Source organism: Camellia sinensis, chromosome 12 (assembly GCF_055761805.1).
Source record: "Camellia sinensis isolate YWXY chromosome 12, ASM5576180v1, whole genome shotgun sequence".
NCBI lineage: Eukaryota > Viridiplantae > Streptophyta > Magnoliopsida > Ericales > Theaceae > Camellia > Camellia sinensis.
In genome coordinates, this window is record NC_138972.1 from 145454146 (window position 1) to 145598324 (window position 144179).

Consider the following 144179-nt stretch of genomic DNA (forward strand, 5'->3'; position numbering starts at 1 on the left):
CTTCCACCCTGCATTAAATGCTAAAATATCCCCACGGGAAGGGGGTGGCTATATTTTTTCGGAATTCTTCAATCCATCCACCGCCAGAGGTGTTTACGCCAGTTTTGGAGATTGAGCGTGGCGCGGAGGATGTGTTCCTATCAGGATTTATCCTAGGCGAGGCCCGGGTTGTACAAAACATCTTAGCTATTGACGAAGGGTTGTATGTTAGTACACAGTCTGCGTACCTCATGAACAAGCTCCAACACATCCCCGGGAGGGGATTAGGGAGAAGTGGCCGGAAAGGCGTTGCAGCGTCGGCCGAAGTGCCGCATAACCCGCATACCTTTGGTCTAGGCTACCTGCCTACCATAGAGGACTGGGTGAGGAAAGGCAAAGAGATGGCTGGAAGAGCCAGAGCCAAGTGGGCCGAGAAGCATTATGAGTTGATGCACCAACCTATCCAGGGGATCCTAAATGGATGCTTTGTCCGGGAAGGGAAAGACTTCCCGTTCTGCGACTTCCTAGAACCATGGCTAAACACAGAAAGACGGCGGTTGCTGGGGTTTGAGATTTTCTTTGACTTGCAATTGTCTGGGGATGATGTTGCTGAGGAGCAGGCAGACCCACCAGTTGAGGTTGAGCAATGCACGGAGGAGGATTCTGAGAGCGCAGAGTTAGAAATGGGGGTAGCACTGGCTTGTCTACTTTCAGATCCTCCGATCGTACATGAGTGCTTGGGGGATAACTTCTCGGTGTCCATGATCGGGAATGAAACGGCTGCGAGCCCATCTTCAAACATTCTGGATGCATCCATCGCACCCTCCCTCATTTGGCAATACGAGGAGGGCTTCTTATCGAGCAGCACCGGGTCAGGTAGTGAGTTGAAATCTGATTCCACTGAGTCCGTGGAGTCGAAATCAGGTTCCAGTTCGTCTGAGTCTGAGGTCGGTATTCTTGGGGGTGACAACCCGGATGCCACAATCCTGTCTAGGTCGTCTTTTTTCTTTTTCCTTTGAGTTTATTCTAACAGAGGAATCAGGCGACTTGGAAGTGATTCATGAGAATTGTGTGGCTGTGGCCTTTGAGTACTTTTCTGTGCCCTTGATTTATTGCATTAATCAGGACTTTCAAAATTTTGATGAAAACGACGGGGAAGAAATTCCTCCGGTTTTAAAATATTTGCTTGATCAAGAGCAGGAGAGGTTTGTAAAATCGCTGGTTGATGAAATCACCACAATTGATGTGGGTACTGAGAAGGACCCGCGGCTAGTCCAAATCGGGTCCACATTGTCTTTAGAGGAGCGTGAGTGCTTAGTCGCTTTGTTAAAAGATTTCAAAGATGTTTTCGCGTGGTCCTACGAAGACATGCCTGGAATCGATCCTGAGATTGTACAGCACCGGATCCCTCTTGACCCAGAGGCCTGACCTGTTAAGCAGAAACTCAGAAGGATCCGCCCGGACTGGGCTCTAAAGATCAAAGAAGAGGTCACTAAGCAAATTGACGTAGGGTTCCTGCCGGTATCTGAATACCCAACTTGGTTGGACAACATAATTCCGGTGCCAAAGAAGGACGACAGAATTCGGGTATGTGTGGACTTCAGGAATTTGAAAAAAGCCAGTCTGAAGGATGACTTTCCTCTACCTTTCCTCTACCACATATCGATGAGTTAGTGGACTTCACTGCGAGGCATGCACTGCTCTGATTTGTGGATGGGTTTTCTGGCTACAATCAGATTCTGATGGCACCCGAAGACTGGGAGAAGACTGCTTTTACCACCCCGTGGGGAACCTATTGTTATAGGGTGATGCCGTTTGGGTTGAAAAACGCTGGGGCTACGTATCAACAGGCTGCGACCACAATTTTGCATGACATGATCCATAAAGAGGTGCAGGTGTATGTGGACGACACGATTGCCAAGTCCAAGGAAAGAGAGGGCCACTACACCGCCTTGCAGAAATTTTTCTAAAGGATCAGAGAATATCGGTTGCAGCTGAATCCTCAGAAGTGTACGTTTGGTGTTACAGCAGGGAAAATGTTGGGGTTCTTGATCACACAAAATGGCATCAAGGTTGACCCTTCCAAAATCAAGGCCATCTTAGAAAAGCCACCACCAAGGACTGAAAATGAGGTGCAAGGCTTTCTGGGTAAAGTGCAATTCATAAGACAGTTTATTGCTAAATTAACCTTGACTTGTGAACCACTCTTTGGTCTCCTGAAGAAATGAATGAAGTTCCAATGGGACGGCTGATGCCAAGCTGCTTTTGAACAGATTAAGCAATATCTATAGAACCCACCTGTGTTGTCACCGCCTGAGCCAGGGAAACTATTGATTCTGTATCTTTCAGTGACTGAATCTACAATGGGCTGCACGCTCACACAGGAATCTAAGGACAAAGTGGAGATGGCCATCTACTATCTGAGCAAGAAAATGTTGGATTATGAGGCCCGCTACACTCCGCTGGGGAAGTCTTGTCTGGCCTTGGTTTGGGCTACCAAGAAGCTGTGGCACTACCTGTTAGCTCACTCTGTAATACTGGTTTTGAGATTAGATCCCATCAAATATCTCTTCGAGAAACTAGCACTTATGGGTAGGCTAGCCGTTGATTGCTTCTGCTTTCTGAATTTGATCTGAAGTATGTGACGCGCAAGTCAGTGAAAGGGAGAGCGGTAGCGGAGTTCCTAGCCGATCACCCAGTTGAAGGGGATGAAGCAGTTGAGTACCTGTTCCTAGACGAGGCCGTTCTACATGTCGAAGAAGAGACTTGGACGATGTACTTTGACGGAGCGTCAAATCAATACGGGTATGGGATAAGGGTGTTGTTAATAGCACCCGACAATTCCTGCATACCTCTAGCATTCAAACTCCGGTTTAGAGTATCAAACAATGAGGCAGAATATGAGGCATGTATTGCCGGTTTGGAAGTTGCCCTAGAACTAGGGGCAAAACGGTTGGACGTCATCGGAGACTCGAACCTTGTTGTTTCTCAAGCTAAAGGAGATTGGAAAGTTAAAGAAGAAAATATGAGAATCTATCACTAGACCATGGATGTGCTGATTCCTCGGTTTGAGAAATTGAACTTCGCTCATCTGTTAAGAAAGAACAACAGGTTGGCAGATTCCTTAGCAACTCTATCTCCCGTGATAGACATTCCTTTCGGAGTCCAGATGCGTTCGATCATCATTGAACAGAAATTTATGTCGGCCTACGAGCTGATTGCTGCCATAGATGAGGTACAAGATGAGAATCCTTGGTATTACGACGTCTAGAACTTTTTGGAGAAGGAAGCGTATCCACCAAGGGAAAAATGCCAAAGATAAGAGGGCAATTCGAAGAATGGCTGCTCAGTTCATCGTCTGTGGGGGTAAACTGCACCAGAGGGGTCATCTGGGGATGCATAAGCTGTGTGTTGATGCTGAAGAGTCCAAACGCCTAATGGAGGCCATCCATGGAGGAGAGTGCGGAGCGCACATGAACGGGGTAATGCTAGCTCGGAAGATCCTTAGATAGGGTTATTACTGGTCCTCAGATCCATGCGAACCGCACGAACATTCCGCCGTCGAAGTTGTACATCGTGACTTCGCCATGGCCATTTTCGGTCTGGGGGATTGATGTAATTGGGGCTATCACTCCGAAGGGGTCCAACGGGCATGAGTACATTCTAGTAGCGATAGACTACTTCATGAAGTGGGTTGAGACCCAATCTTACGCAGTGTTGAAGGCATTGCATGTTACTAGTTCGTCAGGAACAACATCATCTGTCGCTACGGGGTTCCGAACGAGATTATTTCAAATAATGGTTCCCACTTCAAGAAGGAAATGATCGACTTGTTGGACTTGTACAACGTGGCTTTTCATAAGTCGTCTACATATCGGCCGCAAACCAACGGAGTAGTTGAGGCCGCCAAAAAGAACATCAAGCACATACTGCAGAAGATGGTGGAAACCTACCGGGACTGGCTAGATAAGCTGTCATTTGCTCTATGGGTCTACCAGACTTCAATTCGAACTTCTACTAGGGCGACTTTGTATTCCATGGTTTATAGGATGGAGGCTGTTCTACCTATCGAAGTTGAGGTTCCGTCATTATGGGTATTGGCTGAGTGTCAGATAGCTGAGGCAGATTGGTAGCAAAACAGGTTCGAAGAACTCATGTTCTTTGACGAGAGAAGCCTGAAAGCACTGTATCATGTCCAAGGTTATCAACGAAGAATTGCCAGGGCTTTCAACAAGAAGGTTAAGTCCAAGAATTTGAAAGAAGGGGATTTAGTGCTCAAAGACAACCGAGCTCCCATCCATGACCCTAGGGGCAAGTTCAGACCTAATTTGACTGGTCCTTACATCATTAAGTCTATCTAGTCGGGTGGAGCTATCGTTCTGATGGAACTAGATGGCCTAGAGTTCTCTCAACCGATCAACATGGACAAGTTGAAGAAATACTATCCCTGAGTGGCTCGCTAGGCCGAAAACCCGAAAGGGCGACCTAGGCAAAACTTAGAGCATAAAAAATTTGAAATAATAAAAACTGAGCTCGCAAGGTTGAAAACCCAGCAAGGGCGGCCTTGGCAAAAGTTAGAGCGTAAAAGGAGAGTGTTAATACACGAGTGAACCTAAGCCGAACTACGTAAGGCTTGATTCCCATCTTTGGGATACGTAGGCAACTTCACCCTGAAGTCCAACCATAAACACTTCCCCGATCAACTTTGTCTGTGTGATCCTGTTGGTCATCTTTGTCTATTCTGCATTCAAGAGCTCGGTTATGATCTCCAGTGCAGTGCTATTCAGACTAGGGGCAACTTTCCAGTTGCTGAGGATTTGGGGTTGTACATCTCAGTGATAGATCTCATGCGTGTCCAGTTGTGATCCATATCGAAAATGGTTTTGAAAAGTTTTAATAAAAATTGATTTTGCTCAAATTAATCTTTTTACAACTTAGACCATTTTTTGATTAAACGGAAAATTTTCAGTACCCACAACCTTCAATTATATGGATTTCAGTACAGAGTTCTCCTACTCTTGAATACAAATTGAATTTGTTTTTATTACATTCATAAAGAAAACTTGAAAGTACTGTTAAAACAAATAAACTAGGGGCACAGTCAGGTGTTCTTGCGTCCCCTCCCAGAGCTGGTCGAAGCCTTTGATGTCAAAGTAGGCCCAACCTGTGCCTCTTCATCAAGCCAAGCTATGCACTCATCAGAGAGGATACAATTGAAAGTGGAAGCGGGAGCCAGAAGCTCCCTCGTCCTCCATGCTGCGGCATACTGAGCTAGCAGTGTGCCTCGGACCGGAAATGGAGCCGGGTACTCTATTCCCTCTTCCGGACAAGTCTGATCATGTCCGAACTGGCGCCGGAATCGAAACGGGAAGTAAAAGGCACAGTGCGTCAAACTGATCAACTGAATCCCGGGCTGGCGAGACATGTTGTAACTCATCGCCGGCAGATTGAGCCAAGGGTAGTGCCAAGCAATACTGGTAGCAGATAGATGGCACATCCATTCGCACCACCATCCCTCATCAAGGGCATCGACTAAACGTCGCCAGAAGAAATAACCGCGAGTTAAATATGCTGGGCATGAGTCCACAACCTTCAATTTATCCATCAACCATACTTGGGGAGGGATGAAAAATGAGAGATTAAAGAGTAGAGAGGCGTACGTTGAGAGAAAAGTGAGAGAAGGGTTTTGAGAGAAAAATCGAGCCTAAGGGCCTAGTGATGTGAGAAATATATGTGAGATATGGTGGGAAACATTACCTGCAGCAGTAGTGGACTCTCCGCGAATCTAGTCGTCTTTCGGCGATGAAAAGCAACCAAGCCCATCAATGTCTCAGTCAGTGTCATGGCAATACAGCTCTTGCCCTCTTTTAAGCCTTGGGCAACTTTGATCAAATGGACGCTAGACCCTCCGGAGCCTGAGGCAAACAATAAATGAGACGACATGCATAAGCAAAGGGCGTGTCGCCGAAAACCATGCCAGTGATGGTTGTCACGGTCATCGGCATCAAAAAACCGATAAACCAAGCCGGGGATGTCCAATTCCCCATCGCGGATCAAAGACCAAGCGTCATGCATAGTGAGCCTGCACATCCATCCTAAGGCTTGGATGTGGTTGAAGCGGTATTGCGGCAAAATCTCTTCCTCGTGTTCGGACTCCATCAAAGCTTGGAAGACTTCGAAAGTGGGACACATCTCTTGCCTGCCAAAGCTAAAGACGTGTGTTATCGGATTCCAAAACCTTATCGCGGCATGAAGGAACGGAAAATGCAGCGGGGTGCAACTCAGCGTGAATAATGCATTTATGCCGAAGCCTCAGAAGTTCAACTTTTCCGAGCCATCCAAGGTAGCAATCCAATTTGTGAGATTTTCGATAAGAAATGCCTCCATTTTGGTGCAAAACTGAGTTAGAATGAGGGAACCACGAAGCTAAAACCTTTATGAAGGATAAGGCACTGTTTGGAGGACAAGTGTCAGAAAACTGGAGGTCCCCAGGCCAAGTAGTCGGCCGACCACTTTTTTTGGTCAGCCAGCTACCTTTCTAGTCTACAGAGCAAAAAAAACTACGTTATGAACCGTGTGTTCAGATTGAGCAAAAAACTGCGTTATGAACCGTGTGTTCAGATTGAGAAAAAATTGCGTTATGAACTACGTGTTCAGATTGTGCAAAACCTGCGTTATGAACTGCGTATTCAGATTGAGCAAAAACTGCATTATGAACTGTGTGTTCAGATTGAGCAAAAACTACATTATGGACTACGTGTTCAGATTGAGCAAAACTTGTGTTATGAGCTAGGTGTTCAGATTGAGCAAAAATTACGTTATGAACTGTGTGTTCAGATTGAGCAAAAACTGCGTTATGAACTGTGTATTCAGATTGAGCAAAAACTGCGTTCTGAACCGTGTGTTCAGATCGAACAAACTGTTGCGTTGTGAGCTGTGTGCCAAATGAATGGAATGCTATGTCATGAGCTGCGTGCCAAGTGAGCAAAGTGTTATGTTGGAAGCTGTGTGGCAAGTGGACAAAATGTTGTGTGCAAGTTGTGTTCAAGAATGAGCAGAAATGCTGTGTATGTAAATTTGTTCAGAACGAGCAGATATAATACATAGCGAAAGCATGAAATGTGCAAGAAATACAAAAGTGAAGTACGCACCTCGTGCGCATGATGCGATAGATGAGACTCCGACTCCCGTAGCAGCAAGTCTACGGGTGCTCGCCGCGCGAAGTCGGTGAAATGATGGAAGGTGCTAGGAGGTAGGATGTGCTCCTGCGGGTGGTACCTCTCTGGGTCAAAGGTCGTATCCACAGAGGCAATGGTATAATGACGGGCTCATCCTCCACACTCAGGGAGCCTCCGCCATATGGAATGTCATCAACCATCTGAAGAAATCTGTAAAAATGAGCAAAATGAGCCAAATGTGCAAAAGGTCAACAAAAGTCAACTCTCAGGAAGAGAAAAAGTCAACGAAAGTCAATGCCCGAGAAAAGGTGCTAAACTTCGAGACAAACATACCTCAAGTGGTGAAAATGGAGAAAGAAGCTCCAAAAACAAATTCTAATCGGTTCAAAACGAAGAGAATCGAAAATTTTCGCAAAACAACTTTGCGTGGGGCGTTAGAAAACGCGTATAAAATGCAGATCTGAGAGAGAAAAGGGTCTAGAGAGGAAGAGAAATGTATTTCGGCCTTGGAGGTGTGATGAAAAGTGTTTTGGAGTTGAGTTTTTAAAGATCTCCATGTAAAAATACCAAGCTGCCCCGAAGTTGTGTAAACTGGTCGGCCAGCCAATTTTTCTGGTCAGCCGACCACTTTGGTGATCAACAACTGGTCGGCCATTGATATAACAGGTCGGCCAGCCTCCTGGATCATCTTCAGAGCTCCATTGTTCTCCCTATGTGTTTTGGTAATGATTGGAGTCCTTGGCTCTCGAGAAAGTACAAGAAAAGTACACTTTTCGGCACGAAATCGTCCCCGTGGGAACTTTAATTCAAGTCTTCAATGCGTGGCTCATCGTTACTCGTCAAAATCAAAGTGTATCCATTTTGAGTATGTTGTGACCCCTCCGAGAGGTAACTCGGAGATTCCGGTTAATTTGCTCGCGTTAAGGCTTATGTTTCTTTAACCGGCATTTTGTTTCAAGGTATGCTATTAAAGTCGTACCACTCTCGCGTTGTTATGCACACTTTCCTATCTTGCATTTGTTATGCACACCACTTGTTGCTTTGTTATGCATTCACTACTTGTGTTGTCACACTCGTTTTACTTACATTGTTATGCATACTTCCATTGCATTGTTCAGCACCCACACTTTACATGCGTTGTCACGCACTTTTCACCTGCATTGTTATACATTCTTCACTTGCGTTGTCGCGCACGTTTCACCTGTACTGTTATGCACTCTTTTAGTGGCATTGTTATGCACACTTCACTTGCATTGTTATGCTTGCTTTACTCACATTGTTATGCACACTTAGGTTGTATTGTTATGCACCCACACTTGACTTGCGTTGTCATGCCCTTTTCACTTGCATTGTTATGCACGTTTCCATCGGCATCATATGTGCACGCGTCTATCTTAGAATTGTATCTTGATATAGTGTTGAGCATGTGTTGCTACTATATTGTACCTGTTGAGTTTCTTTCTTTTGAAGGCACGATATTATATGTACGGTTCATTGGAAGCTGGTGCGACCAGACGAATCGGACGGTATTGTATGTACTCCGTGTGAGACGTAGCGAGAATTGTATAATTCTCTTACATCCTTTCTGCATGTAATGTAGCTTGATTTGTATTCGTTTGCTTAAACTGTTGCATTTATTTTGTATAGTTGCTTCATTACAGCTTTCTTTGCATGATCATAAGTTATGTTCGGCTTTGTGCATGCCTTTTGCATTTTGCCCCTACCTGCGGACGCATCTCTATGTTATCTTGCCTGTTTGTCTAAGTCTTCGGCCTTGTCAAAAATGGGTCGTCTCTGGGCTTTGACATTCACTCCCGTCACCTTTTGACTTCTGAGTTCTGTCAAAGAGGGGCAACTGTAGACACTCCATTTTTGACCGACCTTTAGACTCAGACGTCATCAATTGAGCGCTCGGTGATTGCGCATGTTGTGCTCGTTTCGAGGTTTCGGAGTTTTCGGCTGGGTGCCTTACCTCCGGGCCTCTAGACTCTTTGTGTTTCGGCTCGGTTTGCGGACCAAGCCTTGTTTCTCTTCCCTGGAGGGAGGGAGATGTCTTGTAGACTACACTTTTGTGGTCGTAGACCACTTTTCTCGCTTGGAGACTAGTTTTCGATTTTTAGAGCCTTCGGCCACGCGCCTTGTCTCGGGACCGCTTAACTTTCTCCGTTTGGCGTGGTTTTTGAACCACACCTTGTTGCCTCTGCCTAGAGGCACACTGTGGTCTGGGAGACCACTTTTGTGGTCGTAAACCACTTTTGGTGCTCGTAGACTAGTTTTCGAGGCTCCCGGCTGCGCGCCATGCCTCCTGGACTTTCATCTTGCATCCATTTTGGTTTGTTTTTTGTACAAACCTTGTTTTCCTTGTTTGCAAGGTGGTACAAAGGTGGGAGACCAGTTCTTCCCCTTGGAGACGACTTTGCTTCCTGCCATCCAGTTTTATGGTCGGGAAACTGGTCTCCCTAGTCTTTGGACCATCAAAAGTGGTCGGCCACCACACCTTTAGATTTCTTTCATGCTGCTGACCATCTCCCACCATGGCCGACCAGTTTTCTTCTTAGGAGACCACTTGTGGTGGTCGGCCAACCACTACAAGTAGCTGACCGACCACTTCAAGTGGTCGGCTACTTTCCCTCACCTTTTTGGAGATATTTTTAGTCCAACTGTGCCAGCTGGAAGGCACAGAAGCCATCCTCCATTCACGTGTATGGAGGGATGGCTTTAAGCCCTTAGCTTCCTCAACAAGCTTGAGGCTTGCTTTCCTATAAGAGGGAGGCTCCTCCTTCCTCCTCCAGGCTCAGAAAAAGTTCCTTGTGCTATACATATAATCTATATCTATACATCTTCATTTCTCTCTTGTTTTGTGCCTTAAAGTGTTATTTCTTCATACTTTAACATACAAACACACACTCAAACACCTTACTCTTGTTGCTGAGGCTTCTTAAGGTTGGTTTTAGAGTTTTTGGACTGGTTTTGGTCAGAAAAACTTGCTAGAGTTGCAACTTTGAAAGTGTTCTTCAAGGGTGAGCCTTTAACTCCTTAAACCCTTATTTTTGCTTAAGCTTTTGAACCTATTTACATGTTGTTTTAAGCTTAACTTCGTACTACAAAAAGTTCTTTTTTCAGTCCTTGTGATGTTTGTTTAAGGTCACTTTTGTGTTGGAGGTTGTCTACCCCCTCTTAGGCCTTGTTTGGCCTTGTTCTTGTGCCATCTTTTTGAGCCTTTGGGACCACCTTGTTTTGGCCTTCTCATCACCAAAACCCAGAGGAATTTCAGTGGTGGAAATAGTGTTTTGAGGTCCCAAATAGGAGAGGGTCATCCCCTCTCCTTGTGTCTTGTTTACTTGCTTTGAATGCCTCATGTTTGAGCATGTTTGTTAAGCTTATGTTGGCCATATCTTAGCATGTATTTGGGGTTATTTCAGCATGGCATGCCACTGTTTTAACTTGGTTTTGTCATCATTTGCATGTCTTATACACTTGTAGTGTAAATTTTACAAACTAGTCTTCTATGCTTCATGAAGTAGCATGTCATTGTAACTTGTTTTTAGTCCATCTCAGCATGTTTTTGGTAATGTTTTTCCATGTCATACCTCTGTTAGGGTTTGGTTTGGTCACCTCTTGCATGCTCCATGCATTTGTAGTGTAATTCCATTTACTAGCCTAATGTGTATCATGCTTTAACATGTCATTCTAGCATGCTTTTGGCGTAACTTCAAGAAGCTTTTGTCCATGTTTTAGCATGCTCTAGCTCTGATTTGTATTGTTTTGGTCATGCATGCCATGCTTTGTATAGCCATAGTGCATTCTAGCTTGTTAGCTTTGTGTATCAAGTCCATTAGCATGCATTAGTTGGACTATTTGAATGATTTGGCATCATTTATTATGTAATTTTAGTGCATGTTTCATGATCATGCATTCGTATCTTTCACTCTTTCAATGCGTTGGAGGGTTTGCCCTTTATGCCTTAACATGAACCATTGCGTATGCCTTCATGCCTTAGCTTGCAAGCCATCATGTCAATGTGTTTTTGGGGTTAGTTTGCCATGATATAACTCTGATTTTTGTTGGCGAAGCCATCTCATGCTTGGTCTTGATAGGTGTAGTGTAATCCACCTTATTTGCCTTGCATACATCATGTCTTATTCCCTTCATGCTAGCTTATTTTGGCTTCTTTCCATACATGTTTTAGACTCATTTTGACATGTTCTAGGACTGTTTTGGGTTGCCTTAACCATATGCTTCACGTCTTGCATAGCTATAGTACAAGTGTCTATGCTAGCTTTGAGTTTTGAGCACCATAGCATGCTTCATTTGTATCATGTACATGATTTGGCATCATTTCCCATGTTATTTCAGAGCATTTAGCACTGCCATGTTCCCACTTCATTCACCCTTTGAGTGCCTCTAAGGGTTGTGCATTTGTTGCCTTGTTTGTGGCTTAACATGTATGCCATCTTGCCTAGGTATTTGAGCCTCCATCTTAGCATGTTATGGTCTTTGTTTAGACCTAATTAAGCTCTGTCCACGATTGGTTCAATCATTTGTGCAATGTATTGCATGCTCCTTGTGCAGTCCCTTTAATGGCCTTGTGTCTTAGGCTCTCTTGCATGCTTTACTTGTGTTGTTTGAATGATTTGGCATCATTTCACACTTGATTTCAGAGCCTTTAGTGTTGTCACACTTCCATGTTTATCACTTCTTCATCATGCTTGAGAGTTGTGTTCTTAGGACTAGTTAATGGGCCAATACTTGTGCATGTTTGCCTTGCCCTTTTGTGCCTTAGTTTTTGCATTATGGCCACTAATTTGGGCATGACTGAGGTCTATCCATTTTGGTTTAAGTCCATCGAGCATTGTGTATGCCATGTTACATTGCATTGAGTATGTCATGTTACCTTACATTGTGAATGTTATGTTGTTGTTTGCGTTGTGTATGCTATTTTATTATTTTACATTGAGTGTGCATGTCATTGGCATTGAGTATGCTATGTTACATCGCATTGCATGTTTGCATGCTTGTCTCTTGCATATTGTTCACATGCTTGTTTCATTGTATTGCATGCTTGAGTCGCATTGTGTATGCCATGCTTTTGTTGCATTTTGTTTGGAATAGGTGTTAGTCCAAACACGAGAAACGAGGAACGTTTCATACTTGAAGTGATAAAACGTGCCTCTATTCTCAGTTGCCGACGCTCTTGATCATACATGATAGAGTTCTAGGCTTTATGTGTTTGTGTGCATTCATTTTACATTGAATTGTGCAACTTCGCCTCTCGGCCATCATGCATCGAGATGCGCAATTGGTGGCCCGCGGGTCGAGAACCACTCTCCCTTGAGCTTATGAAATGATAGGGAGGGTAGTTGGGCACACATATCTTGCAAATACATTGCCATGCCCTTTCTTGCTCTCTGTTGCAGCAAACTGGAGGAGTGCAGTAACAATTGGTCGGCCAGCTAGAAAAACTAGCTGGCCGACCACTTTTTCTGATCTACAATAAAAGAAAGTTGTCGGTAGGTGGTCTCCCACATCAACAGCTGGTCGGCCACCCTCCTACAGGTCCCCAAGATGAGTTAGAAGCTTTTTGGAGCTTGGTGCAAAGTTTTGAGAACTGTTGCAAACAGAGGCAAATTAGGGCATCGCGACGGATTTCTGAACGAGGCGACCGAGCATGTATGCACTCTTCTTCCTCTGAGGACCTTGCTTTACTGTTTTACTTAGCTAATGTGTCTAGCTAGTTTATGCTTTGGTTTGTACTTAATTAGTTAATGCGTTTAACTATTCAATTGTTTTGTAATAGCTTAATTAATTAGCTTGTTAATTAATTAGTTTTGATCTATAATAATTAGTTTAGCTAGCTTAGATTAGTTAGTTAGCTTCTTATTCGGACCCTCCGTCGAGAGGGCCAACTGTTGTAATAAGCGTGCGTGTGTGTGATGCATGTCTTTCAACCCCCATTTCTTTCTCCCTTTTACTTAACCGCTTATGATGGTTAGTTTTAGGGCATATTTCAATTAGCATACCTTATGCTTGCATGCGTGCATCATGCATCTATTTTGCATGCACCGGGCTCTGCGCATCATACAAAACTGTATTGTATTTCAATTCCAACTTGAATACATGTTATCAATCTGCATTTCACATGCCGTTCTAGATAGCCGAGCCTATCTTCGTTGCATTTTTACATGTGTTGGATTAGCCATCTTAACATGGACTAGGATCATGCATGCTTTCTAACTAGTTCTCTGTTTTGGCTCGGAGTACACTGCGAGTGTTTATGCTTGAGCATACTGCATGTGTGTTATTGATTGCCATGAAAGCATGCTTACCATGAGGCTAACTGCTTATTTGATATAACTGCCTGAATGTCTGTGGGTGAAGGTTGGATTGCTTGAATTGGAACAATTCATCAAATCCCCGATTTAGCCTACTTGCGAGTAGCAAACTTCAAACCATTTTCAAACAAACATGCAATGTTTTGTTCCGAATTAGGCGATCTAGTCTATACTTGTATGCTATGCGCATCACGTAGTAAGATTAGCTAATTAACCGGAATAAGAACACATGTGTTTTCAAAAACAAAATATCATGCTTAGCACAGGCCGATCTTTGATCCGGCGAGCGGGGGTGCTCATTGCATGACCTTCCCCTCTCGTACACAAGTTCCCGAGCCGAGACAACTTTGGTGATGACTGACACGTGGCCTTAGGCACGAGTTAGGGTTTCCTAAATTCCCTCAAAATAAAATATTTAGGTGGCGACTCTGTATCTGGCAAAGCAGTGCATGTTTGACACTTCTTTATAAAAATCAATTTTCCAAAACGATTTGCCGAATTTGCCCTCTTTGGTGATTTATCGGTCTCATATTGTACTTTATGAGATTAGATTCAGAACCGTGACATTGAGTCCGAGCTGTAATTGCCTTAGAACAAAACGAGATTTGCGCCCTCGCTCGGCGCGGAGCCCAGAGAGTTCTCTCTCGGGGCACGCCTACAGAGGGGTCAACCAAAAGGGTGATTTAGGACATGAGAGGGATTATGCCTTTGACTGGGAGGAACCCTCAAAAGAGGGTTAAAGCCATTTGAGCGCAAACCCTACTTCATGCTTAAACACAAGCTTAAGGCCAAACAACCCTCAAATCAAATTGAAAAATAAAGAAATAGGGGAGGTTGCAGATGCTTTTAGTGCTGAAATGGCATGAAAAATAAGACTATAACATGCATTTATGTACAACATGTTAAGAGCCAAAACATTAAAACTAGTGAAAGACACATCACTAGAAGCATGCAATACAATGCTGAAATGATCAAACCAGCTATGGACAGACCTAAAACATGCCAAATCAGTGGCCTAAACCTGTTGAAATTAAGGCACAAAAGAGTAGAAGATCATGCGCACAGATTGGCTCGCAAGCAAGGCATAAGGTACAACTCTCAAAATAAATTAAAGAGTGGTATATGTGAGAGTGTGATAGAGGCATATGCTCTAAAATCACATGTGAAATGATGATATATCATGCAAACATCACAAGCAAAGCATGCTAAGGGCCTCAAAACACAAGGCTAGTGAAGCTAACTACACTATAGCTATACAAAGCAAGTCCCAAAGGACCAAGATCATTCAAAACAGAGTTTAAGCATGTCAAAGAAAGGCCAAAAACATGCTGGAGTGAAACCAACACATGCTAGAATATTAAGCTAACTCATTAGGCATGCAAGGCTAGTGAGCAAGATTACACTACAAATGTAAGAAGCAAACAAGAGGTGACTCAACCAGCCAAAAATAGAGTTATAACATGCTGAAATAAGGCCAAGAACATGCTTGAACTCAGCCACAAAAAGGTAGAAACACATGCTCATATATTAGGCCATCAACACATGCAAACAAAACACAAGGAGGGGAGGCCACCCCTTCCTATTTTGAACCTCAAAACCAAGTTTCTACCACTGAAATTTCTTTGGAATTCAGTGGTTAAAAGGCCAAAAAAGAATTGTTTTAAAGGCTTTAAAAGATGGCACAAAGCTTAGCAAATAAGCAAAAAAAAAGGGTGGACCATGTAGACGCCCTATTTTTGAACGCCCTTAAGACTTCGGCGCTACTGATGGTTTACTTGGTGGTGAAAGATGTGCAGAGCAAAAGTTTGATTTCTTCGGCAAGAGGAGTGTCAAATCCCAACCTCATACCCCATTTTGGACCAAAGCTATTTGAATGATTTTTAGACCTTAAAACCATCTCTTTGAAAATATTTTTGGAACAAAGTTCCTATGATGTTTCGAGGCTCGCATTTCGTTAAATGTTGCGCTTTTTGGTAAACCGAGTGAGGACAAAGTGGAAATGAATGAAAGAGAGATAAAATCATTGAAAAATATTTCAAAATACCTTTTTTAGGGGTTTGGAGTTGAAGAAAAGAGGAGAAGAGGGAAGAAACCAAGTTGGAGAAGAAGATGGGTATGAATCGCTAAGAGAAAGTCGAGCGGTCCTCGCTAAATCAGGCCTATCTATCTATGCACTTGGATTTAAGCTATGAGGCCACCACCATTGGAAATAAGACTTCTGGGGCTTCATTTTACACTCAAGAATCTCCTAAAACCAATTCCAGATGGAGGAGATATGATTGGTTGAAGTTGAGCATCATTCTGGTTGGACAGAAACTGAGCAGTCTTCACGAAAAGAGGCTTATCTCTTAGCATACATGGAATTTTGATGCAAGGCTTCTACCATTGGAAAGATTACTTCTTGGGCTTCAATGTGGACACAAGAATGACCTGAAAAGGAGTTCATATGAAGGAGTTATGACTGTTTGAAGTTGGGCCTAAAAAGTAGATTTTGTTGGCCGATCGGCCAAAAAAGTAACAGATAAGTGGCAGATCGGTACCAAAGATGGCCAATCGGCCAAGAGTGACCCAAACTCAGATTTTTTGAAGATATTTCATCTCCAGCTGTTCCACACAACCTCCAGCTGTCCCATACTTAGATATTTTCGACCAAACTCTTGCCTTTTGCTATATATGGAGCCAAATATCTCATTTCTAAATGGTAAGAACTTCTTAAGCAAGTTTTGAGAGCTTCTCTCACTAAAACTCCCTCTCTCTATAATTTTCAGACCTAAATCTCTGCCTCTCTCTCTAGTTTCCTCTCTCTCTTGCTCTTTGATGCATAGAAGTGCATAGAAGTAGAGAAATGCAACTAGTTTGTCTGGGCATCCTTCACCAAACTTGACCACCATTGGGCTGAGGTCCCTTGGAACTTCGTTTGAGCTCCAAAAGGTGGTCTTGGCTTAGATTTTGGGCTAGTTTTGCAGCTGTGCAACAAGGGTAAGATCTCTCTCCCTTTAAACTTGTTTTACACACTTGCTTGGCCATCTTTTCACACTACTTTGGGGTTGTTTTTGAGGTGGTGATGAAATACAAAAACCTCTTTTTTTCCTTTGTTTTTCAGTCCTAAAAGTCTTGGTTTGTGCCTTGGTTGGCTAGGGGGTTGTCCTCCATTTTGCTCCTTGGCTTGTAAGGCCTTGTGAGCTAACTTTCAAACCTTTCAAACTTCTTCTGTTTGGCCTTAGAACCACTGAAATCCAGAGGATTTTCAGTGGTAAAAACCCTATTTTGAGGGCCCAAATAAGAGAGGGTGGTCCCCTCTCCTCTTATCTTGCTTGCTAGTGTTGATGGCCAACCAAATGTGCACGTGTTTTTACTTCTTTATGGCTTTGTTTAGGCTCATTTTTGTGACTTATTAGACCTTCCATAACTCTGTTTTTAGCTGTCTTGGTCACCTCTTGCATGCTTATTGCACTTGTAGTGTAAATCCTCTTTGCTAGCCTTGTTAGCCTTACAAAGTAGCATGCTTTTGTGGTTTGAATTAGCTTAGTTCAAGTATGTTTTTGGTGTTATTTTGACATGTTATAACTCTAATTTTGATTGGTGGACTCACTCCTTGCATAGTTTATACACTTGTAGTGTATTTCTCACAAATTAGTCTTGTATGCTTCATGAAGTAACATGCCTTTCTAGCATGATTTGATTCTATTTCAGCATGTTTTTGGTGATGTTTTTCCATGTCATACCTCTTTTAAAGTTTGGTTTGGTTGGCCTTTTGCATGCTCAATGCACTTGTAGTGCAATTCTATGAATTAGTCTAATGTGTAGCATGCTTTAACATGTCATTCTATCATGATTTTGGCTTAACTCTAAGAAGTTTTTGATCATGTTTTAGCATGCTTAAGCTCTGATTTTTGTTGTTTTGGTCATGCATTCCATGATTTGTATAACTATGGTTCATTCTAGCTTGTTAGCTTCGTACATCAAGTTCACTAGCATGCATTGCTTGACCTATTTGAATGATTTGGCATCATTTGTTATGTGATTTTAAAGCATGTTTCATTTCCATGCAGTCACATCTTTCACTCTTTCAACGCGTTGAAGGGTTGGTCCTTTATGCCTTGAACATGAGCCTTTGTGTATGCCTTCATGCCTAAGCTTGCGAGCTACCATTTCAATGTGTATTTGGGGTTATTTTGCCATAAAATAACTCTGATTTTTGTTGGGGAAGCCATCTCATGCTTGGTCTTGATAGGTGTAGTGTAATCCACCTTATTTGCTTTGCATCCATCATGCCTTATGCCCTTCATGCTGGCATATTTTGGCTTCCTTCCATACATGTTTTAGACTCATTTTAACATATTTTAGGACTATTTTGGGTTGCCCTTGCCATATGCTTCATGTTTTGCATAGTTGTAGTGCAAGTGCCTGGCTAGCCTTAAGCTTTGGGCACCATAGCATGCTTCATTTGTATCATGTACATGATTTGGCATCATTCCACATGACATTTCAAAGCATGTATCATTGCCATGTTCCCACTTCATTCACCCTTTGAGTGTCTCTAAGGGTTGTGCATTTGTTACCTTGTTTGTGGCTTAGTGTGTATGTATGCATGCCTAGGCATTTGTGCCTCAATCTTAGCATATTTTGGTCTTTGTTTAGACCTATTTGAACTCTGTCCATGATTGGTTCATGCCTTTGTACCATGTATTGCATGCCTCCTTTATAGTCCTCTTTGGTAGCTTTATGCTTTAAGGACCCTAGCATGCCATGCTTGCATTGATTGAATGATTTGGCATCATTTCATACCTTATTTCAGTGCTTATAGTACTGCTACACTCTTATATTTGTCACTCCTTGAGCAATTTTGAGAGTTATGCTTTTATGCTTAGTTGGTGGGCTAGAGCATGTGCATGCATTGTCTTGCATTTCATGCCATCATTTCAACATTTTGGCCATTGTTTTTGGCATGGCTGAGGTCTGTCCATCTTCGGTTTAAGTCCATTAAGTATGTGGTTTGCATGTTGTTGCATGTCTATTGCATTGCATGTTGTTGCATGCTTGTTATATGGCCTTATATTTGCATGTTTGTGTTGCTTTGTTAAGTTAATCATGCATGCATTACATTGTGTTTAATATGCTTACTTTGCATTGTTGTTTGGTTTGGGTGTCAAGCCAAACACAAGGAACGAGGGACGTTTCATACTTGAAGTGATGAAACGTGCCTCAATTCTCGGTCGCCGACACTCTTGATCAAACATGATAGAGTCCAAGGCATTCATGTGTTTTTGTGCATTTCATTCACATCAAATTGTGCGACTCGACCTCTTTGGCCATCATGCATCAGAATGCATGATTGATGGCTCGAGAGTCGAGCACTACACTTCTTTGAGCTTCAAACATGATAAGGCGTGTAGTTGCACAACATTTCCTTGCAAATGTATTACCATGCCTCTGTTTGTACTTTGCTGCAGCAAAATGAGCAATCTGCAGGAAGAGATGGTTGATCGGCTATCTGAAGTGCCGATCGGCTAACAATTTTTGGCCGATGGACTCAAAAGTGGTCGATGACCCTTTTCCCTTGACCGATGGCCATACCATTTGGCCGATGGCCTCTCAGAGTGTCCATGAGGTGGTTCAGAAGCATCATAGAGATTTGTACAGTTTTCAGAGGTGCAGAACAGTGTAAATAGAGGCAACATGAGGCATGGCAATGGATTTCCGAGCGAGGCGATCGAGCATGCATCATTCATCATTCTGAGGCAGAGCTGTGGCAGCTCAATTCAGCTTCTTTCCTTTCTTACTTAGTTGGTTTTGTAACTTAGCTAATTTGTTTAATAAGTCAACGTTTTGTAATAATTAGTTGTAGCTAATTTTCAATTTGGTTGTGTAAAAGCTAGTCTAAATAGATAGTCAGATTAGTTGCTTAGCTTAGCGTAGCTAGCTTGTATTATTCATTCGGACCCTCCGTCGAGATGGTCAACATTTGTAATAAGTGTGCGTGTGCGTGTGAATGTCTTCCAACCCCACATCTTTCTCCTTTTTACTTAACCGCTTTCGATGGTTAGTTCTAGGTCATGTTTCAATTAGCATTCCTATGCTCGCATGTTTGCATCCATTCATCTGTATTGCATGCACCGGGCTCGGCGCATCATACTAACGGCATTGTATTTCAATTCCTACTTGAATACATGATTATCAAGTTGCATCTCACATGCCACCTTAGAATAGCCGAGCCTATTTCTAGTTGCATTTTGTATGTGTTGCATTAGCCATCTTAACATAAACTAGGATCATGCATGATTTCTAACTAGTTGTTTTGGCTCGGAGTACACCGTAAGTGTTTATGTTTTAGCATCTTGCATGTGTGTAAGTGTTGCCATGATAGCATGCTTGCCATGAGGCTAACTGCTTAAATGATATAACTGCCTGAATGCCTGTGGGTGAAGGTTGGATTACTTGAATTGGAACAATTCATCAAAATGCAAGTTTTAAGGCCACTTAAGGGTGGCAAAATCATGTTTTCTTAAGCCCACTTGAGGGTGGCAAATCCACGTCTTAGTCTACTTGCGGGTAGCACCTTCAAACCATTTTCAAACAAACAAACATGAGATGTTTTGTTCCAACTTAGGTGATCTAGTCTATACTTATGTGTTGTGCGCATCACATAGTAATTCTAGGCTAATAACCGGAATAAGAGCGCATGTGTTTTCAAAAACAAAATATCATGTTAGTAAAGGTCGATCTTTTGATCGGGTGAGCGGGGGTGCTCATTGCATGACCTTCCCCTCTCGTACCCAAGTTCCTGAGCCGAAGCAACTTTAGTGATGACGGAAACGAGGCCTTAGGCACGAGTCAGGGTTTCTTAAATTTCCCAAAACAAAAACATTTAGGTGGCAACTCTGTATCTGGCAAAGCAGTCCATGTTTGGCACTTCTTTATAAAAATCAGTTTTTCAAAACGATTTGTCGAATTTGGACTCTTTGGTGATTTATCGGTCTTGCATTGCACTTTGTGAGATTAGATTCAGAACCGTGACGTTGAGTCCCAACCGTAGTAGCTAATGAACAAAACGGATTTCGTGCCTTCGCACGCGGAGCTTGGGACGTTCGGGCACGTCTACAGACCACCCCTAACTCTAAAAGGGCCTCAAACTACCATTTTTAACACTTAAAAATAGAGGTTTTTGTAGTTGACAACTTGGCCAAAATAGCATGCAAAGGTGGCCAAACCAAGCAACTAAGTAAAGCTTTAAAGAGGGTAGAGCCTTACCCTTGAAACACAGCAGCAACACAGTAACTTTTTGAGCTAAAACCAAGTTCTTGACATCAAATAGGATTTCCAAGGACCTCAGCTCCAATATGAAGGTATTTGGTTAAGGGGTTGTGTGCAAATATGTGAAGAAAACTCAACTTCAAGCCTAAAACAAGAAGAGAGAGAGAGGATTCTAGAGAGAGAGAGAGAGAGAGAGTGAAATTTTGCTTCTCAAAATTTTGAACCCTCAAATTGGGAGAGGGACTTTCCCTTATATAGTAAAACAAGCAAAAAGCTTGTTTCCATCCCTCCATATACTATGGAGGATGGCTTCAATGATCAATAGTTTGCACAACTGGCGCACAAAATATCTGAAAAAGGAAAAAAATGGCCGTCGACCACTCTAGGTGGCCGACAGGCGACCTCCCCTAGCCGACCGGCCACCACCTCTAGCCGACCGGCCACCCTAGGTGGCCAACAAGAGAAAAAAGTGGCCGACAAGGGCCAAAAGTGGCCGACAAGGCTTCTCCTCCCTCCAGGCAGGGGACACCAAGGTTTGGCCCAAAAGCAAGGCCAAAACACAGAGAGTTTAGAGGCTCAAAGAAAATGCGCTCGGCCGAGACCTTCAGGCACTCAAAATGAGCACAAACATGCACAATCATCGGGCACACAGATGATGACATTTGAGTCTTAAGGTCGGTAAAAAATTGGGTGTCTACAGATAGTCCATAATCTGCACTGGAAGTTGTTGCAGAAAATGATCGTCCTACCTTTGTTCACATTCACTAAGCTTCATAAGATAGGGGTTTAGATTGAAGATGCCATGAAACAGGGGTTGATAACTGATGAGAAAGAGTAGGCTAAGAGGCCTTTTGCACGCAGTTCCAATGCAACCACCAGTGGAAGCACAGCTACGTGGCTATCTGATGTGAGTGTTGTCACCACCACAACCAAGACCGCCAATCCTTTTGCCAATACAACTCCACAAACTTCAAACAGCCAAGCTCGATCCCAGAGGACCTTCACTCCACTCTACATGCCTTTATCACAAGCCCTAAGGGTGCTGATCAAAAAGGGACACCTTAAGCCGTTAGAGCCTCGTCCACTACCTGATCCTCTCCTGCCTAAACACAATCCAGCCAAGTACTGTTCATTTCACCAGTAGCACGGTCACGACACCAACCAATGTTTTAGGCTGCGTCATAAGATTCAAGATCTCATCGACAACAAGGTGAACTCACCACCCCAAAGGCCAAATGTAACCACCAACCCTCTCCCGGCCCACAACCAAGTTCCTCCACCTCAGAACTTAAACCTAATTCATACACTAGCCCTCCCCTATGACCCTAGCGTATATATTACCCCTTCCCACCTACCCAAACCAGCCGTGTTCATTCTTGAAAGCATAGACTTATGTATGATGGGCACGCCCACACTTTAACCTAAACCCGTGGTGGTGACAATGGCAGAAGAAGAGAGGCTGGCCTTAGAGGAGAATACGAGTCTGCTGCCTGAGTGCTCTGAGGACTTGTCTAAGGGAGAGTGTGATCCAGGCTGCTACATTGTGCTAATTGATCAAACCAAGCCCGAAGTGGTATTGCCAATAGCTGTGAAGGTCAGTGTGGTTAGGGAGGATGGCCTCAGCCAAGGTTTGGATGATTTGGTGAAGCTGGAGGAGGATTTAGACAATCTATAATTCTTTAATGAACAAGATCAATGGAGGGAAATGAAACAAAACTAGAAGAAAATGAAGCAAGTGTAGCTGCAATGGCTGGAATGGCCGATGAAAAGGAGAAGTTGCCGGAGAGCACCGGCGTTGAGAATTTAGCTCAAGAATTGGGCATTGTGACTACTACGGACACCGAACAAGAAGCTGCGCTCAAGCAGTTTGCACAAGAAAGGGTTAAAGACACCTAAGAAGCTGGAAAAGCCCAACACCCTACGAGGGATATTTCTGATATGAGAATTATCAGAACGAAGAAGGACAATTGTTTGTCGGCTACCGAAGGTGTATGGTGGGAGGATGATGATCTACATCTGGCCCATACCGATAAAGACTAAGATGAATCCCTGCCAGACAATACCTGGTACTCTGAAGAGGTAGATCACATGATGAGAAGTGTGCGGTATTTCAAGGCACCACATTTAGACCAAGCTGAGGCTTTTGGGAAAGATAGAGAGGTTGAAAAATAGAAAGAAAAATAGTTGAAAGAAGAGGCAGTACTGAAACAGTTGAAGAAAATTCAAGCCGACATTTCAATCTAGGAGCTGCTTATGGTTTCTCGAGTGCATCGATAGGCTGTATTATCAGCAATGGACAAAGCCAAACTGTCTATTGACACCACCCTTGAACAGCTTGTGGGATTAGTTTTCCCAGGTAATGCTAGCCCAACCCTAACCTTTTCCGAGAAAGAACTGCTGTCATAAGGCTTATCACACAACAAATCTCTGTAATTATCTTTTGAGTGCTGAGAAAAATGAGTGCCAGTGGTGTTGGTCGATACTAGGTCGGCTATCAATGTCATCGGTTTGAAACTAGCAGACTTTATGCCTACAACCCAAGTGATCCGGGCACATGACAACACAAGCAGAGAGGTTATGGGCACAATACAAATCCAAGTTCAAGTGGGCCCAGCGTAGCAGGATACTGAATTCTATATCCTGTATGTGTCGGCCACTTTTAACTTACTGCTAGGGAGGCCCTGGCTGCACCTTGTGAAAACAGTCTCCTCTACCCTCCACCAAATGCTGAAATACCCTCACGGGAAGGGAGTGGCTATTATGTTCGGGAATTCGTCCATACATCTTCTGCCAGAGATAACTACACTAGTGCTGGAAATCGACTATGGCAATGAGGATGTATTCTTTTCAAGGTTTACTCTAGCCGAGGCCCGAGTGGTTCAGAATATCTTGGTAGCTGATGAGGGCTTGTATGTCAGCGCCCAGTCTGTGTATTTCATGAACAAGCTCTAACATGTGCTAGGAATGGGGTTGGGAAGAAGTGGCCGGAAAGGCGTCACAACATTAGTCGATGTGTCGCATAATGCACATGCCTTTGGTCTTGGCTATATGCCCACCAAAGAGGATTGGGTCAGGAAAAGGGAAGAGATGGCAGGCAGAGCTAGAGCTAAGTAGGCCGGAAAACGCTACGAGCTTGTTCACAAGATGATTCGGGGAACGCAAAATGGTCATTTTGTCCAGGAGGGTGAAAACTTCCCATTTTGTGGCTTTCCCGAGCCCTAGATGAATTCTGCAAAGTAGTGTGTCCCCAGCTTCAAAATCTTCTTTGACCTACAGTTACAAGGCAGTGATGCTGAAGAAAAGGCTAAACCAATTATTGAAGCTGGACAGAGCATGGACAGTGACTCAGATAGCAGCGAACTTGGAGTAGGGGCAGCACTGGCATGTCTCCTTTCAAATCCTCCGGCCGACTCGGAGAGCTTGGGGGATAACCTGACCATCTCCATGATCGAGCACCAACCGGGTGTGAACCCATCTAGCTACATTTTGGATATATTTGAAGCACCATCTCTCGTTTGGCAATTGGAGGAGGGCTACCTGTCTAGTTCTAAGTCGGGTAGTGAGCCAGAATCTAATTCCACAGAGTCTGTGGAGTTAGAATCAGATTCTAGTTCTTCTGAGTCTGAGTTTGGTATTCCTAGGGGTGGTAACCCGGACGCCAAGGTGTTGTCCGAGTCCTTTTTTTCTTTTGTTTTTGAGTCGGTTGTAACCGAAGAGCTGAATGAGCTGGACTTTATGAATGAGAATGCCACTGCAGATTCTGAATATTTCTCTATACTGCTTGTTTATTGCATTGATCAGGATTTTCAAAATTTTAATGAAAACAATGAGGAAGAAATTCCTCTGGTTTTGAAAATTTTGATTAATCGAGAGGAGGAGAAGCTTGCAAAACCCCTTGCTGATGAAATCATTGCTTTTAATATGGATACTGAGAACGATCCACGTCTAGTCCAGATCAGGTCCACGTTGTCTTCGGAAGAGCCCAAGCGCTTAGTCACTTTATTAAAATATTTCAAAGATGTTTTCGCGTGGTCCTACGAAGACATGCCTGGAATCGATCCTGAGATTGTGCAGCATTGGATCCCTCTCGTCCCCAAGGCCCGACCCATCAAACAGAAGTTGCGCAGAATCCGTATAGATTGGGCATTGAAAATGAAGGAGGAGGTCACCAAACAGATTGAGGCGGAGCTCTTACTTGTGTTTGAATATCCAACATGGTTGTCCAACATTGTTCCAGTCCCAAAGAAGGATGGAAAAATCAGAGTCTGTGTCGACTTCAGGGATCTGAATAAGGCTAGGCCGAAGGATGACTCTCCCCTACCACATATTGATGAGTTAGTGGACTTTACAGCGGGCCATGCATTGTTATCCTTCATGGACGGATTTTTCGGGTATAACCAGATTCTGATGGCACCCGAGGACAGAGAGAAAACCACATTCATTACGCCATAGGAAACCTACTGCTATCGGGTGATGTCGTTTGGGCTGAAGAATGCCGGGGCTATCTATCAACGGGCTACAACCACTATTTTGCATGATATGATCCACAAAGAGGTCGAGGTGTACGTGGACGACATGATTGTCAAGTCCAAGGAAAGAGAGGGTCACTATATCACCTTAAAGAAATTCTTTCAACGGATCAAAGAATACAGGCTGAGGTTGGACCCGCAGAAGTGTACTTTCGGCGTAACAGCAGGGAAAATGCTGGGCTTTTTGATCACACAGAGGGGCATCGAGGTGGATCCTTCCAAAATCAAGGCCATCCTAGGAATTCCCCAACCAGGAACTGAAAAGGAGGTGCGAGGCTTTCTGGGTAAAGTGCAATTGATAAGACGGTTTATTTCTAAATTAACCTTGACTTGTGAACTACTTTTTGGTCTCCTAAAGAAAGAAAAGAAATTCTGATGGGATGATCGATGTCAATTCACGTTTGAGCAGATCAAGCAATACCTTCAGAATCCACCCGTGTTGTCACCGCCAGAGCCGGGGAAGCCTTTGATTCTGTATCTGTCAATCACAAATACAACAATGGGATGCATGCTTGCTCAGGAATCTGAGGATAGGGTGGAGAAAGCCATCTATTATTTGAGCAAGAAAATGTTGTATTATGAGACGCCCTGCACTCCGCTGGAGAAAGCTTTCTTAGCCTTGGTATAAGCTACTTGGTATAGGCTACCAGGAAGTTGAGGCACTACTTGTTAGCTCACTCTGTAATTCTGGTTTCGATATTAGATCCCATGAAATATCTTTTTGAGAAACCAGCTCTTACAGGTAGGCTAGCCCGTTGGTTGCTTCTTTTCTCCGAATTTGATCTGAAGTATGTCACTCGCAAGTCAATCAAGGGGAGAGCTGTGGCAGAGTTCCTGGCAGATCATCCAGTAGAAAGGGATGAATGGTAGAAATACCTATTCCCAGATGAAGCTATTCTGCAAGTCGAGGAGAAGACTTGGACAACGTACTTTAACGAAGCATCCAATCAATATGGTTATGGGTTAGATGTGTTGCTGATAGCACCTGACAATTCTCATATACCTTTAACCTTTAAACTCCGGTTCAAGGTATCGAATAATGAAGCAGAACACGAGGCGTGTATTATTGGTTTGAAAGCCGCCCTAGAACTAGGGACAAAAAGGTTAGACGTGATCGGGGACTCTAACCTAGTTTTATCTCAAGCAAATGAAGACTGGAAGGTCAAAGAAGAAAAGATGAAGATCTATCACCAGACCTTGGACGTTCTGATTCCTAGGTCTGAAAAGCCGACTTTCACACATCTACTGAGAGAGAACAATAGTTCGTTGATGCCTTATCAACTCTATCTTCTATGATAGACATCCCGCATGGAGTCCGGATGCGTCTGATCATCATTGAGCAGAGATATACGCCGTCCTACGAAACTATCGCCACAATAGATGAAACGCAAGATCAAAACCCTTGGTATTACGATATCTGGAACTTCTTGAAAAATGGCGTTTATCCACCAGACGCAAATGCCAAGGACAAGAGGGCAATACGGCGGATGGCCATTCAATTTATCATCTGCAAAGGTAAATTGTACAAGAGAGGTCATCTAGAAATGCACAAGTTATGTGTGAAAGCAGAGGAATCAAAGTGCCTGATGGAGGCCATCCATGGAGGAGAGTGCGGAGTGCACATGAACGAAGTGATGTTAGCCCCGAAGATTCTCAGGTAAGGTTACTACTAGTCCACTATGGAGGAGGATTGTATTGGTTTTGTTCGGCGATGCCACAAATGCCAAATTCATGTGAATCGCGTGAATATCCCGCCATCAAAACTGTACAACATGACTTCACCATGGCCTTTTCAGTCTAGAGAATTGAAGTCATTGGGGCAATCACGCCAAAAGGGTTGAATGTGCATGAATACATTTTGGTAGCAATTGACTACTTTATAAAGTGGGTGGAAGCTCAGTCCTATGCTGTGTTGAAAGTAACGCATGTGTCTAAGTTCATCCGAAATAACATCATTTGCCGCTATGGAGTCCCGAATGAAATTATATCAGATAATGGCTCCCACTTCAAGAAAGAAGAGACCGACTTGTTGGAGAAATACAATGTGGATTTCCATAAGTCATCTACATACCTACCGTAAACCAACGGAGCTATTGAGGCCGCCAACAAGAACATCAAGCATATTCTATAGAAGATGGTTGAGACCTACAGGGACTAGCCAGATAAATTGTCATTTGCACTCTGGGGTTACAAAACTTCAATCCGGACGTCTACAGGGGCAACTCTTTATTCTCTTGTCTATGGGATGGAAGCTGTTTTGCTAATTGAAATAAAAGTCCCATCGCTGCAAGTTATGGCTGAGTGTCAAATAGCAGAGGCAGATTGACAACAGAGCAGGTTCAAAGAACTGATGTTGTTTGATAAGAGAAGACTAAAAGCATTGTACCATGTTCAGGGTTATCAACACAGGATCGTTAGGGCTTTTAACAAGAAGGTTAAGTCTCGGAATCTCAAAGAGGGGGATTTAGTGCTAAAAGATAGTCGAGCTCTCATCCATGACCCAAGGGGCAAGTTCAGACCCAATTGGACTGGTCCTTACATCATGAAAACTATCTGGTCAGATGGAGCTGTCATTCTCATGGACCTGGATGGCCTAGAATTTTCCTAACCGATCAACATGGACAAGTTGAAGAAATACTATCCTTGAAAGGCTCGCTAGGCCAAAAACCCAGAAGGGCAACCTAGGTATAAGTTAGAGCATAAAAAATTAGAAATAGAGAAAAATTAAGCTCGCAAGGGTGAAAACCCTAAAGGGCGGCCTTGGCAAAAGTTAGAGCGCAAAAGAAGAGAGTTAATACTCGAGTGAATTTGAACCGAACTACGTAAGGCCTGATTCCCATCTTCGGGATACGTAGGCAACTTCATCCTGAAATTCAGCCATAAACACCTCCAACTCAACTGTCATGTCCATGTGTCTGATCAGGTCATTTTGTTTTCTCTTTACCTAAGGGTTCCGCTGTGATCTTTACTCTAAGAGAATAGTTGGTTACAACGCTAAGTAGTGCTATTTAGTCAAGGGGCAATTTAAAATCTTTCAATTCGGGGTTGTACATCTCGAGTATTGATTCCGTGCGTGTCAAGTGGTGGTCCTTCTCGAAAATGGTTTTGAAAAGTTTTAATAAAAGTTGATTTTCTTCAAATTTTGCCTTTTACAACTTAGATCACTTTTGGACCAAAAGAAAAACTTTCAGTGCTCACAATTTTTAATTTCATTGATTTCAATACAAAGTTCTCTGACTCTCTGATACAAATCAAAGTTTTTTTTTTTTTTAATTACATTCAAAAAACTTGAAAAGAAAGATCAAAGAAATAAACTAGGGGCATAGATGAGTCAGGCGCTCATGCGTCCCTGCTCGTGCTTGTAAAAGCTTCTAATACCAAAGTAGGCCCGGTTTGTGCCTCATCCTCGAGCCAAGCCAAACACTCGCCATAAAGTTCGCAACTAAAACTAGGGACAGGGGCCAGAAGCTCCCTCGTCCTCCAAGCAGTGAGGTACTTAGCCAAATGTGAACCTCAGATAGGGAATGAAACTAGGTACTCTACCCTCTCCTCTGGGCAGGTCTGATCATGCCCAAACTGACGCCTGAACCGGAACGGGAAATAGAACACATAATGTGTCAAGCCGATCAACTGTATGCAATACTGTCGAGCCATGTTGTAGCTCATCTCGATCAGATTAAGCCAGGGGTAATGCCAAGCAATGTCAACAGCAAACCTGTTACACATCCATTCGCACCACCACCCCTCACTTGGGAAATTTGATAGTTGGTGGTAGAAGAAGTAGCCTCGAGTTGAGTACTTAGGGTAAGAGTCCATTACCTTCAGCTTATCCATAAGCCACACCTAGGAAGGGATGAAAGAAAAGAGAGATGTATGTTGAGAGAAAAGTGAGAAAAGGGTTTTGAGAGAAAAACAGAGCATGAGTGCCTAGTGATGTGAGAAACATATATGAGAAAGGGTGGGAAACATTACCTGAAGAAGTAGTGGACTCCCCGTGAATCTGGTAGTCTCTTGTCGATGGAAGGCATCTAAGCCCATCAAAGTCTCAGCCAGTGTCAAGCCAATATAACTCTTGTCTTCTTTTGGGCCTTGTGCCACTTCGATCAAGTGAATGCTAGATCCGCCGAAACTGAGGGCAAGAAGGAAATGAATTAGCATATATAAACAGAGAGCATACTGTCGAAAACCCCGCCAAAGACAGTCGTCGCGATCACCGGCGTCAAAAAATTGATGAATCAAACTGGGAATGTCTAGCTCTCCGTTGTGGGCTAAAGATTGAGCCTCGTGCAGAGTGAGCCCACACATCCATCCCAAAGCTTGGGCGTAGCCAAAACGAGACTGAGGCATGATTTTCTCATCGTGTCGTGACTCTATTAACGCCTAAAATTCTTCAATTGTCGGGCATATTTCTTGCCCCCGAAGCTAAGGACATATGTAATCAGGCTCCAGCATCTAGCCGCGGCATGAAAAAAAGGAAAACAAAGTGGAGTTCGGCTCAACAGAAAAAGTGCATTTATGTCGAAACCCCGAAAATTCACCTTTTTCGAGCCATCCAAAGTTACAATCCAATTCGTGAGGTTTTGGGCAAGAAATGGATCCATTTGTGGCAAAAAAAATAGCAACTAGAATGAGTTCTGGAGAAGAAATGACGAAGGTGAAACTTTTGTAGAAGATAAGGCAGTGAGTGGAGGCCAGCTATCAACAATCTAGAGGTTCGTCACGTTGATGGCCAGCAGGTGGCCGGTAGGCCACATTGGTGGCTAGCTAGCTTCCTCTCCGGCCAGCAGTCTTCTTTTCAAACCCTGTTATCCACCTTTGTGTTGAATGATGCTAAAAGCATGTGTTTTGTTCTGCTCTGTGTGTATTTTAAAGTTCTGTTTTGAGTCCTTTTGGTTTTAGCAAGCCTGTTGAGTTGTATTTGAGTCGTTTTGTTTATCAAGTTGTTGTTGAGTTACTTATCGAGTTGTATGTTGCATTTTGTATTTTGGTTGTTAGTTGGTTCATTACCCGATTAAGAACATTGTGCCAATGCAAGTGTTCAGTTTTGTTTGCCAATTCAATTCTGTCTTTTTTATACAAATATGGTGCTCTTGATGCAAAAATAACAACACACTTTAAAAAACTATGAGGTTTTATTCCGATCATGGTTTTTTCAAAAGAGGAGTACAAATTTTAATAAAAAATGAACCTTGTTTGAAGCTATACAATGTGCTAATGCTATAAACAAAAAGAAACTAAGCAAAAATACAAAAAATCGGCGCCGGTTGCCTCAAGCTCGAGAAGCCCTCTTTGTCCTCTTCCTCGGAGGAGAAGACTTTAGGGTACTATCTCCATCAACGCCACTGTTTGAACCTGAACCAAAGCCCGAGTCGGTGTCATCTCCGCTCTCCACCTCAGAGCTCGCCTTGGTGTCGCCTCCACTCTCGGAACCTAAGCCTACATTGTCTCTACTCTCAGATGACTCCGAATGCTAACTCACTACCTCCTTAGAGTCGCTCATCTCAGCATCATCATCACTCAGAATAGGCTCTAAAGGACCATTCTCGTCTTAGGTGCGCCAAACTCTATCTCGATCGCTTGCTGGAGCATGTCTCTCTCTCCTCCCTGTTGCTTGAGGAGATACTGCTGGTGCTACGGCTGCCACTGGTGCCATCGCTATGGGTGGGATCTAAAAAGACAGTTGTCACATATCAATTACAGTATGTGTATCGGATGCAAGCATAGTATGCAGAATGAGTGTATGCAGAAATCAGATGCAGTGTATGAATACAATGTGTGAGTGCAGTGTGAGATACAGTGTATCAGTGTAGTTTGGGAAGTTTTCAGTTGAAATGTCAATGTCAATGTTAGTGTCAGAGTGTCAGTGGAAATTTGATGCCTAGAGTGCAAACTGAAGAACTTACTAGGATGCCGTGGAGATCGAGCATCGTCTCCCTCCGATGTACCATCCCCATCAACTAGGCTATTAGCTCGAGAGCGCCTCCTATGTACTCGATGGATGCTTGCAGATGTATTTGAATGATCAGCGTTTGCAGTAAACATATCTGAAATGAAATGTGGGGTGCGAAACGTAATGTGTGGTCTATACCTGAGTCGGGACTCGAACCTTAGCAAGCTTGTGCCCAACCGTTGCAGGCTCAATCGGGACCTACTAAGGATCCCTGTATGCCGCCAGCATGTCAGCGCGGTCGGAAGCTCTGGCCAACCGATCCTCTGTTTCCCCCGGGAAGCCCCTCTACCATGAGCCTTGGACGCCCTAGTCACCCTAGTCGCCGGAGTCACCCTAGGCGCCTCTCGCATAACAGGAGCTCTCGTCTCCCCACCTCCACGAGTGTCTGTCAAAGGTGGCATGAGATGCGTCTGAATAAAGGTCGCATAGTTTCCCTCTACTCGGAAGAAGTTAGCATCCAAGCCCACCATAAACTGAATAACCTCATCAATGAATATGCTATCTGCTGATTGCATGGATTCTGGCAGTGCCATCGGAATGATCAGGTCAGGTAGGCCCACAATCTTGCGCACGAATCGCTCGCTCAGGAACCAGGCTCAGCAGACTGGGCCCTCGAGTAGAATGTAGAAGTGAGAAGTAGCCCAAGCTCCAGCGAACTAGTCTCGAATCCCAACAGACATCGTGGCCCGTGGCTGCCACATAATCTGCGAATGGAGGTTGTACAAATTGTTAGTTACTGTCAATTGCTAAATGTCAATTAGGACAATTGTAAAGCAAAAATAACTATGTTTCGAGTCACCTCGCGGGTCCTACGTTAGAGCCAGCCGTCATACCTCCATGAGAAGGGGACTGCCAATGGAAGCTCCTCCACAGGTTCTGGGGCGAGAGTCGAAAAATATGCATAAACCCACAACTGTGGAGAAAATGCAGTGATATGTGATCAATACAGTATAAACAGATACAGAAAGTGCGAAATAGAAAGCACAATGTATGAACAGCGCCTAAACAGGTACAGAAAGTGCAAAGCAGAAAATGCAAAATAGAAAATGTAAAGTGCAAAGAGGAAACTGATATGCATACCTTCTAGGCTCGCTAGTAGCTTCCAATCAAGTCTTCACTCAGACAAGAATTCGAACTCATGTATCCATATAGCATGGCGAGGCCAGCTCTACCTCAATCAAAAAAGTGCACCCGAGGAATGGTCACCAAGGCGCTCAGTAGATATAAGCCGATGGTGTTCCACCTATTCAAAAATAAGGTGGTACCGAAGACGAATATCAGAAAGCCCCTAGCATACTACTTTGTCTCCTCCACGGTCTCAGGCTCGCTCCCTCTAAATCGCTCGACAAACCAGGTGTATTTGACCATGCTTGTCCGACATATGGGCGGATGCGTTCCCAGCAGCTCAAACCGGGCTACTTCCCACTCCCCCATGTCTAAATCAAGAGGGATCAGATCACCCCCTACGTCTAAGCCGATGATCATGGCAAAGTCATTGGAAGTCATCGTCATCTCCCCTGTAGTAGAAAAATGGAAGGAGTTGGTGGTGTTCCACCACCTCTCCACAAGCGCTCCCAAAAGAGGATGACTTGCGTTAGGCTAGAGCATAATAGGTTGAAGCCTGTCTCGTCTATGATGTCGCGAACTCCTGCAGGGGACTTGTCATACTAGTCTCGTGCAATAGTAGCTCCGTACTCTCGGAAGGCACGAGACTCGCCCTATGGCAAAGAATAAATAAATCAGATCAAGTAGTGATGAAAGTATAGTCAGATGAAAGGCAATGCAAGAAATGCAATGAAAAGTGATGAAAGTGTAGTTAGATCAGGCAGTGATGAAAGTATAGTCAAATGAAAGGCAGTGCAAGAAATACAGTGAAAAGTGATGAAAGTACAGTCAGATATAAGGCAGTGCATGAAATGCAGTCAGATAAATGCAATGCAAGAAATGCAATTAAAGATAGGCAGGAATGCATGAAAATAGAGCTCATACCTTAACTGCGATGGACGAAAGGTGGGAAGCCGGCTCACTCAACAGAAGATCCTCCAGCACACCGAGAATGAAGTTGCTGAAGTGTCGAATGCCACCAACTGGTAAGATATGTGTCCGGAGATGGTACCTCTCCGAATCAAGTGGCCGAAGCCTCACTGGTAATGACTCTGGCTCTAGCTCAGGTGCAAACTCCACCTCGAGGTCAGCCTCAATACCTCCAGCTGCCTCGGAAATGATCGGCTCATCCGCCTTAGGAATATGTGGAAATACTGGAGGAGCCCTGTCATATGGTACATCATCCACCATCTAGAAAATGGGTGAAAAGTACGTGAAAAGTGAAGAAAAATATAGAAAAGTGGGTAAACTTGGAAAAAGTCAATCCTAGGATAGAGAAAATGGAAGAAAAAGTCAAAGCTAGGAAAAGTGTACAGAACTCGAAAGGAACTTAAGGGGAACAAACCTAGAAGGGTGAAAATGAAGGAAAAGACGTCAAAATCAAATTTCAATCGGTTCAAAGTGAAGAGAATCAAGAGGGTTTAGCAAATAAAGTTTGCGTGGGGCGTTGGAAAACGTGTAGAAAGCACAAATCTAGAGAGAATGAGTGCCTAGAGAGAGAGAGAGAGAGAAGAAGAAGAATTTCGGTCTTAGGGTTATAAGGAAATGAGCCCTTGTCACTTATATTTAAAGACCCGAGCATGAAAAGTTAGTTTTGCCCCAAACTGCCATCGGTGTCTGACATAATGCCAGTAAGGCTCACTAGTGGTCGGTAAGGCTCACCTGTGGTCAGCGGCCTCCCCTTGCTGCCGACCGGTGGCCGGTAGCCCTCTTTCGAGTCTTGATGCTGTTTTGTGTCCTTGTTTCCCAAGAAGTGAAAGGAAGGTTCCCTGTTGGGTCCAGATTGTCTCTACGGAAGCTCAAAACTATACTTTGGCTCACGATGTTCGTCACTTGTCAACATGTGTATCCTTTTTAAACATATTGTAACTCTTTCAAGAGGCAGATCGAAAGTTGCCACTGTATTCAATTTTGCCAAGATATGCTTTTGTTCCTTGCATAGAATATTCATTTCACGTTGTTGCATAGAATATGCATTTCATATATACACTGCGTGCGTGTCTTGCATCGGTTATGATTCACGCATAAAATATGCTTACGTTCTGATTTCATGCATAGAAAATGCTCTCGTCTCATGCATAGAACATGCCTTCAACTAATATCATATCTTGGTTGTTTATCTTGCATAAAACATGCATGGTTATTGTATCGCAGTGGTTTAATTCTTTTCTCCTTTGCCAGTATAGGCAAATGATATTGTATGTATGGTCCATTTAGAGGAGTTCCGGATAAAGTCATTTGTGTCTCGGTAAGAGAACACACTCCTTCAACTTGTGCATCTATCACACACATTCATTTTGAGCATCTATCACACACCTCTCTTTTTTATCTCGGGACGTGTGAAACATGGCCCCGAGCGGTTTTGGTTTCTCAGGACGTGCGAAGCGCGGCCCTGGGCAGGTTTTACCTCGGGATGTGTGAAATACGGCCCCGAACGATTTTTGTTTCTCAAGACGTGCGAAACGCGGCCCCGGATAGGTTTTATCTCAAGATGTGTGAAACACAATCCTGATTGGTTTTTGTTTCTCAGGACATGTGAAGCGCGGCCCTGGGCGAGTTTCATCTCGAGACATGTGAAACAGGGTCCAAGCGATTTTTGCTACTTGGGACGCGTGAAACGCAGTCCTAAGCTGTTTTGCTTTTATCTTGGGACATGTGAAACACGACCCCGAGTAGTTTTTGTTTCTCAGGACATGCGAAGTGCAGCCCTGGGAGGGTTTTATCTCGGGACGTGTGTAACACGACCCCGAATGGTTTTTTCAGTTTCTCAGGATGCGTGAAACGTAACCTTGAGCGGTGTTTTCTTTTCTCGCCTCTTGTTTTGGTGTGGTTAAAGTGTGTTTTAGTTCTTCTTGCGTAAAACTTGTGTTGATTTTAGCTTGAAGCTGCTTATTCATATATTATTATCTCGTTATCTTGCTTGTTGTCCTGTTATTGCTTATTGCATTATCTCACATGATCATAAGTTTTCAAAATAGTCGGCTTCGTGAAACGTGTAAGTTCAGCTTTCAAAGTTGCATTGTGCATATCATTTGCATTTTGCCCTAGAACTACGCTGGTTTGATTTCTTGTAAAGGGATACGTAGGTAGCTTGCGAGTGCAACCATTTTTTTCTGTCTTGATTATTTGTCCAAGTCTTACGGCCTTGTCAAAATGGGTCGTCTCTGGGCTTTAACATTCACTCACGTCATTTCATGACTTCAAGTTCTATCAAAGAGGGGCAACTATAGACACCCCATTTTTGACGGCCCTTACGGCTTGGACATCCTTGCATGCACACCCGATGATGAGTTTGTTTGCTCACTAAGTGCTCGAAGTCCTCAACAGAAGGCCACAATTTTGAGCCTCGCAAACCTTGATAGCCTTTCAAACCCAGTTTTGGATCAAGCCTATCTTTTTCAGTCTGCAACCTCTGATGACCTCCCGGCCACTACTAGAGACTTGCCAGCCATCACTTTTTGCTTGTCGACTTGGTGCCAACCATTGATGTGGCTTGCCGGCCACCAGTGTGTTTTGTAAATATTTTATGCCAGCTATTTGCACAGATGCATGCATCTATCCCCACATGTACGGCGGGATCTCCTTGAGGAAATTTCATGTTTTCTATATATAGGGGACCCCTCTCTCTTATTTTGAGGCTAGAAAATTTTGAACTCAAAAATTTTCCTCTCTCTTTCTCTAGCAAATCTCTACACTTTGGCATCCAATTCCTTAACCTTTGCCTATATACCCTTAACCAAATCTTCTCATCTTTGAGCTGAGGTGTTCTTGATTGTGTATTTACTTGGTTTTGTTGCTTGGAATTCAAGTGGTACAAGGCTTTGCCTCTTTGCTTGCTTTCTACACTATTATTTCAACTGTTTTTCCACTGTTTTTGGGCTGTCAAAACTCTGTGTTTTTTGGGCTGAAGCTTGGGTTTAAGGCCATTAAAGGTTAAGGGGGTGATAGCACTTCTTTGTACCTTGCTTTGAGGCCTTTGCCCTTATGTTTCTCACCCTTTTAGTATCTTTTTTCAAGCTTTTAAACACTGATTTTCAGAGCTTTTTCAGTGGCCTCCCCTCCTTGTGTCTTGTTTACTAGCCTAGTTTATGTTATGTGTTAGCTTAATTTTCTAGCCATTTATAGCTTAATTCCAACATATTTTAACCTCTGATTTGGACTATTTTAACTTTTTTTTTTGGGTTGGTTAAGTCATTCGGGTCTTGTTTTACATGCTTCTAGTGTAAGTATCCTCACAAGCTTGGTGTTTTAGGCCTTTAGACACCATTTGTCTGAGCTGATTACATTGTTTAGTGTTTTCTTCACTTAATTTCAACAAGCATAATCTTTGCAACCTCCCTCATTTCTTCACTCTTTGTTTGCTTTGAGGGTTGTTTCAACCTTGAGATTGTTTAAGCTTGAGATTGAGGTCCATACTTAATGGTTTAATCCTCTTTTAGGGGTTCATTATCAACGACATGACACATCTCTCTTGCCTTAAACTATCCCTTGTTTGACACTTCCTTCTCTTTTAGAGGACTCAACTCACCATTAAAGAATGAAAGGGTAATTAAAAGGAGTAACTAAAAGTTGAAACTAAAATTGTGCAAAGATAAGAATTTGATTGTGTCTTGGTGTGTTCAATCAGACGTTAATTGGACACATGGAACTTGAATCATTTCATACTTGCTAGTGATGAAATGATCCAAGTCTCCAAGGTCAATCACTTCCCTTGATCTTTCATGAAAGGGAGGAGGTTTGTGTCTTTTTTTTCTTGCTTTTATTAAACTTGCACTCTTGGGTTCACAAGCCATCACGCAATGAAATTGCTTGAATTGGTAGTTTGTGGTTTAGGTTCACAACTCCTTAGATTTGTTCATGAAAATGAGGGGTGAGTTGTGCAGACAATCTTTGAAAATACCCTGTGTATGCTTTGTTGCAGCAAGATGAACCTAGGCATCAGTGGCCGGTAGGCCACTTTCTATGGCCGGCAGGTGGTCGGTAGACCACCTCCATGGCTGGCTGGTGGCCGGTAACCTTCATCTTTGGCCGGCTGGCCACTGATGCAAAACTCAACAGAGTGTTTGTAAGGTGGAGCAAAGTTATTCTAGAAATGTTCAACTGTGCAAGCAGAGGCATTCGGGAGCAAAACGATGGTCTTTTTGGATGGAATCCGAGCATGCGCATGCACATCCTTCGTTTCCCAAGGCAGAGTCGTTAGTTGCTTATTTTAATTACTTATTTTAATTACACTTGTGTTGTAATTATTTAATTAGTTAGTTAACTAGTTAGTTAATTCAAGTGTTGTAATAATTAGTTAAGTAGCTTAGCCAGTTATTCATTTCGTTTTGTAATAGTTAGCTTAATTAGCTTTAGCTTAATTAGTTGCTAGTTAGCTTAGTCTATTCATTTGGACTCTTCTTCGTGAGAGCGTAATGTAATAATGTATGTCTTCCAACCCCACGTCTTTCTCCATTTTATTTACTACCTTACGATGGTTAGTTTAGGGACATCATGTTTTGTTTAGTATGCTTTATGTTTGCATCCATTTGTATTGCATGCACCGAGACTCGGTTCATCATTCTAACTGTATTGTTAGTTCAAAAACTTCTTTGAATAAGTTCTTAAACCGTATGCTATTTCAATTGCCTCATATGTCATATTAGTAGCCAAGCCTATTAATTGCATATCGCATGTGTTGCATTAGTCATATTACATAAGTTAGGTATCATGCATAATTTTCTAACTCGTTTGTTTTATCTAAGCTTAGAGTACTAGGTGAGTTTTTAGTGCTTTAGCATACTTCCATGAGTGTGAGTGACTACCATGACTAGCATACTTTCCATAAGGCTAAGTGCTTAGTTGTTAAACTATTTGAGTACCTGTAGATGAAGGCTTGTTGCTTGAATTGGAATGATTCAATAAATGTACGTTTAAGCCCACTTTGTCAAGTGACAAATTCACAAACTTTAAGTCCACTTTGTTAAGTGGCAAAATCAAACCCTTTTCAAAAAAACAAACATGAAATTGAATTGTTCCAATTCGGGCAAACTAGTCTATACTTGTGTGTGTGCACATCACATAGTAAATGCTAGCCTAATAAATCTAAACAAGAGCATATAATGTTGATAAAAATCATATCATGATTGGTAGAGGCCGATCTTTGATCGGACGAGTGGGGGTGCTCAATTCATGACCTTCCCCTCTCATACCTAAGTTCTCGAGCCGAGACAATTTTGGTGATGACGGACACGTGGCCTTTGGCACAACTCATGAGTTTTCTAAATTTTCCTAAAACAAAAAATATTTAGGTGGCGACTCTGTATTTGGTAAAATAGTCCATATTTGGCATTTTTTATTTAAAATTGATTTTCTAAAAGATTTGCTAGATTTGGACTCTTTGGTGTTTATCAATTTTACATTGCACTAGTGAGATTAGATTCAAAATCGTGGGAGTCCGAACTGTAGGCCTTATTTCGCCTTCCGAAAGGGGGCACGAAAAAGTCAAGCTACAGGGAGCAGATGCAAACATCTGTGCAAACAGCTAGCACAGCTGTCACAAAATATTTACAAAACACATTGGTGGTCGGTAGGCCACATCAGTGGCCAGTAACCAGAAGAAGTGGCCCGCAGCCCATAGTAGTGGCCAGCAGGCCACCAGAGGTTGCAGGTTTGAAAATCCAAGGTTTTGGGTCCAAAACAAAGGCAACAAGGATGTAGGGTTTGAAAGGCTCAAAGCTGTGGCATTCCGCTGAGGACTTCGAGCACTTGACAAACATATACACTCATCATTGGGTGTGCAAGCGATGACGTCCAAGTCGTAAGGGTCGTAAAAAATGGAGTATCTACACCATGCTAGCTTTCTAGCGTGTCTTGACAAGGCTATGCTAGCCTTATTCCCTAATGCCTTGGCTCCAGCGCCAAGTGTATTAGCTGACCACGTTTATTGTACTTGGCGGTCCATGTGCCCCTATTTAGGTTAGGTTAGGCTCATGACCCGTGCTCATAGTGGAGATGATGTGGTGCTATGATGGCTCATCACTTGGAAACCCATGTGTTGGTTTTAATGGTGATGTGGCATTGGTATGGTTTGCCCCATGTCAGCTGAATATAGATACCCATAAGATTAAAAATCTTTTAACTTTCTAAAAGCTAAATCCTTCCTAACCCCCAACTTTAAGTCATCAAATGTTATAATTTGTCATAAAAATCAAGTGTCTACACAAGTAGAACTACCATTTTAATTAGCTTAGGATATTTCCTTTAGATGCTAATCAAATTCATAAAATGAAAGCATGGACCAATTGATATTATTGTCCGCACCAAGATTGGAATCAAAAACAGAAAGCAAATTGAACCTTAGGGCTCATAACGAGAAGAATGTCCTGTTCACAGTGAATTGTGCAGGGAACAATTGAACACAGAAAGGAAATACTATTTTTGTCAAGTAAACAAAATGGGAACTAGGGTGTTTACAAATTGAAAAAAGACATCTCAGAGAACCCTGTGTCCGACGCATATTCAAGATCTTTTGACGAAGCCCAAACAAAAGAAATATCCAGTGGCAACTATTGAATATAGAAATTAGAGTATATAGAATCTTTTAATTTTTAGTATTATATATATAATATGTGATTGTGTCAATCACTAATTTAGTATTGTTTCCTTATCTATATCGTTTCGTAAATTGTATCATAAATCTATTATATATACATTGCCTCTACCTCATTCATGGGTAAGTCAAATAATTCTTTTTATTCTTTTTGGTATCAAAGTGACTTGGGTTGTGACGCCCCGATTCTACACTATAGGTGGTAGTCAAGGGAAGTCACTAATGAGTCCTATGGTCAATAACCAAGTAAGATCCCAGATCGCTGGAGGAGTCAAAATAGCCTCCCTTCTAAGTCCAGCTTTCTTAGGCAGCGCACTACCTTTTTGACAGATCTTACAAGGCATTGGCACAAGATCTCATAAGCAACGATAAGGTACATACATAGGATATAAATACATACCAGCCACAATTATACTTGCTTCAAAAGATGGTTCCATTACATTATATCCCAAAAAGAAAGTTTTAAACTTCATATGAGTCTTACAAAATAACAAAAAGGAAATTTCTAGTATTCCTAAGATAGCCAAAAGTCTTCAAAGGTTTCCGGCTCGTCATCTTCCGCTATGAATTCCGCTTCGTCACCTGGCATGATACGCCGTGAGCTTTGAATGCCCAGTAAACACACACACACACCCCACCCCTTTTTCCCAGTCCAATACACAATCATATTTATAACGTCAAATAGTAAAGCATGATACCCCAATAAACAAACAAATACATTAAGAGTTGAGTCAGAAGTTAGTAACTAGAAATCCCCCAAAGAGATTTCGTCCTCCCAACCACAAGAATCGGACGCGGATTATTCGGTATGCCCCCTCTTTTGCTGCTTTGTTGCAGAACTAACCTCGGATGCCTACCAACGGTTATATACCGCGTAGCGCCAACCGCAGGGCCTCAAAAGAGACGGTAAAATAGGGCCTTGCCCGAATCCCTCCTCACACCAAACCACCTAGGGTCCGAATACAACCGTTCCGTTCAAGGGTTCCGAAAACCACTTGCGCAAGATTTTAACTTTCGAATAGGGAACGCATCCCAACAGTCCATATATCACATTTTCTCATCTTTTCATTACTCAAGTGTTCGAAAACCCAATACCCACCCAATTAGGTTTCCCGTTGAATTAGGTGTTTTAAGTCAAGGTTAGTTCAACTAAACGATAAAATAAAATTCACATAAGCATGCCTCCTCAAGATAAGAAGATAAATAACATAACATACCTATACAACATTATGCCAAGATATGATAATAAGCCATAAAACATTTTCATGAATACAAGGGTATAAAACATCCAAACATAACAAATTTCCAGATTTAACATCACATGAAGGTTAATATGGAAGGACTACTTAGGTTCATCCACCGGACTCGGTTTTACTATGGTTCGTAGAGAATTTGATCTAGTTCCTAGAGCATTTTTCGGAATTGGGGTTGCTCTTCCAGATTCTAAGTTATTTAGAAAATATTTCAGCGCTGTCCAAGGTCCGTCCAGAATCTGCCCAGTTCTGTCGAATGTTACAAAAACTTGATTTTCTTGCAAACCGCTCAATGTTTTTCGATGAAACCAATTTTAGTTGAAAGCTAACTCCTTAAGGAAGGTTTTGACATAAAATAGAGGTTCAGAATATTTTTGTACATTTTTCTGGAATTTTTGAAAGTTGACTGAAAAAAACAGGTTTTAAGGTGGAATGCCCAAAACAAGGAAATTTATAAAAAAAAGGGGTTCCACCATGGGAAAGTTTCATTTCTTTTGTGAGGAAAATATGATAACTATCACATGTTTAACTCAGAAAATTTGTTTGAAAGAGTGCCATTGAAAAGTTGAGAGATTTGTACAAAAAGAAGATGGTTTGTGCCAAAATGGGGAAATACAAGAGAGATGGACCCAATACTCAAATCTTAGTATTTTTAACATAAAAACTTGATAATAACAGATCTGGAAAACATTATTTAGAAACTTTAGAACATGCATTAGAAAAGGAAATGAAGAGAAGGTTGTGTTGGTGGCTTACCTTCTAGCTTTGCACAAGAAACTCTCTTCTTCTTCCCTCTCCTCCTCTAGACTCCTCTTCCTTGCTCTCCTCCCTCTCTCTAACCAAAATGTGTGTGTGAGTGAGTGTGTTGTGTGTATGTTTGCAAGCTAGGGAGGGTGTGGTATATATAGGCAAATTTGGGGTAAAAGGACATAAAAGCCCTTTAGTTGGAATTGGATGGAAAGTTAGGATTTTGCTTGAGTTCTAAAGGAATGGAAGGGACTTAGGAGGTGTGTTCCATTGGTTTAGGCCACTTCTAGTTGTAATAAAACTATTTCTTGGATTTTGTTTCCTAGGTAGGTCACTAGGTTGTGCTTCTCTAGAATCTCACAATCATGGTCTTAGAAAATTGGCTTCTCTCTCCCTTCCCTAGGAGGGCTAGCCTTGGGGAAGTGTGATGGGGCAAATTTTTTTTTATTAATTTTGGTCCTAGGCACATCCCTCAAGGTGTATATATATATATATATTGCAAGATTGATGGTATACCAAGGTACAAGGTACAAGTACTAGTATGGGGTAAATTTAGAATTTAAATAAAGAAGTGAGGGCTTGGAATTAAACTCATGTATTGGAATCTTACTTATGTAGAATTAAATTAAATTAGGTTAGGAAACCTAATCCGGCTAGTGTAATTCCTGTTCCGATAAAAATTAAAAATGCTATCTGGCAAGATTCGAAATAATTTAAGAAACTAAGGGGCTTTAAGAAAATAATTCAAATACATTTTTCTGGGGCTTCACATTAAATGTAATGAAATGAGGAGGATTAGAACCTTACTGATGTATTTAATTATGATCTAGTTAGGTCTAGGACTAATGTAAATATCTTAGAAGTACACACATAAATATAGCAAATCTTTATAGGTACCAAAGTCATTATTGCTCCAAGATTTCAAGAGATTTTAAAGTACAATGATTATAGTTTAGGGGGGGTATGATGGCTAGCCATGTGATAGTGAATTGATGGACATGTTATATATATATATATATATATAAAAATTTTGTACAAATCTTGGACATTGTAAAATATATTATTAAAAAAGATTTTTGGGTAAAAGTGTATATATATATATATAAATATATAATAGTACTTGTTTGGGGTCAATTTGTGATTTAATAAAAATGTGCGGGTTTGGGTTCAATTAAATTATCTATTTCAAGTGTAAAATAATTCAGTTTGTATTATCTTGCTTTGAATTTAAAGGTAAATAACCGAACAATGACAGTAAAAATTGAAAGTTAAGGTTTGGAGCTATTAATCTAAAATTTGAGAGTTAAGTAATTAATATTAGAGTGTTAGAAGTGATTTCTAAGCTTCCAGGATCGATTAGGGTTTGTATGGATTCGCCCGTGATGCGTTTTCAATCCTAGGGCTTAATTTGCGATTAATCACGAACTAAGGGCTTTATTATAATAATTCAAAATTTAGGAACCTAATAAGGTTTACAAAAAAAGTCAGGGGCCTCACAACCTATCCCCCTTAAATAAATTTCGTCCTCGAAATTGTTGTGGGAAATTACGTCCTAGTGCTGGCAACGTGTTTTTAAATCATTCAGATCATCTTCTCTTTTTATGTTATTCTTCGTTCTGTCTAGAGTCGCCATTGGTCTTTCTAATAATAGCGTCTTGAATCGAATTCCTCCCTGATTAATGACTAAGGAGATAAGCTAATCTCCAAGCTTCTTGAATTGTTGACTACAAGGGTAATGACGCTGCTGCTTCCGCATGAGAGCTTGTTTTTCCAATTTCCTGATGTGGCGATCTACACTTCCCATTGTGTTGGTTGATTTGTTGCATCATTAGTCTATCCCCCTTAAATAATAAAAGCATTCTGTTGGATGGGTAAGAAATGTGCTGACTTGGTGAGGCGGTCCACTATTACCCATATAAGCATCGCGCCCTCTAGGTGACTTAGGCAACCCTATCACAAAAATCCATCGTCATGTATTCCCACTTCCATTCGGCTATTGGTAGAGGTTGCAACATTCCTCCTGGTTTCTGATGTTCTGCCTTTATTTGTTGGCATGTCAGACATCATGCTACAAATTTAGCCACTTCCATCTTCATCCATTCCACCAATATTGCCTCTTCAAATCTTGGTGCATTTTAGTCCTTCATGGATGTACCGCAAATGCAGAATGATGGCATTCCTTCAGTACCTTTTCTCTAAGTAACTCGTCGCTTGGTACAAACAATCTGCCTTGGTATCTTAAACTCCCATCGGGGTGAATTATCCAACCGGGCATGGGTTCTCCTGACTCTAGACGTCCCTTGATATAGGCTACCTCTTGATCAGGCTTCTGGGCCTCCACGACCTCATTCATCAACTTAGGCATCACCTTCTGCGTATCAAGGCATACTTTTGTAATTTGGGATTCCACTTGGATCCTAAACTCATTGAGTGTCGTAACCATATCCCATTCCTTGACGGAGATCTTAGCCAACATCCCTCTGCTCTTACGACTTAGAGCATCTGCTACTACATTGGCCTTACCGGGGTGATATGAGAGAGTGAACTGGAAATCCTCAAGATACTCCATTCATCGTCTCTGTCTCAAGTTAAGGTCCTTCTGTGTGAATAGATACTTCAGACTCTTGTGATCGGTGAAACTCTCAAATTGTTCCCCATACGGGTAATGTCACCATTACTTTAGGGCAAAAACTACGATTGCTAGCTCCAAGTTGTGTGTGGGGTAGTTGCGCTCGTGAGGTTTTTAACTGCCTGGATCCATACGCGACCACCTTTCCATTTTGCATGAGCACACAACCTAATCCTTCTTTAGACGCATGGCAATACACAGTGTACCCCTCTTCTCATTCTGGGATGGTCAAAATTGGTGCACTAGTTAACCTCTTCTTTAGTTCTTGGAAGGATTTTTCATTCCACTCATACTTTACTCCTTTTTTGCGTCAAACGAGTCATTGGTTTAGCTAGTTTGGAGAAATCTTGGATGAACCTCCGGTAATAACCGACCAATCCTAAGAAGCTGCGGATTTCTGACACGATTTTTAGTTGTCTCCAATCTAATACTGCCTCCACCTTGGTTGGATCCACCGCAATCCCATTCTCTGATACCACGTGCCCTAAGAATTTCACTTCATTCAACCAGAACTCACCTTTACTTGCCTTGGCATATAGCCGATTATCCCTAAGAACTTGAAGGACAGTCCTTAAATGTTGCTCATGCTCTTCTTCAGACCTTGAATGTACCAAGATGTCATCAATGAATACTACGACAAACTAGTCAAGGTATGGTCTAAAGATCTTATTCATCAAACACATAAATACTGCCGGTGCATTAGTTAGTCCGAAGGGCATTACTACAAACTCATAGTGGCCACATCTAGTACGAAAGGCAGTTTTTGGTATATCCTCCTCCTTGACTCGTAGTTGATGGTAACCTGACCTGAGATCGATCTTTGAATAGCACCTTGAGCCTCTAAGTTGGTCAAAAGATCATCAATCCTCGGGAATGGGTATCGGTTTTTAATTGTGACTCGATTGGGTTGACTATAATCGATGCATAGCCTCAACAACCCATCTTTCTTTTTAGCAAACAACACGGGTGCTCCTCATGGCAAAGTACTTGGCCTAACGAATCCTTTCTTGAGCAATTCCTGTAGTTGTGTCTCCAATTCTCGTAGTTCTGCTGGTGCCATGCGATATGGAGCCATGGATATTGGGGTAGTTCCAGGTTGTAGCTCGATGCCAAAGTCTACTTCCCGGGTTGGTGGCAATCCTGGCAATTCCATGGGAAATACATCTGTATAATCGCAGACTACGCGTGGAAGCTCTAACTCTCATCGACCTTCCTCATTTAGAATCAGGCCTGCTATCCTACCGGCAAGTTGATCGCGCCACTGCATCCGATGCTTTGTTGAAACCATGGGGTCTTGTCTATCCCCTTTAAACTGGAAATGTGTTCCATCTTGTATATGAGCTACCACTTTCTTCTGACGACAGTCGATCACTGCTCGGTGGGCGGACAACCAGTCCATGCCCAAAATAATATCGAAGTCCGACATTTCCATAACACGAAGGTCGCAAGCTAAGCGTAGGTTCGACATCCTTATCTTGCAGTCCTTACAGATCGATCCTACCCGAACGCATCCTCCCATACGTGACATTACACTTAAGGAAATTGCTAAGGGTTCACATACAAGTTCTAATGACTTAGCACAAGCAGAGGATATGAAAGAATGTGATGCACCAGTATCAAATAAAACATGCACCCAAGAATTGTGTAGTACTAAATTACAGACGGGTCTGCTTCTTCCTCTTGCAACGCGAAGATTCTGCCGGTTGCTCCTTTCTGGTCCCTTATGAAGTTGGGTCTCCTTTCCACATGCTCCAAGTCCTCTTGGATTCTACCTCCCCTCATTCCGAGGTCAATGTTGTGCCGATTATTTCCACAAAGATGGCAAGACTCCCCTAGAATTTGATTCTCAATAAGGTTCGCGATTTTTGGTCATGGTTACTAGTCCATCCTTAAGGTTCAAATTTCCTGGTACCGCATTCTTATCGTTGCTTGCGAGCTCATGCTATTACTTGTCTCTAAGTATGGTCCACCATTTGTTGTTCTTTGAATGGGGTGAAGCGTAAGTCAAATTCTAACTACAGAGGCAATTCCTTATGGGTAAGCAACAAATCTTAAGTTAGAGTTTAATTATCCTAGGGTGTTCACACAACACAACTTCATATATACATAATAATAATTACAAAATTCCTAAAATTGGATTGAAATGGAGACGAAGAATACGAAGCAGTTATGGTGATAACATCAGGATTAACTAAAATATGGATGAATGGTATGATGTTATGGCTTCGAACTTCAATGTGATCAAAGTTATAGATGTAGTGACGAAACTAGATTTTTAACTTGAAACTGCGTTGGCCATCCGCGTTTCAAACTGAATATCCAAGATTCATCACCGAGTAAAGAAATGAAATTATTTACAAGAAGTCTTGGGCTAAACAAAATAATCAAGGGTCAAAGGAGGTCGAATTTACAAATAGTAGTATATAAAACAGGACCAGATGGACAAGACTTAATCTTGGAAAGGATGACATTGAATAAAGGTTACGAATACAAGATGAAGATACGACAATCGATAGAAGACATGTAGAACTAACAGTACCCCCTACTGCGCGATGTGAGGCCGCACTCAAAGTTAAAACCATTTCACGTTCCTGAAGCAGGTCCTCATGAGTTGATGTTGGTGTGCCCGAAATTCGAAGAAATTCCCTAAGGTAGGTCAAGAAAGATTCTAACATAGTCAACGCAAGGTAGTTTCTAATGGCAGGTCGAAACGCGTGGGTAAGGGTTGAACCTAGGCTCTGATACCAAGTTGTGACGCCTCGATTCTACACTATAGGTGGTAGTCAATGGAAGTCACTAGTGAGTCCTATGGTCAATAACCAAGTAAGATCCCAGATCGCTGGAGGAGTCAAAATAGCCTCCCTTCTAAGTCCAGCTTTCTTAGGCAGCGCACTACCTTTTTGACAGATCTTACAAGGCATTGGCACAAGGTCTCATAAGCAACGATAATGTACATACATAGGATATAAATACATACCAGCCACAATTATACTTGCTTCAAAAGATGGTTCCATTACATTATATCCCAAAAAGAAAGTTTTAAACTTCATATGAGTCTTACAAAATAACAAAAAGGAAATTTCTAGTATTCCTAAGATAGCCAAAAGTCTTCAAAGGTTTCCGGCTCGTCATCTTCCGCTATAAATTCCGCTTCGTCACCTGGCATGATACGCCGTGAGCTTTGAATGCCAAGTAAACACACACACACACCCCACCCCTTTTTCCCAGTCCAATACACAATCATATTTATAACGTCAAATAGTAAAGCATGATACCCCAATAAACAAACAAATACATTAAGAGTTGAGTCAGAAATTAGTAACTAGAAATCCCCCAAAGAGATTTCGTCCTCCCAACCACAAGAATCGGACACGGATTATTCGGTATGCCCCCTCTTTTGCTGCTTTGTTGCAGAACTAACCTCAGATGCCTACCAACGGTTATATACCGCGTAGCGCCAACCGCAGGGCCTCAAAAGAGACGGTAAAATAGGGCCTTGCCCGAATCCCTCCTCACACCAAACCACCTAGGGTCCGAATACAACCGCTCCGTTCAAGGGTTCCGAAAACCACTTGCGCAAGATTTTAACTTTCGAATAGGGAACGCATCCCAACAGTCCATATATCACATTTTCTCATCTTTTCATTACTCAAGTGTTCGAAAACCCAATACCCACCCAATTAGGTTTCCCGTTGAATTAGGTGTTTTAAGTCAAGGTTAGTTCAACTAAACGATAAAATAAAATTCACATAAGCATGCCTCCTCAAGATAAGAAGATAAATAACATAACATACATATACAACATTATGCCAAGATATGATAATAAGCCATAAAACATTTTCATGAATACAAGGGTATAAAACATCCAAACATAACAAATTTCTAGATTTAACATCACATGAAGGTTAATATGGAAGGACTACTTAGGTTCATCCATCGGACTCGGTTTTACTATGGTTCGTAGAGAATTTGATCTAGTTCCTAGAGCATTTTTCGGAATTGGGGTTGCTCTTCCAGATTCTAAGTTATTTAGAAAATATTTCAGCGCTGTCCAAGGTCCGTCCAGAATCTGCCCAGTTCTGTCGACTGTTACAAAAACTTGATTTTCTTGCAAACCGCTCAATGTTTTTCGATGAAACCAATTTTAGTTGAAAGCTAACTCCTTAAGGAAGGTTTTGACATAAAATAGAGGTTCAGAATATTTTTGTACATTTTTCTGGAATTTTTGAAAGTTGACTGAAAAAAACAGGTTTTAAGGTGGAATGCCCAAAACAAGGAAATTTATAAAAAAAGGGGTTCCACCATGGGAAAGTTTCATTTCTTTTGTGAGGAAAATATGATAACTATCACATGTTTAACTCAGAAAATTTGTTTGAAAGAGTGCCATTGAAAAGTTGAGAGATTTGTACAAAAAGAAGATGGTTTGTGCCAAAATGGGGAAATACAAGAGAGATGGACCCAATACTCAAATCTTAGTATTTTTAACATAAAAACTTGATAATAACAGATCTGGAAAACATTATTTAGAAACTTTAGAACATGCATTAGAAAAGGAAATGAAGAGAAGGTTGTGTTGGTGGCTTACCTTCTAGCTTTGCACAAGAAACTCTCTTCTTCTTCCCTCTCCTCCTCTAGACTCCTCTTCCTTGCTCTCCTCCCTCTCTCTAACCAAAATGTGTGTGTGAGTGAGTGTGTTGTGTGTATGTTTGCAAGCTAGGGAGGGTGTGGTATATATAGGCAAATTTGGGGTAAAAGGACATAAAAGCCCTTTAGTTGGAATTGGATGGAAAGTTAGGATTTTGCTTGAATTCTAAAGGAATGGAAGGGACTTAGGAGGTGTGTTCCATTGGTTTAGGCCACTTCTAGTTGTAATAAAACTATTTCTTGGATTTTGTATCCTAGGTAGGTCACTAGGTTGTGCTTCTCTAGAATCTCACAATCATGGTCTTAGAAAATTGGCTTCTCTCTCCCTTCCCTAGGAGGGCTAGCCTTGGGGAAGTGTGATGGGGCAAATTTTTTTTTATTAATTTTGGTCCTAGGCACATCCCTCAAGGTGTATATATATATATATATATTGCAAGATTGATGGTATACCAAGGTACAAGGTACAAGTACTAGTATGGGGTAAATTTAGAATTTAAATAAAGAAGTGAGGGCTTGGAATTAAACTCATGTATTGGAATCTTACTTATGTAGAATTAAATTAAATTAGGTTAGGAAACCTAATCCGACTAGTGTAATTCCTGTTCCGATAAAAATTAAAAATGCTATCTGGCAAGATTCGAAATAATTTAAGAAACTAAGGGGCTTTAAGAAAATAATTCAAATACATTTTTCTGGGGCTTCACATTAAATGTAATGAAATGAGGAGGATTAGAACCTTACTGATGTATTTAATTATGATCTAGTTAGGTCTAGGACTAATGTAAATATCTTAGAAGTACACATATAAATATAGCAAATCTTTATAGGTACCAAAGTCATTATTGCTCCAAGATTTCAAGAGATTTTAAAGTACAATGATTATAGTCTAGGGGGGGTATGATGGCTAGCCATGTGATAGTGAATTGATGGACATGTTATATATATATATATATATATAAAAAAATTTTGTACAAATCTTGGACATTGTAAAATATATTATTAAAAAAGATTTTTGGGTAAAAGTGTATATATATATATATATATAAATATATAATAGTACTTGTTTGAGGTCAATTTGTGATTTAATAAAAATGTGCGGGTTTGGGTTCAATTAAAGTATCTATTTCAAGTGTAAAATAATTCAGTTTGTATTATCTTGCTTTGAATTTAAAGGTAAATAACCGAACAATGACAGTAAAAATTGAAAGTTAAGGTTTGGAGCTATTAATCTAAAATTTGAGAGTTAAGTAATTAATATTAGAGTGTTAGAAGTGATTTCTAAGCTTCCAGGATCAATTAGGGTTTGTATGGATTCGCCCGTGATGCGTTTTCAATCCTAGGGCTTAATTTGCGATTAATCGACGAACTAAGGGCTTTATTATAATAATTCAAAATTTAGGAACCTAATAAGGTTTACAAAAAAAGTCAGGGGCCTCACATGGGTTGTGCGCCAAAGAGGGTAGCTTAGGTGGTTCACATGGTATATCACTATGCTCACCATGATACAAGTATAATATCCCCCCCTCAAACTCAAATAGGTTTGAAGATAGAAACCGATTTGAGGTTGAAACAAAGGGAAAAACAAATTAGAGCAGAAACACACACACACACACAAAAATTGGATTGCAAGTAAAAAAAAATATGATAGAGATATTTAGGATAGGAATAAACTAGTGAACAGAGGAATAGATCACCATGAAGCGATACAGAAAAAAAAAAATGGCAACAGAATGGGTTGAGGTCCGGTGGGCGGCCAAGACAAGACTACCGCCCGTCGGTGAAGCAAAATTCCTAGGTACTTAACCTAACTCTAATACTAAAAAGAATGAAAAGAATTATTTGGCTTACCCATAAATGAAGTAGAGGCCATATATATATATAATAGATTTATGATACAATTTGGGAAACGATATAAATAAGGAAACAATACTAAATCAGTGATTGACACAATCACAGATTATATACATAATACTAACAATAAAAAGATTCTATGTACTCTAATTTCTATATTCAACACTCTCCCTCAAGTTAGGAATGGCAACGAGTCGGGGTGGGGCCAGGGATTACATTTCCCATCCCCGATCCACGAAGATATGAAATTCCCTGTCCCCATCTCCGATCCCCAACAAAGAACCCACCCCCCCTCGCCCCCTTTCCCCTAACGGGGATCGAGTTTCCTTGATCCTGAAAAATCCCCGACAACTTCCAGATCTGAGCCAGATCTGTTTAACAAAAGAAAAAATAATAACAGATAAACAAAATATATGTTAACAACAATAACAACATTTTCATTTTTATCAACATAAACATCAATATCATCAATAACATGTATTAATATGATGACACAGAGAGACACAAACGATTATATATATATGATTAACAACAACATATATATATATATAAAGGAAAAAAAAAACAAAAAAAAAACAAGGTGAAATCTAACACAAACAAACGATTATATATATATGATTATAGAAAGTGAAACCTAACACACACACACATACACAGAGAATCAGAGGTCGAAGAAGATGAGGTTGAGGACGACGTCCCCGATCTCTGACCACCGCAACCAGATCTTTCAGAGACTCTGGTCGTTGAATGGCAGAGGCAATAGTGGAATGGTAGAAGTGGTGGTGGAGCAGTGGTGAAAAAGGAAGGGAAGATGAGCTACAATTGACTCTCGTCATTGAATAGTGGAGGCGGTGGTGGAATGGCAGAGGCGGTGGTGGAACAGCGAGTGAGAAAGGGAGGGGAGAGGAACTGCGATTCTGCGAAGAGAGAAATAGAGACAGAGACGGAGAGAGATGAGATGAGAGGCAGTGTGAGAGGTTGTGTGTGTTTTAGGGTTTGGTTTATATATATATATATATATATAGGGGTATAATAGTAATTTCACATCGGGGGAAACAGGGATGGGTCGAGTTTAAATTGCCATTCCTACCTGAATCTGGTGTGAAGATATTCAACAATCACAACTTGCCAATAGATGATTGGAAGAAGCCAAAAAAAAAAACTCAATAGTTAGTCTCTACAACAGTCCGACATGACCTCTTAAACTATCCCGACATTGATTTTGATAAGTTCCTATAACGGTTTGGCATGACCCTGTAAAATGCCCCAACATTAATTTCGGTCAATTCCTACAACATTCCAGCATGACCTTAAACTGTCCCAACATTAATAATTAGCACAATGACAAAAAGTCATAGAATTGTGTCCCCTTTTAGCACCCCAAACTTTGTTGGAAGACTCAAAACAAGAAATGTGCAATAAAGAACAATACTTCTAAAACAATTGGACAAATTCCTTCAAATAGTTCTCTCATAAAGCCTATGTTGCGCAATACATTTTAAATGATATGAGCATAATAAACACACATAATTGTGAACATTAAGTAAATGCTTTTTTCTTGATAGATTTTACTTCCAGCAATTGTGATTTGACTCATAACCATACATTGTTTGATGAATATCACTCTTAGGGATACTTTGTTCAATTGATCAATTTGGTACAATCACATACTCTTAGGCCTTGTTTATTGTCCGGATTGGACATAAGGGGTTGAGAAGGATATATAATACTTGCAGATATAGGATGAGATATAATATGTTTAGGATATGAGGTAGATTATATATATTATGGGATCACTTATACTATATTTGGTTAAGGTTGGATATAACATGGAATAAGAAGAGAGTGGTTATTTTTTACTGTTAGATGAATCCTAGCTTATATCATGTGGTAAGGGATATGCAATACTATAATGGCATGTTTGATTGGAAGGATTAGAGCATGGGATTGAGATTATTAATCCGCGGGCCCAATTATCCTATGTTTGTTTTGACATTTTGTTTTAGGATTATCAATCCAATGGATAATTAATCTAACAAATTTGTAGGATTATTAGTAATGGGGTAGGGGTGGGATTGTGAATACCACACTAATTTGATTGGATTATTAATACCTCACTATTAGTCTTGTGGAATCAAACATGGCCTAAGGGTGTGGCATTACATATCCTATAATTTTGAGGAATATAATATACCACCATATTTCATATCTGGTAACCAAACAAATAATATAAAAAGGGGCAACTCACATTTTTTTTTTTTTTTTGGTCTCTTATATCTGATCAGAGGGGTATATCCCCCTATTATATACCCTAATCAAACAGAGGCTTATATAATTCTAAGATCCCATGTGGTTATTTGCTATTTTTAAAGCAATATGAGAAAAATAATCTTGAGACATTGATTGAAGTTCATTCCATGCTCACAATGCCAATAAGATGATGAAGATGGCAGTTAGTGGCTTTGTTTATGTAAAGGGACTGGTCAGTGACTGAGAAAGTAGTTGCGTTAATTTGGATGGAAAACAAACCATTGCAGATAATATATGAATACTGGGTTAAGTGTCACAAACTAAATACAGCCGTGGTTTCATTTTTGGGGCTTAGCCACAAAGGGATAAAATGTAATTTACCCTTTTTATAAAATACTAATATTGTAAATAGGACAAACAAACAAGGTAAAGAACAAAGTGAATATCCTATTCAAACGTCCAAAAACAACACCAAATTTCGCTATACGAACATTTACCTTTGAGAGCAAGCAAAACAAGGACTGAACATGGTTTCGAGATATAGAATCGCCAATCAACGCCCACGTCTTATCCCTTATCAACTCCAAAAATTTCTCTAAATCAAATTGGGAAAGCTCACAATCTCGCGGATTCCACCTCCAATACAAATACCAAGTGTTCGGTCTCCCATTCTTCAAACAATTCTGATGACACTCAATTAAATGGCAACTCTCATTATTGTAAACAGGACCAAATGGGTTTGGGATCCAATCGCCAGTAAAAAAATCACACTTTTTTGCTTTTAATTTTTCTGAGTAAACAAACACAACTTTCAGTATATAATAAGAAAATCAATGGTTTACTAGAAAAGTAGAGATTTTAGGAAAAGTTAAAGTGCCAGGTCTCTGCATTTATGTTTTCTGTGTAAACAAACACGACTTTCAGTATTACAACAAAATCAATCTTTTACTATGAAAGTAAAGATTTTAGGAAAAGCTAAAGTGCACAACCCAATCAAGGACTGTAACATTAGATCAATCAAACTTGCAAGTAAACTAAGAGAGATCCCAAAAGAATCAGCATTTCGAATCCACATTAGAGAAAACCCCAACAAAAATTCACTCTGTTTGGTTGTGTTTTCGTTTCTTGCTTTATGTTTTCATTTTCTGAAAACAACCCTTTTTGTATTCTCCAGAAAATGAAAACAGAAAGCAAAAAAATAGAAGCACAACCAAACAAATTTGCAGATCTCTACGAATGGAGTTCATCAATACACAGTCCACTTCTTTTATTTCCTCTGCTGATTTGAATTTCTTAACAATTGCGACTGATCAAAGAAAAACCAAGTAAAAATAAGAGAAACCCAATTCATAATAGCAAAAAAAAATTGAGTACCACTTCGAGGAATCTGATCTGAATCTTCCATAAAATCGACAGGAACTTGTGGTTCTGGGTTCATCGTCTTCTCAATAGGAGAAGAATAGATCAAAACTGGTGGTTCTGAGCTCATTGTCTTCTCAATGAATGGAGTTTCAGCGACATTCAAAAACCCAGTTGATTTGGAGAAGAGAAGTCTGAGAATGAGACCCAGTAAGAGAATCAAAACAGACAATTTCACAGACAGTTGGTGGTGTTTGTGAAAGAACCACCACCATGGTTTCTAGTTCAACTTCATTTTCTTTACTCTCTCTCTCTCTCTTTCTCTCCTCTCTCGTCTCTTTATCTCTCTAAAAGCACACTGATGGAGCGTATATATCAAAAAGGCTCAGCATTTTTTGGTGCAAATCCGACATGGATGATAAGCTAAATCCTAATAAATGCAAAAACAAAGAGAGTATTAACCGACAATACACGCATTGTTTTCTCAGGTGGCCGGTTGTGTATAAGTATAATATATGATTTCAAATGATTAAAGTTTCTTTTTTTTTTTTTTTTTTTTTGGGTACTTCGAAAAGGAGATTAAAGTTGTTAAATTAATAGTTTAGTGTAATTAGTTATTTCAATTAATTCATGGGGAAAGTGGAGAATAAAAAACGGAATGGTTTCCTTCCAGTCCAATCATTAGAGGGTATTGTTGGGCTTGTGTGAAGTCATCACGGGTTTTGTTTCAATAATTCGAACCGTACAATGTGTAGAAATCGTTGAGTACTATATGCCTGTAAAAAATTCCGTTGATCGAATATTGATAGTTTGTGATCAAACCAGTTTTGTATAAAAAAATCGATGGTGAAAAATAAACGGCTTACAAAAATCTGATTTGATCACAGAGCTATCGATATTCGATCAACGTAATTTTTTATAAGCATATAGTACTCAACGAATTCTATACATTGAATGGTTTGGATTATCGAAATGGGACCCGTGATGAGCCCGTACAGTACCCTTCAGTCCGATCACGGACTAGAGATAAGTCATTCCCAATCAAAAAAACATTTAAGAAAATAAAAATGTTAAAGACCCAAAAAATTCTACTAAATGTTCTACCAAATGTCTCACATAGATGTGAGACCCATATAGGACCCATATGTGTGGGTCCATACCCATGTGACTCATTTTGTAGAATTTTTGGAATCTCTAGCATTATTCCTTAGAGATCCCAAAAATTCTACTCCAATTTTGGTAGCATTCCTCTTAAGAAAAAGGTGAGTAAGTTTATAATTTTTTTGTAAATAATTTTTTGATTTCTCACTGATGTGTAATTCTCTCTCTTAATTCATTGGAAATATAGCAAATTGAGACTTGCGTGTAAGGCATAATATGTGAATTTATTATCTAATAGGTCTTATAATAATTAATGATATTTTTTTATCAAAAATTATTTTAAAAAGTTATTAATTGTTAATTTTTAGCAACAGTTTGAAAATTTTGTTACAAAAAATGCCACTAATTATAGATTTTAGCGACAGATTTAAAAAATCGTCACAAAAAAAGATTACTAATTTTTAATTTTCAGCGACAGTTTAAAAAAATTGTCACAAAAAAATGTCACTAATTATAAATTTTAGTGACAATTTGTAAAAATCGTGATAAAAAAGCCACCAGTTGTCAATTTTTAGCGACATATGCAAAAAATTGTCGCAAAAAATTATTTTTGGTGTTGATTCTGTTATAACTTATTTTCAATAATATTAGATAGGAATTAAATCAAACTATTATGACCTATTGACAATTTACTCTATCGCAAATCAGCGCAATTTTTAAAAAATAATTATCAATAAGTGAGAAACTTTTAAATATTAGTAATTATAATTATATTTTTTTTATCAATATGTAATTTTTTTTACTTCAAAATCCCACTCTGGTGCAATTACCTCTAATTTATTTAAACTGTATTTTGTGGGGAAATTTGGGACGAAATTTAGAAGGGGGAAATAAAAATATGTGTGAAATTAGGTGAAACGTAATTATATTTTATTCATCTTTCACCTTCTTTTTCTCTTTTTCTTTTTTTCTTTCTAAATCTCTACTCAAATCCCCCAATTAAACACTAAAGTTTAAGTTGTAAGGGGTTGTTACAAGTTAAATGAGTGTTTCTAACTTATTTTAATTTAAAAATTTGTACCAAACTATTTGATATAATTTCTATTTATAATTTATTAAACACAAATAGTTTGAATGGATAAAAAAAATGATTATTTAAAAATTGGCAAAGGAATACGTTTAATTTCTGCTTTTTAATTATTAATTTTTAACTTATAACAAATTGTCATCGTCATTTATAAACATGAGAGGCCCAATAATCTTAAGAAATTGAACAAAATTGCAAACAGGGCTTTTTAAATATTTTTAATTTTAATTTAAATAATATTTATTAATTTTTTACATTATAGATTTTTTTAATGTTTTTTATTCTAATATTTAGTATTTTTATTGTATAATTATTTTAGTGGTGTTTGGAAATCTTTGGATAAGGATGTTTTTATTTTATTCGAAAATGACTAGAATTCCTTTCAGTTTCAGGTCGAACTAAATGGTGCTGTTAGACCCGTCCGAGCTTATCACGGGACCTGATTCATAATTACACAAACATTCTTGATCAATTATTCAACAGGTTTTTTTCGTAAATATGCGAACATTTTTGATCAATTATGAAATATGTTTTTTCGTATTTAAGCAAATATTCTTGATCAATTTTAAAACATAAACATTTTATTTTTTAACAAATTACAAATATACCTATAAGATTTGTTTAAAATATAAATCAATCCTATAATATTAGAAATTACAACTATCGTTTGTTATAAATTTTAATTTAGCATAATACTTGGAGAAAAAAAAACTATTAATGCAATAATAAATTATCAAAATTGTTTATTGAAAAATATTTTTTATATCATTAAAAACTATTAATTGAATTAGTGATTTATTTATTAACCAAATGGTTAACTGAAATAATTTTCATATCATAAAAAATTGATAATTTATTTAATGATTTGGTTATTAATAAAATTGGTTATTTATTACGCCAATATGATTTATGTATTAATAAAATTAATTATTTATATATATATATATATATATATTCTTTTACTTCTTTATTAGTTCAGTGAATTGTTTTAATATTTGTTTTATATTTATGTGTTGAGAAAAATTATACACCATAATTATTATTTTTTTATAAATTCAGAAGAAATGTTAAAATTTCATAAATTCACCTAAAATGATTTGGTAATATATGGTAATAGAATTTGAGTCTATATTATTAGGTATATAATAAATTTAAAATGATACATATCATACAATATAATTTTATCATATATTTAATAATTTATCTATTCAATTTTATAAAATAATATTCAAATTTTAAAAAAATTATTAAAATATAAAATTTAAAACGGGCTATTGTAAACTATATATATATAAGAACTTAAGAAGAAAGACCGCGGCTCTTCGTGAAGGTTCGATTAGCAGAGAAAGAAACGAGAAAGGAGGGAGAGATAGAGAGGAAGAAGAGAGAGTATGTCTCACTTTGGGAGGTCTGGTCCGCCAGACATCGCAGACACCTATTCGCTTCTCGTCCTCAACATCAGCTTTCGTAAGTCTTTTATCGATTTCTCAATCCTCTCTCTCTCTCTCTCTCTCTCTCTCTCCGTTTTCTCGGCGATGGATCGATGTCTTGCTTACCCATCACTGCACATTTTATTTAATTTTAATAATTTTTTTGGAAAAACAGGTACAACTGCAGATGATCTGTTCCCCTATTTTGACAAGTATGGCAAGGTGGTGGACATCTTCACTCCTAGAGATCGAAGGTTTTTTTCCCCAACCTCTCTGATATTTGTGTTATATATCCTGTTTGGTTGTCGAGAAAATAATAGGAGGGGAAAAGGAAATGCCAAATGGGGCTATTTTTATTTATTTTTTTTGACCCACCGCCAAATAGGGCTATTGGCATCACAAATTTTATGTTTTTGTTGAGTTCGCCTCTTTTATTGCTTAAATTTAGGGAAAAATTCACTTTTGCCTCCTCAAACTGTTACATCCCTTCACCATCAATTTAAACAGTTAACTCCTTAAACTACTGTCATTAGTCAGTTTATCCCAAAGCATCATAGTGTTAATTTGTGCATGTGATTTGCTTAATTTGGTTATATCTAGAGGTAGTAGTTTGTTACAACTGGTTGTATTTTAGGCTTAATTAAATATTTTCAAAACAATTAGTTGTGTTTTGTTCCATGGTATTATTATGGTATTTGTCTCTTTATCTGTCTCTTTACTTGGGCAAAGTGAATAAAAATACCTTCAATTAATCATGTGTGCAGACAGATGTGATATTCCGTAAAAAATAATTAATTTTAAGGGAGTTACTGTTCAAATTGATATTTTAGGGTAAAACGGAACAAGTGAATTGATAGTTTTAAGGGAGTTACTGTTCAAATTGATAGTTTAGGGTCAAATTGATAGTTTGAAGAGGCAAAGTGAATTTCTCTTACATTTATCATTCAATGATGAAAAATTGAAGGCCGTCAATTTATGTGATCTATTGTTGTAATTTTACGTATTTAGGACTGGTGAGCCTCGTGGGTTTGCATTTGTTCGTTATAAGTACCAAGATGAAGCACAGAAGGCTGTTGATAGGCTAGATGGTATACTTCTCCCTCACTCACTTACTTGAATTTACACATTTAGATTCCATGTTGCTTTCTTTGTCAGCATGCCTAGTTATTTTATTTTATTTATTTGTTTTTTCTTAATTGATTTCATCTACGATTGGTTGGTTGGGTAAGTCCAACAATCTGAGGTTAATGGAACTTGGTTGTAAATTGCACTTAAGATTTGGGGTTTTAGAGATAATAGAAACATTGGGATTTTGTCAAGACAAATTACACTTTCACTAATTAGTTTTCAAAATTTTGATTTTTGTTTTTGGAAAGTTCGGAAACAACCTCGTTTTAGGTTTTATATTAACACATTGACAATTTTAAAAACAATTAAAAATTGTTTCCTAAAAAGAGGTGTCTTCAAAAAACTTTCCCACAATATTCTTTATTATTATTTAGAAACAGTCTCCCAAACAAGTTTCTTATATCAGTTTTTTTGTATTTTTCTATTTATTTAAAAAAATTTGGTGAGCAAAAAATAGTTTTTGAGAACAAAACCAAACACACGGACTTCGCAAACTGTATTCTTGCATGATGACTCTTTTCCCAGTTCCTTGCCCAGTAGAAAGAATGGTAAAAACAATAAATATACTCCTGTACTTTTCGGGGCCTCTCTACAATATCCTGAGAGATTATTGTCATTTTTTGTGACATTGTATGTGCATCTGGTTGTGTCCATTCATGGTGAACTGTTTAGGTAATGATTTTACTTATAAAAAAAAACTTAGTTTATAATGGAGAGTCTGGTTGATTCAATAAAAAGCTTGAGGTTTGAAATAAAATATGCTGCATTGAAGCCTACTGAAGAGATTTGATATGAAAATTATGGACTCTACTTTTGGTCTGAATGTCCTACAAGAATTTATGGGGTAATGGAGGCTAAGATGACAATTATTGTAGATGTTATCAATGTTTATTTGAAGATATTAATGCTTTTGTTATTATTCCCTACACACTTTTCAGGGAGGGTTATTGATGGCAGAGAAATTATGGTTCAGTTTGCAAAGTATGGGCCAAATGCAGAGCGGATGTAAGTACCAATCTTGACAGAGTTCTGATAATTTTGAATACTTCCTCCCCGTCTCAAGTTTGGGTTTACTGTTTTACATGCCTTTATAGAAAATATGGATTATGATGAGGTGCATATGTTGCTGCTGTTGCATTTTTACATGAAGGCTAATATTTGCTTCTTTTCTTTTACCATCTTTTTCACCTTACTTTTTCGAGTATTATGACTTGCTTGCGCTTGTTTCTTTTCTCCTCACTTATTTTTGTTATAGGTGTTCATTCTATACTATATGATTTTTTGTTTGTTGTTAATAATGTGCTAATTATTTTAATTTCAGTCACAAAGGAAGGATTACTGAACCGTTATCAAAAACCGGTGGCAGAGTTAGAAGCCGCAGCCCGCGGCGAAGGTAAGCATGTTTCTACTCCTTGCAATTGCTATCAATTCAATTTTCAGAATTACATGATATACCCTGGTTCCAAGTTTTAAAACAGTTTTGCCTGTGTCATGATTAGATGCGTGTTTTTGTTAAAGCCAGCAAGCTTGGTTAAGTATCTTGTGTGGTACTATGTGAGATTAAATTCTTCATTGAGGTTGGAAGGGGTTATGGGTAGTGGGAGGACCACTGCTGTTGTGTAGGCAATCACTATTGGACCAAAAAAGTGAAAAAAGAAACAAAGACACGTGGTTCTTTTGATAGTGAATGTCTATCCAATTTTAACCACCTGTAGTTGCTGTTGACATGCACAAGGCACATATAGGCAATATGTTTGCACATTTCATGTCTGCAAGTGTCCCATCGGTCTAGCATTTGACGTGATAGTGAATAGTCCTACGATATTTCTACCACCTGCATTTGCCTTTTGTTGTCTAAAATAGAAGATCGACATGTTATTAAGTTTTTGTATGTTAATGTATTTGGTAATCCACAGGTGAGAAGCAACATGTGAGTGGAATCTTTAAGTACTTTGGATGTTGATGTGATTCAAAATTGAAGATTTGTCCCTCTATGTTCTTGATCTATAAGAGTACCGCGTATGATTAGATCTTGGGGTGGATTGCAGTTGATGGAGCAAGTATTGTAGGAATTATGATCATATACATAGCATGGGACTGAAGTTTAGAGATAAAAAAAATGTAGAGAGTTGATGGGTGGTTATGTATCTGTAAACCAGTAACTATCAAATTATACGTTAATCCTTAAGTGATCTGGAAAACCTCTTCTCACTATGAATTAATCAATTACTTTTGAACTTTTTAGGAAATTAAAAATGAGACATGTCTTCACAAAAGAGGTTTCACTGTACTGGAGCGTTTCCTTAATATTATAGTATAGATGAATTACTTATCTATGTGCAATGAACTGTAGGACATCAATGTAAAGAGTTGATATGATCTCTCTTAACAATAGTTAAACGCCAATTGGGTCTTACAATGTTGTCATTCATTCTTCTTAGTTTTTAATTACTTAAAAACTTGTAGGAATGTGCCATTCCCAATCATTGGATGGGTACAAACAAGGATAACTTGCAATGACCATGTTTATATATCATGTTGGGTTTACCATCTCATTTTTCATAATCACATTGATTAAATGGGTCTCATGGTAAACTAAATTTGGTATATAAACATGATCATTGTAGCATTACTCTAAACTTGATAAAATTAAGTATTTTTTGTCCATATTTTAGAGTGGGAAATTTTCTTAAATCATAGTGCAGGTTCATGGACTCTTCAAAATGTGAGTATATGTTTTGGACACATGACCGTTGGATTTGAGTAAGAGATGTTTTTGACATGTATAGTTGGAGATAAATCTGGAAAGCATGTTTGGTAATTTAGGTTTATTGGATACTTGTACATGACACTCTTATTATAATATTCTTTTGATTTATAATGAGATCGATCAAAACATGATGTTACACACAACACCATTTTATTGGTCGAAATACAAAATTAATATTATCACGAAAATTGATTATTTAACTTGGTCCTCAGACTTGCAAATTAGTAGAACCCCACTTTTAGACACCTATCTGCACCCAACAAGCATACACAAGTCCATGTAACAAAGTAGGGCAAGTTAAAAAATGCGATCACTTGTAAAATTTTTGTAATTGATACTTGGCTTCGATCCATCTTGTTGACGGATTTGATTCCTCCACTTTAAGAATATACAATCGGACGCCTATTACTAAAAAGAAAAGGGAAATCTCGGGCACAACTAAAATGTGATACATCAAAGCATCCCCCTATCCAGAGGAGAACCTGCAGTTTCAGTTCATCCTTTGATGATGGTGTATTCTTGTGTCTGGATTCAGGATACTAGCTAACAACTTCAAATAGCTTGAGTGAGTAATGGTAGTAGCACAATATTGTGTTTGGAATAATGCTTTAGTGGGCCACCCAAGTCTTACAAAGCTTGCATGACTGGTTGAGGGACAATTGGTTTGAGTTTTTAAGTCTACTACTTGGATTGGATCTTTGTTGATGGCATGCCACTTCCTAAGGTTGTTCGTGTAAATGCCAGTTTGGTGAGGGTTTGAGTTTTGAAGTCTACTTTTGATTGGATATTTGTTGATTGCATCCCACTTCCTAAGGTCGTTTGTGTTAATCCCAGTTTGGTGTCAGGGATCCAACCAAATTATGATCGCCAAACAATCCTTGAGTGAGGTGTGGGGTGCTTTTGAAGTAGGTGAAAACCAAGCATGGTAATCAAATCAAAGTTGCACTAGAGGTTGCAATAGGCATTCCCACTTCCCAAGGTTGTCCATGAAGGCCAGTCTGGTCTCTCAAGATCTAACCAAATTTCGTGCAAGGCTATGGTGCACTTGTTAGCTAAGCCCTTAACTCTCTTGGTTCTTCAGATGGACAGAGCATGGTCATCGAATTAGTTGCACTCCAAGTTGCTTTGTTATTTTTATTTTTTAATTATTTTTTTTTATTATAACTTCATAGTGAGGTGATCATCCAAATATGAGCATCACTGTTGTCTTTTGGCATGGTTTAACGATGAATCAATTGTTGGAAACTTCATTGATTGACTCTCTTGGCCCCCTCTTTTGAAATTAGAGTTGTGTTGAGGAGTGTGTGGGGGGGGGGGGGGGGGGGGTTCTTGGCTTCTTATGGTCATATCTTAACAGTTTTGGTCTCCAACTGTTTTTTTTTTTTTTTTTTTTTTTTTTTAACACGGTAGAATGGCAATAGGGAAGATGAAATTGCATCGCACCTCGAACCTGGGGATCACACCTAGTTAGGGAACACCTCATTCCCCAAGCCTACCCCTTGGTCTGCCGTCTCCGACTATTTTTCAAAAGATGATTTGTTTACTCATACATATTGTGTTCTTACAATTTCACTTGACAATTTTGTGATTTTTGAATAAATATTATTGATGTCTTCTTTGTTCACATCGTTTTGACCTTTACGAGGCATTTCTTTGAAGTTCATGCTTTACTTGTGTTTTTTTTTTTTTTTTTTTTTTTGGATGAAATTATGCTTGTGTAACAATTGATGTTAAATATTTCCAGGCACCGTGATGTTTATGACAGAGACTGGGATTATTCAAGGAGTCGTCATCGCAGCAGGAGTTGGGATAGGTATGACCATGACAAGTATCATGGCAGGGAGAGAGATTATCGTCGTCGAAGCAGGAGTCGCAGTGCAAGTTCCGATTATGATAGAGGCCGTGGTAGGGGGCGATATGACGATGAGCGGCAAAGGAGTAGGAGTCGATCGTTTGCAAGGTTTTTAGTATTCTGATTTCATGTTTTAAGGTCATTAAGTTTCTTCTTCTGATATGAACTGTAATTGGTATGTTGTTATGTGGGATTTTTACAGTGCCTCCCCACCTCGATATAGCCTTAGTCCACGGAGGAGTTTGTCTCCTCGGAGGTCACTCTCCTCTAGGGATGAGAGTCCTGACAGGCGCAGCCATGATGAACGGTCTCCAACCCCCCGTAGTGTTTCACCACGACGTCGACCTGCTGATTCTCGAAGCCCTTCCCGTCATAATCGAGGCATTGATGTAAGCTCTCCAAGTGGAATAATATATATATTCTTTTTACATCAGTTGTGTGTACCTCTATGTGCATATAAATGCATGTTCCCTAACTTGTGACATTGGAATTTGGATTTTTGTAGGATTGATATTGAAGGATGATTAACAGGCAGGAGAGACAATTATGAAGGGCTTAACATGTGACCATTTTGCTATTGTTGGGGAGCATCAACTGTCATGAATGTTCTAATCGAAGTTCCTAGTGCTAGTTTGGTAGGATTGGCCTTCCCAATGGTTAAATAATTCACTATCAATTTTCATGCATACTTTATTTAGCTTGTGTGTCTAGATATCTTGTGCTCAACTGTTTTTCTGTAAGAACTTTACTAGCTTACAGACATTTTAGCTGTTTTGTGGGATGGCATTTCAGTATCTATGTGGGTTGTTATTCCAGTATATTTTCTTGTTCTTTTTTTAAAAAAAAAAAAAAAAATTCTCCACAACCCCGCAGAAAATAAATTTCTATGCATGCATTTATGTTTTGTGCACTGTTAAGTTTGATATTACTAATTTGTTATAAATCAAATACTGGGTTTTATAGTTATGTTCGGGAAAGATTGACCGGGGTTGTAGGCTGGGATGATGATTTCGTGGCTGTTGGTGCTGTTTATATTACATACATGAAATTGACGATCATTACAGTGTTGGTTGTGAATGGATACTATGCTGGTAGAGGGGAACAAATAATGTAGTGTGTTTTCCATGTAAATATGATTGGTAAGGTTTATAGTTCAGCTCTCTTTCACTTTGAAAATTTTGTTTGTTAAATTTCTGATGTTGATCTAATTATCATACATAGCATTCAATTGTTGGTGAATATTATATATTAGCCATGAATCGGGGAATTTGTTGCTGAGATGGTCTTAAAGAAAGGTGGTAAAAATTGAACGAGTCTCCACCTTTAGCTGGTGCCACTGATAAGATGCACCTTTTAGTTGCACTGAATTTTGATATGTTTGTCTGAATTTTGCAACCATAAGCGAAACAGGGTAACAACTTTGGTTGCTTATTTTGTTTTGGTTATTTCATTAAAATTCTCAATATTTAATGTCACCTGTTAGGTTGTTTTGACTCTTTATGTTATCTTGTGGCTAAGATAGCACACGGGCTCGTGATTGTAGCGGTGAAGTGGTGGCTGATGCCTTTTGGTTGTTTGATATGGGTTTGTGGTGTAGAGCTATGAAAGTGATGGTGAATCTAATGTTGCTGAGCTGAAGGTTGGAAGAAAGGAGGCTAATGGCAGATTCCGGAACTTTGTTGAGAGAATGGGGAATCACTGTACATAATTCTGGAATGTATACGAGTGTTCTGTCTCTGTATAGCATGGGTTTTGTTTAATTATTTTTATGTCAATGTGATTTTTGCAAATTTTTTTTTTTTTAACTTGTTCAGGGAAACTTGATTTTCGTAGATGTCGGTTATAGTTATATCTTCTTTGGAAATGCAAAAACTAAAAATTATAAAAAAAATACATAATGTGTATAATCTCAACTATACAATATATAACCATAATTGGCGATTTGTCCATAACTGAAACTGTAAAATTCAAAAAAGAAAAGCTTGAAACTCCTTTTAAATATAAAGAAATATTCTAGAAGCAATTTTTTTTATTAAACTCAAATTGTTTTTTGGAAATAATTATTCAAAATATGGATTATTTCTTAAAGCAAAAAAGTAACAGAAATTTATTTTGAATAATTACCAAAATTAGTTTGGTTTAAATAGATTGAAAAGGAGGCACTTTTCTCTATTTTATGCAAATGTATTTCAGAAAAATACAATATAAGATAGATTCAATCCTTTTGAGAAGAATAAAATTCAAGCTGTATGTTGCATTTGGAACATATTAAGGAACTTCTATTTTTATTTTTATTTTTTTAACAATGTCATGTAATCAATCCAATAAAGCCACCCAACCATTGAGAAAACATCTCCTACACAATTTCTCTTAAATAGATGTTATGCAAGGGTTAAACAAAAGTTGAAAAGCAAGATCAATCTTACTGTTAATACTGATAGCCCTATACATCCAAAAGACCTGAAGAAAAAAAAGATGAGGAAAATACAATGGCAACATACACAGAGGCTGTGTTTCTACACAAATTTAGCTATGTATATTGTGTTATACAAGCAATTCGCATTGCAATGCTTCACATCAGAAACACAATTGAACCCATCATTCCATCCACTTTGGATCAAACATTTCATTACAGGAAAAAGTCTGCACACAAACATTTGAAACCCTTTGTAGAAGATTTCCAATATTTTAGAAGAACAAAAAGAAGATAAAAACAAGTAAAGACACATCAGAAAGTCCCCTGCTATAATGTTCTCTTTTGACAAGTTAGAAACGCCTCGCTAATAATATTACAAGGAAAGATACAGTGTGACAGAAATACACCAACGGAAATTGTCTTACACACTTGTGAAACGTGACTCTTTACCCCCAAGTGTCTGAATTATAGCTTCAAGTAATTTAATTTCATTATCTCGCTTGGAAATCTCTTCTTGCTTCGCACGCAACTCTTCCATGTGCAATTCAAATACCTCTGCATTAGATAATTAAATACATAAGGGGAAAAAATAACTCGAATATACGGGACTAAACATCTGTGTCCAGTATTCTGTTATTGTAGAAAATATCCTATTTGATTGAAAAATATTTCGATGATATGGCTCTAAATCCAATTACAGATGAGAGCAAGAAAAGATCGATTAGTGATACCCGAATAATCATAATTAAGGTTCTGCCAAGCTGATCGTTACTTGGGAACTATAAGGTCCAGAGTTCTGCAATTAAAGACCAAGGCTTACATAAGAAGCTCAAAACTTTTCAGGCTGGTCTTCTTGGATCATAGGCAAGGACTATTCACCTTTTTCTTTGTTTATTCAAGTATTTACTGTCAATTTACGCCAGTTAATCATGCCACTGCCTATTGGACACCCATAATTATTTATGACCACCACACTTGAACAATCCATAGATGCTACAAGGATTAGTTGAAGAAAGTAAGCATGGATAGAATATAGAACACAACACTTCAGCTAAGATACAGAAGAAACAGTCTCTACAATAATATAAAACCAGAAAGCAAGCACATCAATTTCATTTCAAATAAGAACTACTTGAAACCAAACAACAATGATAGAGACCACTAATTTTGGAGCTCTAAAAAGACCACTAATGACATGGCACTCAATAAAAAAAGAAAAAAAAGACAACACCAAGGCCAAATCATCAAATCATTCATGGTGGGGCCCACTGCCACATCATTAGTGATAGCATTAATTATTGCTCTCACTCATTTTCCGAAACCAAAATAATAAATCTAAAATAATTTCATTTTTGTTCCGCTTTTCTGGATTAAACAGAATCATTGAGATAGTGCTCCAAGGTTAACTTAATAGCAGAGTTGGTGATCGAAGTAGAAAGCTTCACTCATTCTGAGAGTCAAGTGTACATGCTACTCTTTTCAATCTAACTGTAGATGAAAAGAATTTATAGGGAGCATTCTGTGTGAATAATTATCATTAGAAGGATTCAAGGTCAAATTAATGTAGTTTCCTCAAATGTTGGGAGCATTTTGCACCCTTTATGGTCATGAAAGTCTTACAACCAAAACTTGCAAATTTGATATAACCCCTTCAACAGACTCGTGTGACAAAAGCTAATCACCAACCATGATAACTAAGGTCATGTTTTGATGGCAGGAAGCAAAGGTAAAGAATAAGAATACCATTATCCGGAATAAAATTCATGTGTCAATATCATTCAAGGGTTTTAGAATTAATCAAGAATATTTAATGAGTAGAGATTTTAATTAAATCATTCCTCTGTCAACTACTTTGTTTTGGACAATATTTCCCCATCATGATCATAACAGGAATTTGAAAAAAAAAAAAAAAAAAGAGAAAGCAATTGAAATAGATGAAAAGAAAAAATGGATTGCACTAATTCCTGAAGGCAGTAAAGCTGAAATTTATAAGTTTGGCAATAATGGTGCCGTCGAGCAATTAATTGATTGAGGCATGACGGGATAACAAAATGACAGCGTTCAACCACTCAATAAACGCCACGGAGGCAATGAAGTTAGAGAGACATCACATGAAAGGCCATGCATTCAATGACTAACAATTCTCATTACAGCAGTGCAAACCATTGGAAAGACCAAAAACGGTTCAGTTGCTTGGATGAGGGGATAAATCAAGCATTGAAGACTGATATTTTTCGTACCTATCACATAATAGTGTTTTTGCTCTCAAAGAATTATTATACCAAGCTGTCATATCAGTGACAAATTGACAATATTTAACTACTTCGAAGTTTCACGTGTTCTCAAAGAAACAAAAACAAATCTACTACCTCTTAAAGATGCTTATATAGTGAGTCATAACTGACAAGATATATGATGACCAAATCAAACTTTTGTAATTTATAGATCAGTTCACTAATGGATTTCATTGATATGATCTAGTAGTCCACTTATACAAATCATTCTCATATCATCCATCCAAGTTGAATGCATGCACAAATCAATATCAAAGAGTGCTTAGAGCCTAAGAACATAAACCCATCTATGAATTGGTGACACATTACGCCTAAAATTCAATTTCGTTACTATAAAGGGGGTTTATGATAAATATATCATGCAACACAAAGGACACAGAGTTCACATACTCGTGGTGTTTTCAAGCTCCTTTGTAATCTCTAGTGCACGAAGTTCAGCAGCTTTTTGTGCTGCCTCAGCCTGTCTTTTTTCTGAACGAGCACGAGCAGCAGCTGAAATCGCAGCATCAAGCTCTCGTTCTAATGACCCTACTCTTTGTTCAAGAGCCTGCACTCAAAAAGGTAGCTTAGTATATAATATGCGTATATATTTATATCCATTCCTTTTAATGATTATGCACAACTCCATGATAAGAAAGAGACTGCAAACCACAAACGCATAGCATCTAATATCAAGCAGTCCAAACCAAACCAAACTAAGCCTACCGTCCGAATCAAGTGGGAGCAACTACATAAATTTTTTTTCATCATTTTAACCTGTCAAGGGCTATATGCTCAGCTAAATTAAAATTTTTAAATATTTGCTTTAGTATCTCTCCTTATAGGTCTTCATTGTTTGTTCTCTCTCAATATCTAAAATCAAGCAGGCACCAATCACACTTCACTATACAGAAGATTGAAGATCAAAACGAACCAACAACCTATATTTCAAATGACATATAAAGTTGACCCTGACACACCTCAGTTGTCAAAAGATTGATAATTGCAAATTAGTAGTTTACTCTATAGGTAGCCCAAAAACAAAGCAAAATCATAGTACAAGACCAATTGGAAACTATTTAGCAAGAACCCAGATCACTAATTCACAAAACAAACAAACCCTTTTCCTCTAACCATTTTCCAACTTCTGTACAAATAGCCAATCAAATTTAAAAGACCACAATTCAATCAAACCAGAGCAATATACACAAAATTAATGGAATTTGGAGCACAAAATCAGGACTTTGATGGTTGAAGTAGTTTGAAATCAAGCGATGATGAGAGGAACAACGAACCTTGATAGTTCGGGCTTGTTCGGAGCTGAGAGAGGCCTTGGCAAAGGTCTCTTCATCGACATAGACGGCTTTCTTGATGAGTAGCTTCTGGAGTGACTCGAGATTGGAGGCCATCTCCGAGAGATTCGCGGTCGCTGCGCTCCATCTCTCGTTCCCTTTCTCCTTCTCCTTCTCTCTTTCTCTCTCCTCCTCCATTGATTCTCTCTCTCTCCCTCCCTCCTGCATTTTCATGGCTTTTTTTTTTGTTGGGCCTTCTTTTTATGTTGGGCTCTATCCTCTGTATCCATTTGGAGATTGCAAATGGGTCGGGTTGGATTTTGGGCGGATCCTAACCACATTCATTTTGTTTTGAAAAATTTACAAAATAAATCATAAATTTTTAATTTTATTAATTTAAATCATAATTTTTTTATATGTTTTCAATTTAAATTATTAATTTATTTTCGTTAATTAAAACTGATTGAAAAATCTTATTTTAATCATTAAACTAATTTAGATATACATAAAATGTTTAAGATACATTTTTTCATTCACTTTAACGAATAAAATACCTCTATTTCTATTAATTTTACTTAACGGAAATATGCATATGATTTGGATTGAATTTTTTAAAAGATTGGGTATAAATTGATAAAAGAGAAAATTGATGCAAAATCTACTATAACAATTGTTTATGGTATTAGGTCCAATAGTTTTTTTTTTTTTGGTGAGAGGTGCACACTTTGTGAAATAGTTTCGTGAAAAATCCTAGATGACATTTTGTTTCCAATTTTAGCTCTTGACTTTTTTCTATCTGTTTGGCTTTTTGTTGACTGTTTGTTCAATTTTCTATCTGTCTAATTTTTTATCAATTAAAACTTTATCTATACAAATTCACAACTTTATTATATCTATCTGTTCAATTTTTTATCTGAACAAAAGTGCATCTGGACAACTTTTATTCAAATTTTCACAATATCTATGCATATCCTACTACCTCAAACAAATCATCACTTTCAAAAATTAGATAACTTCCAAAAAAATTTCATGGTATTTGTACATATACTCTATATTTTCTCAATACCGAACCCCTATCTGTTTGAATTTTGAAAAGAGTTATAATATTATCTGTTATAATCCTATTATCTGTTCAAAACAAAATTGTTCTATCTATTTAAAAAAAAAATAATCTGTTAAAATTTTGAACATATAATAATTTTGAACATATAACAACCCCAAGGTAAGTGGCCGAATGGTAAAGTCTGGAGGATAAAATCCACAAGTCTCGAGTTCGAGTCACCCCTTGGGGCCACTGGAGGTTTGCCCGGTCGTTAACTTCAGGGCCCTCAGGATTAGTCCTGGCTTCCCTTAAAATCAGCGGGTTGGGGATACCTGAGTTATCAAAAAAAAATATATATATATATATAAAATAAATTTGAACAAATCTATTCTATCTATCAATTTTTTTTAATCTGTTTTATCATCATCATCCTTATCATCATCATCATCATCATCATCATCAACAACATCAGCAACAATAACAAAAAAAAATAAAAATAAAAATGAACAGATATTGTAAGATTTAATAATACATGTAACCATAATAATAATGCGGAATTAAATTTTACAGGATCTTGAATTCAATACAACTCAAGAATAAAACTAACTTACCTTTGTCAGCCATTGAATTAGAGAAGTTGAGAAAATGCCCATAATAGTTGAACCTTTAATTCTTGGCTTACATTCTTCTTTTTGTCTCTCTTAATTATGATGACTATAAAACTTAGAACAATAGAAAAATACTTATGATATGAAAGGGGATTCACCCATCCTTATCTAGAGGAGAGAAGATGGCCAGATAAACTCTATCAGAAGAATTTCTATCCATCAAGATTTCCTTCTTATCTTAGAAGAGTAATTATATTAAAATTCTAATTACTAAACTTTATATCAAATATTGGCTTTATCTAATTGTGGAGTCCAAATAAATTAAAACATGTTGATATATGTAGGCTATTGGGCCACACTAGAAAATAAATCCAACATTCTCTCACTTGGCCTATTAAGCCGATTATGATGCAATTATGAGTTTTTCCAAAAAAAAGGATAAATTACACTGACACCCCCTGAGGTTTATGTTTATTACAGTTCCCCCCATCACCTTTTGGAAATTACATCTCCCTCCTTGAGATTTAAAGTTTCATTACAGATTCCCCCTCAGCAATTTTATTTTTTTAAATACCAATTTTTCCCTCACTAGGTAAATTATATTGACACCGCTCACATTTTAGAAATTACAATCCCCTCCCTAAGGTTTAAAGTAACACTACCAATTATCCTCTCGGTTAGTATTGGTTGGAAAAAAAAAATTCATTGAAAAAAAAAATTAACTGGAAAAAAAAATTTGTTAGTAAAATTTTTAAATTTCTATTTAAAAACCAACATAAACTCATTTTTTGAATTTACGTTTTTTCCTCAAATTTACAAACTGAGACAACTATTTATAAATCAAAAAAATTATCAAACAAGTTTTTATGACAGTTTTTCAAATTTTTGTAAATATAAATTGACAATTGAAAATGAAATGATTACCACACAGATTTCAAATGGTAAAAATGTTGTAAAATTAACAAATAATTAAATAAGTTATTAACGTAAGAAATGACTTATCAAAAGATTCTTAGGCTATGTATGGTTTGATTTTTAAATTTTTAAAAAAAAATTAAAAATTAATTTGGTTAAGAAATAAAAAATAAAAAATAAAAAATAAATATTATTTTTATATAATTTTTATCTTTCGAGTGGTTAAAAATATTTTTTTACAAATTAAATTGAAACAACTATACGTATATATATAACCTGCCCAAAAGTTAAAATGATAATTATTTTTTACCCTTAAATTATAATTATTTTTTATTTTTTAACCAAATTAATTTTTAATTTTTAATTTTTTTAAAAAAATTCTAAAATCAAACCATACAGCCTAAGAATCTTTTGATAAATCATTTCTTACATTAGTAACTTATTTAATTATTTTTTAATTTTACCACATTTCTACCATTTAAAACATGTTTGGTAACTATTTCGTTTTCAGTTTTCAATTTATATTAACAAAAATTTAAAAAACTGTCATAAAAACTTGTTTGATAATTTTTTTGGTTTATAAATTGTTGTCTTAGTTTGTAAATTTGAAGAAAAAATATAAATTCAAAAAATGAGTTTACGTTGGTTTTTAAATAGAAATTTAAAAATTTTACTAACAAATTTTTTTTTCAATTAATTTTTTTCCAATTAACTTTTTTTCCAACTAATACTAACTGAGGGGGTAATTGGTAATATTACTTTAAACCTTAGGGAGGGGATTGTAATTTCTAAAATGTGAGAGGTGTCAATGTAATTTACCCAGTGAGAGCAAAATTGATATTTAAAAAATTAAATTACTGAGAGGGGAATCTATAATAAAACTTTAAATCTTAGGGAGGGAGATGTAATTTTCAAAAGGTGAGAGGGAAACTATAATAAACATAAACCTCAGGGGGTGTCAGTGTAATTTACCCCTCCAAAAAATATGCAATTTATAAAAAATTTTGACTCATTGAATTCCACACTAAAAATTTTGACACGTGATCATGAATTTTAAAAATAGCCAATAAGTTCAGATATATTAGAAACTATAATACTGTAATTATTTTAGATCACCAATGTGCGTTATAGCGGTTATAGAACATTTTTGTCATATATTTCCTTTTATGCACTACACCATTGATAACTTTCACTAACCCAATCCATTATTGGAATATATAATTATTTGCCTGAAAGGCCCCTACAATTTGTCTTGTTAAGACATTTCCTATTTATCAATATTCAAATTAATGTGTACACACATTTTTAAAAACATGAAAAATAGAAACAAAATTATTATTGCACAAATAGTGTCAAATAAAAATAAGCACTCACGATTTACCATATACATCAAGGGTTGCTTAAAAGACCCATCCTGATAACACGCTCTTTGTATGTCTTTGATGGCAATTCCTTTGTGAACAGATCAGCAATCATAAGAGATGTGCTTAAGTTTTCAATTAACACTTGTTGTTTCTGGACTTTCTCTAACAACTAAGTACTTTACTTTCATGTGTTTGGAACCACTGGAGTACTTTCCATTCTCAGAGAAGAAAACAACTGCGGTATTGTCACAATATATCTTCAGCAGCTTGGCAATTGATTCAACAACACCAAGTCCTGAGATGAAATTTTGCAACCATAAAGCATGATTTGTAGCCTCACAGCATGCCACAAACTCAGCTTCCATAATAGATGAAACAATAGTGGACTACTTCACACTCTTCCATAAAATTGCTCCACTAGCTAGTAGAAAAACAAAACCTGATGTAGATTTTCTACTATTAAGGCAATTAGCAAAATCTGAGTCTGAGTATCCGATCACTTCCAAATGTTCTGATCTCCTCTAGGTGAGCATATAGTCCTTTGTTCTCTGAAGATATCTTATAACCTTCTTTACTACTTTCCAATGTTCCATTCTAGGATTGCTTTGGAATCTTCCCAACATTCCAACTGTAAAACTAATAGTTGGCCTAGTACATGTATGGGCATACATCAAGCTACCTACTGCTAATGCATATGGAATGTCTTTCATTTGTTTTCTCTCCAAGTCATTCCTTAGACACTGTTTTTCACTTAATTTATCACCTCTCATGATGGGTGCATCACCGGCTGAACAAAACTGAATATTGAATTTCTCCAAAATACGATCAATATATCCTTTTTGAGATAGTCCTAGCAATCATCGAGATTGATCCCTAAAGATCTCTATGCCAATAACATAGTTTGCCTCACCCATATCGACCATTTTAAAGTTCTTGGAGAGATATTCCTTGGTTTCATGCAATAAGCCAAGGTCATTACTAGCTAACAAAATGTCATCCATATTTAGCACCAAAATAATGAACTTACTCTCACTAACCTTTAGATATATGCATCAATCAACTGCATTTTCTTTAAATCCGAAGGAGGTAATTGTATCATTAAACTTTAAATACCATTGCCTGGAAGTTTGTTTAAGGCCATATATGGATTTCTTTAATTTTCAAGTTAAATGCTCTTTACCATTCTTTGCAAATCCTTCGGGTTGCTCCATATAAATTTCTTCATGCAAATTCCCATTCAGAAAAGTAGTTTTCACATCCATTTGATGCAACTCTAAATCATAATGAGCTACCAATGCTAAGATGATTCTAAGCGAGTCCTTCTTAGATATTGGAGAGAAGGTCTCTGTATAGTCTATGCCTTCTTTTTGAGTCAAATCATTGGCAACAAGTCTGTCTTTAAATCGTTCGATATTGCCTTTTGCGTCGCGCTTGGTCTTGAAAACCTATGTACACCCGACTTTTTTACAATTATTAGGCAATTCGACGAGATCCCAAACACCATTCAGTTTTATGGATTTTAACTCTTCAGTTATAGCATTGACCCATTTAGTAGAATTAGCACTATTCATGGCCTGTGAAAATGAGACTGGATCTTTGTTAATCCCAATATCAAAATCAGATTCCTGTAGATACACCATGTAATCATCTGGAATGGCAGGCTTTCTTTCCCTCTAAGATCTTCTCAGAATTGCTGGTTGTGGTGGTTCTATAATATTTTCAATGGTGATATCTTCATAAAGTAGTGAAACATGAGGTGGTGAAGGATTTTCATTATGTTGTTTGTTTCCCTCAAACTATGAAATAGTCTGAGGAACAATAATTTTTCGATAAGGGTTAAATGTTGGCACATCCACCATAATTTCCTCGAAATTCACCACATGTGTTTTCTCACTCCCACTAATTTCACCATTCTCTAGGAATCTAGCATTACCAGTCTTCATTATCCTCGTATTGTGATTAGGACAATAAAATTTGTATCCTTTAGACTTGTCTGGATAACTAATGAAATATCCAGATATTGTTCTTGAATCCAACTTTTTTCTCTTGTGGGTTGAAGATTCTCGCCTCTGCTGGACGACCCCAAATATGTAAGTGTCTTAAACTAGGTTTCCTAGCAGTCCACAACTCAAAAGGAGTTGTTGGGACTGCCTTACTAGGAACCCTATTTAAGATATACATTGCAGTCTTTAAAGCTTCACCCCACAGTGAAATGGGTACAATTGAGCAACTTAACATACTCCTAACCATATCTTTAAGTGTACGATTACGCCTTTCAGCAATTCTTCTTTGTTGTGGCATACTAGGCATTATATATTGAGCACGAATGCCTTTCTTTTCTAAGAATTTGGCAAATCAGCTAGGATTTTGGCCTGATTCATCATATTTACCATAATACTCACCACCCCTGTCTGATCTCATTATTTTAACCTTTTTATCTAATTGTCTCTCGACTTCAGTTATGTACATCTCAAGGATGCCAACAGCCTGAGACTTTTCATGAATTAGATACACATATCCATAACGTGAGAAGTCATCTATAAATGTGATAAAATATTTTTCACCACTAAAGCATGGGATGTTGAGTGGCCCGCAAATATCTGTATGAATTATCTCAAGAAGCACATTACTTGTTGTGGCACCTTTCTTGATGTGTTTGGTTTGCTTTTTTTTAATGCAATCCACATCTATCTCAAAATCAGTGAAGTCTAGGTTTTTCAAAATCCTATTCTTCACCAATTTTTCAATTCTATTTCTAGAGATATGCCCCAATCGTCTATGCCACAAGATTGAGGATTTATCATTAATTAGACCACATTTTAAACCAATATTCGAATGCAGAGTTACTAATGATTGTGCAAACTCATGATTTAAGGTAATTTTATATAAACCATCACATAAATTATCAGAACCAATCATTATTGAATTAAACATTAAATTAAGTTTTCCATAACTAAATAAAACTGAATGTCCAACACAATCTAATTTGGATAACGAAACTAAATTCCTAGAAAGTGAAGGAATATAAAAAGTGTCTTCTAGATCCATTTGATGACCCGTCTCTAAGATCAGTCGGTAGGTTCCTACAGCTACGACTTCAGCTTTGAGACGGTTCCCCATATAGACAAATCTTTCACTTTCCTTCGGTTTCTTAGTTAAGAGGTATCCCTGCATGTCATTTGTAATGTGGGTCGTGGCCCTAGAGTCAATCCACCAAGTATTAGGAGGTACTTTAGCAAGATTTGATTCATAACAAACAAAAGAAAATTTCTTACATTTATTTTCGAACCAAGCTTTTCACTTGCTGCAGTCTTTCTTCACATGTCCCTTCTTACCACAAAAGCAGCACTTGATAGTGAAACCATTCTGAACCTGATTTTCTTCCCCAGGTTCATTCTTTTTTTTGGGTGGATTTTTCTTTGATTTTACAAACTTATCATTCTTTTTCTTTATACCTCAATGAGGTCCAACCAATGTAGTTTGATGTCCTTCCTCCCTCAATCTCACTTCCTCCTAAACACACATATTAGTCTGCTCATTCAAACTCCACTTATCTTTATTGGTGTTATAGTGAATTTTGAATGTGCCGAACTGTGATGGAAGTGAGTTGAGAATAAACTGCACAAGGGATCCCTAAAGTTTTAAGCTTTGCAGCTTTGTCAACCATATTGAGGATGTGATCCTGAACTCCTCAGTTGCCATCATATTTCATTGTTGTCAATTCAGCCATAATAGTGCCAGCAAGTGACTTGTCAGCAAATCTAAATCGATCTTCAACAGCCTTTAAGTATTCCAATACATTAACAGTTTGAGGTAAGGAGGTCTTGATGTTATTTGCAATGGTCATCTTCATAAACATCAAACTGAGTCTATTGGACCTTTTCTAAGGTTCAGAAATGGCAACTTATTCTGCAGTACTATATTCATTAATGTCTGCAGGTTTATTTTCAAGCAATGCCATATCAAGGTCCAATACACCCAGTGTAAACTAAACATGTTCATACCATTTCAAAAAATTCGAGCCAGTAAGTAGAGGGACGCTCGATGCAAGAAAGTGCAATGAGATGGGAACTATCACTGAAATAAGATAGAACAATATACATATTAAAGCTTTGAGAATTATGATAAACTATTGATATCATATAAGTCTTTCCTTTGGGCAAAACTTAGGTATATCTATTGTCCACTCGTCAAGAATCACTTATGTAGGTCTAAAGTAATTTATGCAACTTTTCAGCTAGTCATGTTATCTTTGGGTATTCAATTCTAATCTGTCAAATTACAAAAGTTACATTACCCTACCCAGTTAATAATTATTTGAAAGTGACTCTTCTTTAGGCTAGTCTCAATCTCCTAATTATAACTGCAATTGAGAATATTATCAACCTTAATGTTACCCTTTTAACAATTCTTACAGTTTTATATTCATAAGTTATGCAAATCTAGGCCACTTTGGCAGCTACTAAACTAGTAAACCTTATGAATACAGAACTAACCAACAATATTCTTTATTCATTAATTTGAGTTATTTAATTAATTCAATCACTATTTTAATGAAATCACTATTTATGATTTCTAGAATTTCTTTTATGTGATTGCAATTACCATAATAATAATAATAATAATAATAATAATAATAACTCTAGACGAACATGAATATTTTATATATCAAATTATGTAATATAACAATCATGAATATCTCATATAATGGTCAATAAGAATTACACCTAATATAAATTAATCACTCCAATATTTAATATTTAATGTCATAAAATTATATCATGATATCAAATTTAAATCATGAAAATATATAAAAATCAACAATAATAGACAATAAGTGTATACAATCAGATAAGGTAAAATCATAATTCTTTAATGGACCGAATGATTCAACAAATTGCTTTTAATCTATGCCCCAATTGTCTATTTAAATAATAATTTTATAATCATTCAATTCCATGGCATACAGGAGGAAGTAATATTCTTTACTAATATTATAATGATTATAAAAAAATAAACTGAAGCATGCAATAAACTGAAGCATGCATATTACTTATAGTAAAGGGATATGAACAGCGTGTTAATAGCATAACAAAATCAAAAGGTGTATTACACGTTTGATCAATTCAAACAAATTGAAATAATATTTTAAGGTCAATACCGATAATAAAACGATGGTACTGTTTATTAAAAACATTAAAATAAATATATTATTATTCCAAGGTGTATTGATTCACAAAACGAAAGCTCTGATACCACATGTAAGATTTAATAATACATGTAACCATAATAATAATGTGGAATTAAACTTTATAGGATCTTGAATTCAGTACAACTCAAGAATAAAACTAACTTACCTTTGTTAGCCATTGAATTAGAGAAGTTGAAAAAATACCCCTAATAGTTGAACCTTTAATTCTTTCCTCACCTTCTTCTCTCTCTCTCTCTCTTAATTAGGATGACTATAAAACTTAGAGTGATGGAAAAATACTTATGATATGAAAGGGGAGTCACCCATCCTTATATAGAGGAGAGAAGAGGGCCAAATAAACTATATCAGAAGAATTCATATCCATCAAGGTTTCCTTCTTATCTTAGAAGAGTAATTATATTAAAATTCTAATTACTGAACTTTATATCGAATATTGGCTTTATCTAATTGTGGAGTCTAAATAAATTAAAAAATGTAGATATATGTAGGCTATTGGGCCACATTAGAAAATAAATCCAATAGATACATCATCTGCAAACACACATAAGCAAACAACTCATTATTATCTTCCTCCACAACCATATCTGAGACTCAATATAAACGAGATCTCAGACTATACAAAATTAGAACTAAACGAATGTATTCTCTGCACAATAAAACTCAACCAGTGTATCCGCAAGCATATAATATATATATATATATATATATATAAATATTACCTTAGATCGAAAGAACAATGAGAGAGGGCGAAGGTGCGATAAAGTTCAGATCTGGCGAAGGTGGCAATGGATTCTAGCTTCGAGCTCGGGGGATCTAGCGGCTGCAGCAACAGTGTAATGCCCTCAAAAAAAGTACAAGACAACCATTCACATATTGTCATAAACATAGGGGAAACATCATCTCTTCATTCATCAGAGTTTCCTTTACAAAAGATATTACATGCATTACATTTTCATAAACATTCATCTTGAAACTATAGCATGTAACTCTAACTTCTAAACAACAAAAATAAAGGCTTACAGTTTCCTAAGTTAACACTTGGTTACAACAAAAGAAGAGTTCTAATTATTTACATAAAAAGCCCTTGGCTTGAAATTTTACATTTAACACCAAACAAAGTATGTAAAATGGAGTCTTCGACCCCTAAACCTCCCAAGCTATGTCTTTGGATGTAGCATGCCCTCTGTACCTGAAAAATGGTGTCCCAAGTAGGGTGAGCCAAAGCCTAGTGGAGATATGCTAAACAGTATAAGAGAATTAACTAAAACTTTAGCATCCGATAAATGTTTAATACTTGAAAACCAACTTACACCTTTTTCATAACCAATCAACATTGACATCCATACTTCCATTCACTGACATTTACTTATCCAAATCAATTCATGGACATAGGTCATCATCATCTAAACAATTCAAAATGAGACTACAACTCATTTATCAATACTTCAATCATAAACATTTATTCATATACTTCCATTTTTTGTCATTTTACGGAACTACGTCTGAGGGAACCGGTAGCCAAATATATATAAGATTTCAGGACTTTCACCCTGGACACTCCGGCCAATTTAATTATCAATGGAGTCTATTCCCTATCTCCTCCCAAACAATGGAGTACATCCCATATCTCCTCCCAAACAAAGATACATGTAGAATGTATTTAAGCACGCTGTCATATACAATGACCAATTAAATCACATATTCAATGTTTTAATCTAACCGTCATATTCAATGACATAATCCAATTGATTAGTTTCAATTCACCTAATCATCATGCAATTTCTACAACAATCATGGTTATCCTTCATCGATAGCCCAAAGCAGATATTTCTAAATAGATAAATAAATCTATCAACAGATAATTTATCAACTTTTCCCATAGGTGAGTGATTTATTAATCCAACTCCACCATTTAATCACACGTTCCTTCAATTCCATAATTTCCAAGTCAATCTCGTTATTTATACAAAATAACTCATTTAATTCAAATTAGGGCAAATCTCCCCCTTTATCAAATATTATACCTAAGACCAAATTTCATCAATTCTTCTCAAGTCATAATATGTTCAAGACCCCTCATGCCCATAAGGAACTCAAATAGAAAACCCCTCTTTTATATATATTGAAACCAACCAAAAATTCACCAAAAACCTTCCCAAATCACACCATTTATACAAGATGACAATATCTATGTTAAAACCCATATAGGAGGATAGAATATCCCTACCTCAAGCTTAGAAGAGGAAGAAGGAAGAAAAACCAAAAAGTCGACGGAGGAGAAACGACGTTTTGCTCCAAAAAAAAAGAAGCCCTCGACAAGCTCTACAATGTATCTCAAAGGAGCAAGGTGAGAAGATCACTCTAGGTGAGTAGATCTAGAGATTTAAGTGAAAAAGTTGAATATTAGAGAGAGAAGAGAGAGATCACAGTTTGAGAGGAAAAATGGAAAGAAAATCATGAGAAAATAAATGGTTTGGGCCTATTTATAGTAGTATGGAAAAGCCCTAAGGTCAAATAAAATAATAGACCCCAAAACCCCCATAGATAAGGCCCATTTGGACCTCAAAAATCTAAAAAAAAAACATGCAGGGGTCGACTCTTAGACAGGAGGGGGTCGACCCTATCTTTCAATAACCAACGCACAGACATAAGAGGGTCGACCCTCTCCCAGTCTAGTGTCTACCCTATCTTCCAGCAACTAACACACAGACATAAGAGGGTCGACCCTCTCCCAGTCTGGTGTCTATCCTATCTTCTAGCAACACTTCCAGAATTTCACCAACAGGTAAGGGTCGACCCTTAGAAAGGCTGGTGTCGACCCTAGAATGGAATTTCTAAGTCTCCAAGGAACTTTTGACAAGAATAAGTGCGAACAACCAAACCCAACAAGTTTAAATCAGATTGTATTCCTCCAAAACCAACCCATAACAACACTAAAGATTCCCAAAATAGAATAAAGGGTTCAAATACACTTACCAAAAGCTTTAAAGGACATAAGTGCTACAGATGGTATACCTAGATCTGGTTGCAAGATAGTGAAGCGATGGAGAACGACGATGACTTCGACCCAAGTTTTTCCTTTGATGCTTTCATGTTCTCCTTTTTGACTTCGACTTTGACGATAGCGACTTTAATGTCATCTGGCCGATGTGGTGTTGCGACTAAGGACATCAATTGTGGTAGTGGCGATGGCGATGGCGATGGCGATGACGATGGCGGTGGCAGTGGCGGTGTAGTAGTTCGCCGATGGTTTGATGTGATTGAGAGGTGGAGCAGTGACTCCGGCAACTGTGAGAGAGAGAGAGTGTGTGTGTGTGTGTGTGATTGTGTTTTATTTGGCCAGTGCATATGATATATATATATATATATATGGGCATGTTAGTCATTTTGTCTAAACTTGTCCTTTTGGACAATGTATTCTAACGTTGGACTTTTGACCTAATAAAAAAAAAAATCGGACTTTTCAGTCAAGTGCCCTTGATAAAATTAAAAAAGTTAAAGATTTTTTTTTTTGTTATAAGGGTTAAACATTGGGTTTTTTTTTTTTTCTTACAATTTTATCTTCTTCTCTTTTATTTTGTTTTGTTTTTACTAGACCAAATAAATTATGGAATTCAACTAAAAGTTAAAAGAATATGTCCGAGTCTAATTATTGTTAAAAGCATTTGTAATTTTTTTGATGAGAGATTGTTTTTGAATGGATTATTCATACACCAATAAAGTAGTGGGGTTTAGCTATTGTTTTTTTTTTTTAATTTTTATTTTAGAATTATATATATATATATATATATATATGTATTTGGTAATTGTTATTTTTTTTAATTATTGATAAAGCTTTGTAAATCCTTTTAATCTTTTACTTTTTGGATGGAAAATACTGTATTGTCCTTACAAAATGTGGATCCCTTGTTAACATTATGTTGGGGGTAAAATTAAGCTTCTATTTCGGCACACAACTTTCTCTTTTTGTTGGGAAATTGATTTTTGAACATTCGGAAAACAATTTCTGAATCAAAATCAATGATTTAGAAATCAACTTCTGAACTAAAGATATAGCCTAAGTTCATTTTTTATGGAAAAGTTACATCTTTAGCCAAACTAAACACAAAATTTGCTTTTAATTTTTTTAACTAATTTTTTTTAATAAAAAAATGATAGCCAAACTTAGGCTACCTATCAAGATTATACATGTCACTATAATGGGCTTAGCCAAAGATTTTTTTCAGCAAATGTATATTCATTGCCCAATCATAGGTTGGTTTCATTTTTGGTATTTTCAAAAACAAAAATAATAAAAATTAAATAACACTTATCATTTTCATTTGTGAAAATCATTTCCAGAAGTTTAAAATTATTTTTTGGGTGTTACTTAAAAATTGATTTATTTTTGAGAATTGTTTTTAGGGTTCCTAGTATTAGGATTTTATAACTTAAATGACATCTAATATTTTTATAATATCTAAGGTTCCTCCAGATAAAATTCAATCTAGAGAAATTCTTTTCAGAGAAATTTTGGAAATTTCTCTAGCCTTCCCAGAAAAATTCTCTCCAAAGAAATTTTATAAATTTCTCTAGCCTTCCCATAGGAATTTCTCGGGACTTCCCACTTTTTAGAGAAACTCTGAACTTCCCACAAAATTCAAAGTTACCTAGTAAAGAATCAGTGTTGGTGAACAAAAAGGGATTGAATTGAATTTGCATACAATTAATAAGCTAAAATAATTATACTTGGTTTGCTCAATTTAACTGATTTTCTTTGCGTTTTGAAATTTTCTATGGATTGAAATTTCTCTAGTTTGCTCACAAATTTCTTTGTGTTTTGATTGAACTAGAAAAAATTGAACAAATTTCTACACTACCTATACAAACAAAAATGTATATATATTGGTATATTCCTCATCAAATTACCTCTTTGAGCTCATTGTGGTGCTCTCTGTTTTTGAATCCCTATATATTCTCTCTTCAAACATACAAGAAGAAGAAGAAGAATCACCAATGATGACTGATTTTTGTTTACAGAGGAAGATATGGCCATTGACAAAGGTCTTGGGTAACCAAAAGCCTATGCAAAGCTCTGTAGAGATTGCAATGTTTGTCCATACATCCATGGCCCACATTTCACTTTCACTATTTATGCTCTGTAACATCATGATCAGGTAAGAATAAAATAAATACCTTGTCGCCATGAAATTCAACATCTCATCATCTCTCTCTGGAATTTTTTAACATTTTGCCTCATCTTATCTTCGGACTTCTTGAGCTCCTCCACCGTCGCACGGAGGCGCGTGATTTCTTACTTGCCGGAATCAACCTGACGGATTTCTACTCCTATTGCTAGCCGTGGCGGTGGATGTCATAGATGTCGCCATTTTGGTGTTTGAATCAACAAAACTCGAACCCTAACCCTAATAATTGAAGCAATATGTATGTTATATGTGTATATATATGTGTGTGTGTGTGTAGACAGGGAGAGAGAGGTTTTGGAAGTTGACATAGAGAAGTGTGAAGCTAAACCAAGATTAGGTGGGTGAGATATATGAAGGTGGGTGATATGTGTGTGTGTAGAGAGAGAGAGAGAGAGAGAGAGAGAGAGAGAGAGAGAGAGAGGGGTTTTGGAAGTTGGCATGGAGAAGTGTGAAGCTGAACCAAGATTAGGTGGGTGAGATATATGAAGGTGGGTGAGGGACCTTAGACATCACAAAATAATATTGTGGACCTTGCCCATTATTAAAAGTTAGAGAGGGATGTTAGACCAATTTTCCCTTTATTTTTTTTTAAAAAAAATTCTCAAAACTATTTTTAGAAACAGATTATTGTAGACGCGCCCGAACGTCCTAGGAAAATTCCGTTTTGTTCATTAGGCTCACTACAGTTCAGACTCAAATGTCACGATTCTGAATCTAATCTCGCAAAGTGCCATGCAAGATCGATAAATCACCAAAGAGTCCAAATCCGGCAAATCTTTTTGAAAAACTGATTTTTAGAAAGAAGCGCCAAACATGGACTGCTTTGCCAGATACAGAGTCGCCACCTAAATATTTTATTTTGGGAAATTTAGGAAACCCTGACTCGTGCCTAAGGCAACGTGTCCGTCATCACCAAAGTTACCTCAGCTCGGGAACTTGGGTACGAGAGGGGAAGGTCATGCAATGAGCACCCCCGCTTGCCCGATCAAAGATCGGTCTTTACTAACATGATATCTTGTTTTTGAAAACACATGTGTTCTTATTCCGGTTATTTAACCTAGAATTACTATGTTATGCGCACAACAAACAAGTATAGACTAGATTACTTAAATTGAAACAAAGCATTATATATCCGTTTGTTTGAACATGGTTTGAGGTTTGCTACTCGCAACTAGGCTAAATCAAGGATTTCAATGAATTGTCCCAGTTCAAGCAATCCAACCTTCACCCACAGGCATTTAGGCAGTTAGTCATATAAGCAGTTAGCCTCATGGCAAGCATGCTTTCATGGCAATGTTAACACACATGCAGTATGCTAAAGTGTAAACACTCACAATGTACTCCGAGTCAAAACAAAAGCTATGTTAGAAATCAATGCATGATCCTAGCTATGTCAAGAATGCCTTATGCAACACATACAAAATGCAACTAAGATAGGCTTAGCTATTCTAAAATGTCATGTGAAATGTAATTTGATACATGTATTCAAACATGAATTGAAATACAATACAGTTAGCATGATGCGTCGAGCCCGGTGCATGCAAGACAGATGAATGGATGCAAACATGCGAGCATAAGGATGCTAATTGAAACATGCCCTAAAACTAACCGTTGTAAGCTAGTAAATAAAAGGGAAAAAGAAATGGGGATTGGAAGACATGCATCACACACGCGCACACTTATTTACAATAGTTGTGCCCTTTTGACGGAGGGTCTGAATGAATAATACAGAGCCAACTAGCTAATCTAAGCTAATCTAGTAAACTAGTTATTACACAACAGAATGAATAACAAGCTACAGCTAATTATTACACAACTCTAACTAATTAACAAATTAACTAAGCTAGCAATTGAATAAGCATGTAAACTATATGAAGTAGGCTGCCTCAACTCTACCTTGGGTGATGAAGGATGCGTACCCGATAACCTCGTGCGAAAATCCATCGCGATGCCCCGATTTGCCTCTGGTTGCACTTGTGAACACTGCAAAAAGCTCCAAGAGGCTGAAACTCCATCATGGGAAACTATAGGAGGGAGGCCGACCAGTTGTTGGCATTGGAGACCACCTGCCGACTACTTTTTATGCTAAAAACCAGAAAAAGTGGTCGGCTAGCCACTTTATCTGGTCGGCCGACCAGTTTTTGCTGCTGGTTTCTGGTTTGCTGCAACAGAGAGCAAGAAAAGGGCATGACAAAGTATTTGCAACACATGTATGCACAACCACCCTCCCTCTCATTACACAAGCTCAAGGGGGTGTGGTTCTTGACCCTCAGGCTACCAATCACGCATCTCGATGCATGGTGGCCGAGGAGCCAAATTGCACAACTCAATATGAAATGAAAGCAACACATAACATGGCATGCTCAATGCAATGTAATGCAACCTTAACATGCAAACGTGCAATGAAATGAAACAAGCATGCAACCATAACATGAATAGCCTCATAAGGCTAATGGCATGCACAATGCACCATGCTAAGACCAACAACTAGCATACACAACGCTAAACATCAATTAGCATGCATAATGCAATAATGTAACCTAAGCATACACAATGCAAAATATAAGGCATACACCATGCGATGAAACATAAACATACAAACAACATGCAACAAAACATGCTCAATGGACTTAAACTAAAATGGACAGATCTCAGTCATGCCCAAACAGTGGCCAATGTACTAAAACTAAGGCACCAAAAGGCAAGAAATGCACATTCAACTCATGGCTCGCAAGCGAAGCATAAAGGCACAACTCTTAAGCGCAATTAAAGAAGATGGCAACGCTACATGCTCTGAAATGAAGTGTTAAATGATGCCAAATCATCCAAACAACACAAATGAGGCATGTTAGGAGGCCTAGAGCATGGGGCTAGTTAAGAGCAATACATAAGGAGCATGCAATATCAAGCCTAAACCACTAAACCAGCTCTGGACAGAGCTTAACCATGTCAAATTAAGGGTCAAGAACATGCTAAAATGGAGCTCAAGTGCTTAGGCAAACATGCATACACAATGGCTTACTTTTAAGGCATAGAGCACAACTCACCAAAAGCATTGAAATAGTGAAAAATGAGAGAGTATGGCCACATTACACAAACTGAAATCATGTTAGAGATGAGGCCAAAGCATGCAAACAACTCAAGTAAGCCATGTTAGGGACTATAAAACTCAAAGCCAGTGAGCAAAAATGCACTAAGGCTATATAGAGCAAGGCATGCATGACCTAAGGCACTTAAAACAAAGCTTAAACATTTAAAAACATGGACAAAATCATGCTGGAGTGTAGTCAAAATAGCCTAAAATGATGGTCAAAAGTATAGAGCATGTTAGGCTAGCAATGTGGAGTTACACTACAAGTGTATGAACCACTCAAGAGACAATCAAACCAGCCAAAAACAGAGTCATATCTGGTCCCAAAAGTCACCAAAACAACCTTAAACAAAGCCACAAAGAAGTGTAAAAACATGCTCATTTGATAGACCCTCTATGTATACAAACAAGACAAGAGGAGGGGGGACCACCCCCTCTCATTTCAGGCCTTAAAACCACATTTTCCCCACTGAAAATCTGCTGGATTTCAGTCGTTAAAAGGCCAAGAGAAGGTGATCTCAAAGGCTTAAAGAGATGGCTCAAAACAATACAAAGTAAGGCACAAAAGGGGGTGGACCAACCCCGACACCAAATAGGCCTTAAACAAGTATTTCAAACACTGGAAAATAAAGCTTTTTACAGTTGAACACTAAGCCAAACAAAGCATGCAAAGATGGCTCAAAGAGTAAGCAAAACAAAGCTTAAAAAGGGGAAAATGGGTTACCCTTGAAGCACTGCAACAACAGCACTTGCTCCAGCCCAAAACTAGCTTTTTGAAGTCTCCACAAGACCCTCTAGCAACTTAGCAACAAGGCAAGAGTATTTGGATAGGAAGTTGTGTACACAAGTGTGGAGAAAATGCACTTTAAGGCTTCAATATAGAGAGGGAGAGGGGGATATATATATATATAGAGAGAGAGAGTATGTATGGCCCTCAGCCAAAATCAGAACCTCTAGAGTGGAGAGGGAGCCCCTCTCTTATAGAAAAACCAAAGTTAAAGCTTGTTAGAGAAGCTAAAACTTGGATGCAATGTATGGAGGATACAGTCTGTGCCCTCCAGCTGGTACAACTGGCATCTACACAGTCTGCCAAAACAGGAGGAAAGGTGCCGACCACTTAAAGTGGTCGGCTTGTTATTTGCAGTGGTCGGCCGACCACTTCAAGTGGTCTCCTAGGAAAAAAAGTAGTCGGCCAGGAAAATTGGTGGTCTCCACACTGAAAGCAAGCCAATGATGGGGGGGGGAGACAAGAAAAAGGTGGCCTAAAGACCAAGAAAACCAGTTTCCCGACCAAAAAACCGGCTGGTTGGAAGGAAAGTGGTCTCCAAGGAAAAAACTGGTCTCCCATCCTCATACCACCTTCCAAACAAGTAATACAAGATTTGTATAAAAAACAAGCCAAAACGGATGCAAGACGAGAGTTCGGAAGGCAAAGCGCGCAACCGGGAGCCTCGAAAACAAGCTGTCGAGCACCAAAAGTGGTACACGACCACAACAGTGGTCCCTCGGACCCCAATGTCCTTCTAGGGAGAGGAAGCAAGGTATGGTTCAAAAACCAAGTCAAACGGAGAACGTTAAGTAGTCTCGAGACAAGGTACGCGGCCGAAGGCTCCAAAAATCGGAAAGTAGTCTCCAAACGGGAAAAGCGATCTACGACCACGAAAAGTGGTCTACGACCACAAAGAGATGGTCTACAAGACCTCTCCCTCCCTCCGGGAAGAGAAACAGAGTTCGGTCCTCAGACCGAGCCGAAGCACAAAAGAGTTCAGAGGCCCGGAGGCAAGACTCTCAGCCAAAACTCCGAAACCTCTAAACGAGCATAACATGCACTATCACCGAGTGCTCAATCGATGACGTCCGAGTCTTAAAGTCGATCAAAAATGAAGTGTTTACAATTATCAAACAATTTTTTTTTTTTTTTTTTTTTTTGTATTTTCAGAAAATAAAAGCACATACAAACATTAATTTCTACTTCTTTTTCCCCCATTTTTTTATTTATTTATAAATCCAATCACAACTACAAACACATGAACCGACATCCTTATAAAAGATACAATAAAATCCTTATAAAAGATACAATAAAATCTAAATTATTAGTTACAACAATAAGCAACTCGTTTTCATTTTTGGTATTTTCGAAAACAAAAATAGTAAAAATAAAAGAACACTTATCATCTTCATCTGTGAAAATTATTTTCAGAAGTTTAAAACTATTTTTTGGGTGTTACTTAAAAATTGAGTTGTTTTAAAAAAAAAAAATTCTGAAAACTATTTTTAGAAATATATTATCAAACAAATTTTTTTTTTTGTATTTTCAGAAAATAAAAACACATACAAACATTAATTTCTACCTTTTTCCCCCTCATTTTTATTTTTTATTTTTATAAATCCAATTACAAATACAAACACATGAACCGACATCCTTATAAAAGATACAATAAAATCCAAATTATTAGTTGCAATAATAAGCAACTCATGCACAACCGACATGTTTGAATCCACTTGTATGTTATCACTTCAAATTTTTTGTGTGAATTGAAAATATCAACTCATACGTTGACAAGTCTAGTCTCATCATTAAATCAAACATGAACCATAAGATTGCACATGGCTAGACACTCAAAACAGACAAAATGGTTGTCATTTTGGAAACGATTTGCAAGTGCTCTCTTGCGTAAAAACACATATATTTATGCATTAAAACATGAGTAGTGTCTCGAGAAATATTGATTGGGATATTTGTTTGGAAACTTAATTAAAATTTATGCAAAAAATATAGCTTCTTTACGGCTATCAAAGTGGACTACATTGTACAGTTTGTTTACTGTGAATCCATCTCGATAATTCAAACTGTTTATCTTGTAAAGCCTATTGAATAAATTATTCATATCAAAAATCCAATTAATTGGATATCACTCATTTTTCTCTTAAAAAATGAAACTTGATCGGATCATTGCAAAATATGGGGAGTGCAAGTACTGTTTTAGTAATTTGTAGTGGATTCAATGCTTCCCTAACTGCCCACAATGTGAAGCCCTCCTAGGCATGTGCTTGTGTTATTGAACTTTTTTTGAGGAGCAACCAAACTAACACTATTTGTAGACATAAACAAGCTCCTCACCAACAAGCATGCCTGTTAGGTCATTTCAAGGTTGGCACTTAACCCCATCCAAACTTTTGGTGCTGAACCCACCAAACTGATATTTGCAACTAAAATTGCGTTTGAATTTTGAATTTAAGTAAAAATTTATGACTAGAGAAGGGAAAAAAAAAAAGTGATACAAACATAAGCTTAATTTTTGTTTTTTTTGTTTTTCTTCAATTTTTTTACGTATATCTAAAATCTAAGTACAATTTTAGAAGAAGGGTAAGTTGAGTCGTGGCCCATTCATGCAAGTCTTTAAAATCTAATGTGCATGACAAACACTGAGTGGTCTATTTGTGGAGGGATACTTAAGCGGGCTTAGACACATATACAGATACATTGAACTTGTATCTAAATTTGAGCAAAAAACAAATAAAAAAAATGGATTTTTTAGGCTTATTTTGACTTTTTAATTTTTTTTAAAGAGTTTTTCAGAAAATTTTACTTTTTAAGATTTGTCTATATAAGACAGGCCAGAAAAAAAAAAAAAATTTGACATTATTTTGAAAAAAGATCACTAAATATAAAAAAATTTGAAACAAGATATAGCTTATTTGAAAGTTGCCAAACAGCCACTGTTTTTCTAATTTTGAAGCATAAAGTTATGCACTAACTAAAAAAAATTTCAGAAAAATAATGTAAATAATGTGCGGTTCGGATGCAATTCTTAAGAACACATTAGGAGAAGAAAAAGGGAATTAGAGATAGAGAGCCAATGCAATAACAATCTAACTGGGTGAGGATCCCATAGGTGTCTAATCTAACATAAAAAGGTAGTGCCCTGAATCTAATCTAGGTGAGGATCCCATTATCTGTCTCTCTCTCCTACCCAAAAGTTAAATTACTGCAAGTTGTTAACATTTTTGGTTCATTACACTATTTCCCCCACTATATATGGATGAAATTATTTTTGGCAAGTATACTTCATTCTCATATCTTTACATCCTCAAAGTCTTGTTTGAGTATCAACTTTTGGAAATGGCTAAGACAAGCCCAAGTAAAGAAGAGAAGAGACGAGCTCCAAAGGGCCACTTTGTGGTGTATGTAGGTGAAGAAGAAGAACAACTAAGGAGATTTGTTGTTCCAATATCTTACTTGAAGACTCCAACTTTCAAGCAACTCTTAGACAAGGCTGCTGAGGAGTATGGGTTTGACCATACCCACAAAGCCATTGTTTTGCCTTGCCATGAATCTACCTTCCAACACCTCATAAATTTCATCGCCAAAAACCATCCTAGTCAATAGCTTTTTATCTTATTAACTCAACAAGAGTTAAGTCTATATGTACAAAATTAAACTATAGAATAGTATTAAAAGTGTACATATCAGCACGATAGGTCTCATTAGAGATGGGTCATTTATGCTGGCATATACGTTAATTATTAATTGGGTCCTAAGCCATTTGCTATGATGTAGATTTGATTCTCTTTTAGGTTTTCCTTCGCTTGATTTGTATATATAAATTTTCTGGTTTTTGTTGTAATGTTGGTGTAGGTTGAGCCTTTTGGTTTGAAGGTTTAGGTGGTTTTTCACCCAAAGTTCCATTGTAATTTTTTTTTCTTTTTATTAATATTATTTTCTTAATTAAAAAATTGGTAAATTACACTCACTCTCTTGAGGTTTAGAAGAAATACTATTAGCCTCACACTTTTGATATAATCACACTAACCTCCTTTTTGTAAAGCTGAATCAACTTAAACTAAAGCAAAAAGTGGTAAACATTGAAATAAATAGAGATAAATATATATTTTAATAAATAAGAGATGACAACATATATTATTTTTCCTTTCACAACTAATGAATTATTAATCAATAACTAGTAGTTGACCCGTGCAATGCACAGGTTAATTTTTTCTCTTTTTAAATAATATTTTATAAAATTAAATTATCTTATTTATATATATCTATATATAAATTATTTTTAACAACATGTTGCGATGTATGTATTACAAAAGAATAATATTAATTTTATCATGATATAAAATATAGCATAAATAAATATATAATACTTTTAATTGAATTATTTATGTATATATCTATGTATATATATAGAACTATGTGCAATTTTCGTTAGCTAATGAAACTTTTGTAGTAACTTTCAATATAATAAAATAAATAATTATTTTAATATTAAGAAATAATGATTAAATTGGAGGAAAAAATTCATTTAAAATTAAAGAATGATTCTAATTATTTATTTTGATAATCATTCTATAAAAGTGTTATTTAAACAAATATATATAATAATTTTATTTTAATTATTTATGTGTATTTTAATAATTTTAGTCCTATCGTGTTATAAAAATGTAACTGAAATAAATATATAATGATTTTATATGATATTAAATTACTAACTTAGTAAAATAAACATTCAATTTGACATTAATAATGATAGTTAAATTGGAAAGAAAAATAGTAACATATAGTTAAAAGTGATTCTAATTATTTTTTTTTTTGTTCAGTTGGAAATTGTTTTAAAAAAAATTAGGAATGGAAGTTAAAAAAAAATTATTTTAAAAAATTAAATATAAGTATGTTGCGGTTAGATTAAGAAATAATAAATAGATTAATTATTTTGAGTATTAATTTTTTTTAATATTTATTTTAAAACTGTTTATATATATATGTATATAAAGTTTAAATTAAATATAAATTTTTCTTAATAAAAAATTTTGTATTAAATGAGAAACTCAATACAAATTAATAATAAAATATGAATAAGATAGACAAAAAAAAAAAGAACTATATTTAATTTTAATATAAAAACTGAATACTTGAATAAAAGTGAAAAAATAAAATAAAATTAATTGTAAAGTATTTTTTAGTACATATAGTTTTCTTAAATTTTATTTATGGGTAGTTTAGATTAAGGGAATTTTTTTATTTTTATTTTTTTAGGGTTCCTGCTATTAAGATTTTATAGTATAAACAACATTCAATATTTTTATAATGTTTCAGATCCCTCAACATCAATCTAGAGAAAATTCAGTCTAGAGAATTTTTCTAGACTTTTCTAGACTTTCTAGAGAAATTCTCTCCAGACATCCAGAGAAAATTCAGATAATCCAGAGAAAATTCACACAGTGGAACTCTGCATCATCATGCATTTTATATATTCTCTTAAAAATATCTTTTCATGGAGGGTTGCTATCAAAATTCTATTTGCTAATCCTAGTGCTCCTTGTAGGTCAAGTCCAACAAGATGAGGTGGTTGACAGTAAGATCTTCTCATACTGTAGCATAGATAAGAAAGAGAAGAAGTCATTGGGCGAGCTTGAACAAGAATTTCTTCAAGTACTACAAGTAATAAAACAGATTATTTTTACTTTGTTTTGTTTTTTTTAAATACACAAATTTATTGTGTCTTAGAATTCTGCTCAGATTACAGTTCTACAGTGATTAAAATAGTTCTGATTTTCCTACTGATTGTAGAATCAGAAGTATTATGTAGCGTTCTAGATTTTGGGGAAAAAAAAAAAGAGTAATGATCCAAAGAGTTTTCATACATTCAGAGAAAATTCACACAATCCAGAGAAAATTCATAGTCTAGAGAAAATTTACACAGTCCAGAGAAAATTCAATCTGATTTCCTCACATACTCAACGTTAGGGCACTTCTTCCTTAGCCTCTAAACTTTGCCGGAGTCATCAACCTTATAGAACTGCAAAACTACGAACTTGACCTTATTCTTCTTGTGTTTGATCTTCAACCGTCCTCCAGTTGCTTTTTGATGAAGTAATCAATTTTTGATAATGTGAGATCATTACCAATAGAGATCTGAGAAATAGATGCAAATCAAGTATTTTCGAAATAAAAAGAGAGCAGAGAAAGTGAAGAATATGGAATCCTAGACCATACTGACACATAGTGAATTCAAAACGAGAGAGAGAGAGAGAGAGAAGTGACCTTGTCAAAGTCCTGAGGAGTGACACCAGGAAGGTAAAAGGTGTAAGCATTGTAGGGAAGAAGAAGAAGAATGATCATTGAGATCAATGAATGAATCACCAAGGATCGATGAGCTCCCATGGAGTTAGAGAGGAAGAAAGAGTGTCACGACCCAAACCCGCCCCTAAAAGTTTGGCATCGTAACCAGCTAGTAATCTGTGATTATCAAAGGCCTAATTGTACAAATCAAACAAACGGGGCTAGCGAAAGCTAAGATATAAGAAAGTAAAACGTCCAACGAGCTGTGAACTCATATGAGACAAAATGCATTACTATGTGCTATTTTGGCAAGAGAGAGAAACACAGCGTTTGGCTGAGAACGCCAGACGCCAGATGTGTGCATTTTTTGGCAAAATTTGATTTGGGATTGTGATTATAATCAATTACATGAAACTACGATACTACCCTTAGTGTTGTTTAGGATTACATATTGCAATAGGGCATTTTGGTAATTTTATAGTTGTACACCATGACATGACAACTTAAAAAAATATTATCTCAAAAAATAAAAAAAACATCTTTTTACCAACTTCCCAAGTCATTTTATGAAAAAATCAAAAAGTTTGGTTAAAAGCCAAAAAGCTGTTTTTTACCGCCTTCCCAAAATAGGCCTATATATATATATATATGTACATCAAAGTATCATAAGTTTGTCAAAATACAACTAAAAGAGGGGAGACATTTCCATCAACCACGAATATAATACCAGCGGTAACTGACCATAACACGTGAGTGATTTCAAAGGGTGTTCACTGGACCACCTACGTTCTTCAACAGATAAGAACCTCGTCGTAAGGCACAAAAGGTAGCTTAACCAAAACAGAGGCGAGATCGCCGCCACTACGTCCCCTCCTGAACTGGATCACCTTCAAATATATACATATCAAAGCGTGAGCTAAAGCCCAGTGAATAACAACAGTGTAAAGAGGTTCCGAATGATGTCCTTACTAAAAAGCAAAACTATAAACTTAACAGATTCTTATTTTATGCAGGGACATAAATGTTTACATGGTACATCCCATAGCAAACTAGTTCAGGCAGTCTTGAAGACCGAACAATTGGTCCTGAAGACCGATAATCAGATGTGATGGCCATCAATATAATAAACAGGAGTTCCACAAAATGGAACTGACAGAGATCTCTGTAACAATGTAAACAGGTGCTAAGAATGCCACGAAATACAGCGTTAGAACATAGGATCATCATTCATTAAACATAAAATAAGCATGTTTAGAACAGGGAAAAGATAAAACAGAAAAGAGATACTTCAGTTAAACATATCTTTGTAATAGTGTTACTCACAGTTGGCCTCGCAAAACACGTGGTTGGGACGTGGCGTTTGACCTACACAGACAGATACAAGTATAACATGTTTACTTTACCGTGGAATTAATTAGTGGTGCTATAACTTATTGATTGGTTGGCCTAATTGTTCCTTATTCTCTTTAATGTCCGAGTAATGCATATGATCGTCAAATATATGCGGAAATCATGCCAACAGGGGGCCGAATGATGGAGAAATGAAGCAGAAAATTGAAACTGGGGCTGCCAAACAGCTGCATGTGCGGAGCCCCTTGGCCGTACGTGTGGGACTCTCACCGCACGTGCATCGAATGGTGCAATTATTTCAGAATGCAAGGTGCCTCTGCCCCTGTTTTCTGCACGTGCGGGCCTTCCCGCTGCACGTATGGCCTTGCCTCCCACACGTGCGGTGTAACGCCTTCAAAATAATACATATCAACCAATCATTCAAGACATCCATAGTCATAAGAGAATAAAATATGTTTCATTTATCAAAGTTTTCATTACAAAAGTATTATATGTTAACAACAACAGTAAATGCCCTACGGGCTTACAACTTTCCAAGCCAACACTTGGTTACAAAAAAAGAGTACTAACTCAAAACATATTAAGCCATCGGCTTGAATTTACATGTAATACCAAAATAACAAAACAACCAAAAGAGTCTTCAACTCCCAAAACCTTCCAAGCTACGTCCTTGGAGGTGGCATATCACCTGAACCTGAAAATGATGTCCTATATAGGGTGAGCCAATGCCCAGTAGAGATATACTAAACCGATTATGAGAAATAACTAAAATATTAGCATTCGATAGATGGTTAACACCTATAAACCAACTTACAACACAACCCAGTTCCATGACAAATACACCTGTGTTTAATTCTTCTTTCCTTTACTTATCCAATTCAAATTCATAAACATGGCTCTTTACCTAGCCAAACACTTAAATGAGACTACAACTCATATTAAGACACTTCCATTATCCACAATTCAAATGAGACTACAACTCATATTACAACATTTCAATACTTCAATTATCTATATTATGCAAACGTAATTAGGATTTCGGGACTTTCACCCTGAACACTCTGGCTAACTTAGTTATCAATGGAGTCCATCCCCTATCTCCTCCCAAACGGGTTTGAGAGTACATCCCTATCTCCTCTCAAACCATGGAGTACATCCCCTATCTCCTCCCAAACAAGATACATATGCAATGTATTTAAACAATTCATCATATACAATGATCAATCCAGGTACATAGTCAATGCGTTAATTCAACCGTCATATTCAATGACTTAACCTTTTGATTAGTTTCAGTTTTTCCTAATCAATATACAGTGTCTATAATAATCAAGACTATCCTCCACCGATAGCCCAAAGCAGTTATCTCTAGACAGATAATAAATTTATCAAACAGATAAAATATCAACATATTCATAAGTGAGTGATTCATTTATCCAACTATAGCATTCAATCTCATAATTTCTCAATTTCATAATTTCCAACTCAATTTCATATTTCCCCAAATTAATTATTCAAATTAATTATTCAATATAATTAGGACATTTTCCCGTTTTTTCAATTATAAACCCTAAGGCTCAATTTCATCAATTTAACAACAATAATTCCATTTTCCAAGGTCTCACGCACACATGGAGTTTAACAATTTAAAACCCCATTTTTATAACTTTAAAACAAACCCCAACTTATCCAAACTAACCATAATCCACAATTTATACAAAATGGCTAAAATCTATGTTACAATCCATAGTAAGGAGTAGGGTATCCCTACCTCAAGAAAAGAGACCCAATGAAGAAAATGAAAGAAACTCTAGATGCTCCAAACTCAAAGATTTTCGGATCAAAACGAAGGCCACGCCAAGCTCCACACTTTTTACAAAGGAACTAGGGTAGGAGACCTCTAGAACTAGATAGATTTGTAGAAAGAAGGTATGTAGAAAGAGAGGGAGCTGCCGTTCTAGGGTTTGAGTAAAAGAGATGAAGAAAAGTGAAGAAGAAGCTGCTACTGTGAACTGATATATTCGAGCTTCGCTCGAGCGAAGGAATGGTCGCTCAAGCGACCAGACACAAAAAAACCTCGCTCAAGCGCAGAAAGCCTCGTTCAAGCCAACAACACGAAGCTTCAGGTCTGCAACCCAGAAGCATGCTCGAGCGAAAGAATGCTCGCTCGAGCGAAGAAACCCAAAACATAGTCCTCGCTCGCTCGAGCAAAGCAAATGAGCGACCAGACACAAAGAAACCTCGCTCGAGCGCAGAAAGCCTCGCTTGAGCCAACAACACGAAGCTTCAGGTCTGCAACCCAGAAGCACGCTCGAGCGAAAGAATGCTCGCTCAAGCGAAGAAACCCAAAACATAGTCCTCGCTCGCTCGAGCGAAGCAAAGCTCGCTCGAGCCAAGAAATGCAACCTTCAGGTCCAAAACTGGACGCAGACGCAAGCTCGAGTGCAAGACTTCTCGCTCGAGCCAACAGACACACCACTCGACTCTCGCTCAAGCGAAGGAACTAAAACACAGAGCTCACTCGAGCTACAAAAGCCTCGCTCGAGTGAAGACACCAAAATCTGGGCAGCAACCATTTATTTCAAAATACACCAAACCTGTTACAAACCTGCCCAACACATCCTAAAACTCAAATATAAGGAGTTAAAGGATGGAAATGCAACATATACAACGACAGACGTCCACGGAACCGAGTCCGGAATACAACAACCAATAGAGGGAAAACTAGGATTGCTATAACCTCCCATTCTTAAAGAATTTCGTTCCCGAAATTAGATATAAGTTCCAAAATTGTGGTTTTTCAATTCTCAACAATATTATAATTCAATATTCAACATCCTGACCCATTATCGGCCATCCCATCTCTTTTCAAGAGGCAATTCACAATATAATTCAATATGTGTAAGAACCCTCGCATTGCCTTAGTCATGCGCACATGCATATATATATATATATATATAACTTTGTCTTGTTAAGTTGCATTCATGTAATCCTGTTTTGTTTTATCTAAGTGTTACTGCATGCTTTGTTCCTTGTTTGGTGTGAGTTTAGCCGAGGTCATCCTAAGCCTAAGTCACACCTTTGAACCTCTTACACCTAGGACCATCTTGGAACCACTTTGGTTGACCTCCACTCGCACCTTGGCATATTGGCCGAGATGTCACTATCTAGGCCGAGGTGTTCATCACCAAGGCCGAGATGTGTATTATCTAGGCCGAGATGTTACTCTTGCACCTAGTGATCTTGTTCATGGATTGGTATGACCTAAACCGAGGTGTGGCACATCTAGGCCGAGGTGTGGCACAGTTAAGTCAAGTGTTGTCCTTCCTAGCCAAGATCATTGTTTCCTTACTTGCCGAAGCCTTGCCCTTAGCCGAGATCATTACTTGCCGGAGTGCCTATGCCATCTTGCTTGTTGAGCACACTTTGTCATAGTCTTGTCTTTTCACTCAATTACCTTTTTGAGAAGAGCTAACCAGCCGATGCCACGTGTCCCAGCAGAGGGTTAAGTCAGTGAGCTGTTGAGAAACACATCATTTTGTATCATATCTTTGCCTTTATAGAGAGAGAAGCTCTAGGAAGAGGGAAGAAGAAGTTCTTAGAGAGGGAGTGGATTTCCGAGCTTAATCTTTAGAGTTGAAACCGTTTGATTCGTGTTTTGAGGTTAGAATCTTGATCTGCTCTTGTTATTCTTTATGTTCATCTAATCGCATTGCATGAGCTAGCATGATTTATGAGCCATGCATTGCTTTGAAGTTCGGTTTCAGAAAGAGAAAGTGATATTCATGTGTTCTTGAGGAAAAACCATGTTTTGATCCGAAAGTTTATATCAAGATCCATGTTTTTGTGTTTGTTTTCACGGAGTCTTCAAGTATGGGTACCAAGGTCCATGTTTTTGAACTCATAGCATGAAATCTCAGATTTTGTAACAAGAAGTTATGATTTTAGCATTCATGTTCTTTATGTTCTTCATGTTCATGTTCTTCATGTGCTTCAAGGAAGGAAACCCAGATTTCCAGACTTCACTTCCCTAAGTGTAGTCACCGAGATCACTCTTGCCTAGACCTCACACTTAGGCCAAGCATCGTATCTCACCTTGGCCTACCTTGCATGATCACTTGCACCATTAGTCCATCTTGCATGAACACCTCGGCAGACAGCCGCTCGCCGAAGCCTTGGTAACCACACCTCGGCCAAGAGGTGTGGGACCTCGGCAAAGACCTGGTTGGTACCCAGCATGTTTTACTTTGCCTTGACTTGGTTTTGGAAAGGAATGCCGAGATCATTTGCATTCATGTGAAGCTTGTTTGAGAGTGCATTCAATAGACTTTGCCATGTATTTGTAGGACTTGGACTCTTGCTTTGACCCCGACGTTCGAAGAGCTATGTGAGTGGTATTTTTAATACAGCTATGTTATGACATTTGATAAAGCTTTGCCTTGCTTGTTTTGGAAAAGTATTTGTTAAGCATGAATGAATATCCCTATTTTGTGTATCAAGTATTAGCTTTGGTTTTGATAACATTCTTGACAAGTCCGTACGTGCTAAGGGACTATAAGCCTTTGTAGCACAAGTCCCTACGTGCTAGAGGACTCTAAGCTTTTGTAGCACAAGTCCTTACGTGCTAGAGGACTCTAAGCCTTTGTAGCACAAGTCCTTACGTGCTAGAGGACTCTAAGCTTTTGTAGCACCTTTGTTTAATGTCATCGTTTGGTATTATGTAGATATTGTTAACATCCAAGAAGCTTTGAAAGATTTGATAGATGAACTTAGTTTATCCCTTTAATTTGTAAAGTTATATGTATTGTTTTGGAAAAGATCTCGGATATCATTTATGCAAACCCCTTTATTACTTATACCATTCACTGAGTATCCAAGCTCACCCTTTCCTTATATATATGTAGGTGATGAGCAAGAAGGCGGTGACGCTTAGATAATTATTTGCAAGCTTGTTTTGGATTCATATTTTGTAGCATCTCGAAGATCTTGCTTCTTGTCTTGTAGTTTACTCCTCTTGTTTATGTCGGCTTGAGAAGCCTTTTGATCAAGATGTATTATGTACTTATTTTATTGTATTAAAGTTGTAAGACCTTGATAAGATGTATGTCATTCCATTTGATCTACGCACAGCTCTTATGGACTAATCGGATTTATATATATTGCTTCCGCACTTATAAGCCCCATATGTATACTCTGATTGTGTGTGAATTTTTGTAAGTTGGCCTTTGATAATTTTGGATTACCGGCCATCACGGCACCATTCTACTAGGGACGGAATGGGGTCATGACAATATGCATCAACAACATGCTTTCCTTTGAATTTCAACAAGTCTTAATACCATATTCCACAATTCTATAACATATTCAATGTTAATGATATATTTTCATTTCTGCAACATATTCAACATATACAATGCTAAATTAACTTCCATTTTCAAGGCATACTCAACCATTACAATACTTCTATAAACCAAAACATATACAATGTTCTTAGAGTTTATCAACAAAACAAGATTTCCAATACATGGTTAAACATTAACAAACAAGTTAAGATATTTCTCACGGACTTCCAACTCACGTTCCCAAGTGACTTCCTCAACCCCGTGATGTTTCCACAAAACTTTTACCAAGGGTATCGTCTTGCCTCGCAAGACTTGATCTCGTCTTGCCTCGCAAGACTTGATCTCGTCTATCTAAGACCCGCACCGGTCTCTCCTCATACGAGGCATCCTCATCTACCTTTAAGTCGGTCCAATCCAATACATGCGACGGATCTGACTTGTATTTCCGAAGCATACTAACATGAAACACGTCATGCACCCCGGACAACTGCGGTGGCAAAGCTAAACGGTAGGCAACCTCACCAATCCTCTCAAGGATCTCGAAAGGGCCAATAAAATGAGGGGATAACTTCTCACTCTTCCCAAACCTCATCAAACCCCACCTAGGTGATATTTTCAGAAAGACATGATCACCGGCCTCAAATGACAAAGGCCTTCTCCTACAGTCGGCATAACTTTTTTGGCGACTCTGGGCTGTAACAAGCCTCCTATGGATAAGTTCAACGTTCTCCGTCGTTTCTCGCACCAACTCCGGGCCCAACAAAGGTGTATCACTCACCTCAGCCCAACACATTGGAGACCTACACGGGCGGCCATACAAGGCCTCAAACGGTGCGATACCAATACTCGATTGGAAACTGTTGTTGTAGGCAAACTCCACTAAGGGCAAGTGCCTCTCCCACGACCCACTAAAGTCAAGGACACAACCTCGAAGCATATCCTCAAGGATCTGAATAGTACGCTCGGACTGGCCATTAGTCTGAGGATGATAAGCCGTGCTAAAGGTCAACCTAGTGCCCAAGGCATTCTGCAAACTCTGCCATAACCTAGCAGTAAAACGTAGATCTCTATCTGAGACGATCGACACTGGGACCCTGTGCAACCTTACTATGTCCCGAATATACAAGTCGGTAAGATGATCTACTGAATCTCTTACGCGCATAGGGATAAAATGTGCCGACTTAGTCAACCGGTCTACAACCACCCAAATAGCATCACTACCCCGTTGAGTCCTCAGAAGACCTACAACGAAGTCCATCGTGACATGCTCCCACTCCCACTTCCACTCGGCAATAGGCAAGGGTTGCAACAAACCTGCTGCCTTCTGATATTCGGCCTTCACTTGCTGACAAGTAAGGCACTTAGATACAAAAACTGCCACATCTTTCTTCATACCCCGCCACCAGAACTGGCGACCCAAATCACGATACATTTTAGTGCCTCCCGGATGCACCACAAGGTGTGAATGATGAAACTCTCGGAGTACTTCCTCTTGGCAAGACTCTAGCACAAATAGACGGTCTCGGTACCTCAAACTCAGGTCGGGGTACACAATCAAACCCTTCTCAACCTTCCCACTAGAGATCTTCTCTCGGAGGGATTCTACCTCAAGGTCACTCTTTTGTGCCTCTAACACCCGATTCACAAGTGTAGGCTGCACAACTACAGAAAACAAGGCCGCAGACTCAACAGATTCGCCCAGAAGCAAATCAATCTCGCCAAGTGCACCCAACATTTCCCACTCCCGGAAGGCTATACAAACTACATCACTAATGGATTTCCTGCTAAGGGCATCAGCCATAATATTGGCCTTCCCTGGGTGATAATGCAACTCGAAGTTGTAATCCTCAATAAACTCCATCTACCTCCTTTGCCTCAAGTTCAAGTCTTTCTGTGTAAACAGATATTTCAGACTTTTATGATCCGAGAACACCTCGAATCTCTAACCATAAAGGTAATGCCTCCAAATCTTCAGGGCAAAAATCATAGTTGCTAACTCTAGGTCATGTGTAGGGTAATTCCTCTCATGTATTTTCAACTGCCGTGAGCCATAGGTTACCATTTTTCCCTCTTGCATCAACACACAATCCAAACCCTCTCGTGAAGCATCATAATACACCGCATAACCTAAACCCCTCTCCGGAATAATCAAAACGAGAGCGGTGGTAAGTCTAACCTTAAGTTCTTGGAACGACTTTTCACAGGTCTCACTCCATACAGACCCCTTTCCGAGTCAATGTAGTCAAAGGCGAAGCTAGCCTGGAGAAATCTTTCACAAACTGACGGTAATAACCAGTCAATCCCAGAAAACTGCGGATCTCAAAAACACTTTTAAGCTGTGCCCAATCTTGCACTGCCTCTATTTTGGATGTATCAACAGACACCCTTTCCCCAGAGACTACATGGCCTAAGAACTTAGCCTCTCTTAGCCAAAACTCACACTTTCCAAACTTAGCATACAGTTTATGGGCTCTAAGTAACTCAAGCACCACTCTCAAGTGTTCCTCGTGCTCCTCCTCAGAAGGTGAATAAATTAGAATGTCATCCACAAAAACGACCACAAAGCATTCTAAGAACTCTCGGAATGTCCGGTTCATCAAGTCCATAAACACTACCGGTGCATTGGTGAGCCCAAAAGGCATCACCAGAAACTCATAATGGGCATACCGCGCACGGAATGTCGTCTTCGGAATATCCTCCTCCCTAACCCTCAACTGATGGTAACCCGATCTCAAGTCTATCTTGGAGAAACAACGGGACCCTTTCAACTGGTCAAACAAATCATCAATACGAGACATAGGGTACTTGTTCTTAACCGTAGCCTGATTCAATTTCCAGTAATCAATACAAAGTCTCAAAGCCCCATCTTTCTTTTTAACAAAGATTGCTGGTGCTCCCCACGACGAAGTACTAGGGCGAATAAAACCCTTATCTAGTAACTCCTGGAGCTAAATCTTCAACTCACTCAACTTGGCTGAGGCAAAATGATACAGTGCCATGGTAATCGGTGCCATGCCAGGCACTAAGTCAATAGAGAACTCGATCTCTCGATGAGGTGGTAGACTAACAAGATCCTCAGGAAAAACATTCGAATACTCACAAACCACTCTGGGTAACTCAATCTGGATCTCGTTACACTCACTACTCATATAGCTAACAAGAAGGTAACTAAGCTCACTCCGCCCTCACGGATCATATACCGGTGGCAAAATTCTACCAACCCGATCCCCCAAGAAGTGAAAACAATCCCTGCTTAGGGTACATACACTAACCCTCTGGCTGTAGTAATCAATAATAGCTCGGTATGACGATAACCAGTCCATACCTAAAATCACATTAAAACCCGACATAGCCATAACTACAAAAGAAAATGGAAGCCAGCAGTCGGCGACCTCTATATCACAACCTTTACACCCTTGTTTCAAAATCAACTCACCTCCAACGGGTGATACAACACAAATAGGAGAAGCTAACTGCACCAACTCTAACCCCAGAATAGATGCAAATGCAGCAGATATAAAGGAATGCGATGCACTCGTATCAATCAACACATTAGCAACTGAGTTGTAAAACAAAAAGGTATATCTCACAACAGATGGAGCCGGTACAAGATCCTGCGCGGTAACAGCATACACAAGCCCAGAAGGTCTCTGATCTACATGCTCACGTCTCGAAGCATAAGACTGCTGCATTGATTGAGCCGAAGAGGCTCCCTAATTGGCCCTCAAGGCCTGAACTAACTGAGCTAGCTGATGGCCCTAAGTCTGCCTCGAACCAGATACACTAGATGTGCCACTCAATTGCTGGCAAAACCTCTTCAGGTGCCCTGCCTGACCACGCTGGTAACAAGAGAGCGGCTAGCCTTTGCCCTGACTCTGGCTCTAAGGACGAGCCAAAGATAAAGCTGCTCTCTGTCTTCCTCTCCTCTGCGGGCAAGCTGGAGACTTGTGGCCCAACTGACCACATTTGTAACAAGTAAAGTCTCCCTGACTGCCTCTCCCAGAGCCTGAACTCGGCACTGGAAAGGTAGATCTCGCAAAAGCACCCTGGGACTGCTAAGGGTTAGAACCCCTCTGCCTCCTACCATCTCCCTGGCCATCCTGACTCCTCTTGGAACCCCTCATCCTATCCTCCTTCTCATGCATAATAATCTCAAGATGGGCCGCAATATCCACAAGGCGCCCATACTCTCGAGTCATGGACCCAGCAACCCTAAGCTTGAGCCCGGTCCTTAACTTCTTTTCGAACTCAAGACAACGACATTCCTCAAACGCCACTAGCTCTGGTGCAAATCTAGATAAGCTGGTAAATGCGGCCTCAAACTCAGCCACTGGTGTATTCAGCTGCTTAGCCTGACAGGATTGATCCCTCAACTTCTCCCTAACAGCGGGAGGCAAAAATTTCTCTTGGAAGGCACCAACGAAAGCCTCCCAAGTCCCACCAATACGGTCTCAAACAAACTTCCACCACTGACCCGCGTCTCCTTTCAGCTGGAAGGACGCCAAGGTCACCCGTTAACCTCCGTCTCCGATGCCAAGCATCTCAAACATCTTCGTCATCTGCTCAAGCCACTCATCAGCCTTAAGTGGCTCTTTAGGATCCCCAGAAACTTATCCGGATTAGACCGAAAAAACTCCCTCTTCAGAAAAGAAGGCCCTGCCCCAGCAATATGGGCCTGGACTTGATTTTCAGCCTGAGAATGTCCATGGATTCCCTCAATGCTCCTGCCATTTCGCAGGCTAAGGCACCCATGGCCTGCTGACTTACTGGCTCGGCCACATTGGCGCGACCAACACCCTCCTGTTGCGCTGGAATTTCATCCGGTATAGGCATCTCCTGCCTCCTAGGCCTACCATACCTACCACCACATCCTCGTCCTGACATCCTAATAAAGGTAACAAAGACATTAGTATATTCACAAATGTGCCGAAGCTATTTCACTCACGTCCTAATGCATTGGACAACAGTAATTCATTCCATGTAAGCACATAATCACATAAGCACTTACGAATTTCATTTTCGGATAATGACAGTCCCGTGGCATTGCTAGAGTTCCGGCTAGAAACAGTATTGATCAAGTGCTTTTCCAACAAGACTCCCAGAAACCCAAGAATCCAATCAACATCCTAGAAACTAAATTCCATACCCATATAGTCAGACAAGCATATTATTAAATAAACACACAACATTACACATAAGTCTCTAATAAGCGAGACAAATCCATTATGGTACTAACCACTTCCCACGTACCCAAAGTATTCAAACCCAGTACGCTCTGATACCAAGTTGTAATGCCCTCAAAATAATACATATCAACCAATCATTTAAGACATCCATAGTCATAAGAGAATAAAATATGTTTCATTTATCAGAGTGTTCATTACAAAAGTATTACATGTTGACAACAAAAGTAAATGCCCTACGGGCTTACAACTTTCCAAGCCAACACTTGATTACAAAAAAAGAGTACTAACTCAAAACATATTAAGCCCTCGGCTTGAATTTACATGTAATACCAAAATAACAAAACAACCAAAAGAGTCTTCAACCCCCAAAACCTTCCAAGCTACGTCCTTGGAGATGACATATCACCTGAACCTGAAAAATGATGTCCCATACAGGGTGAGCCAATGCCCAGTAGAGATATACTAAACCGATTATGAGAAGTAACTAAAACATTAGTATTCGATAGATGGTTAATACTTATAAACCAACTTACAACACAACCCAGTTCCATGACAAATACACATGTGTTTCATTCTACTTTCCTTTACTTATCCAATTCAAATTCATAAACATGGCTCTTTACCTAGCCAAACACTTAAATGAGACTACAACTCATATTGAGACACTTCCATCATCCACAATTCAAATGAAACCACAACTCATATTACAACATTTCAATACTTCAATTATCTACGTTATATAAACGTAATTAGGATTTCGGGGCTTTCACCTTGGACACTTCGGTCAACTTAGTTATCAATGGAGTCCATCCCATATCTCCTCTCAAACCATGGAGTACATCTCCTCTCAAACCATGGAGTACATCTCCTATCTCCTCCCAAACAAGATACATATGCAATGTATTTAAGCAATTCATCATATGCAATGATCAATCCAAGCACATATTCAATGTGTTAATTCAACCATCATATTCAATGACTTAACCTTTTGATTAGTTTCAGTTTTCCCTAATCAACATACAGTGTCTACAACAATCAAGACTATCCTCTACCGATAGCCCAAAGCAGTTATCTCTAGACAGATAATAAATTTATCAAACAGATAAAATATCAACATATTCATAGGTGAGTGATTCATTTATCCAACTACACCATTCAATCTCATAATTTCCTAATTTCATAATTTCTAACTCAATTTCATATTTCTCCAAATTAATTATTCAAATTAATTATTCAATATAATTAGGGCATTTCCCATTTTTTTCAATTATGAACCCTAAGGCTCAATTTCATCAATTTAACAACAATAATTCCATTTTCTAATGTCTCACGTACACATGGAGTTTAACAATTTAAAACCCCAATTTTATAACTTTAAAACAAACCCCAACTTACCTAAACTTACCATAATCCACCATTTATACAAAAGTACTAAATCTATGTTAAAACCCATAGTAATGAGTAGGGTATCCTTACCTCAAGAGAAGAGACCCAATGGAGAAAATGAAGGAAACTCTAGATGCTCCAAACCCAAAGATTTTCAGATCAAAACGAAGGCCACGCCAAGCTCTACACTTTTTATAAATGAACTAGAGAAGGAGACCTCTAGAACTAGATGGATTTGTAGAGAGAAGGTATGTAGAGAGAGAGGGAGCAGCCGTTCTAGGGTTTGAGTAAAAGAGATGAAGAAAAGTGAAGAAAAAGCTGCTACTGTGAACTGATATATTCGAGCTTCGCTCGAGCAAAGGAAAGGTCGCTCGAGCGACTAGACACAAAGAAACCTCACTCGAGCACAGAAAGTCTCGCTCGAGCCAACAACACGAAGCTTCAGGTCTGCAATCCAGAAGCATGCTCGAGCGAAAGAATGCATGCTCGAGTGAAAGAATGCTCGCTCGAGCGAAGAAACCCAAAACATAATCCTCGCTCGCTCGAGCCAAGAAATGCAACCTTTAGGTCCAAAACTAGACGCAGACGCAAGCTCAAGCGCAAGACTTCTCGTTCGAGCCAACAGACACACCACTCGACTCTCGCTCGAGCGACAAAAGCCTCGCTCACCAAAATCTGGGCAGCAACCATTTGTTTCAAAATGCACCCAACCTGTTACAAACCTGGCAACACATCCTAAAACTAAAATACAAGAAATTAAAGGATGGAAATGCAACATATACAACAACAGACGTCCACGAAACTGAGTCCGGAATACAACAACCAATGGAGGGAAAATCGGGATCACTATCTGCGGTTCCCCATGGCACACAGGCGGTTCTGGGTGTTCCAGAACCGAAATTTCTGCTCTGTTTTGGAGCTTCAAACCTTCAAAAAGCAAACCCAAAGTTGAACAAATCAAGGCTTAAAACTTATAAAAACATGATGAAAGAGTAAATTCTAAGTTCAAACCAATATCATAAATTCAAACAAACTCATTGGCATTGGAAAAGAAAAGATCTAAACTTTGAGTGTAACTTTCCCAATTCAAATCCATAAATTCCTTCCTCCAACTACCAAAGATCATGCAAAAGAAAGGAATTGAACATGAATAATGCTATGTTTGCCATATACGACATGAAGTCTTGAATTTAGGGATCTTAACATAACCTATATTACCCTAATTTTTAAATCAATGCAGATTCTCCCATCTCATATGTTAATTCCCAAGGCTGAGACAAGAATTCTTACCTTAGCTTATGGAATTGTGGAAGATTGACTCTAACCCTCTTGCTACTTTTCTCTTCCTCTTCTCCTTCTTCTCTAAAACTCTAGAATTCTCTCTCTCTCTCTCTCTCTCTCTCTCTCTCTCTCTCTCTCTCTCTCTCTCTCTCTCTTCACTTGAATTCAAATATCTATATAAAATATCTAAGTTACTTTGACTTAAGTTAAACTAAATTACAATCACTTCAATTAATTTTCTTATTAGAACCCAAGTTACCTTAACTCCACTTTGTCTAATTAAGGTGAATTAGGCTCTAACCACCTAGTCTATTATTTAATTTGTAACCTTACAATTTAATGAGTTAGACAGGTCTTTTTCTTAAATTAACATATCTGTCAAGCAGAGTAGAATGCACATAACACATAGTACACATTTCACACACAGATAAACATAGAATGCACATATAAACACAAAATTAGAGTAAACCACATAATGAACAGCTAAGTAGGGAGGCAGGCATTACAGAGAGAGGGATTTTGGAAGTTGGCGTGGAAGAGAATCAAATTTCTCTGTGATATATGAGGTCAAGGTTGATGGACCTTAGACATCACAAAATAATATTGTGGACCTTATCCATTACTAAAAATGGGATAGGGACTAATTTTCCCTTTAGATTAAATAGAAATCTTTTAAATATTAGATTTTAGAAATAATTAAGTATAAGGGTATGTTAGGTGGTACTTTTTGAGGGTAAACACTATTTTTATATATATATATATATATAAATTAATATTAAGACATCAATAAGATAGACAAAAAGTAAAAAATATAAAAGAAGATTAATTTAATTTGTGCAATACACATAATTAAATACATTCTGTCTTATTTATTTATATATCGAGATAATTTTTTTGAATATCATAATAATTAAATTATAATTATATATATAAAAAATAATTATTTCTCAAATAGAAATCATATAAAATTAGTTATTATAATTGAAATTGAATTTGTGTACAACTTTATATGTAAATGAAAAAAGATGATGACGTGGCATTGGCTATGTTATACGCAGCAGCGCTAATTTTCAGTATCCTGTGCTTGTTTCAGATAAGCTACACTATTAATAGATTATTTAATTTCTATGTCTTTCATTTGTTCTCTCTCTCTCTCATGTTTCTGCTAATTAGTTGAAAGTTTCTGCAGCTTCGTTTGAGTGGTGATGGCCATATCATTGGCACTGAATATTTGTCAGATCTTGTGGAAAAGGAACATACTGACACTACTCATAAGTATGGTAATGTCTTTTATTGAACATACCCTGCATTGTGGTTTTGAATAAACTATAAGCCATTTTGCTTATCTTTTTAAATTAATACAGTATTTGTTGTCTTAATTTGTTACACTTGTTTTCATTTCTGTGAGGTGTGCAATTTCAAGGTTAGAAATGCAGGCTATTGTTTTCTAAACTAAAAAACATAAAATCATTAGAAATAACATTTAGTAATGCAGCAGCAGCTTGTTGAGCATTATATATAGTTTGATTAATCAAATTTGAATCAAGATCTTAATGCCCCACCCCAACATTATGATAAAGGTTAGTGGCTTTGTTAGTATTTCAATCTGCCTACGTGTTGGTCAATAGTGGGGTTGAAGAGACTTGCATAGTGGACCATTGTCGTTAACTAGCCTATGTGGCTAGTCGTCATTTTGACCACCCTTTGTCGATCAAGCACTGATGTTGTTGGCAACCTACAACATTACGCAACTAAATCATCTAATTGAATATTTTCTTCTGGTGGAGAAGCAAACACCTTTTATAGCCTTCCTAGTTTCAACTATTGTCAGGATGGATGAAATTTTCCCTGTTGATGTAGCAGCAGGTTTGATGGCTATAATTGACTTACCGAACATTCAGTAAAAATAGCTAGGGTAGAAGTGCAGAGAGAAGATGATTTAAATGTTTTTTTTGATGGAGGGTGGAGGGTGGCAACTGGTAGTGAAACGGTAAGGAATGAGTAAGAATGTAGGAGTTACCACAGCTGGAAAATCCCCTTTTAGCGGCGTTTAAAAAATGCCGCTAAAAGTACTAAAAACGTCGCTATTTCTTTTTGTGACGTTTAATATCAAACGCCGATGACGCGGCCGTCGCTATAACTTCATGGCGTTTAAAAAATGTCGTTATATTACTATAAGCGGCGTTTTTAAAAACGCCGTCAAATGTCCTACCTAGCTGTACTATGACGTCATTATGACATTTAGCGACGTTTTGAAACGCCATCATAAACATTTATACATATTAAAAATCTAGCCGTTGGGGTGGGATATAGTGACGCTTTTTAAACGCCGCCATAGCCTCTTTTTTTTTTTTAATTTTTAATTTGTGTTAATTTTAATGTCACAATCCGCTTGCTTAACCCATTTGGTTGCACCTGCCCCCATAACAAAACACAAACTGAATTAAGTAGGTTAAACAAAATAAAATACAACTGATAATCTTCTTATTAAAGACCATAACATAGTGTCATCTATTACATCGTGAACTACGGAATACTAGGACAAGTAATTTCAAGCGATATTTGTCACATAGAATACAAGATATGAGAAAAATATAATTTGATATCATATCATTGCTCAAGAACTATATATTCAATAACTCACAATTGAACAACTGCATTTTGCATATCATTGGTCAAGTGAAAAACCAAAAATGTAGTGTCCTAGGGGATGTTGGACATCTCTACCTCAAGATAGTACAAATAATAAAAATTTCCCGCAAGGAAAGCGAATCTCAAGGAAAAATTGAGTCATGTACAAATTCCAACATGCACAATTTAAAATCTGAATCAAAATATGGATACCAAAGTAGATCCATCAAACCAAGAAAAGATACTGATATGTTGGTTCAACATGTTAGACATGGCATCAGAGAATGCACCTGAAACATCTTCCCTGCCCCATAACCTCTGCAAAACTTGTTTCGCCTCAAGCATCCTTCCTTTACTCACAAGCCACCGCGGAGATTCAGGTAAGTAAAATATTGCCAATGCAAAATAAGCAAGAGAGGGAATAGAAAGTACTCTGAGCATCACCCGCCAGCTAGGCGAGGTCATCAATGACATTCCAAAAATCATGCAATAAGCCAAAAACATTGCAAAAGAACCGGCAAACTGTGGAAAAGTATTTAACAACCCCCTTATATCTGCCGGAGCAGTCTCAGATATATAGTCCGGGACAAGAGTAACAGCCAAACCAATTCCAAATCCATCTATTAGCCTCGCTACAAGTAGAACATAGACGTTAGGAGACCACAACATTACCAAACCACTAACAAAGTAGAACATTGACGACATTATTAGCATTGGACGCCAACCAATCAAATCTGATATGGGACCCGAGCAAGTTGTGACAAGTGTGGCTCCAATGAGTGACATGGCCACAGCAAGCCCTTCTATAGTAGTTTCCAAACTCAGGTCCTCCTTTATGTACACTATAGCCCCTGTAATGTTAAAAAAATAATAATAAATCATTATTTTTCCAGTAATGAAACATCTACACTATTATATAAAACACACAACTCAGAAGGGATTTGAAGCTTTGCACCACTTTTTTCTTTTCTCCAAAAATACCCATATTGTTAACTACTTCAGAAAAAAAAAACTTCTAGCAATTATCAAATTCAACCTATCTTCTTCATTTATCAAATCATCAAAAACTTTAGATTGATGCGTTTGCACTCAATGCTAATTTACTCAATATCAGGCTATCAATGGGGCTTTCCCTCCTGTCTTTCCAAGGAGGGGAAGCAAACTAAGAAACAAAGAAAAGATCATAGAAAATTAAGCATCTATAGTTGAATCCACAAATCAAATTTGACTGCACAAAAATCCTACTAATTTGATTTCCATTTCATTAGATCCATTAAATAGGGAATTCGGGAACAAGGATATCAATCAACTCAGGCAAATACTAAATCTACATCATTTCCATGAGTGAATTCAAAAATGAAGAATTAGATTATTAAAATGACAAGTACCTGCAATAGTGGCATTATCCCAACCTTGCAAGAAGTTACCAATTGCAGCAGCAATAGCCACAAACGCAGCGCTCTTCATCTTTTCGACGAATTTTCCAACTTAGGTAACAAATCAACCACTCTTCCAACTCTAACCCATATCCGATACTCTTATCAGCAACCCAAATCACTACAGAGATTAAAGTTCATGAGTTTGCATCATCAAGTCTAGTGTGTAAAATGATTAAACTTTGATCATAGTACAGAAACAACTAAAATGGGAATTCAATGACACTAAGAGCACATACTCACTGATTACCATTAATAGCTAAAGAATTTCCCACTAAGAAGGAACTAAGAAAACCAATCAACATCCACAAAAATAAAAAAACAAAAAAGAAAACTAAAAACAGAGGAAAATTGGGAGATCTTAAAAAAGAAAAAATTGCTTACCTTTTGAGAACCAGAAAGGTCAGTGTAAGTAGGAAAATCCGACTACCTAAAATGAGGAGACTTTGAGACAGAGAGAGAGACCGTTAAAAACTGTTGCTGAAACCATTAAAAACTATTGCTGAATGATATAATTGAAGAGAACATACAACATAAATATATGAGAACGAAGAGGCGAGTTGGCTTTACGGAATATTCAGTGCACAGACAAAACTAAAAATAAAATAAAATAAGCATTCAAAAAACTACCCAAGAAAGATGTAGAACCCAACAACCATTTATGAAAACCCCAACAACCCTTCAAGCATTAGTCAAACACTCACTCAAAAGTTCAGTGAACTCTTTGAGAACATCTCTCAAAAAAGACTACTCATCATCATCATCATCATCATCATCGTCACCGTCACCATTGTCTTCAAACTTCAGCTCCAGCAACTATGTCAATCCTGTTCTTGTGGGTTCGTCAGAATCAAAGAAAAGAAACTGAGAAGTTTGTGTACAGAGATTGTGAGACTGTGTTTCCAAGAAACTAGATAGAGAGTAGACAGTGAGTGTGTGTGTGTTGTGTTTTCTAAAAAGAAAATGAAATGAAATAAAAGATTACTATGAAGAATGAATGAAATAGAAGAGAAGAGAATAAAATAGAGAAGGGAAAAATTGGAGAGGGATGACAATGCCAACCCACTACTACCTTCCAACCGGTCTAATTTCATCCAGAACCGTCTTGTCCTCTCTCCCAGTTAGATCCTCCTTTTTCTATTTTATAGGATAAATTACGCATAGAATTTGAGATTTGATTAAAATACGAATCTTTTTTTTTATAATTTTAAAAATTACATTTCATCTTTGAGATTTTTAATTTCATAATAAATTATAGTTTTTATTAATAAATTATCAAGTCAATTAATAATTTTTAATGATGTTAGAAATATATTATCAAGTCAATTAACAAGAGAAATAGGCTATATTTTGTATTCATATTAATTTCAATCTGCAATCAGAACTGGCTCCTCCAAGATTTTGAAGATATTATCACAAAATAAAGTATAAAATTGATAGATAACTAATTAAACTAACCTAAGTAAAAAGTCTCTGGAAATGCATAACCATCAGTGCTGAACATCACCTGCAAATTAAATTATAGTGAAAATGAAAATTGGTATGAAATTAATAAACAGAGAACCGAAAAATTCGAGGACTACAGTTTACTTCCACATTGCAGAGAACTGAAAAATTCTATAAATTCCTTACCATAACAGCCATGGATCCCACTGGTTTATATGGGCATGAAATGCAAGGAATCTTCTTTATTCGTTCACAACAAATATCAGAAGTCTGCTTTAGTATATTAATGGGCTTTGTAAAGAATACGTCTTCAGTTTGTTGAAGAATGCGTGGGACTGCTGCCTAGAACCACGAAAAATATTGTTAAGAAAGAGAAATGAGTGATTTAAGTCGATGGTCTTTTGAAATGAACAAAATTTGGTAGTGAAATTCGCACTTTTCCGGATGAAGTCAGAACTTCAGACATTTTAAGGTCAAGCATCCATGCTTTTGTGGGGAGAAAGAAAAAGGGAAGGGAAAAGCGAATGAAATTTAGCCAAGTGATTTGTAAAGGGAAGGGAAAAGTGGGATTTGTATATGGAAAGGGAAAAGTCAATGAATAACTTAGCTTCTATTTCATCTACTTCTCCCTTCCATTTTCCTTAGCATTCAAATCTCTCCACAAATCCAAGATCCAAACACAGATTCATGGTCTCATTGACATTGATTTAGGAAAGTGGATATATTTTTTTTTTCTTTTCCTTTTCCATTCTTTTGGGAAGGGTTAGAAAATGGCTGCAAGTTATAATTTTTAACTTGACCAATCCAGGAAATGCATCAACCGAATGCAAAAAATTATTTCATTTAAGAAAACAGAACAAATCCTGACTTCAATGTTTCAAAACAAGCACCCAAGGAATAAGGTACTCACCTGTATAAATGTCGAAGGACCCCCAAGAATATCAAAATACTTCTTAAGCCGCTCAACAATCTGTTAATGAATACCAATTCCACCATTCCAAACAACTTGTTAATGAATGCAAGCTAGTTTCATGTATTTTAATACCCACGTCAGCTTCTTCTATAGAAAAAAGTAAATTGAAATTTACTAAATATCTAAGGACTCTAGAATTATGTGAAAGATATGTTATGATGCATGAAGAATATATCAAGGTCTGAGTCTAGAAGAGTCTTATGTTAAGTATAATTAATGAAGAAAGCCACCATGAGAGAGCAGAAATGAAAAGCTTAACAAGGTTTATTGTAAGAAAAAATTCAGTCACAATACAAAATTTTCCAACAGTAATACAAAATTAGCCCAAAATTTCAAACATCTTCTGTCTCTTTCCTTACGGACCACATTTCAGCAGATTGATTTTTTTGGGTGAAGCAGGAAAGAGCTTTCTCCTTTCCTTTCCCTACTCTCCTCCTTAATCTTTTCTATCATATGGAGGAAACCTTCCCTTCCCTTTCTATCACAAGGCTAGATTAAGAAATCCCAGTCTAGCAATTCAACAACAAGTATTAGAGAGAGGGGAATAGATACATTCATAATTGGTATGAAATTAATAAACAGAGGACAAATAATTGGTATGAAATTATTTTTGCATTAATTAATGCCGAACCCAGCATAAAATTTTAGATTAAGAAATTATTGTTTCGAATGAAAATTTTTAATGAGAAATTTCAAATCATAAACATATATTTTCGAATGAGAAATCTCAGATCTGAAACATGTGTTTTTAAATAAGAAATTCCAGATCTCAAACATATTTTTGAATGAGAAATCTCAGGTTCGAAACATATATTTTTGAATAAGAAATCTCAAATCCGAAACATATTTTTGAATGAGAAATCTCAGATCTGAAACTTAAGTTTTGAATGAGAAATCTCAGATCTGAAATCTTAAACTTATGTAAACCCTAGGAGAAGAATCGCCGGAAGGAAAAGCTTGAGAGAGAGAGAGAGAGAGAGAGAGAGAGAGAAGAATACGAAATTAAGATTGTAGATGATGGTGCTCACCTTAGTCAACGGTGGTGATGGTGGTGGCGGTGGAGCTTCAAAATCGAGAGAGAGAGAGCTTCGAAATCGAAATCACTTTGAGATTGGATCTGAGATGAAACCGAGCTGAAGAAGGTTGAATCTTAATCTCTGAGACTGAAGGGTTTAGAGAGAGAGAGAGAGAGAGAGCGATCGAGTGAGTGAGAGATTTGAGGGATCGAGTGAGTGAGTGAGAGATCTGAGATGAAACCGAACTGAAGGTTTCCAGATTCAAAATGAGGGCCTGAAGAGAGAGACAGTGAGAACGGTTCTGATAGCAGAGCTAAGAGAGAGGGAGGAATAACATTGTAACACATGTGAAGGCGTTAAAAAATGACTTCTATTCCTTAAACGGTACCGTTTTAATTAAAATAAAAGGTGACGTTTATAAAACGTCGTTAAAGGTTAGAAACAGTGGTGTTTATAAAAACGTCGCTAAATAAACGCCGTTAAATTCTATATTTCTTGTAGTGTACAGGCATTGATGGATTGTTTACAGTCTTCATGGATAATATTCCTTTGTCCATGGATTCCAAAAGCCTGTTTCGGCTGTTTACAAAGTTTGGTGTTGTTAAGGATGTGTTTATTCCATTGAAAAGAAGGAAGACAAGTGGGTCGCGATTTGGTTTTGTTAGGTATGACTGTCCTGTTGTAGCAGACGTTGCAGTACAGAGGGCTGACAGGTTGTGGTGTGATGATATAGAACTAAAGGTAAAAGGAGCTGAGTTTGCCAAGGGAGACAAAGTCAAGCAGCAAGGGGGTTTTAGACAAAGGATCCAAAAAAAGGTAGTGAACATGAATAGTGTTGTTCACAGAAGAGGTATTCAGCGAAGGCAAGAGCTTCAGAAGATAAAGTCTTATGCTGAGGTTGTAGGGGAAGGAGTTGCATAGGGAAGGAAGGAAATTGTGGTTCAAGTCAGTGAAATAGGTAATGGGTGGTTGTATGAAAGCTTGATAGTCAAGCTTCATTGTTTTTTCACCTTTTCAGATTTTAAGAAAGAATGCGAGAAGAGAGGTTGAATGAGGTACAAATTAGAGCAGGTGAAGGTAGGATTGAAATTTTATCTTTCACATCAGTTATGGAGATGAAAAGACAAAAGAAGAAACTTAAGGATTGGACATTTGCATGGTGTAGCTCAATGGAAGAGTGGACTAAGGGATGTAGTATGAATCAGGAGCGATGTGTTTGGGTTAGTTGCTATGGGATCCCTTTTAATCTATGGAGTGTGGATACTTTTAGGAGGATAGGGGTTGTCTAGGGAGAAGTGGTGCAGATTCATGAGGACACCATCAAGAATGCTTCTTTCTGTTGTGGCAAAATAAGAAATTATCACAAGGGATATGGAGTTTATTAACAGGACTATACGGTTGAGCTGCAATGGCAAGTTATATCCTGTAAGGGTTTGTGAATGTCCTGAGGTTTTGGAAGGACCAGATTGGAGTAAGAGTGGATCTGTTGATAGCTTGAAGCAGATTAATGGTGATAAGAAGTATGATTGTTGCTCCCAGATTGAAGGAGATCAGAGAGGTTATGCCGAGCCGGCCAAAGGGGCTAAGGTTAGGGATAACGAAGTGGAATGTCCAGATGAGGTGGCCTAATGTAATGTTGACAAGCTGCAGAGGGATGTTTTATTTGTTGACGTGCAGTATAGAGAAGATATCAGTATGGCTGGTAATGATAGTAGAGTGTCAGAAACCAGATTGGTTGGTACCAAGGGTAGTGTTGAGAAACCAAACGGGGGCACGAGTTTGATGATTCCAACGAAAATGACTGAGAGTGGAGAAGTAGGTGTAGAAGGTGCAATTGTGACCCCTGGTTTTGTTAGAAGTTGTAGTGGGTCTGAGATGGTTGGGCCTAGTATTAATCTTCAAGTGGTTTTAGAAGGGGCCCATTTACAGAATATTAGTAATGGGCCTGGGTTGGGAGCACAAAATTTGGATCTTGATAAAACTAACAGTGCTGGGGTTCAACCCATGTTAAGTCCAACATGGGTGCTACCAGTTACCAGGGGTGAAGGTGTACAGGTAGCAGCTTCAGGACGAAATGTGGTGGTTAGATCAAATTCTAACCAAAAAAGATTGGGAGGGCATGGAGGCAACGGAGGTCAAGGGAGGAAGAGAATGCAGAAAACTCAAACATCTTTTTCGAATGGGTTCCAGAGAGGAGCAGTGTTTAGGGCAGCGGCTGCTGCTTTATCGCGCTCTTTTTCATAGGATAGTCAGTTGAGTAGGAGGAGGAAGATGATGCTTGAGGAAGCACAAGCTACTTTGCAGATCGATAAAAGTTTGGGCATGAATCGTGACGGTAAAGAGATAGAAGTAGTTCAAAAAATTGTGCAGTTGGAGCTTCAAGATGAAGACAGACTTGAAAAGGGCCTAGTTAACCAAGAGGTAGGGGTCTTATATGGGGTAAAGTTAGTGATCAATGAAGATTATGTTGTGGAATGTTACAGGGCTAGGGAGAATGGAGAAAATGAGTAGAGTTAGGTAGCTTATTAAGGAAAGGAAAGTGGATGTGCGGCTTCTACAAGAAACAAAACAATATAGAATAGATGAGTTGTTTGTTAAATCTATTTGGCCGTGGGAGATGCTGGAGTTTATGGCTGTTGATTCTGAAGGTAGTGCATGAGGGTTGTTGAGCTTATGGAATCCAGAGGTGTTCCAGCTGCTGGACTGTTGTCGCAATAGGAATTTTTTGCTTATTTCAAGTATGGCCCTTGGGTCGTTTGAATGTGTATTTCTTAATGTGTATGGGCCAAATGATGTATTTGAAAGGGCAAAGCTGTGGGAAATAATTGTCAATATGAGGTTAAGCTTCCAAAAGCCTTGGTGTATGGGTGGGGATTATAATGAGATTAGAACCATTGAAGATCGAAGAGGGTGTGTTAGAAGAGATAGAGGTATGGCAGAGTTCAATGGCTTTTTTGACCAACTAGAAATAGTGGATGTACCAGCGTTAGGAAGAAGATTTACTTGTTGTAATTCAATGGATGGAGAGAGATGGAGTAGGCTTGATAGGTTTTTGCTGGATACAGTCTGGTTGGAGAAGTTTAGATTCAAGATGTGGGGTTTGCCAAGGTTGGTATCTAACCATTGCCCTCTCTTGTTGATGGAAGATGAGAGGAATTGGGGGCCTAGGCCATTTAGGTTTGTCAATGCATGGACACTACATCCAGAGTTCATTTCGATAGCTCAAAAAACTTGGTCTGAAAGGCTGGTGCGAGGGTGGGCAGGGTATAGAGTCCAGAGAAAGCTAGGAGGTTTGAAGGAGGAGTTAAAAAGATGGAATATTGAAGTGTTTGGAGTGGTTGAGGAGCAATTAAAAAAAGCTGAGGAGGATTTACATGCATTGGAGCTCTTAGCCGAATCCAGGGTGTTGGAACCAAATGAAGTAGCATGTAGAAGGAAGGCAAAAGATCTGGCATGGACACTTAGAAAGAGGAAGGCCTGGATTTGGTTCCAGAAGTCTAGACTAAACTGGGCTCAAAATGGTGATAGAAACACGAAATACTTTCATATCATTACAAGTAAGAGGCAGAGAAGGAATCTGATAAACTCAGTGGTTATTAATGGTCTCAATGTTGATGATCCTGAGCTTGTGTGGAATCAAGTGTTGAGGCATTATTTGAAGGCCTTTGCTGAAGATTGGCCATCTAGGCCAAAGTTGTCCGGAAATTTTGTGCCAATTGATTATGCAAGAGGTGTGGCAATATTGGAGCCTGAATTCACATTAGAAGAAGTATGGGAGGTTGTTAAAGAGTGTGATGGGAATAAAGCGCCAGGTCCAGATGGGTTCAATATGGCATGTATTCAGAAATGTTGGAAATTTATGAAGACTGATATATTTAAGGTTATGCAGGAGTTTTATCAGCATAACAAGTTGGTTAAAGGGCTAAATAGTTCTTTTATCACTCTTATCCCGAAAAAGGTTAGTCCGAATGGTCTAATAGATTATAGGCCAATAAGTCTAGTGAGGGGTTGTTTATAAAATCTTAGCAAAAGTGCTCTAAAAAAGAGTGAAACGGGTGCTACCAGATGTCATTAGTGAAGTGCAGACGGCTTTCTTGGGTGGTAGGAATATCTTTGATGGAGTAATGATTGCTAATGAGGTTGTAGATTGGTGGAAAAAGTAAAAAATGTAGGGGTCATACTAAAGTTGGATTTTGAAAAAGCATATGATTTAGTCAATTGAGAGTATCTATTTTCCATGATGGCTAATCTTGGGTTTGGAGAGAGATGGATTGGATGGATGAAAACATGTGTTACCACTGCAAGAGTATCTGTTTTAGTAAATGGCTCTTCAACTGATGAATTCTGTCCACAAAAGGGGTTACGGTAGGGTGACCCTTTGTAACTATTTTTGTTTAACATTGCGGCAGAAGGGTTAAATTTATTGTTGGAAAGGGCAAAGAGTCTGGGTTTATTTAAGAGAGCTACTGTTGGGTCTGCAGAATTGAAGCTGTCTCATCTCTAGTTTGCTGATGACACTATATTGTTCTGTGAAACTGAGTGGGAGCAGATTGTAAATGTTAAAAGAATTCTTAGATGTTTTGAGGTAATGTCAGGGCTAAAGATAAACTTTCATGAAAGTGTGGTATGTGGAGTTGGAGTTAGTGATACTATGGTTCATGACTTTACTTCAACACTGCATTGTTTATGTCAAAAGCTACCTCTAAAGTATTTGGGATTGCCATTGGGTGCAAACCCGTGAAGGAAGAAGACTTGACAACCAGTGGTGGATAAGGTTAAGTCAAGGTTAACTATGTGGAAAAGGAAGCTCTTGTCATTTGCTGGAAGGTTAACTTTGGTGAAATCAGTTTTGGATAGTATCCTTGGTTATTATATTTCTTTATTCAAATTACCCATTGGTATTGCTAAGAAAATTGATAAGTTGAAGTTAGCTTTCTTATGGGGCAGTTCAGAGTTGAGAAGGAAGATTCATATGGTAAAACGGAAGGATGTTACAATGAGCAAGGACCAAGGAGGGTTAGATATTAGGAAGGCAAGGGATACTAATGTTTGTATGTTATTAAAGTGGTGGTGGAGGTATGGGGTGAGGGATCATTCACTATGGAAAAAGGTTATTATCAGCAAGTATGGGTCTGCAGGCGGCAGATGGTTGCCACTGAAGATTGGGGAGGGTAAGGAATCTATTCTGCGGAGTGATGTTCTGAGTGTGGAAAGATCTTATCTGGAGCTGTTTCAGTTCTTTGTGTCACAGTGTAAGATTGTGGTTGGGAATAGGTGTAGGATTCAGTTTTGGCATGATAGATGGTTCAAGGATTTACAGGTGAAAGAAGAGTATGCCAGATTGTTTAGGCTCTCTATGGATAAAGATGGATTGTTGAGTTCCTTTATGTAGAGGAGGGACAGTGAAGGTGATTGGAGACTTCAATTTAGAAGGTCATTATTTGCTTAGGAGGAAGAGGAGGTGAAGAAGATGCAATGGTTGATAAGGGATGTTCCTAGGCTGAATGTGGATCTGCAAGATGTAGTGAGGTGGGCTGCATCCCCCTCTGGTGAGTTTACAGTGCTAGCTATGAGAAATTGGCTTCTGCTAAGGTCTGGACCAAGGTTATTCGTTCCTAGGATGATTTGGACTATTGAAGCTCCACCCAAAGTACAATTTATAAGTTGGTTGGCTTAGAGAGGTAGAATCAAAACAGTTGGTGTTCTGCAGAGATTTGGAGTGTTGGGTCATACTGTTGTGACTAATTGCCTTTTCTGTTCAGATGCTGTGGAATCTGTGGACCATCTTTTTGTGCAGTGTTTTCAGATTTGGAAGGTTTGGGGATGTTTTTTATAATGGTGGAATTTCTCTTGGGCATCCCCTGCTACTGTGGATGAAGTGTTGTCTTGGTGGTTGGAAACTAAGCACAAAAAAGCTGTAAAGAAAATCTGGCTGCTCGTACCTGTAGTAATGTTGTGGTCCACTTGGAGGCTAAGAAATGAGGTTGTGTTTAATGGCAAGCAACCAGATATGAATGAGCTGTGTGAGGTAGTGAAAGTGCGTGTTGGGCTGTGGGTTAAGTCCTCTATGCCTTCTGTCAAGTACTCTGTGCATCAGATTGTGGAAAATCTGAGTCAAGTCAGGGTCTGTATCTGAAATTGATAGGTGTTGGTGGCTGATCTGCATAGTACTTGATTCACTCTGGTGCTGTCCAAGTCTTTTTTGCTGCTGCTATGAATTGGTGTTGTTGATCTGTATAGGTAGATTGGTGCTGTTGATCTGTTGATGTTATTCTCTGTGATTGGCCAGATCTGTGTGGGTAATGCTCTGTTGGAGTTAGATGCTGCAGATTGGTGTTTTTTAGTTGTTGTCCTGGCTTTTGGATGATATGATGAAGCTTGGTGAGTTAGTAAAACTGAGGGTGGGGTTGTGGGTTAGATCCTCTTTGCCTAATGTCCATTACTCAGCACATCACATAGTGGAGAATTAGAGTCAGGTGCTGCTATGCATTTGAGATGTATGGGTATGGTTGTGTGCTGTGTTCTACAAGTGGATGGCTGCTGTGTTCTGCAGATGGTGCTGGCAATCTAGTGGTAATGCTAATGCTTCCAACTAATTCAAGGACTCAGAATTTTGTGGAGAATCTGAGTCAGGTGCTGCTTTGCATTTGAGATGGATGGGTATGGTTGGCTGCTGTGTTCTGCAGAGGGTGGAGCTGTTTGGCCTACTAGTGGTATGTTGCTTTGTTGTTGCCAAGGTTTTGAAAAGCGGTTGCGGTCGCCGTAATGGTGGCGGTGGAGTTATTGCAGTTGCAGGGTATAAAGGCCGTAACGTAACGGTTGTGGTAACCGGAACTGTGAATTTTTTTATTTTTCACATAATTTGAAAAAAAACTTACCGATACACATAATGCATAGTTTTTTCCATGATGATATTTATTGGGTTTAAAATAAATATTGATCAATTTTTGTAAATTTTTAAGTATAATCTAATATATTTTATATTTTTAAATCACTCTAAAGTGAGTTTTTTACATTTTATTTTAATAATTAATAACTTTATATTATACAAAAAATCAATCACTAACTATTATATATAAGATAAACAATGACAAAAATAAGAAAATAAATAAGAGCCTAAATATATATATATACACATATTTTAACAAAGCCAAATAGATAATGACCACACTTATTATTATTATTATTATTTTCAAATAATATATAGATAGACACACACAAACAAAATAGTTGAGTGACAGCAGCTGAATAGAATAGCATAGGTCATACAGTTTCAACAAGTCAATAACATGTTCTTCATTTTCCCTCTTCTCTCTCTCTATCTCTTGCTCCTCCATCTTCTCTCTATCCCTCTTTCCTTATTTTCATCTTTTTTTTGTGTGTTTTTTTTAAAAGAAGTAGTTCGGAACTGTTATGTAACGGTGCGTAACAGGCCGTTACGGCTGTTACGGCACTGTTACGACCGCTACGGTAGCCGCTACGGCCGACACACCTGTGAATCTCAATCACACTGCAATAGCGGCCGTAATGGGTAGCGGTAACCACCACAATCGTTACGTAACGGCGTTACGTAACAGTTGCGGCCGCTTTTGAAAACCTTGGTTGTTGCTGTCCGGTCTGAGGCTGGTCTGGTCTGTTGTTGCTGTGGGCCTCTGTCAACATATTTGCTTAGGAGGGGAATGGTATTGCTAATGTTGCTGGCAACCTAGGGAATGAGGTGCGGAGTTGCTGTTCTGGTTCTGGCTAATATAAGGACTAAGAATTTTGTTTTACTGTTGTCTGAAGCTTGCTTGATTTTGCTGATTTACCTTTCTAGGGACTTCTTAGGCTGCTTAATGTTCACTGTTGTTTTTTCCCTTCCTCTCTTTTTGGTTCTTTGGATTGGTTCCTCACCAATATTGGGTTAAGTGCTTGTAAAGGATTGTACTACCTTATCGGGGCCAACCTAGTTGGGATTGGTAAGGCTAGCTATGATGCTCTTTGCACTTCTCTTCTTTGTTGATGTAAGTTTTCGCATGTATCTTGCTTTTTTTATCAATAAAGTTTCCTTTTGCTGATTATAAAAAAAAAAAAAAAAAAAAAGCTAGGGTGACCATCAGAAATATGGTTTTTTTCTTCTTTCAAACTATGGTCTATTTTGAGCATTACAAATATGAATTTCAGTGTGACATGAACAATTATCATGATCTTGCATCATTATAGACCATTTTATTATTTTTTGTGTGTGCTAGTGAAGATTTCTCCTAATGGTAGGAATTAAACCCTCAGCACCACCCCTTCCATTTGGACGCCACTGCTGCTATGAACCTTTGTCTTACAATGGCGCCCTTCCTTGTGCTCCTTGTGTAGTTGAGGGTCATAAAGTACTTTTCCCAAGCTTGTTTGTTATTAAATAAGTGGTTCTCACAAAAATCATGAGGATTCAGATCAGAAAAATCACCTACACGGCCTTGATCAAGATGCTGAAACAATGATTAAGAAGGTCAAGCAAGCATTGGCTAATGGAGAAGGATGTGGGGTATGTTTTGGTCCCAATTTGGATGTGAACATGCTCGAGGTCATGATAGAATTAATAAGCTTAACCATTCTTGCAGGTTTATGGGGTCTTGGATGTCCAAAGAGTTGCTGGGAACTTCCATATCTCAGTTCATGGGTTGAACATTTTTGTTGCACAAATGGTCAGTTTTTTTTTTACTGTTTTTTTGAAGGTTATTTTCTTGTAATGTAATTCCATGTAACAAGTCATCAATATCTATAAATATGTGAAGCATGTGATTCCTGATTAAACCATTGGTTGCTTGGTAAAATTAATAAAAACAAATAAAAAAAGTGGAAGAAGCGGGAGGAGAAGAAAAAGAAGGAGAAGTTGATTCTCTTAATATTATTTAGACAAATACTTCGAGAAGTACAAAATACTTCTAATTTAGTATAGTTTAGATACCCCTTTATTTAAAATAACAGCAAATTGGTCTTCTGTCTTCATAAAAGGTACTCAGCTTGAACTTAAGTTTTCGGTAATAAAATATTGGTCCACCTCAATTTGCTAAATTTTATGATGCTGCACTGTATCTTTAGACTATTAATGGGCCTTTATGAGTCTGGCTTGTGTGTGAACCTGACTTCCATGCTTATATAAATGCTCTATCCTGATGTATATCCACTCCTGTAACACAGAAGAGAAGTCATGTCCTAGTGTTGGTCCTCTAAAATTGGAGTCTATGAGGCGTTATTCTCATTTTGTTACTTTTGGAAGTTCAAGCTTTTGTCCTTACACTAAGCACTGATGAGATATGAAAAAGAAAAAAAAAAAACTTAGGGTTCATTTTGATGCCACATTTCATTTGTTCATTTTTTTTTGGAATTTATGTGGTTCTTACAGTGGAATTTAGCATTGAACACATGGAGGAATGCAATAAACAGGGGTTCTTCATATCCTCTGGTTGTGATCATCTTTAGGTTTCCTTGAAGTGACAAAATTCATAATTTGACATCATTTTTGAGATTGGTGCCATTTTCGTAATGGATCCACTAACAATAATTGACTTAATTTGAATGCAATACAGAAAGTTAAATGGCTATTCACTTTCCTTGGGACTTTCAAATATACCCTTCAACTTATACTTCATTCCAACTAGTTAACATGGGGGTAATTGTTGGGAAAATCGATGTGATTCCTCACAAGTAAATTAATTAATGAGAATAAAAATTAATATGAAAAAATTAAATCAAAGGCAACACAAGAATTTTTACGTGATTCTCTCAATGTGAGGTACGTCCACGGGATCAAAATCCGATTCCATTATCAATCAAATAGTTTCCAAACGATCACAAACGAGACACGAAAAGTCTCACAAACCACCCTTAGGTGAATTCCAAATAATCACAAATAAAAAAGAGGAAAAACCTTACCAAATAGATGAACCAAAATCTTCAGAACCAGAGTTGTAGAAGATCCAAAATAACGAACTAAATCAGAACCAAATTTTGAACCAAACTGCTTCACAAATCAAACCACCAATTCTTGATTGACCAAGTCAAATCAAGAATACCAAAACAACACCAAGTTGATTAATGGGCACCGAATTGCTACCGCCGTTTTTTTCTTCACACACGGGGATGAGCAAAAACAAAACCAACTCAAAATATTGTGAATCTAGGATTTTTTTTTTTTTTTTTATCAAACCTAAGTTGTTTCCAAATTAGATTGGGTCTCCACAAATTAAATATAATATATAAAAATATATTATAATTAATACTAAACCAAATTAAACTCTTTTTCCAAAATCAATTGGGTCCCACACTCCAATAAGGAGGTATACCCAACAATTCTCCCCCTACCGACTTAGGTGGAGATATCAACCATACCTGCCAAAGTTCGACACTTCAAATATTTATCCCTCGACAAAGTCTTAGTCAATATATCTGAAATATTATCATCCGTGTGAACCTTTTCGAGTTGCAACAACTTCGAATCTAACACATCAGGAATCTAATGGTATCTCACATCAATGTGTTTCGATCTCGAATGAAAATTAGAATTTTTACTCAAATGAATAGCACTTTAACTATCACAATAAAGCACATACTTTTCTTGTTTCAAACCCAACTCTTGCATAAAATTTTTCAACCATAACTTTTCTTTGCAAGCTTCCGTAATGGCAATAAATTCAGCTTCGGTAGTTGAGAGAGCAACACGTTTTTGTAATTTAGATTGTCATGCCACAGCTCCCCCTGCAAAAGTCATCAAATACCCCGAAGTAGATTTCCTAGAATCAATATCACTGGCCATGTCAGAATCTGTGAACCCATCAAGCATCGGCTTACCATCCCTAAAACACAAACACACCTTCGAAGTCCCTCGAAGATACCTTAGAATCCATTTTACCACTGCCCAATGTTCTTTACCCGAATTAGAGAGAAACCGACTCACCACATCAACGGCGTGAGCAATATCCGGCCTTGTACAAACCATGGCGTACATCAAAGAATCAACTGCTGAAGCATAAGGAACTTTCAGCATCTCTACCTTGTCTTTCTCACTTGTAGGACATTGATTTGAACTAAGCTTGAAGTGACCCGCAAGTGGACAACCAACCGGCTTTGCTTTATTCATGTTGAACCTCTTAAGAACTTTTTCAATGTAGCTTTCTTGAGACAACCAAATCAGCCTCTCTTTGCGATCACGAACAATTTTCATACCAAGTATTTGCTTTGCCGGTCCCAAATCTTTCATAGCAAAAGACTTGCTCAACTCCAATTTCAACCTGTTTATCATGGTAGAATCTTGACCCACAATTAACATATCATCAATATAAAGCAAAAGAATAATAAATTTACCATCCGGGAAATTTTTCACAAACACATAATGGTCCGAATTGGTTTTAGAAAAACCATTATTCATCATGAAAGAGTCAAATTTTTTGTACCATTGCCGCAGGGCTTGCTTGAGGCCATACAAACTTTTCTTCAATTTACAAACAAATTTCTCTTTCCCTTTCTCTACAAAACCTTCTGGTTGCTCCATGTAAATTTCTTCTTCAAGATCACCATGAAGAAATGCAGTCTTCACATCAAGTTGCTTAACTTCAAGGTTTATACTTGCAGCCATGCCAAGTACAACCCGAATAGAAGACATCTTTACAACCGGTGAGAAAATCTCGTCAAAGTCAATACCTTTCTTTTGCCCAAAGCCTTTCACAACAAGACGTTCCTTGTACCTCAGATTCTTGCCATCATTCTTCAATTTGAAAACCCACTTATTTTTCAGAATTTTTCTCCATTTAGGCAACTTCACTAAATCATAAGTCTGGTTTTCAAGCAAGGGATTCATCTCCTCGTCCATGGCCTTTTTCCAATCACCTTTCTTTGCATACTCAATTGTTTCTTGGTAGCTCTCAGGCTCCCCTTGATCGGAAATCAACACAAATTCATTGGGAGGATACTTTCTTGAAGGTTATCGGTCCCTTGTAGATTTCCTCAACTCAAGTTGTGGGGGCGGTTCTTGAGTTGGATGCTCTTCCTCAATTTCTGGCTCAACTTCATTAGGATTAGTATCATCCTCTACATCTTCAATAGGTGGCTGCACATCTCCCCCATTTTCATCATCCACCGAAGATGAAGGAGATGGATCCATGTCAATGAGATCACTAGTTTTTGGCTTCGGTTGATCACCTTTGCCAAAGTCTTCAATTGTTTGGTCTTCAAGAAACACAACATTACGGCTTTGAATGACTTTCTTGCCGACCAGATCCCACAATCTGTACCTGAATTCATCACGCCCACAGCCAAGAAAAATACATTGTCTTGACTTACTATCAAGCTTGGACCTCTCATCCTTTGGAATGTGAACAAAAGCTCGGCAACCAAACACTTTGAAGTGCTCATAAGACACATCTTTGCCGGTCCAAACTCTTTCTGGAACATCACCATTCAATGGATAGGAAAGAGATAAATTGATCACGTCAACCGCTATCTTCAATGCCTCACCCCAAAAGGATCTTGGCAATTTAGCTTGTAAAAGCAAACACCTTGTTCTTTTCACAATGGTGCAGTTCATCCTCTCGGCAACCCCATTTTGTTGAGGAGTCTTTTTAATTGTCTTTTGGTACCGAATACCTTGGCTGCAACAATACTCATCAAATGGCCCAATGTATTCACCACCGTTGTCTGATCGGATGCACTTCAATTTTTGCCATGTTTCTCTTTCAACCATGGCCTGAAACTTGATCTTTAGTTTTTAGTAGAAAAACCCAAACTTTCCTTGAATAATCATCAATGAAAGTAACAAAATAAAGTGCACCACCATGTGTTCTAGCTTTTAAAGGACCACAAACATCCGAATGAATCAACTCCAAAATATTTTCTTTTCTAGAAGTAACATTTTTATGAAAAGAAACTCTATGTTGTTTACCCGCCAAACAATGAACACAAGTTTTGAGATGTGTACTTTTCAAACCGGGTAGAAACTCTTTCTTAAACAAAACTTGCAGCCCCTTTTCACTCATGTGGCCAAGCCGCTTGTGCCACAATTCGGTAGAAGTATCATCTTCAAGTGCATTGACAATATCTTTACAAATTTTTTCTTGCATCGAATAAAGTGTATGAGTCTTCTTACACTTAGCCACCACCAAAGAACCCTTTGTGAGCTTCCATATTCCATTACCAAATTTGTTGTTGAAGCCTTCATCATCTAGCTTCCCAGTAGAGATCAAATTGAGGCGAATGTCGGGAACATGCCTCACATCTTTAAGCAATAACTTGCAGCCCAAATTTGTTTCCAAGCAAACATCACCCATGCCAATAATCTTGGACAAACCTTCATTACCCATTCGAACAAAACCATAATCTCCTTTGGTGTACGTAGTAAAGAAATCAACTCGAGAAGTCACATGAAAAGAAACACCAGAATCAATCACCCAATTGCTCTCTTGGCCCACAAAATTGATACAATCATCTTCACAAATGACCATGAGATCATCGATGGTAGTAACTGCTGTTGTGTCTTCTTGCTTCTTATCCACACTTTTGTCATGCATTTTCTCCTTGTTTTTGAGTTTTCAGCATTCCCGCTTCATGTGCCCTTTCTCATGGCAATAATAGCACTCAATGTCTTTTTTTAAAAAAGAACCATATTTTGATTTGTCACAGCTTTGATCACGACCACGAGGAGTCTTACTCCTATCCCTTGTTTTGCTTTGGCCTCTCACAACAAATGCTTCTGAATGAGAGGAACCCACTGATTTTCTTCTAGTTTCTTCATTCAACAAACTACTGGTGACTTGGCCCATTGTGACAACTCCATCAGGCGCCGAATTACTAACTATCATAACCAAAGTCTCCCAACGTTCGGGTAAAGAACTAAGTAACATCAAAGCCTACAACTCTTCATCAAAAATAATTTTCATAGAAGCAAGTTGGTTAACAATACTCTTTATTTCATTCAAATGTTTTGGAATTGGGCTGCCATCTTTATATTTTAAATTAACCAATTTATGAAACATAAAGGCTTTATTTGTGGCTGATTTTCTATCATAAAGACTCTCTAATTTTTTTCATAAATCATGTGCCAAAGTTTCAGTAGGAACATGATGAAACACACTGTCATCAATCTATTGACGGATAACACCAATGGCTTTTCGATTAAGCCTATTCCATTCATCATCTTTCATACTCTCAGGTTTGCCACTATCACCCTCAATGGGTCCATACAAATCTTTACAAAATAATAGGTCATCCATTTTAGTTTTCCAAGTTACCCAATTACTTCCATTGAAGCTAGACATGCGACTCACATTCCCCTCTATTGATTTACACAAATAAATAAACCCAAATAAACCGTAAGCTCTGATACCAGTTGTTAGGGAAAATCGATGTGATTCCCCACAAGTAAATCAATTAATGGGAATAAAAACTAATGCGAAAATATTAAATCAAAGGCAACACAAGAATTTTTACGTGGTTCCCTCAATGTGAGGTACGTCTACGGGATCGAAATCCGATTCCACTATCAACCAAATAGTTTCCAAACGATTACAAACGAGACACGAAAAGTATCACAAACCACCCTTAGGTGAATTCCAAATAATCACAAATAAACAAGAGGAAAAACCTCACCAAATAGATGAACCAAAATCTTTAGAACCAGAGTTGTAGAAGACCCAAAATAACGAACCAAATCAGAACCGAAAATTGAACCAAACTGCTTCACAAATCAAAGCACCAATTCTTGATTAACCAAGAGTAACTTCTGCTATTATAAGGAGATTAAATTGTTCGACTTATTTTTAAGAAAATGGCCAGATAATTATATATTTCGCTCCATCTAGTGAGCCAAGACATCTTTTGTTTTGTTTGCTAGCCTTTTGAATGTCTTCAACTGCTAGTGTGGAGGTTAATTTGTATCCTTTCATTTCAAATGCTTTTTCATTCACTTTAGTTCACTTACCTATTGCTTTTTTCTTCTGTCTCTCTCTTTCTCTCCTTCTTTGTTTTTTATTTTATTTTATTTTGTCCAACAGATTTTTAAAGGGCCCATTCATGTAAATGTGAGCCATATTATTCATGATTTATCATTTGGGCCAAAATATCCTAGAATTCACAACCCACTTGATGAGACTTCATGGATTTTGCGTGGTTCAAGTGAAACGTTCAAATATTACGTAAAGGTTTGATTCCTGGTCTTTCTTTGATAAAATTGTTGATTTATGTTGGTGGAAATACCAAAAAAAATTATATTTTATTGATAAATAATGCCAAAAAAAAAATGAGATACACATAGATCAGGTTGAGACACGGATATCTCGTTTTCTTTAAGAGATCAAACCCACTGCGGTAGGAAGAACCCAAATACCAATGCAGTAGTCACAAAATTATGACTTGTCCCCTCCAGGATACAACAGCCCGACCACTTGTCGTATGGTTCAAGCCAACTTTGCACAAGATGGTAAACCCAAAGCTATACCAAGGAAAAACACATTTCTTTGGCTAGTAATCTCTCAAGTATAGAAAATAGTTGGTGTGTTGGTGTAGAAAAGAGTAGATGAGAGGAACTATTTATAGGCCACTAGGACTTTACAAAATACACCAAAAAATAATAATGACCATGAACCTAGATAAAAAGGGAGAGTCTCTAAAAAATTAACTCACCACCAAGTCCATAAACCTAATTAATCTCCATTCATGAGCAAGATAAAAAGTCACCAAAACAATGAATCTCCATTCATGAACAAGATGAGATTCATGAACAAGACAAAATAAGATTCATGAACAATATATATATATATATATATATATATAAAAGATATTAAAATGTTCCAACAATCCCCCACTCATTTTAATATCAAAAAGGACAAGAGAGATTACCAAATAAAGATAGACTAGTATGCATTATGAAGGTGTGCTTTGCATTGAACTTTCATTAGTGAAACATCAACCTCTACTCCAGAGTCAGTAGTGGTCTCAAACTTGACCTATGACTACTTAGGGGAAATAAAGTATTACTGCTCACACATAATAATTCAGGTGTTGACATGAGCTTTTAAGCCAGCAGATTATGGCCTTGTGCTAATACTAGTTTTCATGAGCATATTTGAGAATAAGCCTTGTTCTCATAAAAAGCGGCCCCACTTTCATGCTCACATAGGTGAAATCTGTCAAGGATGTTCCTGTAATTTACACATCCCACTCAACAAGAGCTACAGAATTTCATTAAGAGTATAAAAACCCAACCATCCAACATTACAGGACAAATGAACTTACATCATAGGGATGGATAACAAAATATTAAGGAGTGCATTTTTTACAACCACCATATGATTCGTTCTTCCCATTGAACCTAGTTAAAGGATCTTTGGTCCCCAGGTTGGGTGTCCTCATACATGGTTTATGATTTTATAAGCTTCAAACCTATCTCCCTCGATGTATTCTAGACCCTATTTCTCGCCAAGGCCTTAGTTAACGAATCCACAAGATTATCACAAGATTTTACATAATTCACAGTTATGATGCCATTACTCAAATAGGATCTTACATTACTATGTTTCCTTCTAATAAGTCTGGATTTACCATTATAAAAATAATTGTTCACTCTACTAATAGCAGCAGTGCTATCACAGCGAATTAACATAGGAGGAATTGGTTTTTCCCAAAAAGGGATTTCATGTAATAAATCTTTCAACCAATTCGCTTCCTCACATGCTGAAGCTAACGCTATAAGTTCAGCTTCCATAATAGCATTAGCAATTATAGTCTATTTTTTAGACTTCCAACATATAGCACCACTACTTAAGGTAAAAATAAAACCCGAGGTAGAGAGAGAATCATCTGACAAACTGTTCCAATCGGCATCACTATATCACTCAAGTACCGTAGGATACTTGTTATAAAACAAACTATAATTTTTTATACTAGATAAATATCTCATAATTCTTCCCATGGCTAGCCAATGGTCTCGACTTGGCTTGCTAGTAAATCTGCTAAGTACTCCAACACCATATGCAATGTTAGGTCTAGTACAGTTAGTAGCATATCTCAAACTACCAATCATGCTAGCATATTCCTTTCGATTAATCACTTCTTTTTCATTTGTTACAACAGATAAATGTATGTTTGCATCAAAAGGAGTAGTAACATGTTTACAGTCTAGAAAGTTATATTTCTTTAAAATTTTCTCAACATAATGCGATTGATCAAGAAAAATGCCATCATTAGTCTTGGCAATTTTAATTTCCAAAATAAAATTAGCTTCACCAAGATCTTTCATATCAAAGTGGCTATTAAGTATATTTTTAGTCTCATTTATAATATACAAATTAGAGCCAAAGATAAGTAGATCATCCACATATAGGCTAATAATCACATGTGCATTCTCACAAGTTTTATAATATATGCACTTATCACATTCATTAGTTTTATAGTTATTCTCAAGCATGTAGAAATCAAATTTCCCATGCCACTGTTTAGGAGCTTATTTTAAAATATAAAGTGATTTAGTTAGCTTACACACCTTACTTTCTTGGTCAGGTTTCATAAAGCCTTCGAGTTGGTCCATATAAATCTCATCATCTAGATCTCTATTTAAAAATGTTGTTTTTACATCCATTTGATGAATTTTTAAATCATGAATTGTAGCCACTGCTATCAACAATCTAATGGATGCAACTCTAGTAACCAGAGAAACAATATCAAAGAAATCAAGATCAACTTGTTGCTTAAAACCTTTAGCAACAAGCCTCGCTTTATATTTATCTATAGTTCCATCCGGTTTAAGTTTTTTACGAAGGACTCGTTTACACCCAATAGTTTTACAATATGGAGGTAAATCCACTAGTTTCCATGTTTTATTTGAAAGTAGTGAATCTATCTCATCATTTACAGCCTCTCTCTAGAAAATAGCATCAGGTGATGATAAAGTTTCTTGCATCGTAAGAGAAATTTCTACTACATTATAAAGATAATAGTCAGGGCCAAAATCTTTTTCAACTCTAGCTCGTTTACTCGTCCTTGGTTGGATTTAAGAATTTTCTTGTTCATGAAAAACTTGAGATGGAGTAGAAGAGTTAGGCATGAATAAAATATTTTCAGAAATTATTTGACCCCCACTATTTATAGATTTGAAAGAAAATTTATTTTCATGAAAAATAGCATCACTTGATTCAAAAATAATATTATTTTCCATATCAAAAAATTTATAAGCTTCTATACAACGCATACACAAGAAAAGCACAGGTGGTAGCTCATTCACCCAATTTAGGTCGTTTAAGATCTGCAAGACTCACAAAAACTAAAAAACCCCAAACCCTCAAATAACTTAGATTTGGTTTATGCTCCCCCCACAACTCATAAGGTATAATTTTAGTCTTTTTGTGTGGCACTCTATTTATCACATGGCAAGCTGTCAAAATAGCATCACCTCAAAGATTTGAGGGAGTACCTGAATTAATAAGCATACCATTTGTCAAGTCAATTAACGTTCTATTTTTTCTTTCAGTTACGCCATTAGATGAAGGTGAATATGGTGGAGTAGTCTCATGAATAATTCCCAATGACTAACAAAAGAGTTGAATCTAAGAGATTCATACTCCTGGCCTCTATTACTTCTAATTCTCTTAATCTTTTTACCGAATTAATTTTCCACTTCGAGAAGGAACTCTTTAAATTTCTCAAAAGTATCACTTTTATTTTTTTAATAAATATACGTTTGTGTATTTTGAGAAATTATCAATAAAAGTGATAAAATATCAGTTACCACCCCAAGTTAAAATTCCTTCAAACTCACACAAATCAGTATGAAATAATTCTAGCAATTCGATATTTTTCTTAACACTTTTATGAGGCCTCTTGGTAATTTTGCTTTACTACAAACTTCACGTTTCTCAAAAAAAAATTTCACTTTAAGAATTAATCCTAAACCACTCATGATTCCCACATATTTACTATTAATATGACACAAGCAAACATGCCAAAATTTAATAGAAGACAAAGTGTAAGTGGCGTCATAGTAATAATCATAAAATTAATCAATAAGGAAATTTAAGAGATAAAAATGACATTTACACTCATCTGTATTGTAGGAAGCCACTTTTGCTTAATATGCCTCGAAGTCTTCATCATTCATCTCCTCGGTTGGGATTTTGTTTGGCTTCTTCTCGGTAAGAACATAAGCAACTTTCAAAAGGCTGAGGTAAAAAAGAACTTTTCATTTTCACCTCTTAAAATGAACTCCTTTGAACTTGAAAGGCTTGTTGAGATCTCCAATTCCATCATTGGTTTTTTCTGGTACTTGTTCCATAGTTGATCTCCTTAAAATTGTTGGTGAAAATACCAGAAAAAATTATATTTTATTGATAAATATTGCAAAGAAAATGAGATACAAATAAATCAGGCTGAGGCACGAATATCTCGTTTTCTTTAAGAGATCAAGCCCACTGCGATAGGAAAACCTAAATACCGATGCAGCAGTCACAAAACTATGACTTGTCCCTTCCAGGCTATAATAGCTCAACCACTTGTCGTATGGTTCAGGTTAATTCTGCACAAGATGGTGAACCCAAAGCTCCACCAAGAAAAAACACCTTTCTTTGGCTAGTAATCTCTCAAGTATAGAAAATAGTTAAGCCTCACTTACAATTTAATGAAACTTTATTTACTGCTTGTTCATACTCTACTTACAACTCAATCAAACATGAGTATTATTCAATAAGATCTTGTTACTATTGATTGGTAAGTAAAATGAGAACAAACTGTAAGCAGTGTCACGGTGACTGGTAAATATAAATTATAAAATTATTAAACAAAGGCCTTATTTGAAAAGAAGGTTTTGGGGGTAAAATAGCCAATAAAGAGTGAAGAAAAACAACAATGGAAAGGCAGCAAGGTGGGTGGAATCCAGTATTCCGTCGACGTCAAGGTAGACATGGAGAGGCAGCACATCACACGATATTTGTTGATGAGAGCCCGGACTCGATGAACCCTAAAGGTTTGTTCACCATGTTTTCAAACTTTGGAGTTGTCAAAGATGTGTACATCCCAGAGAAACGGCGTAAAGCGATGAAAACCAGATTTGGATTTGTACGATATGACTGTCCTGTTGCAGCGGGGATTGCAATTCAAAAAACCAATGGAGTGTGGTGTGGTGATAAATCTTTGAAGGTGAAAAAGGCATATTTTGAAAAAGAAAATGATCTGAGCTATCCAAGACTAGGAGCACATAAACTAGATGGGGTCTCAACATTAATCGGTGCTGGTATCGGTGGGAGAAGTTCTTATGCGAAGGTTCTGAAAGGAGGGAGGTCTGAAAGTGGTAATCACATCAAAATTAAAGCGGATGAATATGCCATTGGATGGTTATTATAGAGTACAATAATCAAATTTAAACCCCACTGTAACTTTGATGGTTTTAAGATTGAATGTCGTAATAAAGGATTGAAGGACATACAACTCAAAGAAGGCAGAGGGAGAAATGCGTTTATCACTTTTAAATCTAAAGAGGATATGAAACAATCATTGAACAGTTTAGGAGACTGGGTATTGGAGTGGTGTGATTCTATCACTGAGTGGAACAAAGATGTCAGGTTTGATTATGAAAGGTTAGTTTGGTTAAGTTGCTTGGGAATGCCTCCAAATCTCTGAAATGTTAATAACTTCAGAAAAATTGGTGATGCTTATGGTAAAGTTGTGGAGCTTGATCATAATGTATTAAGTATGGAGTCTCTGAAATACGGGAAAATCAAAATCTGTACATCTTAACTGGACCATATTGATAAATTGGTTACTTTGGAAAAAGATGGTAGAACCTACTCTGTTCGTGTAGTCAAAGTTTATATCCATGGTTGATGGTGACCATTGTTCTGCAACTTACCATGGACGCAGGGTTGAAGGTAATGACGTAGGAAATATTGTGGCTGATATGGAGAGAAGACATTACATGGAAGATAGCAAGAAGTCTAATGATGTGGTGGTGGGGCAGGTCACAAGCACCCGTGTACTTCAAACTCTGCATCGATGGTTAATGAAACAGGTATTGAGTTGAGAATTTGCAATCACAATGTAGTTGCTCCAGTACCCATTGACTGCTTGCAAGCACCATTAGTAAGGAAGGTTGACATGGGTGGAAAACAAAGAGTTGTGGTGCTGGGGACCTCTAATGGGCCCAATGGGTTGATTAGAAGTTTAAGTCCGGGAGATTTAAATAGGCCCGATATAACGTTAGAAGTGGTTTTGGATAAAGCCCATTTTGATGGGAATCATCTGGGCCTTGAAAATGCGAAGGCCACTATTGTTGAGGAGGTTAACCCAAATAAAGAAGCTGAGGCAAGTGATAGTATAGATGATGAGTCTAGCCCAAGTGAAGAAGAAGGGGGAGTGCATCAGTATGGTGATTATGTTTGGGATAGTAGAGAAGAGGCCCAGTTCAATGAAAATAGAGTATTGGGCAAATTCCAGAAAAGAAAAGATCACAAAGAAATTTCATTCAGAAATGGTTTTCAACGAGGTGCCTTCATTCGAGCTGCAGCAATGGCATCCTTATCTTCTTTATCTATTAGCAACGTTTTACGAAAACAAAAGAGAATCAGACAAGAAGCAGAGGCCACAGTGCAGTTGGGTAAGACTCTGCGACTGACAATGCATGGAAAAGAAGCAGAAGTTGTAGAGCGAGTTATTCAGATAGAAATTGAAGATATTGAGAGAATGAAGGACAAAGGAGTGGAGCTAGGTGCTTAACTATAGCACATGGTAGGAGATTCTAGTGTGTATCTATATCTTCATGAAGATTCTATCTTAGAACGTGAGAGGTTTGGGAAGGGCTGATCGAAAGCGTAGAATAAAGGAATTTCTGAGGCTAAAAAATGTGGATATGGCTTTGTTGCAAGAGACAGAAAGATCTAATATTGATGAAAGTGTTGTTAGGTCTCTGTGGCCTTTGGATTCAATGGAGTACATGGAAGTGGGTGCGGAGGGAAGTGCAGGTGGTATTCTGTGTATCTGGAATCCTATGATCTTCTTACTACATAAGTGTTGTTGTTCCAGAAATTTCATCATTTTGGCAGGTATTATGCATTCTTCTATTAATTGTGTAATTGGAAACATATATGCACCTAATGAAGAGTTGAATAGGAGGAGGTTATGGGGTATTTTATCCAATCTGAAGTCGATCTTTCCTAATCCATGGTGCTTAGGGGGAGATTTTAATGAAGTAAAAAATATTAGTGAAAGAAAAGGGTGTATTAGAACGGATAAAGGAATGGGTGAGTTTGGCAACTTTATTAGCAATCTTGAATTGATAGATATTCCAATGTTAGGCAGGAAATGTACTTGGGGTAATTCTCAAAGTTGGAGCAGAATTGATAGGTTTTTGGTTAACCCAGAGTGGCTGGAATGGTATAAATACAAAGTTTGGGGGTTACCAAGACTTTTTTCAGATCAAAGCCCCATTTTGCTGATGGAAGATGATAGGAATTGGGGCCAGAAGCCATTCAAGTTTATCAACACCTGGGTTCTTCACCCTAAGTTCCTTGGTGATGCAAAAAAAGTTTGGGACTCAACTAATGTTCACAATTGGGCTTGTTATATAATTATGGAAAAGCTGAGAGCTCTAAAAGTAGCTCTTAAAAAATGGAATATGGAAGTGTTTGGTGATGTAGAATCAAAATTGAAAGAAGCTAAATGTGAGTTACATTCTATGGATTTACAATTTGAAGTGAGAGAGTTGACTGAGGAGGAAGAGGGTCGAAGAAAGGAAGTCAGGGGTTTGATATGGAAGTTTAGCAAAAGAAATGAGTGGATGTGGATACAAAAATCGAGTTGGATTGGGCTTTGAAAGGAGATAGAAATACTAGATTTTTTCACATTATGGTCACCAAAAAGTACAACAGAAACCTGATTACTTCTGGTTCGGTTAATGGGGTTGAGGTGGATGAACCTACTGAGGTCAAACATGCAACCTACCATCACTTCCAAAGTTTATTTACTGAACATTGGTGGTTTAGGCCAAGTATTGGTGGTGATTTTAAGAAAATTGCTGCTAGTCAAGTAGATGCTATTCTAGAGAGAGAATTCTCAGTAGAAGTATGGGCTGCTGTAAAAGAGTGTGATGGCCACAAAGCCCCATGCACGGATGGGTTTAATATGATGTTCTTTCAAAAATGGTGGAAGTTCTTGAAAGGTGACATTATGAAGTTTATGACGGAGTTCTATAGCAACTATAAATTGGGGTATGGGGTAAATTGTTATTTTGTTGCTCTTATTCCCAAAAAGGAGAATCCAACCTCTCTTCTTGATTATAGACTCATTAGCTTTATAAATTCCCCATATAAGGTGCTGTCTAAAGTTTTGGCTAATAGCTTGAAACAAGTCCTGCCTACTGTGATTGATAAGGCCCAATCTGCTTTTGTTGGGGGAAGAAACATTCTTGATGGTGTACTTATAGCTAATGAGGTGGTGGATTGGTGGAAAACATCAAAGAAAAAGGGCATTATTCTCAAATTGGATTTTCAAAAGGCTTACGACACTGTTAATTGGAACTATTTGTTATAGATGTTAGATAGTTTTGGTCTTGGACCAAGATGGATTCGATGGATGAAGGAGTGTATAGAATCTGCTAGAATTTCCAAATTAGTAAATGGCTCATCGACAGCTGAATTTTGTCCGCAGAAAGGGTTAAGACAAGGTGATCCTCTCTCCTCTTTCTTGTTCAATGTTATTGCTGAAGGCTTGAACATATTGTTGTCAAGAGCTAAGGAATTGAGGATTATAAAAGGAGTGGAAGTGGGTAACAGTGAAGTGAGGTCATCGTATCCCATCTTTAGTTCGCGGATGACACTATTATATTTTGTGAGGCTGAAAGGGCAGAGATTGTGGCTATTAAACGAATCTTCAGATGTTTTGTGATGGTCTCGGGGTTGAAGATTAATTTTCATAAAAGCATGATATGTGGGGTGGGAGTTGATAATGGGTTGGTTGTGGAGTTTGCAGACATACTTAATTGTCGGAGTCATAAGTTACCTTTAAAGTACCTTGGGTTGCCACTTGGAGCTAACACAGGTCAGAAGCAAACATGGCAGCTACTGGTAGATAGGTATAAAAAGAAATTATCTGGGTAGAAGAGAAAGGTGTTATCATATGCGGGTAGGGTCACTTTCATCAAAGCTGTGTTATCTTCCTTACCTATTTATTATATGTCCTTGTTCAAGACACCTGAGTGCGTCGTTAAAGAACTTGATAGGATTCAAGGGGACGAGTCTAAAAGGAAAATCCATTTGGTAAAATGGAAAGTAGTGCAGATGAATAAGAAACAAGGAGGTCTTGGTCTTAGAGACATTAGATTGATGAATGAATGTTTACTTCTTAAGTTGTGGTGGAGATATGCCTTTGAAGATGAGGCTCTGTGGAAATCTGTGATTTGTGCCAAGTATGGAGTTTCGGGGGGGCACTGGTTTCCTCCAGTGCATGCTCTAGTTTCTATTTCTGCTATCTGGAGACAAGTCCTTCCTGTGTCTTATTTTAATCCTCGACTGCATAATATTTTTTTGGAAAATATGGAGCTTAGGATTGGTGATGGGGTAAAATTCTGGCAGGACACTTGGCTGGGAACATATAGTCTCAAATCTCAGTTTCCAAGGCTGTATTAATTGAGTTTAAATAAGGAGATCACCTTGAAGATGCAGATTGGTTACATAGCAACAATTGGTGCTTTAACTTTAGAAGGCCTCTATTTGGATGGGAAGAAGATGAGGTGCTAAGGTTGCAAAATCTGCTAGGAGTAGGACCATGCCTTGTGGCTTGTTAAAAGGATTCAATCAGGTGGAAAGCTGACTAGTCAGGGAATTTTCACAGTTGGTTTTGTGTATAACTGGTGCAAACAAAGTGATGGGCCTATCTTCAACCATCCAGATTTGGTTTGGAATAACTTTGCTCCCCCTAAGGCTAAATTCATTACTTGGCTCGCTTGGAAAGGTAGATTGAAAACATCTACATTCCTCAGCAGAATTGGAGTATTGAGAGGTAACAGGGCTTGGCAGTGTGTGCTGTGCAAAGTTGAGGAAGAAACCTTCAATCACATTTTTTTGTTCTGTCCATTTGCGTGGCTTGTCTGGTCAAACATCATGGCCTGGTGGGGAATTCAATGGGTGTTACCTGAGTCTTTTGAAGGCTTGATGCAATGGTGGTTGGGGTGGAAACTCAGGAAAAAGGAAAAGAGAGAGTGGAGGGTTATTTTTATTTCTGTCATTTGGTCACTGTGGATGTATAGAAATGACTGTTTATTTAATAATAATAAACCTGATACTGTTGTTTTATGTGAGCTTATTAAAATTCGAGTGGCCTTGTGGTTGAAGTCTGTTAATGTAGGGTGTTGTTTCTCCATTCAAGAGATTGTTTCAAACATAAAATGAGTGAGGCATATTATCTAAGGGCTAAATGAGGCTCTGTTTGGGTGCTATATGTATAATGAGTGATGCTTTGGCGTTGCTGTTCTGCTGGGATTGCTTCTGGTCTGCGTGGGTTATTATATAATGGTGCTGCTCTATTATTAATGCTCTGTTTGGATGCTGTCTAAAGGAGTCTTTGTTTGGGTTGCTGGTCTGCTGGGGTTGCTGATCTGCTTGGCTTGCTGCTACTGTGTTGGTTTGTTGTTGTTTGTTAGCTTTGGGTTGTAATTTTATTTATGGCTAGATTATACTTGCTATTGTTGTCTTGTTTTGGGTTGGTTTTGGGTTGTAATTTGTTGTTGCAGATTTGTCTCTGGTTGGTTTCTAATCAACCTTTGATGTGGTGCTAGCACATGATTTGGTTCACTATGATACTTTCTGCACTTATTCTCCCTCTTTCTTTATTTATGTGAAATTCTCTTTTTTCATCAATAAAGTTCTTGTTCTTTTGTTGATAAAAAAAAAAGTATAGAAAATAGTTGGTGTTTTAGTGTAGGAAAGAGTAGATGAGAGGAACTATTTATAGGGCACTAGGACTTTACAAAATACACCAAAAAATAATAATGACCATGAACCTAGAGAAAAGAAGAGTCTCTAAAAAATTAACGCACCACCAAGTCCATGAATGTAGGAGCCGAATAATGGCAAAATCAGAAAGTGCGTACCTTAGAAGACTGATATTAACCAGCTGTATCCTATGAGAATGGGAAGCCGAATATAATATAAGTGCCGAATAAGTGTAGATCCTTAGAGTCAAATAAGAGAAAGGACAATGATTAAAAAGTAGGCCCTGGCCCCGAGGATCAGAAGGAACATGTATAAATACAGGAACAATGGATTGAGAAAGGTATGTAATAATCACTTTTTGCTTAACTCAAAAGACAAGCTATTTTGAGTACAAGAACTGACTTGTCTATCGGAGTGCTAATTCTGGCACCCCTGACCGGAGTGTTTATGTCTTTTCAGGTGACTAGCTGAGGATCACCAGCGTCTCCCAGGATCTGAAGAGTATTTCCAAAACCACTTCTCCACAATTGACGCCGTCTGTGGGAATACTCAAATAAATCCATGGCAGGTGTGACTGAAGATCCTCCGATAGCCACCGACGAAACCACACAGAGAGATGACCTCACTCCAGCAAATATGCTCGGAAAGGAAACCATCGCTGCAAGACGCGCCTTGAACTTCGATTCACCAACGACTTCAGCCCAAGAGACAATGCAAGCGATCATGGAACAAACAAAGCAGAATGAACAAAGACTAGAGAACATGATCGTTGAAAATGAATGTCTTCGTCAAGACTTGGCCCTGGAAGTGGCAAAATCCAGAGAAGCTGTGCACCAAGATCCCGAACATCCTCCGAAAGCTGGTGGACAATGACCTCAAGCCCAACCAAGGGATACCGATAACGACTCCAACGCACTGTCCACAGAGCTCAACAAGAGGGGACGATCTGAAATTTCCAACTCCTCCGAAAAGAGTCTTCGTACAAGGAATAAGCGCAGAAGAAGCAGTTCAGACGAAGACGACCAGCATGATCCCTTTGTCCGACAGATTGCAAGGGCGGCCCAAGAAGTTCGAAGCTCTGTCATTCACTCTCTACGACGGAAAATTAGACCCCACTGATCATATCCATCACTACAAACAGGCCATGACATTGCATGTAGACAACGAGGCCCTCATGTGCCGAATATTCCCTAGCAGCCTGGGGCCATTAGCTGTCAGGTGGTATTACAAGCTGGAGCCGGCTTTGATCAAAAGCTTCCATCAATTACAGAAATCCTTCAGGGCCAAGTTCATTACCAATGAGGTACAACCGAAACAGGCCGACTCTCTCTGGACTATGCAGATCCAGTCAGGAGAAATGCTCAGAGCGTACTCGATGCGCTATTGGGAGTGCTTCAATCTCGTTGACGACGCTTGCAAGGACTCCATGGCCATCACTGCCTTCAAAATGGGACTACACCCTGACAGCGCTCTTCACAATTCCCTGACCAGAAGACCCCCCAAAATAGTCTGGGCATTGATGAACAAAGTTAAGGAATATTGCAAAGTCGAAGACAATGCCTTGAGAATTAAAACTGGACAAACGTCCAACAAAACAGCACTCCCTGAAATTGCTCAACCAATAAGTTTCGTGCCACCTCCGAGCACTGAGCCACGGTAACGCGCTAAAAGAGACAAAAGGCGGGACTCTCACTGATCAAGCGATCAATGCTCCCACC

At 38.1% G+C, this 144179-nt stretch overlaps 6 protein-coding genes, 1 long non-coding RNA gene and 1 other non-coding gene across 28 annotated transcripts; 4 read left to right on the forward strand and 4 right to left on the reverse strand.

The window, feature by feature from the left end:
* Positions 1 to 30385: 30385 nt before the first annotated feature.
* LOC114294102 (uncharacterized) lies at positions 30386 to 31312 on the reverse strand. The gene is made up of 2 exons (XR_014347431.1): positions 31176 to 31312; positions 30386 to 30940 (listed from the first exon to the last, which is right to left on the reverse strand). It is a non-coding gene; the product is annotated as an uncharacterized LOC114294102 (long non-coding RNA).
* Positions 31313 to 53654: 22342 nt separating this feature from the next.
* On the reverse strand, positions 53655 to 55058 carry LOC114294096 (uncharacterized). Its single transcript, XR_014347432.1, has 2 exons — positions 54666 to 55058; positions 53655 to 54081 (listed from the first exon to the last, which is right to left on the reverse strand). It is a non-coding gene; the product is annotated as an uncharacterized LOC114294096 (transcript).
* A 3058-nt stretch (positions 55059 to 58116) lies between these two features.
* Positions 58117 to 65710, forward strand: LOC114294087 (uncharacterized). 18 transcript variants are annotated; one of them, XR_014347444.1, is made up of 11 exons: positions 58124 to 58305; positions 58444 to 58522; positions 59277 to 59356; positions 60335 to 60401; positions 60718 to 60789; positions 63932 to 64126; positions 64221 to 64407; positions 64524 to 64653; positions 64982 to 65157; positions 65240 to 65429; positions 65537 to 65710. XR_014347444.1 is itself a non-coding variant. In XM_028238196.2 (8 exons), the coding sequence occupies exons 1-8, from the start codon at positions 58230 to 58232 to the stop codon at positions 64527 to 64529; spliced, it is 783 nt and encodes a 260-aa protein (XP_028093997.2). In that variant the 5' UTR covers positions 58117 to 58229; the 3' UTR covers positions 64530 to 64883. The 18 variants fall into 18 exon arrangements, 2 of the variants coding, with proteins under 2 accessions (XP_028093997.2, XP_028093998.2); XR_014347445.1 differs by having other exon boundaries at positions 65541 to 65710; XR_014347434.1 differs by having other exon boundaries at positions 63911 to 64126; positions 65537 to 65669.
* Positions 65711 to 66607: 897 nt separating this feature from the next.
* LOC114294089 (tropomyosin) lies at positions 66608 to 70256 on the reverse strand. Its single transcript, XM_028238198.2, has 3 exons — positions 70003 to 70256; positions 69119 to 69275; positions 66608 to 66989 (listed from the first exon to the last, which is right to left on the reverse strand). The coding sequence occupies exons 1-3, from the start codon at positions 70231 to 70233 to the stop codon at positions 66856 to 66858; spliced, it is 522 nt and encodes a 173-aa protein (XP_028093999.2). The 5' UTR covers positions 70234 to 70256; the 3' UTR covers positions 66608 to 66855.
* A 41515-nt stretch (positions 70257 to 111771) lies between these two features.
* On the reverse strand, positions 111772 to 116852 carry LOC114308782 (monosaccharide-sensing protein 3-like). Of its 4 annotated transcripts, XM_082900080.1 has the most exons (7): positions 116543 to 116852; positions 115452 to 115511; positions 114728 to 114883; positions 114554 to 114602; positions 113480 to 113922; positions 113048 to 113216; positions 111772 to 112510 (listed from the first exon to the last, which is right to left on the reverse strand). In XM_082900080.1, exons 6-7 carry the CDS (start codon positions 113124 to 113126, stop codon positions 111858 to 111860), a joined length of 732 nt encoding a protein of 243 aa, XP_082756206.1. In that variant the 5' UTR covers positions 113127 to 113216; positions 113480 to 113922; positions 114554 to 114602; positions 114728 to 114883; positions 115452 to 115511; positions 116543 to 116852; the 3' UTR covers positions 111772 to 111857. The 4 variants fall into 4 exon arrangements, with proteins under 4 accessions (XP_082756206.1, XP_082756207.1, XP_082756208.1 ...); XM_082900081.1 differs by lacking the exons at positions 114554 to 114602; positions 114728 to 114883; positions 115452 to 115511; positions 116543 to 116852 and having other exon boundaries at positions 113480 to 113539; positions 113800 to 114287; XM_082900082.1 differs by lacking the exons at positions 114554 to 114602; positions 114728 to 114883; positions 115452 to 115511; positions 116543 to 116852 and having other exon boundaries at positions 113800 to 114287.
* A 2418-nt stretch (positions 116853 to 119270) lies between these two features.
* LOC114288382 (uncharacterized) lies at positions 119271 to 121271 on the forward strand. Its single transcript, XM_028231885.2, has 2 exons — positions 119271 to 120488; positions 121035 to 121271. Exons 1-2 carry the CDS (start codon positions 119271 to 119273, stop codon positions 121269 to 121271), a joined length of 1455 nt encoding a protein of 484 aa, XP_028087686.2.
* A 17112-nt stretch (positions 121272 to 138383) lies between these two features.
* On the forward strand, positions 138384 to 139346 carry LOC114288385 (uncharacterized). Its single transcript, XM_028231887.2, has one exon. It carries the CDS (start codon positions 138384 to 138386, stop codon positions 139344 to 139346), a length of 963 nt encoding a protein of 320 aa, XP_028087688.2.
* A 716-nt stretch (positions 139347 to 140062) lies between these two features.
* Positions 140063 to 140416, forward strand: LOC145803962 (putative mitochondrial protein AtMg01250). Its single transcript, XM_082897356.1, has one exon. It carries the CDS (start codon positions 140063 to 140065, stop codon positions 140414 to 140416), a length of 354 nt encoding a protein of 117 aa, XP_082753482.1.
* The last annotated feature ends 3763 nt before the right edge of the window (positions 140417 to 144179 follow it).

Coding starts and splice junctions, on each gene's coding strand:
- LOC114294087 (XM_028238196.2), top strand. CDS start 58,230: ATGTCTCACTTTGGGAGGTCTGGTCCGCCAGACATCGCAGACACCTAT. Junction 58,306..58,443: donor CGTCCTCAACATCAGCTTTC/GTAAGTCTTTTA, acceptor TTGGAAAAACAG/GTACAACTGCAGATGATCTG. Junction 58,523..59,276: donor TTCACTCCTAGAGATCGAAG/GTTTTTTTCCCC, acceptor TTACGTATTTAG/GACTGGTGAGCCTCGTGGGT.
- LOC114294089 (XM_028238198.2), bottom strand. CDS start 70,233: ATGAAAATGCAGGAGGGAGGGAGAGAGAGAGAATCAATGGAGGAGGAG. Junction 69,276..70,002: donor AACAAGCCCGAACTATCAAG/GTTCGTTGTTCC, acceptor TTTTGAGTGCAG/GCTCTTGAACAAAGAGTAGG. Junction 66,990..69,118: donor GGAGCTTGAAAACACCACGA/GTATGTGAACTC, acceptor TATCTAATGCAG/AGGTATTTGAATTGCACATG.
- LOC114308782 (XM_082900080.1), bottom strand. CDS start 113,126: ATGAAGAGCGCTGCGTTTGTGGCTATTGCTGCTGCAATTGGTAACTTC. Junction 112,511..113,047: donor GGATAATGCCACTATTGCAG/GTACTTGTCATT, acceptor TTAACATTACAG/GGGCTATAGTGTACATAAAG.
- LOC114288382 (XM_028231885.2), top strand. CDS start 119,271: ATGGCCCTTGGGTCGTTTGAATGTGTATTTCTTAATGTGTATGGGCCA. Junction 120,489..121,034: donor TCACTCTTATCCCGAAAAAG/GTTAGTCCGAAT, acceptor TCTCATCTCTAG/TTTGCTGATGACACTATATT.
- LOC114288385 (XM_028231887.2), top strand. CDS start 138,384: ATGGCTTTGTTGCAAGAGACAGAAAGATCTAATATTGATGAAAGTGTT.
- LOC145803962 (XM_082897356.1), top strand. CDS start 140,063: ATGTTAGATAGTTTTGGTCTTGGACCAAGATGGATTCGATGGATGAAG.